Source organism: Astatotilapia calliptera, chromosome 6 (genome assembly GCF_964374335.1).
Source record: "Astatotilapia calliptera chromosome 6, fAstCal68.1, whole genome shotgun sequence".
NCBI lineage: Eukaryota > Metazoa > Chordata > Actinopteri > Cichliformes > Cichlidae > Astatotilapia > Astatotilapia calliptera.
In genome coordinates, this window is record NC_137427.1 from 31,872,771 (window position 1) to 31,982,056 (window position 109,286).

Genomic DNA, 109,286 nt, shown 5'->3' on the forward strand with positions numbered 1-109,286 from the left:
TGCGCTGATTTTCAACAATGAATAATTCGTTTTCTGTGTTATATATATATAATGAAAAAAGCTGAACTGCAATTTTTTTTAAATCAGCCTTAAAACCAACCACACCGATAAAATATATATGCCCTCGTTCTTTTCGCCTCCGTGCTCCCCTTCGCTCACTTCATCTGCACTTGGCTAGTTTTATTCTTCTTCGCTTGCACAGCCAAGACGAACTTCATGGAAAGTCCTTGTGGAGAATGGCTTCATCGAGCCACTGTTGGCCTCATTTGGTATTTCGACTGGTTTAATTTTGCCGAGGTGAAGACGCGGTACAGGACTGCGCCGTTTCACCGGTTTATACTGAGTGATATTTGCATCCTCTGTGGTGCTGGAAGATGAGCACACATCCTCCTGATTTTGTGAAAGAGCCCGTGTACACTTTAATCACAGCTGCCTGTGTTGCAGTTTATGTCCTATGTCTAATGCTTAAAGTTATTTATTATAAAGTCTTTCATCCAAATATGAGCTGAAAGGGGCCAACAGAGAGCAGCAACCTGAAGATGAGGTGGGACTTCGGCTATTTCACTCGATCATCTTTTCAAAAGAAAAATAGAAAAAATAGAAGAAAATAAATATGCAATTCTTCTGCATTAGATTACTTGTAAAAATGCCTCTGAGTTCATCAGGCTAACATTTAGCAGCTGTATGATATGAAATAACGAAAGAAGCAATAAATTGTTTATGCCATAAACAGTCTGTATATCTTTTTATAGCTGGAAAACATTTCACTTACCAAAGCTGGACACTTGATGGGTGCACAGAAAAGTGAGTAGGAAAACCAGAAGAATAAAATGGAAAAACATTGTCCCAGATAGATTTTTGGAAATCAAATGTGTGAAAATGATCAAACATGAAGTCCAAACGTGGATGGAAAGGGAATGGGTTTTGCTTTTCTGTTGCAGAGAGCAATGGTGACAGTGGAGGCTGTGTTTTGTTTGTTTTCTTTCTCCCTCAGCGCTGCATCCACTCGTTTTGTTATAACAGCCATGCCTTCAGTGAAAGTGGGTGTTGTAAAATCACCAAACAGGAGGCATGACAGAAGCAGGTCAGGTCTGCTTCCTGGGGAGGTTCTCGTGCATCCCTCTGCAGAATATTTTTTCAACTGACCTTACATAATGTGAGTAAGTATGGAGCGTTGCACTTTTTTAACAGGGCATTAAGGGAAAAGTAAGGACAAGAGTTTTGTAAGTCAGCCCTTGACTGGTTATAGTCTGTTCAGATGCTGACACTACTAGAATAGAAAGACCCTCACACAATAACAATAATAATAATAATAACAACAATACTATTCATAAAGCGCCTTTCAAGACACCCAAGGACACTTTACAATAGGATAAAACACATAATGGAAAAATGACAAAATGAAGAACAATAAAACAAAAACACAAGATAAAATGAACAAACAGTGGGTTCACAGTAAATATGCAGATTTGCAGACGTATCACTTATATCTCATCTTTTAAGCTTCATTAAAATCCATTTTTCCCTCTGACGTACAAAGCATTTATGAAAGTAATCTGACTGTTAAAAAAGTAAATCTTAAAATTAGACATACACAGCATGCGCTGAGCTGGATGTGTAGAGACAGAGCCGTATGTTCTGGAAACTGACTAGAGAGTCAGTTTGGGAGATGAATCCCGAACCACTTTGACTCAGGTCTGCTGACACCAAAGATCAGAATAATGAAGATTTCTGGTCATTTCCAAGGTTCACCTGAATTGCTCAGACTGTGCACCCTTCACTGGCATGAGAAGCTATAGGTCCTGTTATCTTGGACACCATAAACACCACCTTTCTGTGTGTCCAGTATTCACATTTAAAACTATCAGAGCTTTTCACAAAGCTGAAGCAAATGTTTCTAGACCAGGAAAGCTTTCACTTGGGTGGTCTCAGAATTTCACTTTAGCTTTCCACAGATGATGTTGTTCTATTGGCTTCATCAGGTGACGGCCTCCAGCTCACACTGGAGTGGTTTGCAGCCGAGTGCGAAGCGCTGGGAATGAGAACCTCCAGTGCAACTGGAGAAATGTGGAGTGCCACTCCAGGTCAGGGTCCTGCCCCAAGTGAAGAAGTTTTTTTTGTATATCATGGATGTGTTCACGAGTGATGGGAGAAGGGAGCAGGAGATGGACAAATGGATTGGTGCAGTGATGCGGACTCTGCACCAGATCGTATCATTATACCGGTCGCGCTACATCCCTACCCTCACCTATGGTCACGGGTGTAGGTAATGACCGAAAGAATGAGATCATCAATACAAGTGGTGGAAATGAGCTTCCTCCGAAGGGCGACTGGCCTCTTCCTAGAAATGGGGTGAGGAATTCAGCATCTGAGAGGGGCTTGGAGTAGAGCCGCTGCTCCTTCACATCGAAAGGAGCCAGCTGAGGTGATTCAGGCATCTGACAAGACGCCTCCTGGGAGAGGAGTTCTGGGCATGTCCCCCCAGAAGGAGGCCCTTAGGTGCAGACCAGGACACACTGGAGAGATTATATCTCTCGGCTGGCCTGGGAAAGCCTTGGTTTTCCTTTGGACAAGCTGGAGGAGGGGGCTGGGGAGAGCGAGGTCTGGGGTTCTCTGCTTAGGCTGCTGTCCCCGAGACCCGGCCCTGGAGAAGCGGAAGGAACTTCATACAAAATCTGAGAACAAATAAAAAAATGATATAACTAAGCACGGTCCGCTGTCCTTCCACTTACTGTATGATTTTTCTCCCAGCAGTATTAGTGGTGTGCTACCTTAGAACAAATTCAAAGATAGTTTATATCACACATGACAATCTTTATAATACAATAGAATAGCCCATTATTGTTATTGTACATGTACCACGACTGGGATTTCCACATCAACTGCACAGGAATAAAATATAAATAGTAAGTGTGGAGCAGGGAAACTATTTTACTGCTATTGTTAAATAATTGTCATCAGTACCATTGCATTAAGAATATAATCTGGAGTTTATATTGCATTCAGGGGTTAAACAGTGTGTGTCTTTCAGAAAGACTGAGTTGCAGGCTGACAGGAAGTTGTATGCAGAAGTGAAAGCAGATAGTTATTCTGAGGAGCAGGCCAGACGAGGCCATTTGAATCACTAGGTTATTTAAAATGATCATTTCTTTAACAAAGTAACAGATAGCTTTAAGAAGGCCTTAAGATGCTTATGCACACAGTTATTATGTTTAGTAGAGGTTCTTGATTAAAACATTTATTTAGTAGAAGACATACACATAGTCTCAGTGAGCCTCCGTTCTGGTGAAAGGTCAGAAGTGCAACAGGTGACACAGAGAGCATGTGAGGTCAACACACACACACACACATTAGTCTGGCTGTAACTGCAAAAGTGTCTCGGTAAAAGAGGAACCGTTCCTTGTTGTCTCGGCAAGAAAGAGGAACAAGACAAGAACTGAAAGGTAGACAGGAAGGGCCAGCCATGAAAATAGAAGATGATTTTCTGGGTGAAAAGTCATGATGATGTTGATCTGATCTATGTATAAAATGTACCGGTGACGCATGAAGGGGCGTCAGTAAACAAACCCTGATGCTATAAAATATCTGTTCATGCTTTGATTGAGTCGAGGACTACTGGCTGTCTGCGTACAGAGTGTCTTCCCACGCGTGTGTTCATTAAAATCATTGTTTGACCAAAGACCTTCTGGACCAAGGCTGGTTTGTACTCTCCTTCCTCAATTTTGAACCTTAACATAAGACAGCAGGAATAAATAACAAACGGGAGGAATACATAAAAATTAGACATACTATAGAGACGTGCAGTTTGATGATTAAATGCCAATGACCTATCAAATCACAACAGGATCCCAGCAGTGATAGGAGTTAGGATGGGACTCCCCCAGAGATGCAGATGGAGGCTTGGATGGAGCTCTGAGGGAAAGCGGTGAGACAAAGGTTACACAAATGAGAGTCTGACAGGCAGGATGACAGAAGAGCAATGAGCTTTAAAGTATATGGAATGGGAGCTGACAGGGGCAAGGAAAAACCTTTTAACAGGAAGAAATCTCCAGCAGAACCAGGCTCAGGAGCCAGTAGGGTTTGGGGAGAGGGAGACAAGACAAATAACATGCTGTGGAAGAGACTCAGAGATTAACAATAACTCATAATTAAATGCAGAGAGGTGTAGAAACACATAGTGAGAGTAAAATGGATGTGAGAAGGAAAATCATTCAATGCATCATGGGAATCCCCCATCAGCCTACACCTAATGCAGCATAACTAAGGGAGGCTTCAGGGTCACCTGATCTAGTCCTAACTATATGAAACTTTTAAGCCTAATCTTAAAAAGTAGAGATGGTATCTCTCTCCCAAATCTGGTTCCACAGAAGAGGGGCGTGAAAGCTGAATGCTCTGCCTCCCATTTTCATTTCATTTCATTTTTTTTTTCATTTATTTGTTCATTTTCAGGCACAACAAATACCTATATTGAACATAAAATGCACAAAACAAAAAACAAAAATTGCCTGAAAAAGGAGTGGGACGAAGAAAACTTATTAAATCCCACCCCTATACTCACTCATCAACAAAAAAAACAAACTTCCCGCAGCTACGCCCATCATTGCATACAGACCCATCAACAGCCCCGGGCACATACAAGCATCTAAACGGCAGCTCGCAAACAACAATTAGAGCCTTCATAACTGAATACAGAATATATAAATTATAAATTGGATTACCACAGGTAACAGGCAGTAATAACTACAAGTAACAAACACACATACATATACATACATATATATCTACACACACATGTACATATATGTACATACATACGCACACTTTATTTTATTTTTTTTTATTTTGGAATCCATACCAGCAATGGTAAGAGGACAGACATTACAGAGCACACTAAAAGCATCATTGAGTATACTGTGACCAGATCAACTGTTTGTAGAGAAATTTAAATCTATGAATATTTTTGCATTGTTTCAATTGTAAACTCAGACTGTTCCAGATTTTCACACCACATACAGACACACAAAAGCCTTTACGGGTTGTTCGAGTTCTGGGTAATTTGAATTCTCCAAAGCCTCTCACATTATAAACCTTTTCTCGAATTTCAAATCTAGTTTGTAAATTTGCCGGTAAAAGTTTAGTAAAAGCTTTATACAAAATTATGGATGTATTGTAATTAACCAGATCCTGGAATTTAAGTAACTTTGCCTGAAGAAAGAATTTGTGAGTATGATCTAGATAACCAGCCTTGTGAATAATACGCAGTGCTCGTTTCTGTACTGTGACTAATGGATTAGTTGTATTTTTATATGTATTTCCCCACACTTCCACACAATATGTAAGATATGGAAGAACCAGAGTACAGTACAGAGTACGAAGTGCATCTTTATCAAGGTATGGTTTCACTTTGTTCAAAACTGCGAGGCTTCTAGAAATTTTGGTTTTTATGTGTCTGACGTGGGGTTTCCATGAAATTTTGTTATCAATTACGACTCCCAAAAAATTTTTTCACTCACATTATCAATTGGTACACCTTCAATGATAATTGGTAATTCTACATTATATTTTAAATTACCAAAAAACATTGCTTTAGTTTTATTTATATTTAATGATAATTTATTTATGTCCATCCATTTTTTTATTAATTTTAGCTCCCTGTTTACAGTCATTACAAGATCAGTATAATCATCGCTACTGAAAAATATGTTGGTGTCATCTGCGAACAGTATGAGTTTAAGTACTTGAGAAACATCAAAAATATCATTTATGTATACATTGAAAAGTTTTGGTCCCAACACTGACCCTTGGGGAACACCACATGTAATACCAAGTTTCTCTGAGTGGTAATGCCCTATGCTAACATATTGTTCCCGACCCGTTAGGTAACTTTTTAACCAGTTACCAGCTTTCCCTCGAATACCATATCTTTCCAATTTATCCAATAATATTGAGTGATTGATTGTGTCGAAGGCCTTTTTGAGATCAACAAAAGTACCAACTGCATATTATTATTTTACTTTTAAATACTCGAGGAACCAGAACTAAGTCTGAGAGCAAGTGCTGTAATGGGGTGATACAGTTCTGTAAGGTTTTTAAGAAAAGATGGGGTCTGATTATTTGATGAGAAGGACTCTTACTGCAGAATTTTGGATCAACGGAAGACTTTTCAGCTGTTTTTAGGACAACTTGATAATAATGAAACTAGTTTTTCAGCCTCACTCTGCTACAGGATGTTTCTAATTTTAGAGATATTGCCCAAATATCTCTTAGATAAGATTAAGACAATTCATTAAACTTATTATCTTGAGTGTATTTAGTTACCTTAGGTTAAACCAACATTATTATTCTATTTTGAAAATAACATATGTCTGATAAACCGCAATTTAACCTGTTTGCAATATATGTATTTTTCTTGTTCATTTTATGTTACATTTAAAAATATACAGCCTGTCTGCAGCAATGTTAACCAGGCTTAAAGCTGATGTTACGCTAATCTCCAAATCCTGACTCATGGTACAGGCCTCTGCTCTGAGTTCTCGCACGTTTTGGTTGGTTTTGTTTGCTTAGCTGTTTTGGTGTTGGCCCTCCCTAAAATATTTTTGAACTTCATGAGCTGTCTCTAAAAAGAAATTCAAATGCTGACAAAACTGGTACATGAACATAAACACCCCTCCTGTGGTTTTGCCTTATCAGCTTCAGTCATGTGTGACGCATGTGTGAAAAGTGCTTGACACCTCACAGAACGCACTTTTTAGAAAGTGAAAATGTTTGAACTTAGATAACTTTGTTTTTGTTTTTTTACATAAAACATTTATATATTACCTTAGTTTTTGTTCTGTGTGATTTTTAATTTAATAAAATGTTCCCTCTCATCTGACAGCACTCATCATGGGCATTAATGCCATTGTATTTTGGGACTTTTAACGATTTCTTTGAACTGCTCTTTTTCCCTGCATCAAAATGACGACCTTTCCAGAGACATTGATAGGCCTTGTCAAGTTAAAATACTTTGTATAACCTTCAGAACCAGTTATTACAGATGTGAGTGTGTATATATCAAATCAAATAAAAAAACATTTTTTTATATACACAATCATACACAATATGACATGCAGAGAGATGCTTATAGCTGTGCAACTGCCGACCAGATAAAAGAATAAAACTAAATTTAAAAGTCAAGTATAAAAGTTAAAAATCAAAATTAAAAAGGTGTGCAAATCAACAGTGTGCACACTGACAGTGAACAGTTATGAGTTATGAGGTATATTACTGAAGTACATTGTTGTTGTTGTTGTTGTTAAGTGCTTGTGCAATGATGTGTAGAGATATATAGATAAGAATATTTCTGTTTGTATGTAAACTCTGGCCCAGTGCGGACTGAATAAAGTCTAAAATAAATTCAAACTTGTGACCCAATTCTTGTTTGTGTGTTTTTTAACAGCGTGTGCTGTACAGTCATTGCACCCTGGAAAAAGAACAGTTCAAAGAAATGATTAAAAACCCACAAATTACCAAAAGTTTCACACCCACGATGAGTGTGTGTGTAAACCTATCATGTAAATTATTTTGATGAAGAAGTTTAGTTTGCATTTTGTATCTGGTATTTGTAAAAGCACCACTTGTTTATGATATTCCCACCCAGTCTCACATCACACCTACACACACACACACACACACACACACACACACACACACACACACACACACACACACACACACACACACACACACACACACACAGAGCAGCAGTTCCTTTAAATTTCAGACCTGAGCTGATCAGCTTCACTTTTGGACGACATCAGCTGAACATCATGTTTTGCTGTTGCATATTTTTGGCTGTTTCTTTGTTGCATTCTCTGTGTCACTTCCATGTGTCAGGCTACGGTAAGTTCTCACACATGTGGAGTTTTGTTACTGTGTTTATAAATGGCAGTTCTATTTTTTGCAATGGTCTTATTTACTGTACATTATATTAAACGATTAAATTATGTGATTTTCACATGTATTGTTTCACAATATATATATATATTTATTGTAATTTTCTTAATTTACTTTTCTCAGTATTGTGCCTTCCTTATTTTCTGTGTAATAGTTATCATCTATATCCTTTTCAGTGCCAGACAGTGCATAACATATGAAGTGATATACTGTAACTATATGTGTAGTACAGTATTAACCACTTTCTTAGCTAATGGAGCAAAGCCTGGGAGCTACTTCAGGCAGGCTCTGCATCATGTATCAATTTGTTGGTTTATTTAACGTTCACATGTCATGGTTTGAGTGTTTTGAGCGTTTTGAGTTTTCCTTTTGATTTATGATGCTTTGCTTTATCAGGATGTTTAGGTCAGAGTTTTGCTCCTCTAATGTTTTGTGTTATTTTGTGTTCACGTTTCCTTCCGTTACATTGTGAAGATGTTTTAATTTCATTCAGTTTAGTCTTGAGTTCAGTTTTTTTATGCTGTTGAGTTTATTTGTATCTGTTTTTTGGGCTCTGTCTCTTTCCTGTGTCTCCTGTGAGAGTCTGCCATGTCCTCTGTGTGTTTTTCCCCAGTCATGTCTGTGTTTGGTCTCGCTCCCTCCGTGTCTCGTCTCCCATAACTGTTTCCATGTTTCCCTCTTTGTGTGTCCTTCCTTTGTCTCCGCAGTTGTCTTGTGTCCATTTGCGTTCCTTCCTCCAGCTCCGCCTTCTCGCTCCATGTTCCCACATCCAGGTCTTGTGTTCCGTGTTCTGTGTTTAGTGTTTAGCTTTAGTTCATGCAGTTTAGTTTGTTAGTTAAGTCTCTGTTCTCATTTGCCTCTTATTTATATTTTCATTCAACCCAAATAAACGGCTCGCCTTTTGTTTAAACTCACTCCCTTTTTCAAGTGTCTGCATTTGGGTCCTCATAATCTCTCCACACTGTCCGACATCAGAATTTCTCATCTCTCTCTGTCGCTTACTGTGTAGGAAAGGGTGACTATGTCTTTATGACGCACAAAGCTGGAAGATTCAAGTCAAATCTAAAAGTTACTTTAAGACAATCAATGATTAATTATCATTATTAACTGCAAAGTCAGTTATCATTTAAATGCTTAGCAGGGCCTCAATTTGCTCTAAAACAGCCTCAGTTCTTCTTGCTCTTGAGTCCAAAAGATGTTGACAGATTTGTCCCATTCAGTCTAGAGATGGCATGAAACCACTTTTTTATGCCCGATACCGATACCGATATCATAAATTTGGATATCGGCCGATATGAATCTGATATAGTGTGTTTTTTAATCAATATAACTGTTTTTTTTAATATCTTGCTGCTTTTTGTATAAGTTCATACTCAAGTAAAAAAAAAACCAAAAAAACCCCACTAAAGCTATTCTGTTATACCTGTATGCAAAAAATGCACTGCACCCAAAATATTTCATAGTTCAGCAATACTGATCAATCTAATAAACTTAAACCTACTCCATCCTCCCTATTCTGGTATTTTAAAGAGTAAGCAACCTAACTAATAGGGTTGCAAACCCCAGCAAAAAATAAAATAAAATAGGGAACCCCCCCCCTCCACCTCATGATGCTTAATCAACGTAATCAAGTTTAATTTGATGCAGTGTGAAAAAAAATGCACAGAAATACATTTTTTTTTCAAGAATAATTAAATAGATTCAACATCTTTCTTCAACAGAACTGCAGACTGCACAGATGATACCTTCCCAAAGGAAAAAGTAGCTTACTAGGGTGTATTAGACTTAATGGACTTCTATTCATTTTACATCAGATTAAAAATTTGGGTGTAAGATTCAGATAATTATTTATTAAAAGCTAGACATTTTAAATGAGAATAAGAAAGAAAAGTATGTCTTTGTGCCCCCTTCTCCCTGTTCATGCCCTATCGGCCCCCCTGGCTAAACTTTGCTAGATCCGCCCCTGCACAGTTACCAGCCGTCAGCTAGTAGAAAAAGATCCTGGTGTAGAAAGTAATATTAAATAAATTCTAACAACAGCTTATCAAGCTTAAACGTGCTGCTGTTGTTCAGCCGCTGGTTTCCTCTTCCTGGTGCAAAGTGGGCGATAAACAAACAAGAGAGACAGACTCGCGACAGAAAAGCCGATCAGCTGATCACTGATCAGTTTCACGATTGAAGTAGCAGCAGGAGAGGGAGGGGGAGACAAGAGGCAGTCCTCCATATATCGGTTGTTAAGCTTAACGTGGGAATGCTTTACAAACATTCAGAGATGAACTTACACACTTGCTTTACTTCTCTCTGGGATAACTTCCTCTGAGATGAAATGCAGGATTGGTAGCAGGCTACAAATACACACAGCCGCTCTATCACGTGAGCATACTGCTCCGATGTGCTACGGTTATGAGGAGGGTTACGCCGTGTCGAAAGTTTTGTGAGGTGCTTTTTTGATATTTAATGGATCGGATTACATTTTTTATTTTTCTCCGATATCCGATCCAGTAATTTACGTCAGTATCGGACCGATACCGATACGTAATATCGGATCCATCTCTAATTCAGTCAGTCTGTTTTTGGTTTGGAGACACCTGTGAGAAAAGATGTTGGAAAACTTTAACTGTCCAGATTTGGTGGAGCCTGTCTCTCTGCAGCCTCTGATTTCTGTTTTGGCTTGTTGAAACCCAACATGCATTTGTGCTGCTGTAGCCTCGAGGACAGATGCTTTTCTGTCCAGCACAGTTGCAGGTGAAATCTAAATGACCATAGTCTGTCCTTTCTCCTCTGGCCTCAACAAGCCACTGTCTCTGCAGAAGTGCTGCTCACTGGATGTTTTTGGTTTATCACATCTTTCAGAGTTACTGAAATGTGAATCCCAGGAGATCGACAGTTTCAAATATAGTCAAACGTTATCACAGTTGAAGCGATCGCATATTTTCTACATCCTTATATTTGTCACAGACAGCTGATCGATAATTGTAATCATATTCTTAACTTTTCACTTTCATGGGAATTTCTCCCACCTGCTTCATGGACACCATCATGATCTCCTGTACATGAAAAAGCTCATCCTCAGACAGGGTGCAGGCTTCAGTCATTTGTGACGGGCTCAGATTGGACCTGCTACACTTATACATTGAAAGCAACTGAGGTGAGCAGGATGGATGGTAAATATTTTCCTTGCAAATAATTGCATGTAATGTTTTTTTCTTACAGATCCTAGCTGCACAGAGTATCCTGTGTTCACTCCATCTGCACTGGTAGTGAAGTACGGTGACCCAGCCAATGTTACATGTGTTGTATGTCAGAAGGACTGCAGTGGAGATGTTTCAGGTTTAGAGCACACTGTGGGAAAAGTTTCACAAAATGGAACCACGATGTTCTGGACAGTTGACAGACTGACTGAATGGGGCATATCTCTACAGTGCTATTATACCAATGATGCTGGCAATCAGTGTACAAGCATTCTGAATCCAACTCTTTATCGTAAGTATGCTTACTTTAGAAAATGAGACTTTTTAGTGGATTTTACATCATCTGTGATCTAAATTTAATCTCTTTGTGTAAATACACAGTTAGATGGATTCATACTCTCAGCGGTTACTGACTGACATCTACCTGTGTTACTCGTTCTTTCCCTGTCTTCTCAGAGCCTCCAGAAAGTGTCTCCATCAGCTTTGTAAACCACACTGAGATGATGTTTGAGAATCAGCAGTACACCCTGCAGTGTAGCGTACAGAACGTAGCTCCTGTTCAAAGCCTCACTGTGACCTTCTACAGAGGAAACACAGCACTGGGTCACCTACAGTCCAACAGTGAACAGAAGAAACCAGTGAATGAGACCTTCACCCTGAACATCACTCCCAGAAGAGAAGATGATGGAGCCCAGTACTGGTGCGAAAGCAAGCTGGAGCTGAGACCAGCTGGACCACAGCGCCCTCCAGTGGTGACATCAGAAAAGCTCCCTGCTATAGTTCACTGTGAGTCTGAGGGGGGGAAACAGATTTACATTTACATGTGTAATTTTCATGGCTCTTTATGTAATGTAAGAGGTTTCAGTGCCTCAAATCATTTTCCCCATTTGTTCAATTTTCCATCGGATTATGACGAGAATACAATTTCTATCCTAAGTCTCAGACTGAAGACACATCTCTGACCAGTGAGACTCTGATCTTTTAATATCAATATATATCTAATATACAGTGGGTACGGAAAGTATTCAGGCACCCTTAAATTTTTCACTCATTGTTATATTGAAGCCATTTGCTAAAATCATTTAAGTTCATTTTTTCCTCATTAATGTACACACAGCACCCCATGCTGACAGAAAAACACAGAATTGTTGACATTTTTGCAGATTTATTAAAAAAAGAAAAACTGAAATATCACATGGTCCTAAGTATTCAGACCTTTTACTCAGTATTTAGTGGAAGTATTTTGGGAAAGATGCAACAAGTTTTTCACACCTGGATTTGGGGATCCTCTGCTATTCCTCCTTGCAGATGCTCTCTGATTCTGTCAGGTTGGATATAAACGTTGGTGGACAGCCATTTTTATGTTGGGTTTAAGTTAGGGCTCTGGCTCGGCCATTCAAGAACAGTCACAGCGCTGATGTGAAGTCACTCCTTTGTTATCTTAGCTGTGTGCTTAGGGTCATTGTCTTGTTGGAAGGTGAACCTTCGGCCCAGTCTGAGGTCCAGAGCACTTGGGAGAAGGTTTTCGTCCAGGATATCCCTGTACTTGGCCGCATTCATCTTTCCCTCACTTGCAACCAGTCGTCCTGTCCCTGCAGCTGAAAAACACACCCACAGCATGATGCTGCCACCAACATGCTTCACTGTTGGGACTGTACTGGGCAGGTGGTGAGCAGTGCCTGGTTTTCTCCACACATACCACTTAGAATTAAGGCCAAAAAGTTCTCTTGGTCTCTTCAGACCAGAGAATCTTATTTCTCACCATCTTGGAGTCCTTCAGGTGTTTGTTTGTTTTGTTTTTTTTAGCAAACTCCATGAGGGCATTCATGTGTCTTGCACTGAGGAGAGGCAAAGAATGAACAATTTAAGTGGGTCTGAATACTTTCCATACCCACTGTACACTACCAGTCAAAAGTTTGGACACACCTTCTGAGTTAATGGCGTTTCTTTATTTTCATGAACATTTACATTGTAGATTCTTCTGAAGGCATCAAAACTATGAACACGTATGGAATTATGTAATAAACAAAAAAGTGTGAAATAACTCAAAACACGTTTTATATTATAGATTCTTCAAAATAGCCACCTGTTCCTTTGATTACTACTTTGCGCACTCTTGGCATTCTCTCAATGAGCTTCATGAGGTCGTCACCTGAAATGTTTTTGCAACAGTCTTGAAGGAGTTCCCAGAGGTGCTGAGCACTTGTTGGTCTTTTTGTCTTCGCTCTGTGGTCCATCTCATCCCAAACAATCTCGACTGGGTTTCGGTCAGACGACTGTGCACTCCATCACTCTCCTTCTTGGTCAAATAGGCCTCTCACAGCCTGGAGGTGTGTTTGGGGTCGTTGTCCTGTTGAAAAATAAATGATGGTCCAACTAAATGCAAACTGGATAGGATGGCATGTTGGTTTAGTGTGCCTTCAATTTTGAATAAATCCCCAACAGTGTCACCAGGAGAGCACCCCCACACCATCACACCACCTCCTCCATGATTCACAGTGGGAACTATACATGTAGAGACCATCCGTTCACCTTTTCTGCTTTGCACAAAGACGCGGCAGGTGGAAACAAAGATCTCAGATTTGGACTCATCAGACCAAAGCACAGATTTCCACTGGTTTAATGTCCAATCCTTATGTTTCTTGGCCCAAACAAATCTCTTCTGATTGTTGCCTTTCCTTAGTCGTGGTTTTTAGCAGCTGTTTGACCATAAAGGCCTGATTCACGCAGTCTCCTCTGAACAGCTGATGTGGAGATGTGTCTGCTACTGGAACTCTGTGTGGCATTTATCTGGGCTCTGATCAGAGGTGCTGTTCACTTGCGATTTCTGAGGCTGGTGACTCGGATGAATTTATCCTCAGAAGCAGAGGTGACTCTCGGTCTTGCTTTCCTGGGGTGGTCCTCATGTGAGCCAGTTTCCTCGTAGTGCTTGATGTTTTAGCAATATTCTGACTGACTGACCTTCAGTTCTTAAAGTAATGATGAACTGTCATTTCTCTTTACTTAGCTCATTGGTTCTTCCCCTAATATGAATTCTAACAGTTGTCAAATAGGGCTGTCAGCTGGGTACCAACCTTCTGCACAACACAACTGATGGTCCCAACAATAATTAAGAAGACAAGAAATTCCACAAATGAAAAATGACAAGTCACACCTGTGAAGTACAAACAGGTGAGCATCATGAAGCTCATTGAGAGAAGACCAAGGGTTTGTAACGCTGTTAACAAAGCAAAGGGTGGCTACTTTGAGGAATCTAAAATATAAGACATTATTTTTAGAGTTATTTATCATTTATTTCTTTGCTACATAATTCCATATATCTTGCTTCATATATTTGATGTCTTCAGTAAGTATCTACAATAATGAAAGTAGTAAAAATAAAGAAAAAACATTAAACGAGATTATGTGTACAAACTTTTGGTAGTTTTTTGGTGTATACTGTATATTATGTTTTGTATAAAGAGCAACACCCTGCAAGGTAACTGCAGCAGTTAAATATAATGAAGTGGAATAAATAGTAAAATATTACCCACTGAAAAATAAGTATTAAGTATACTAGCATACGGTGAAAGTGAAGTATAGTATAGTGTACTAGAGACAGTAATTTGATACTTTCCACTCTCCATGAATATGTGCTTCCACTTCAGTGTGGACACAAGGGGCATGTTCAGTCTTTATGTGATAGTCATATTGCCTTTGACCTTTATTATGTTTTTGTTATTAATTTAAGACCCCCTCAGTAACATATTTAAGATGAACATGATTCTCAAATCATCACAATCAACAGCACAGTTTGATCACTGATGTGAGCCGGTGACATGAACACATTTAAGCAGGTAACTTATCCAAACAAAGGAGTCTGATGTCAGACACAACTGTTAACTCGCTACTCTGACTCACATCTGGATCCAGAAACCACCATACGTATATGTGCATCATATGACCTAGAGGGGATAACATTAATTGAGAACATTTAGTAATAACTCCAGAAAGCCTCAGAGGCTAATTGTACACAGTTCAGCAGAGATTAAAGGAATTGTCTGACTGTCAAAACAATTCATGTGTTCATCAGTGAACATTCCTCTTTTAAATTAAAAATGGTTGATTTTGCTAATATATTGTGTTCTGTTTCTTCTTCAATAATCACACAGATGGGCCTGAGCTCAATGAGCCACCAAATCCAGATGTGATCACAATCACGGAAGGAGACACTCTACACCTGAACTGCTCCTCTGTGGGAAACCCCAGCCCCTCATACACCTGGACACTCCCATTAAATAGCTCTCCTTCCTACAGTGGCAGCGTTCTCACTATTAAATCTGTTGGGTTTGAGCATGAAGGACAGCATATCTGCACTGTGAGCAACACTGTAGGGACTGTCACCAAGGAGTTTAACATTGACGTACAAAGTGAGTGTTGTCAGATACTTCCTGGAAAATGAGTCACTGAAGATCAATCACAATATTTTCCTCTAGAAATGATACAGCAGTTGAGAATAATCCAATCTTTAATCCAAGAATTAAATTCATTGTGATTGTTTTGGTGTTTTTAATTTGCCTCGTGTATATTATTCTTCTTTTCTTTTTTACAGTCAGCTCCATCCCATACATAATACGTGGAACCTTACTGGGAGTTCTGGTCCTTGTCGGTCTGTCACTGGGATGCTACTGTAAACGCAAGCAAAGGGGAAACTACAAACTCAGTAAAATTATTGTTATTGACAGCTGAAGAAATGACTGAATGGTTAACACCTGATTCTGATTAGCAGCTTGTCTGTCTATCCTCTGTGAGCAAACTTCCTGTTTAGCACATATGCAAGGCAAGCTTTCACATTTCTGATCATTTCTGATCAACAGTTGATTTCTTTCTTTAAATATTACAGATATTTATACAGCTGTTGATGAGCTGTAGTCCCTCACTCTCTGTTTAGCCGAACTAAATTCATGGTTCTCTTCCAGTTTTCTTAAACTCAATAGTAACACATCAGAGCTTCTGCTGGTAGGCACTAAACAACACTATCCAGAACTAATAGCTTTTCAATTACAATCAATAACTGGCCAGTCTCTGTTTCTCCATGTGTGAAAAGTTTGGGTGTCGTCCTCGATAGTACTCTTGTAACTCACACATCAATAACATTACTCGGTCTGCATATTTCCATTTGTGTAACATTAATCGTCTCCGTCCTTTTCCCACATGCCACTGCTGTTCTTGTTCATAGCCTGGTCACTTCCCGGATCGATTACTGCAACTCTCTTCTTTTTGGTCTTAGTCAAAAATTTCTCCATAAGCTTCAACGTGTCCCGAACTCTGCTGCTCGTATTATCACCAGGACCCCTTCTATGCACCACATCACCCCTGCTCTGCAGCAGCTTCATTGGCTTCCGCTCAAATACCGCATCAATTTCAAGATACTTTTGTATACATTTAAGGCTATTCATCATCTCTCCCCTTCATACCTCTCTGATCTGGTTCAGATCACCATTCCTTCTCGGCTCCTCTCTCTGTCCCTTCCCCTCGGTTAGCCACCATGGGGCACAGGGCTTTCTCTGCTCCTCGACTTTGGAATTCCCTTCCTCCTGATATGATAAATATCACTTCCTTCTCTCTTTTTAAGTCTAGACTCAAAACTCACCTGTTCACAATAGCCTATTCCACATAAGCTTTTCCATTCTGCTTTTTAAATTTACTCCACATTTTATCTTTATAACTTTGTAAACTGTTATGCTTGTTGTTGTTATTGCTTGTCTCTATTCTGCTGTGTACAGTGTCCCTGAGTGTTTTGAAAGGCGCTTTTAAAATAAAATGTATTATTATTATTATTATTAGTCTCAAAGTAGGGCCATAGGGTCTGCAAAATAATTTACTATCAGTTAAACAAATTTCTTTGTTATATCACAAAAACATCTGGGTGTCATTTTGTCTACAAAACAACCACATGGTGTCCTCTTCACTCCCTCGTGATATCAGTGGGACAAAGATCACTGTCAAAGATCACTGAGTGTGTGCAGGTGACCAGTATGTGTGGATATTTACTGGATATTTATTGCAATGTTATTATTCTTTGCATACTTCGGGCAACATCTTAACTGACTTATTTTCCTTGATCAAAACTCTTACATGATGTTAGCGATGTCTCTTTGTTGCATTTACAGTAGTTTGTTGTTGTTGTTCAGCTTAAGTACAGATTTCAGAGCTGTGGTTTAATTATTATTTCATGTTAGATCCTTGTTTTCTTATGTTTAAGCAACAGCTGCCACTGTGTAATTATCTAACAACCTGCATTCATAATGACATTTATTTATTCGTTACAGAAGCACACACACACACACACACAGACTAACGAGCTATCATATCAATACTTTGTAACTGATGCCCCCTGGTGGTCACATCTTTTAAGAAACAAACATTATTGTCCTTCAAATTTGCTGCAACAGGGTCTTCAGATCAGCGGCGCCTCCAGGATTTTTTCATTGGTGTGGCCATATTTCCATTTTTATTATGCTGTTGTCAAATATAGGTGACTTGAAAAATAGAGTTGATATCACTGAAAACAGATACAAACATACAGACTTTTAACTTCACACAAAGTGCTGTCACTGTTATGCTTGCAGTTTATTCACCCACAGTTTTTATTTCATTTTTTACTTTTTTTTAGTTCAGCGAGAGAAGTGAATAATGTTTGAGTCTTGAACGAGTACGTTTAAGGATCCGTGTTTGTATTTGTTAAAGTCTTTGTTTGTCCCATTTCATCCTCAGCCTATCCAAGCGCACTTATCTGAACAAATCACTCAAATCCCTCCCTGTCATAGCCTCTGTCTGTCTGACTTCTGCAAGTGAATTTGCTGTAAAGCAAAGCACATCTGCAAGGGAAGGTTCATTGTTTATACTCATCATTAGTTTCATCTCTGATTTAATGTTACATTTGTGCTCTGCCAGCTGTTGATGAGCAGTGGATTTCAAAGTGGGGTTCAAGATCCTAAAACCCAGTCTGCAAAATAATTTACTAACATTAATTTACTAAAAATGTCACTAATGTCACTGACAAATTAGTCTTTATTCAATGTTTTTAAACAAATAATTGCATCTAAGAGCACAAATGGTGTCAAGATTATAATAGATAAATATTCTCACCTGTGAGGGGGTCGCTGGGCCCAAAGGTTTGACTAGTGAGCTCCTCCTGAGGACCTTTAATAATGTAATACTTGTGTTTTACCACTAGAAGACGCTAGATAATAATCTGAGATACTGGAGGCAGTGTGAGCAACAGTTAATATGAAAAAGCTGATGATCTGCATGAATCTGAACTTTTCAGTCAAGATCACAGTCAGAGCTACTATGGTAGTGACATAATTCTCCAGGCCTATTTCCTGTTATTTAAAGGTTGAGCTATTCCCATGTCAGACAATCATAACATGTAATGTAATAACAATGACCTTTCTTTTCTCACATAACACCACACACATCAAACTTGGATTATTTATGTGAATATTACCTAAATAAGACATTTTCACAAAGTTATGTAGTTTATACGTATCTCACTTTGACCCTGAATATAAATAACTGTGAATAGAGGGTTATTAGTGGGGACTCTATTGTTAATTGCCCCTTGGAGATAAATAAAGTCTCTCTGACTCTGATTCAGTGAGAAAAGATGGACATGAGTTATTGCTGAAACAAACTTGAACTGAAACCATACAGCATCAGTATATTTTAATACTAGATGAGCCTAATGTGTTTGGACAGGCTGTAACCAGCACAAGCCTCACACACTTCTCACCTGACCAGCTGTCGTAAGAGGACAGTGTGCTGCAGGCGAGGAGAGGGAAAAAGAAACAAAACAGAAAAATGGGAAACACTTCATATAATTGAATTCAGCAGATTAACTATAAGAATAAAAACATATAAAATAAATAGTATGAGTGTACACATAAAAACAAATAAGCTAATGAGGCCGAAGAAAGGCGTAAAAGCATGAAAACCCTGACAGCAGAGTGTAATTTGATGACAGGGCCTACCAGTTAGTTAAACTTTAGAATAAAGCAAACTAGAATCGATCCTGTCAAGCTGTTATTTCTGTTTTTTTTTGTTTGTAGAAGCTTTCAGTGTCTGTAAGAGGTATCAGTCATCACTCAGAGAGCTGTGACTTCTTTATATTCTCATAGGAGTACTGGCAGTATGACTAGCTGCCAGTTCTTTGAATCAAAGTCATAGTGTTAAAATTAGCCGTACTGAGAAAAAAAGTCCCGTCAGGATGCAAACGTAATCCACTCCTCAGTGAAACTCATCAATCCACTGTTGCTTCATTTTTTCCACTTCTGTCAACTTTGCAGAACTGAAAACTCAGTTTTAGCTAATCTGACGCAGGCCTGTTACAGGTCAAAGCTGAAGTATATAGATGTACTGTTAAGTGGAATCTGAATGTAGAAATATGCATTTATGTTTTAGCATTTTCATTTCCAAACAATCAACAAAGTCCTGGTGAAATTTAAAGGCTGCTCAGTTTTGCCTCCAGCGTGTGTGTTTTCTCCCCTCTGTGTGTTTGTGTGCATGTTTCTTATTTAAAAGTTTCAGGAGGACAGGTTAAGAGGAGGCAGACGGGTAAAACTGTAAAATGCAAATCTTCATGCCAGAGCTTGACTCAGATGTGGAAGCAGTCAGATAATCAAAACAAACCAGAAGAGGAACAGGCAGAGGGCGAAGTCCAGAAATGACTTGGCTCTGTCCAAAACTAGACATCTTTAAGGTTTTTAAGCTACTTTAATGTGTTGTGAATTTAAACAGAAACACGTATATGTAAAAAAAAAAACAAAAAACAAAACCACACATCCATGTGGCAAATCAAACTTTAAAAGCAGTTATACAAACTCACAAACACACAGAAAAATATTAACAAGATGAAGCACAAACCTCCGCTAATGCAGCTCAGTCTCTGAGCAGTGTTTACTTTTAGGGAATAGTATTGTATTTTATACACATACACTATGTAGGAGCAGGTAATGGACAAGGTATTGATTTGTAAATAACTGGATGTGAACAACTTCAGCCTATTATATAATATTATGCTACAGTATATTTCTAACTAACTAACAAGTCATTGTCTTTCTCATTTTTAAAGATGTAACAAACTTTGGATTCAACTTGATGTAAAATATAAATCAGGTTTGATATCATTTGTGACATGATATTTGATTGTAAACTATAATGTCATATTTAAGATCTCCACTATCATTTTATAAATGTTGCCAATATTAACAAAGGCACTAAATTTTAACCACAGTTTTAAAGATAAAAGACATTTTATGAAAGTTTAACCTTATTTGACCTCAAAGAAGCCGTCAGAGGTCCAAAGGAATTGTCAGGGCCTGGATCTGTGACCCAGTGTTTTGAGTTTATTTTGTATTTTTGTTTTTCTTTTGTTAGATTGCATCAATGTTAAGTTCTTGTGTAATTTAGTTAGGGTTTATTGAGTGATTTATTCTAGTATGTTTTTATCCATGTCTCCGTATTCATGAGTCTTTCCTGTCTTCGATGTAAGTCTGTCTTAGTTATGCTTTCGTCTCCCTTATCTGTTCCCGTGTGTCTCTCCCTGTGTTCTCAAGCTTGTGTTGTCATGTCCACGTTTCATTATGTTTCACAAACACTGTGTAGGAGCAGGACCGGAGTGGACTGCAGACAAATTTCCATGACTCCACTCCACAAGATTTCATAATTTTTTTCAAAATGTTCTTTTTACCAACAGAATAACATCCAATGCTACCAAAAACATAACTTCCTTGTCTGAGGTATTTACTGAAAAAGCCCTGTAACATTACAGACTTTCAGTGACTCTACTTCAAACTATGGTTATCTGATAACCACAGTTTAATAGATCTGGAGAAAGGAGATGTTGGGCAGATGTTACACTCCTTAATTCTGTGGGTATAGTATTCTAGGAATGTGCTCAGTAAGATTCAGGATTCAAGAAGTTTATTGTCATATACACCACAAAACACAAGTGGCCGTGCAGAGCAATGAAATTCTTACTTTGCGAGTTCCCTTCACTCAACTAAATAAACAACTAACTAACTAAAATAAGGAATAAACTTAACTAAAGTAAGAGAAATGTATTTTAAAGCCAGTTTAATTATTTTTCCCAGTTTAATTAGCCCCAGTTCACACAATAATGACGTGAATTTGAGTTTTTAATCTCATGTTTTCAGATCCTGCTTATGGATTCTTTCTACTGATGTAGATGTGATCCAACTTGTCTGGTAGTTTATGTGAGACTGAGGCTGATTCTGTTGTTATAATTCTGATTCTTGTGATTCTTCCATCATTTAAACACTTTGAGTTAATTATTCAATTATCCAATATTATCCAGTAGCAATATTTACTGATTAAAATCTCACATTCATTCATTGATTCTAAAAATCTAATAATAATCCAGTGTCTCTGATATGTGGATTATGAACTGCATCTATTTAGCTGTTCCCTCGCTTACCCACATTTCAGTTACTACACATTACAAAAACACAAGACTGAATTCACATCCCTAAAATCTGTGATCGCACTGAGAATACCACCGCATGCCTTTACACTACAAATGGCACCAGCGTGTCTGGCACTGTCCCAGCACAGAGAAGCAGAGAGATAAGGTCTAACCAGAAAGCTCACAGAGTCCAGTTTAACTTTATCTGGAAGTTTTGTCTGAAGCTCCAGTCAAACAGAATATAAACTCCTTCACCATTAGATGTTTAACAGTCCTCGTTCTCTCTTCCCTTCACTGCCCTGATTGGTCTCTTTGAGGCTTTCCAAGTCTTCATGCACAGAAGCACCTCCCCTGTCACTTTAGTCCCGAAAAACCTTTTACTTCCTGACTCACTAACAAACTTACATCATCCTGCTTGATTCTCCTACTTGTAACATTTTGAATCACCATTGTTGCCAGGGTTGCTGGAAAGCTGCGCTCACAGTCACAGGAAGTCCAGACTGGAATGTGCCAAGTGTCCTCAGATCATGAGGTGATGACAGCAGTGGTCTCTTTTAAGTATATAGTTGATCTCATTTGACATTTAAATCCAGTATTTAGTTATGTTGGAAGTGATTAATGAAAAGTTAAAGTGGTTTAGTTTCTTTGTATTCAGATCATTTCTTAGTGTTTGCTTGTTTTTCCTTTTGACCTCTGTTTGTTAGGTCACTTTTTGCCACTTCAGTTTTGTTTGTAGGTTTTGTTGAAGCTGTTGGTTTGTTGTGTTTTGCTGTCTTTATTTAGCCTAAGTTTACTTCCATTAATGGCTCAGAACTATGATTTTCTTTTTCTAAAACTATTTTTGATTCTTTTTTGATGATCAAATAAAATCCACGTGTTTCACAACCATCTAACCAATGTTCAGTTCATGTCCACTCTATTTAAATAACGCATTTTACATACAATAGCAAACATCATGAAGATAAATCTAAAATGAAGCTAAGTAACTGGAATCTGGGATGGCAGCCTTACAACAGCAAACTCCAGCATTAGCCAGCATTTTCTGCATTGAGAGCTTCTGTGTTACTACTTTAAGTTCATTTGTCTACTTCTAGTTAAATTTTTTTGCTTGAGTAACATATTACATGCCTTAGTGTCTGTAGCACAAACATTTTACAGATTCATATCAGTGCTTTTACTTGGATTAATATTAAAAAAAGATGTTTGGTGTGAATAACAAATTGTAGCTCATACTATACCAACAGCATGACTTGAAAACTTTTTATAAATGACTAACACCTTCAGAATTTCCTCATTTAATGTTGCCATGGTTTCAGTGGTTGGCTCACAACCAACATTTTTGTATCTGCCTCAAAAAATGAAAACCAAAGCATTAAAATGAGTCCAAAAAGCAAAGGGAGGCAAGATTTTAGTAAACACAGAAGCATGTTGGGAATGTAAACTGTCTTTACACTCCTTAAGGCTCAGCACGATTACCAGTGACCCCCAAGTCAAAAGCCTTTTCACTAACACTTGTTCATTTTTACTGTTACATATAAAAATATTATAGGAGCTATAAAGAGAATAGTATACTTTAGACAATGTCACTGATATTGTGATTTTTTTTTAATTGGAGAATGGATAAATGCATTTGTTTGATCTAGTCTGTGTGACAAATCAGTTCGTTTGGGGAGATTTAAACTTTACAACACTGTGTTTTTATGATTATGAAACTTTCGTCCCTGACTCAAATGAATGACATGAACGAATGACAAGTTTTCTTCAGATGGCTTGGTCTCTCTGTTTCACTCGTGTGGCTCTGCTGCTGCACTTCCAGATGTTCTGATATGTAGTCGTGCCTCTTATGACTTCAAGCTGGAGTAAGGGGGAGCGAGAATAAACAGACTAAAAATAACTAAGGAGGAGTGACTAAACAAGGTTGTAGATCATTTCTGAAGTGTGAAGGAATGAAACAGATAGGAAGACAGGCTAAAGGGCTTTTAATGCTTCAGTCTTAGCAGTTGAGAGCTGGTCCTGTGCACGACTTTGTCCTGGAGGAAGGCTTCACAGGAAAGAGATAAGGGAAATCTGCTTCACTGAAATAACTAGGCCTCAGCATTTGTGTGTGCAGACCAGCAGGAAGGGACATAAAGTATATTTGCTGAAGTTTTTGAGTTTATTGAAATATTTCTAATTTATACATTTAAAAGCAAAACACTGCAAACTGTTATTGTCTTTCCTTTAAGAAAGCACATTTTAGAATTTATCACTCAGATCAGTCAGACTACATACACGTTTTCATTTACCAGTGTGTGTGTGTGTGTGTGTGTTTGTGTGTGTGTGTGTAAGATAAGATAAGATAAGATAAGATAAGATAAGATAAGATAAGATAAAACTTTATTAATCCCTTGGGTGGGTTCCTCTGGGAAATTCGGTTTCCAAAAGCACAGCACCGGCAGAAGTTACAGTTACAGAATATTATATATGCACACACACACACACACACACACACACACACATATATAAATACAGAGACATATAAATAAAATATACGAAGGGGATAAATAGAATAAATAGGAATAAAAATAAAAATACAAGTGAATTGCACAATTCAAGTATGGAGTCTATTGCACCATTGACTATTAACAAAAGTACTGTACAAAAGGTATTGCACAGTGAGGTGAAGAGGCACTACAGCTTAGTTGTTCCCCCCTCCTTTGTCCTCCTGTTGTTTCCCCTCCCTCTCCCCTTTGTGTGTGTGTGTGTGTGTGTGTGTGGGGGGGGGGGGGGGGTCGTGGTGTTCAGAGGACCTGACTGCTATGAGGCTGACATGAGCTCATCGCTTATTTTTCTTAATGGGATTTCCCCGAAAATTCAGATTTCCCGGATGGATGTTTTCGATTTCACTTTCCCAAAGAGAAGACCAGCCCGCTGATCCACGCCCACAGCTTATAAAGGAGCGTGGACCTCCATGTTGCTATCTGTTCTGCTCTCAGTTCATTACAGACACCATCTGGCCAACAAACTTTGGGCTCGGAGATTTTTTTTATTAACAAACGTTTTTTCTTTTTCGTTTTCCCAACGAAACTATCTGGACACGATGCTTTCCTGTTACCTTTTCCTCGTTATTTCTTTGATGATCTCCTTCCGAGACGTCCGCGTGTCCGCCTCTGGTAAGTGTCCCGTTATCTGTTGTGCTCAGAGATTTTTTTTCCCCGTACTTTTGGGGGGTAGAGTGTTGCTGCTTCAAAGTAATACAACAGTTTGACGCTTCGTGTTTTTATTATGAGACTCAGAGATTGAATTATTTCATTATGTCTCATGTTATTAAATAGATGGGGGGGGGGGGGGGGGGGGGATGAAAGGAGTCAACATAAAGTTTTACTAGCAAAGTGCTTCTTAGAATCGACCTCCAAAATCTCCGGACCCCTCTACCGATGGAAAAGCATTCTTCCTAAAGCTGTTCATTCGTTTGGTGTTTTGGTGGTGGCTGAGAAACCAGACAGTGTATAAACTAGAGCGATAAAAATGTATTACAAAGTGGCTCCATGGCGTAGGGATTTACAAATTCTCCGCTTTGATCCATTTGGGACTGTGTCCGGATGGCAGCTGACCTAAAAATCTGCCACATCAAACTTCATCAAGCTTCCCGCTGTGGTGATCTGTTGTTGGGAGCAGCCGAAAGTAGCTTTCCTACAAAGACTGTCAGACATTTTCCATTTGTGATGAATATATTTGCTTAGCAGGAGACTTAGGAAAACTTCATTCAAATAAACTACAGTAGCCTGTAACCTGCACAGTTACAGTTACTCTTTTTCACATATCTGGATCTGATCAGGCTAACCCACACTGGTTAAACTGATTTGAGATCTATAGTGACCGCGAGGTCTGTAGCATATAATTTACATGCTTTTTTATAGTCATTAAACCAATCAGAGACCCGGGTCTCTGATTGGTTTAACTGATGTTGGTTTAACTGATTGGTTTAACTCACACTTTATGAAAGTGAGACCAATTAGGATGGAACAGGATCGACTGATCACTCAGAACAACTTTATGATTGATTTGCTCTGACTGTGCCTCAAGGAAAGATGCACATAAGGGCCAAAACTTCCCACTGCAGGGTTCAACTGTTCAAATTTTTCCTTTAACTTGTCACCAGAGTGTGTAACTATGCAAACAACGTCTCTGTGATTTCTTAATCCTTATTCTAATTCTTATTATATATAAACCTTGTACAAAATGTTCTGATATCAATTGAGAAGTTGAATCTACTTGTATAATCTTGCTGATTAATTTTGTGTTTGATTTTAAATAAACATATACACACAGAGAACAGCAGAGCCATATAATGTACAAAGATTTTATTGGGTTGCAAAACCTTTTACAGGATACAAAATATACAGTAATGTCTGACTAAAATAGTGCACACTGTGTATGAAGTGTATCTGCTAATCTACCAAATAACAACACTGGATGTGTTTCTTACAGGTTCTAGCTGCACAGAAAATCCTGTGTTCACTCCATCTGCGCTGGTAGTGAAGTACGGTGACCCAGCCAATGTTACATGTGTTGCATGTCAGAAGGACTGCAGTGGAGATGTTCCAGGTTTAGAGCACGCTGTGGGAAAAATTTCACGAAATGGAACCACGATGTTCTGGACAGTTGACAGACTGACTGAATGGGGCATATCTCTACAGTGCTATTATACAATTGATGCTGGTGTTCAGTGTACTACCGTTCTGAATCCAACTCTTTATCGTAAGTATGCTTACTTTATAACAGGAGACGCATTAGTGAATTTTACATCACTTATACTTAGTTATAATTCTAAAGTGAAAATTGCTTTATAACCTTATTATTATATTTATTAATTCATAGATTAATTAAACTTCTTTATTTGTGGAAACATACAGTTGGATGGATTCATACTCTCAGCTGCTGCAGACCAACCTCTAGCTTACATTCTATGTTGTTCTTTACATTTTTGTTTCTTTCCCGGTCTTCACAGAGCTTCCAGAAAGTGTCTCCATCAGCTTTGTAAACCACACTGAGATGATGTTTGAGAATCAGCAGTACACCCTGCAGTGTAGCGTACAGAACGTAGCTCCTGTTGAAAAGCTCAATGTGACCTTCTACAGAGGAAACACAGCACTGGGTCACCTACAGTCCAACAGTGAACAGAAGAAACCAGTGAATAAGACCTTCACCCTGAACATCACTCCCAGAAGAGAAGATGATGGAGCCCAGTACTGGTGTGAAGCCAAGCTGGAGCTGGGACCAGCTGGACCACAGCGCCCTCCAGTGGTGACATCAGAAACATTCTCTGCTCCTCCAGTCTACTGTGAGTCTGAGAGAAATAAAGATGCTCTTTGTTCTGTTCCTCAGAGTTTAACATTTTGAGCATGTTTCATGTCACTGGTTTAGTTTTATGTCCCATTACTTTACTGTTTTGATTCTTCCTCACACCTCTCATCACTGTTAATGAACAGGCTCTAAAAAGCATCATCAACAAACTGTTGACTGTCACAAGCTGATGAACATAGTGGAGGATTTAGCTGCTAAAAACTAAAACACTCAGTGTGTTTGTAGAGACCAAAAATAGAACTCCACTTTGTTTGTGAACCTTAAAAAATAATAATAATTGTGTTTAAACTCTAAATGAAAATTTTTTAGTATATATCAATTTGTTTGTAATGTTTCCCGATATTGAATTTCTCTTCCAAAATTGTTTGTTTTGCTAAATCTTTTGTTCTTTTTTTTTCCTTCAATAATCACACAGATGGGCCTGAGCTCAATGAGCCACGAAATCCAGATGTGATTACAGTCAAAGAAGGAGACACTGTACACCTGAACTGCTCCTCTGTGGGAAACCCCAGCCCCTCATACACCTGGACACGCCCAAAAAATAGCTCATCTTCCTACACTGGCAGCGTTCTCACTATCAGTTCTGTCGGCTTTGAGCATGAAGGACAGTATATCTGCACTGTGAGCAACACAGTAGGGAATGTCACCAAGGAGTTTAACGTTGATGTACAAGGTGAGATTTTAGTTTGTTTTTCACATCCAGTTTCAATTCAAGCAGTGTTTGGATATTTTCTGTTTGACTAACTTGAATATTCTCTTTTTCTGTTTTCTTTACCAAAGCCTCTATTCCCAACTCTGCAGCTTTCCCCTGGATATGGATAATAGTTGGGGTATCTGTGGCTGTTCTGTCTGTCCTCATTTGTGTGCTATGTTGTCTTTTCTATAAACAAAACCGAAAGGGAAGCTACAACCTAAAGGATGTTTTACGGTTTCCTATGCGCACTGCCTTGCCTCTGCAAAACTGCGAGAATATCTGAACTGTGGACAAACAGTCTGGAGCTGTTTCTTCGACATTAGGTGCTGTCTAATTCTTCAAGTCAATTTGTCAAGTTTGACATCATCCCGGTTTGATTGAGGTAGTGGTTACCTTCCTCTACTGATGACATCTGATGACACCAAACAACAAAAATGACAGCATGAAATGAAGACTTTAAGTGACGTGACCGGTGACCTAAATACTGAATGGGAAAAAAAGCTTCTTTCTCTTTTAACAAGCTTCTGCTTTTAAGGTACTGTAACACAGTCAGCAGCAGTTCTGCAGTCACTTCCTGTAAATATGCTGCCTTAAATCCAGGTCTTGGGTTGCAGCTTTTAAGGAGTGATCTCTAGATTTCATTGTAGTGAGTGTGGAATTCAAAGTTCCCGTGTCGATATAGACTGAAAACATAGGATGTCACCAGCTTTTTCCTTTAACTGTTACACAGCCTGGAATTTAGTACTGTTGTCATGGCAGCAGCTTACTGGCCTTTGTCTGTATTTCTGCCACTACTTTGAACTAGAAGCAAGATGTAAAACATTCGCGATTTTGACTGTTGACTGCTGAGAAAATCGAGTTCTATGAGAAATATTTGATATTATTTTAAGTTATGTTTTCAGTATTTGGTGACTGTAAAAGTACAAACTCAAGACTAACAGGACACTAACTTAAAGATTCTGCACACTTTTTTTTTTTTCAATTTGTTTTGGCAAATGTGAAAGTAAATTAATGCTATCAAATCCATATGCAAGCAGAGGGCTGAATATCCACTATCACTGCTGTGTGGATGAACATGCTGTTTAACTGTTTTGTTTGTATAAAAATAATTTAAATGACTTTGTATGTTTATTTAGACATGTGCTTTTTTTGTACTAAAGTCTAAAGGAGAATTTCTGTTGCTTCCTTCAACGAGTGTAGTGGCTGCAATTGTGTCAGGCTAGCTTTGCACTCCTGACCTCCACTGTAGAGAATCAGAGGAGAAATGTGAAACATGCAGGTTATTGGCTCTGCCAGCACGCTGCCTCAGACTTGCAGCTCCCATCATTGCCAGGAATCTGGAAGAGGATCGTGCCAACTTAGAGCCATGCTTCTACCGGCTGATGGGAAATAGACAAGGCTGAAGTGTTTTGTTGTTCACATCCGTTATGAAATTTCCACTGAAGCCCTGAAACCCTCAGAAAGTCTAAAGTGTAAAAAATAAGTGGTCTCTGTGACACCACCCACTGGCTTGTGGGCTGAGGTTTTGAAGCCTCAGGTTTGACACCATCTAAGACATGTTAGGCGTCATGTTTCTGACCTGTAGCAACCCCCATCTTTCATATATTATCTACGATTCAAACAAACAGCTAGTGACCTACCAACGGTTGCCACATCCATGTATGTTTGTGTATAGTATGTGTGATTGTTTGTTATATTGTGATATTGTGGGTATTAGTGAAAAAGGCTAAGTTGTAATAATACAGTGCACACTGGAGCTTGTGTTTATTTTTAAAATGTAAATAAATTACAGAACCTTTTTTGAAAAAAAAAAAAAGAGAAACGTATACTGATTTTTTTTTTCTGATTCTATTTATCCTGTGGAAAAATCTCACCTTGTCTATTTGTCTACATTCAGTTCAATTCATTTTTATTTATATAGCGCTAAATCAGGATAACGCAAGGTGCTTTATATTGTAAGGTGAAGACACTACAGAGAAAACCAAAGCAATTAGGTGAACCCTTATTAGCAAACACTCTGGCAACAGGGGGGGGTGGAAAACCTCAATTTTAACAGGAGGAATTCTCTGACAGAAGCAGACTCAGGGAGGGGCAGCCATCTACTGCAAATGTTTGGAGCAGAGGGGAAGGGAGACAGGGCAAAAGACAGCCAGAGAGTAATAATAACTAAACAATTCAAATAATTAAACTACTAAAAACATTTTTAGTGGAGAGTGAAAAAAGGTGAGTGTGGAAGAAACACTCAGCGCATCTGTCACGGCAGTGTAACGGACTCGGCGCGGACTGAGGAAGCACGGTTCAAACAGTTCTTTATTAATGGCACTGGTGCGCTATATACATGTGAAGGGGTGGAAACACCAGGGCCCCGAGGGTCAACAGGTTGGGGAAACACACGTCTTCGTACTCCCTCCTCTCCTGGTCCGAACAATCTCCACACAAGCAGCTCACTTTCACTCACCCCAGGCGTCACAAAGAGGGCAGATCCAGATAAACCTATTTACAGAGACGTGGATTAGTCAAAGGCAAGTACGGGAACAACAGAATCGCTATAGAGCCGGGCAATACTAACAAGAGTAGCTCAATGTTCCAGCGGCGAGTAGTTCAGAGCCCCTGCCTTAGGAAGAGCCAGAGATCAACTGCAAATCACCGGTGATCAGCTGCAGGTGCGTAGGCCAAGGGCGGGAGCCCAATCTGAGCTCCGCCCAGGCAGACAGGCAAGAGAGAGAGCATGGCGAGGAGAGCAGAGAGAGCAAAACAACAAACACTTGTGGCCACACTGGGCTGGCCGGGGAGGCACAGGGACCATGACAGCATCATGGGAAGCCCTCCAGGATCCTAGGCCTACTAATGGGCAGTTCAGGCTTACCTGATCTAGACTTAACTATAAACTGAAATTAAAGAGGGTGCTTGTCTTTTAAGAGCTGATTGCACAGAAGAAGGCCCTGAAAGCTGAAGTAAGCTTTGAGCAGTCTGAAAGTGAAAAGCACTAATGGAGTGATATGGTACAATGACGGGTCCTGATTGTTCAAGAGCTTGTATGTGAAATATTTCTGTATGTATATCAAAGTCTACCTGACATGTTCTTTCACTGTGAAAACAATAAACACAAGTAATAAGAGAACTGGAACTGGTAATTACGAATTTCCTGTTTATAAGATTCTTCAACGCCAGATTAACTCCTGCACTCTTCTGAATGTCTTTGGATTTCAGGGGAAACTCCGCTGCAGAAGTTGTACATAGGATGAGTGAGTAAATGTGCTTCCTCCCCCTGCTTCCTTCACAGGAAGACATTTCCAGTGAAAGGAGTAAGGGAAAAAAGAGGGCACTAAGCCTGGTTTTTCTTATCATGTCATGCTTATTCACTGAAAGAACATCATAATTGATTAAAAAAAAAAAAGCACACCCAAACCTCCTTTAACATCCAACTTGTCTTCTTACATTAAACTTGTCTCAGTCCTGTGTAAGCCCCAGTAGAAAGTGTTTCTCCCCCGCTGATGAAATAAGTAATGCTTGTAAACCACTTAAAATATATATCTTGTGCTAAACATAATTAAGGCTGGTGTAATGTCCTCCCTTGTGTTTGTTATTGTTGGAATCACTTCAGTGTGTGAGGCTGGCTGTTTAGCTGTTCTTTAAAGACCTTTCATATTGTACACTTTTAGCCCTGCGATAGACCGGCAGCATGTTCAGGAGTACCCCGCTTCTCATCCCATGATAGCTAAGATAGGCTCCAGCAGCCACCCGCAAGCCTGATAGGATCTCCATTATCTTGAGCTAAAATCAAATTCAAATTCAAATTACTGGATGAATGGATAAAAAGTAACACATGTAACCATTTTTCTCAGCAAAACAATATTCTTCTATGATGTTTATAAATAGCTATGATGTAACAAATTAATAAATCATCAAAGTAGCTTGACTCGTCAAAAAATGTGATTTGGAAATCTTGGACATTCTGAAAATCAGAAGTTAAATCCCTTTTCTTACTGGAAGGAATGCATTGCTTTCCTGTGAAGCTGCGCTTAGAGCAGGCCTTTCCTTTATGGCATAATCCCCACAGTCATGTGCACAACAAGAACTTCCGATGAACAAGCCTGACACCACGCTTTTTTTCCAAGTTGCCATGGGGAAAATCTGCGCATATAAAAACACTTCCAGAGGAAACATCTGCCCTTTTTATGGTCACAAGAGTTCATGATGAACTGCAAAACTTTCAAAACAAGTTCAACATGGTGTTTCATTTCCTTTATATCCTTTTATTTGGTAAACTCAGCAAAACTGCTTGAATAAGTTCAAAACTACATGACTACAAGATCTAACGGTCTTTTCAAGAAAACATTGTAAACAAATGTCAAGATGTGACCCTGTGAAGACTTCCCAAAACTGGTGCCAGGAGTCTAGCGGTCCATCTGAACAAAAGGCTCTTATACTTAAACAGATATACGTGTGTTTGCTATACCATATATCAGCAAGAGAAGATACGACCTCTCCTAGAAGGTGTGTGATCTATGCCAGAACCCAATGAAGAGGAGTGAACGCACCCCCCTCTTCATGTTACACAGAGTTGTTACAGACCTCCTAGGATGAGACATTCTTTCAATCTACAAATGGTTACATACTTCTAAGCATATATATAAATATATATTTCTGGGCATAAATGACAATCCAACAATACAAATCTAACAAAAACACTTCCACTTTGGTAGAGCTGATGGTGTTATAGGAAGGAAGACTAACTGATGTGCTGAATCAGTGGCAAAGATTAAGAGGTGTGGCCCAATACTATTGACCGAAGTGTCAAAAGAAGAGCTTCAAGAAGACTGTTCCTAAAATCTATTTATAGAAATGACAATGAAAACTTGCCTGGAGCTCAGGCTGTGTTGAGGAATAAATGTGGCGACACTAAATGTCAACTTTCAAGTTCACTGGAATTCTGCAAACACATTTTTTCCTTACAGTGTATGCCCAAGTATGTTTGCACACGTTTCAATAAATCATTGCATCTATTTATCATTAATATATAAAATATAAATATGTGTAGCCCTGCGCAGCCCTGTAGTTTATAGATAATATATTATAACAATGTAAGCACACCCCCTTTAATCCAACCCTAAGTAAACGCTACACTTTCAACAAGCGCTTCTTGATGACGTAAGTGGCTGCATTGCGCCTGGCGTTGTCCTTGGATACGGGATTTCTCCTCTTAGCTTGTTTCGCTAAGAAGATTGGACTCCGTCTTTGCTCGCTTGGCTGATGTTTTGTCGGTGTAGGCTCACAGAAGTTGCCTCTTAGTATAACTGATAGGAGTGGGACAGCATGAGCGGTATCGACTACAGCGTGTGGGACCACATCTACGTGTCAGACGATGAAGATGTCACGTGCCCGTTCGTGGACACTCCGAGCTTGTTCAGAATGAGACACCGGGTCAGCAGTGACAGTAGTGCTAGCCGTGAAGTTTGGAGTGCTACACCTGGTTAGTCTTCCCACTAGTAAACCTGTAGTAGCAAACCGAGAGGGAGTAGACAGTTTGAGCAGCCGGTGTTACTTATGTGTAAATATACAGCGGATATACGCAATTCGGCTGCAGGCTTATTTTAAGCCTTTAGTTTCGTAAAGGCAGCCACCGATAGAGAAAGAAAAAGCAACGCTGTGTGTGAGATAGTGAGGTAATTCTGTAAAGTTTTGGGGGGTTTCCATATACTTTGCTGTTGGGTAACATCAGGTTATTTTAAAAGGGGAAATTACTTGAAATCCTTTAGCATCTGAAACATGGTAAACAACAAGGCATTTGAAGGAAGAAGGCAAAAAAAAAAAAAAATACTAAAAGAGGAAGACAGCTCTTAAAGAGAAGTCCACTGCCAAATTAACAACAACAAAAAATGTTTCCAAAGTCAAAAAAAGAACCACTAGAAGAGATTAAAAGTTTACTTTAAATGATCAAAACATACAAATGAAACCTGCAGTGTCATTTAACAGGAAATGTAACATGTAGCATGTAAAGATCTGCTCCTGATCTCCAAAGTAATAATAGGCTTTCCTGGAGCTTTCAGTCCCCTCCTACACTCTGCTTGATGAGCTTTTCCTGAGCTTTCTAATGCACTCTCAGAGTCTTCATCTCTTTAATGGTAAACACATTAAAAGTATGCTCATCTAAAATGTGTATTGTACACTGAAGAGATGTCACATGTTTAATGTTCGACAGCAGTTTTACTTCTCTGCTTTTCATTTTAAGTTTGAAACGCATGCCAGGATTTTGAGAAGAAAATTAATCTAAATGACATTAGTTAGAAGGTAAAAAGGAGTTTGTGTAAGTAAGATTAAAGTGCGTTTGCTACAGTAACACTGTTGGTCAGACTGTGTCTATCTGTGGAAACTGGCTCTGATAAGCTTATCTCATTGTTACCGTAGAAAGTGAAAGGTTCTAGAGAAACTTTCATTTCAGTATTTCCCTGGCTTCTGTTGCCTATTGTGTCACCTGTTTGTTTTTTTTAACACTTTACAGTTTGAAACATAAAAACTTTCCAGGATAACGGGAAAGTTTTTACATTAATACCACTGTGTTTGAAATGTTAACTGTGGAGAAGAAAATTCCAGTTAGATTTTTTGAACTGTGCGACTGTATAAATGTGACCACATCATGTAAACTCACTCATGCACTTACACAGTGTCAATAAAGCTCCCAAAAGTCAAGGCAAGAATTTGTTCAGAGACTGTTGAACTCAGACTCCAGTTGGAGTTCAATGACCTTGTTTTCCCGTCTGCACTGCAAACACATTTAAAACTAAAAGAGGCCAAAGGGCTGTGAAACAAGCTCTGAGGTCTCATGATTGCGGTTATTTGTCACCTTGTTGGTCGCTCTGTAGATTTCATTCTTCTGCGTAAGCTGAGCCAATCATGTGCTACCTTTTTCAGTCAGGAAGGAACATGTCATGGAGACACATGAGATATGTGAAAAAAAAATGGCAACACAGCTTCTGTAAATAGAACATTTCAGCAGTCAGTGCACTCTGTGCTGCTGTTTATTTTTAATGTGACTGCTTGCGCTGCCAAAAAAAAAAAACCCAAGCACATGCAGTTCATCTGTAAGGTTTGGGCTGCAGTACAACCTTGTACTAAAGTACCACTCAACAGGTTTCCATAGATATTATGTTCTGTTGGACACGAGTTACCATGGTGATAAAGCTTGGTTGAAGAGCACCACCTTCGACACAATAACAACTCTTAACGGTAGATTCACACAGGGAGAAATAAAACAAAATAATGTGATGCTATAAATATATCCAGCTGTTTCTATGTGCAGTGTTGAGCAAAAGTCTGAATCTGTGCCTTTGTTCTATTCAGGTATGCTTTTACTGCACTGGCAGTGTTTTTGAGATCAGTGTCGTGGTGAAAAATGAAGCCGATAGCTGAACTGCAAATGAGTGAAAAAGCAGTTAGTGTCCTAAGAAAATCCTTTAAACCTTTAAGAAATCCTGAAGAGCTATTACTCAAGACCACTTTTAAAAAGGACAAGAAACTCTGGCCCCTGGAAGCAAAACATAAAGAAAAGAGTAGTAGCCCAGCACTTTTTTCACTGTTCTTTTAAGCCTGTTATTAGCACACAGTACCTTTAATATAACGGTCAACCAACAAATCATCAGTGCATACACACAAGCACTACAGATATCACGTTAGATATACTAAAAAGAAACGTGTCAAAGCCAAAACTGTAGCAACCAAAGCACGGCCGTGTCATCTCAATGATATTCTTTTTGGCAGCGGTCAGTCAAAGAGCATACAAACATGCTCGTTTGCTCTTCTTTTTAAATGCAGTCGTGCGCTACCAGAAGTACCAGATGTTATTCTTGACCACTTCACTACCAGAAGTGGTCAAGAATAATATAATCTATAATCTATTATAACACAGCTCAGTCTTTCTTTTTTGTGGCTCAGAGAAAATATTGTGAGGCAACTTAAACTTATTGACCTTTGATCTTTCTCCTACATCAGGTATTGATTTTTTCTGTAGTTTTTAAATTCATTAAAATTCTTTAAAACTACAGAAAAGCAGTACCTGATGCAGGGAACTGCATTTGTACTTTTTTCCTATTATGCCATCTTTAAAGTGGGCCTGCAAAGCCCTTTTTCAGCTTCAGCTTTTTATTCTTAGACTTTGGAAGACTAGCTTGACATGATTCATAGATTAAAAATTTTCTCATTGACCATAAACAGCACCTCACTGCGTCCACTTCCTTGCTTTAAAGTCAGATTTCATCTGATTGACTGCACCATTAAAAGCAGAAGGTTTAAATAGCTGGTGGGTGGGGCTTATGGTCTCACTGCCAAACCTACATGCCTGAGGTAACCATATTAGGATATCATTTGTCTTTGATAACAAACAGTCTGAAGTATAGTAAAAAACTGCCAGAGATTGAGCGATTAAAGGCGTGTCAGCTCTCTGGGTTACATACACTCACAGTGGGCCAACATTAAATTTGACACATTAAACAGGATACTTCTTATTTAAATATACTTATTGTATGTTTTCTCCCTACACAGTGTCCATATAGCTCTTGTCTTGGTGTCCCTGTTTCACTTTTAAATCACTTGTGCTTTCAGCTCGGTCTCTGCCTCATGTTTATTTTACTTTTGTCTCTTTGCTCCCGTCCACTCGGGACCTCCACAACAGAGCCGGCTGGAGAAAATGGTAGAGTTTCAGCAGAGAGGGGAAGACCTGGAAACCAGCTTTGCAGAATGCAGGAGGCTATTAGAGGAAGCCCAGGGACGACTTGCATACCTAGAAGAAAGAATGAGGGAAGGAGGTGAGGATAAGGAGAGGGAGGCTGAGCTGAAAAAAGTCCAGACAGAAATAAAGAAACTGAAACAGGATGAGAAGTCCTTTGAGAAATTGCTAGAAGAACACCAAAAAGAAGAGAAGAAGCTGCCCTGGAATGTAGACACTATCAGCAAGGATGGTTTCAGCAAGGTAACGCAGGCCATCTGGGCCGCAGGATTTGTCAACTTTTCAGTTTCCTGATTTACATGTTGTCTTATCTTACTTTGCAGAGTGTGCTGAACTTTAAGCCTTTATCAAAGGAGGAAACTGGGGAGGAAAAGGTGGGGAACCACAAGAACTTTCTGAGGAAGTATGGGAAAGAAATCAAACTCTTTGGTAAGTGAGCTGGTTGTGTTTGTTGTGTTTCCCCCTATACTCCCACACAATGTTCTGCCTCACTACTTCCCTTATCTCGCTCTCTTCCACTGCTCTCCTCCTCCACCCGGTGGAAAATACGTGTCATTCGGAGTCTACAAATACATTTTTACTCATTGTCCCAGAGGTTTCAAAGACACTAAATTTATCATGGGCTCTGGACAGTCCTGTAGCTACAAGTTGTTAAATGTGTTGTAACGTGCAGTTTCTACTCTAAGAAACACTGAATGAGTGAGCTTCTTTACAGTGACAAAAAAGGGGATGGTTTACTGGTCTGGCCCACTTAAGATCACAGAGAGCCGGATGTGACCTGCTCTAAACCGACACAGCTTTTACTTGCAGTTTACTAACAGGATATAACCAATAAAATTTTTTTTTTTTTTTTTTTTGTGTCCCGTTTGGATCTTTAGCAGAGGTGGGACCAAGTCATTGTTTTGCAAGTCTCAAGTAAGTCTCAAGTCTTTATCCTCAAGTCTCAAGTCAAGTCTCAAGTAATGTCAGGCAAGTCAGAGTCGAGTCTCAAGTCACTGGTGTAAAAGTCCGAGTCAAGTCACAAGTCTTAAACTTTGAATTTCAAGTCCTTTCGAGTCTTTAAAAAAAAAAAAAGAAAAAATAATGTTGCAGTTATGCTAAATGTAAATATTAGACCATGTAATTTTAAAATCTGTGTTTTTCTCAACACATGACAAAACAGTGAACTTAGAAAATATACACAAATTGTGAAATTGCACCTCTTTAAAATGCAGCTCAATTAAACCTAGCTCCAAGAATAATTTTCACCGACAGTTCTGAGATAAGCTGCATGTTATTCTTGGATGCGGTTGTAGGACCGGCTTTAAAATCGCATGACAAAAATATCATACACATTAAAAAAAACTGTATCACCAACGTAGCCTGGACAACATTTGCTAGTTAGATGAAGTCAGCTATCTCATCTTAGCATATTTATATGCATATTTATAATCATACGGTTCTTGGAGTGAGTGCATACACTCATGAAGTTTAGTAACTTCAGGTCACTGCAACAAGCCCAGGTACAGTTTACCGACGGATGGGTACAGGACCTTGAAATGCACCGTGTAGAAAGTAAAGACCATCGTACGTATCATAAGTTTACCAGTCTCACAAATTGTCGTCATAAATACACATTCCTTAACCGTTTATTAATAGGACCTTTGAGCTCAACGGTAATTAATTAGTAGTGGAAATAATTTCTGGTAGCATCACAGAAATGTAGCCGTGACAATAATATTGTATGCTGTAATCGTACTGGGCAATTAGTGATACAAAAAACCTGTTTTATCCTGTGAATAAAAGTATATGTTTTTGTCAATGTACCATAATAACAGAAGCGAAACGCAATATTGTGTCAGGACAATTCACTATTTATGCACAATAAATAAAGGAGCATAGCGCGACAATTTCTGTTCAGCGCCAGACTTGCTTGTAACCTATATCACCAATTATGTTAAGAAAAATGACGTATTAACTACTAAAAAACACTGACCTTCGTGTAAATGCTTGGAGCAGACTAACCTGTGAGCTGGAGTGTTCTGGGACGTTATATTTGATCTTTGAATGATCCAGGCCATCCGTCGTGTCTTTGTTACTTCGGAAACATGGCTCGAACAATTTCTCTTCAACGACGTAATCCGATAACAACCGATCTCTTTACCCGTCGGCTTCTCGTGGCTGTCATGCGACCGGCTATTGCAGTTAATAATACAACGGCTTCTTGACATTTTTGTGTTTCTTTTTATCGCTGTATAACTGATTTCAATTGAAAGCCTGCGTGCGCTAGTACCGCTTGCCACGAGTTCCCAGAATCCTTTGCGGTTCTACCCGTGAATGACGTCACATTTTCAATCTCTATATAATATGCATGTTAAATTTTATATTTGGGGTAAAATATCAAGTCTTTTCAAGTAAACCGGTTCAAGTCCAATTCAAGTCCCAAGTCATTGGTGTAAAAGTCCAAGTCAAGTCACAAGTCTTAGAACATTTTTTCAAGTCAAGTCTAAAGTCATAAAATTAATGACTCGAGTCTGACTCGAGTCCAAGTCATTAATGAAGACTCCTTTATTTTTAGAAACTCCCACCATGCTGTCAGAGAGAAGCTGATGTTGATACTTTTAAAGCATTCATGTCTTTTGATGTTTGAGCTAATAAATAGTAGGTCTGAAATCTCTAGATCCTTGCATAGTGCCTGTTCAACATCTAGCCAGGGCTCATCTAAGAAGGTATGTTTTGACCATTCTGAGATGAACTGAAGCCTGTTGGCTAAGAAGTATTGGTGAAAATTAGGCAGATCTAATCCTCCTCTATCCTTGGTTCTTTGTAGCGTTTTTAAGCTGATACGCGGGGGTTTATCTTTCCAAAGGAATTTGGAAATATATGAATCCAGAGATCTGAACCAATCTTGTGATGGTTTGTTAGGGATAATCAAAAATAAGTAATTTATTTTTGGCAAGATCATCATTTTTATAGTGGCGACCCTTCCCATGAGTGATATGGGTAAAGATTTCCATCTAGTCAGATCGCCTTCTACTTTCTTTAGAAGTGGGATGTGGTTTAATTTAGTTAAGTCTGAAAGCTTAGGAGAAACATTAATACCTAAATATTTAATATTTCCGGATTGCAGTGGGGCAGGAGCAGTTAATGGGGAGAACTGTAGATTTTGACCAGTTAATTGAATAATCTGAAACTCTTGAAAACCAGTTTATTAGAGTAATTACCTCAGAGAGGTTGGTTTGTGTGTTTTGCAGAAAAAGCAACACATCATCCGCATAGAGACTGATTTTATGTTCTATGTTCTTACATTTTATGCCCTTAATTGTTGTAGCCTGTCTAAATGCTGCTGCTAGAGGTTCGATAAAAATTGCAAAAAGTGAAGGGGAGAGTGGGCATCCCTGTCTGGTGCCCCTCAGGAGACAGAAGCTGGAGGATGTCTGGTCATTTGTTCTGATACGAGCTGTTGGGGAATTGTATAATATTCTTATCCAGTTTATGAAAGAGTTTCCAAAACCAAATTTGTGTAAAGTTGCGAATAAAAATTTCCAGTTAACTCTGTCAAATGCTTTCTCTGCATCTAGAGATAATATTATGGTTTCGATGTTTTTATTGTATGAGTAGTCTATTAAATTAAGTAATCTACGAGTGTTTGTTGAGGAGTGCCGACCTTTTATGAAACCAGTTTGGTCAGGATGAATTAAGAGGGGGGTCATTTTCTCTAATCTCTTTGAGAGAGCTTTGCAGATTATTTTAAGGTCTACATTTAAAAGAGAAATTGGACGATAGCTTGAGGGAAATAAAGGGTCTTTGCCTGGTTTTAGCAGGAGACTAATGTTGGCAGAATTCATATTTGGTGGTAGTCTGCCATTTTCCTCGATTTCCTGCAACATTCCGTGGAATACTGGTGCCAGAATTGTCCAGAATTCTTTGTAGAATTCTGCAGGGAAGCCGTCTGGACCTGGAGCCTTATTATTGGGCATACTTATCAGGGCTTCCTGGAGTTCACTTGGCGTCAGTGGCGAATCCAGTTCCATTGCTTGACTGTCTAGTAATTTTGGAAGAGTTACGTTGTCAAGAAACAGATCAATTTCATTTTTAGATGGGTTTATTTGTGGTGAGTATAAAGTTTCATAGAAATCCCTAAAAATGTTGTTTATTCTTCCAGGGTCATATATTGTGTTCCCCGATAAATCTTTAGCAGCACATATAGTTGTTTTTTCTTTATTTATTTTTAACTGGTTAGCTAGAAATCGACCTGATTTGTTACTGTGTTCAAAATTCTGCAAGAGAAGTCTTTGTATAAGGAATTGTGTTTTTTTATTAATAGTTTCATTTAATTCTAATTTTGTCTTGCGTATTTTGTTCAATGTTTCCTGATCTTGGTCGCACGCGTAGGCTTCTTCTAGTGATTTGATGGTTTTTTCTAATTCCTGAATATTTTTGTTTTCTTCTTTCTTTTTGTGTGATGAGAAAGAAATTATTTTAGCTCTCATCACAGCTTTCCCTGCTTCCCATAGAACAGAAGCAGATATTCCGGGAGTGTCATTAAAGTCTAAATATGAAGTCCATTCTTTTTTAAAATATTTAATAAAGTCTTCATCTTTAAGCAATGATGCATTAAATCTCCAGTTTTTACTTGGCGTAGTATTATTCTTGTGCATTAGTGTTAAAGATACAGGAGCATGATCGCTGACAGCTATAGGATGAATCTCAGTGTCTGAAATGTCACACAGCAGTGAGCTGCTGACCAGAAAATAATCCAGACGAGAGTAAGAGTGATGAACATGCGAGAAAAAAGTATATTCCTTACTGTTGGGGTGAAGGGAGCGCCATGCATCGCGAAGGCCAAAGTCGCTCATATACTGTTTGATTATATTTGTGGATTGACAATTGCGCTGAGTTCCTGTTGTGTTGAGCCTATCCATGTCTTCATTTAGTCATTTAGGTTGAGGTCACCGCCAAGAATGAGTGTGCAATCGAGGTGTTCAGAGAGTGTACTAAAAAATCCGTGGAAGAATGAGGGTTCATCAACATTTGGACCATATATACTTTCAATACATAGTTTTTTGTTCAATATTGATAGATTAATAATTAGAAATCTACCCTCTGGATCTATAACTGTATCGAGTACTGTAAAATTAACATTTTTATGTATTAAAATTGCTACTCCCCGTTGTCTAGAATTATAACAGGCTGCAAACACGTTAGGAAACTCAGGTGTTTGAAGTTAGTTTAAACCTGTGACAGGTCTGTGAGTTTCTTGTAATAAAACAACATCTGCCTGTAGTTTTTTAAGCTGGTTAAATATCTTTAACCTCTTTCCTCTTTCCAATTAAATTTTTTTAAGTGTGGATTTCCTGTTTGTAAAATTATGCTTGGAGTGACATTAACAGGACCACACCCAGTAAAATATATCCTGAAGGGACTTCCACTCGCTCAGATTTCCTGCTGATTAAATGCCTTCAGCTTTTGTGTGCCAGAGTTCTTCTGAAACTAAACAAACTGGGGAGGGGTCATGGAGAAGGAGGGTGTTGGGTCTGTGTTTCCACAAGCCCCGCTAATTCTAGAGAATTTCTTTCATCATAGTTAAAACAATGTACAAATGGTAAACATAAAAATGACAATCATTTAACAATTCACTCTAACAGAGGGAGTATGTTTTTAACTGCGTCACATAGAAACGGATAAAGAGTAAAATTTAGTGTGTCCACACACTTTCTTAAAAAGATTCCCCTTTTCCTATCTTAGAAGCTCTCGATTTTTACGACTTATCTTATCAGCCCATATTAATGTTAATAATTATTATTGTTGTCACAGACTTAATGGAGTTCCCCTTAAAATGGGTTGTGTAAGCAGTCAAATATTTCTAAAAAAGGGATGAGTTGAGTACCAAGAACAGCAGTGATTTCGCAACTGGAGCCAGTATTTCAGTAACTGAAAGCAAAGGACTTACAAAGTGTTTGCTTTGTAAGTCCTTATACACACTGTTATACACAGTATACACTGTTACTGTAGTGGGTATTCATAATAAACATGGACAAAGTTTCAAACAATGAAGTTAGCATAGGAAAAAAGCTCAGGCTTTACGCTGCTCTGAACATTTTTCATACTCTTGCTCCTGATGTCACTGCCAGCGGATATCCCAATACTGTTTATTAAGAGCACAATAGTGGCTGTGAGTAGAGATGGCACGATACCACTTTTTTATGTCCGATACCGATACCGATATCATAAATTTGGATATCTGCCGATACCGATATGAATCCGATATAGTGTTTTTTAATCAACAAAACTGTTTTTTAAAATATCTTGCTGCATTTTGCAAGTCTGCAAGTTCATACTCAAGTTTAAAACAACAACTACACTAAAGCTATTCTGTTATACCTGTATACAAAAAAAATATTTCATAGTTCAGCAATACTGATCAATCTAATAAACTTAGACCTACACCATCCTCCCTATTCTGGTATTTTAAAGAGTACTTAGCGTAAATATTAAGCAACCTAACTAATAGGGTTCCAACTCCCAGCAACAACAAAAATAAATAAATAAAAAATAGGGAACCACCCCTCACGCTCCACCTCATGATGCTTAATCAACGTAATCAACCTTAATTTGATGCAGTGTGAAAAAAAATGCACAGAAATCAATTATTTTTCAAGAAATATTAAATAGATTCAACATCTTTCTTCAACAAAATTGCAGACTGCACAGATGGTACCTTCCCAAAGGAAAATGTACTATAGCTTACTAGGGTATATATATTAGACTTAATAGTCACTATATACAGTAATTGACTTCTATTCATTTTACATCAAATTAAAACTTTGGGTGTCAGATAATTATTTATTAAAAGCTAGACATTTTAAATGAGAATAAGAAAGAAAAGTATGTCTTTGTGCCCCCTTTTCCCAGTTAATGCCCTATCGGCCCCCCTGGCTAAACTTTGCTAGATCCGCCCCTTCACAGTTACCAGCCGTCAGCTACGTGGAAAAAGATCCTGGTGTAGAAAGTAATATTAAATAAATTGTAACAACAGCTTATCAAGCTTAAACGTGCTGCTGTTGTTCAGCCGCTGGTTTCCTCTTTCTGGTGCAAAGTGGACCAAAAACAAACAAGAGACAGACTCGCGACAGAAAAGCCGATCAGCTGATTTAAGCAGTTTCACGATTGAAGTAGCAGCAGGAGAGCGAGAGGCAGTCGCTTGTTAAGCTTAACGCAGGAATGCTTTACAAACATTCAGAGATGGACTTACACACTTGCTTTACTTCTCTCGGGGATAACTTTGTCGGAGATGAAATGCCAGGTTGCTAGCGAAGCTCCAAATGCTATCCAGACCACCGACAGGTCCCGCATGCCACAGCTGCTCTATCACGTGATGCATACTGCTCCGACGTTCTGAGGTGAGTTACGGCGTGTTGCAAGTTTTGTGAGGTGCTTTCGTGATATTTAATGGATCGGATTAGATTTTTTATTTTTCTCCGATATCCGATCCAGTAATTTAGGTCAGTATCGGACTGATACCGATACGTAATATCGGATCGGTCCATCTCTAGCTGTGAGCAGAAGAAATAACCAGCTGCTATGTTTATGAGAGCAGCTATTCAAAAGGAAGCTGGCTAAAATAAAGGGGAAAGAGCATTTTAATGGTGGTGACAGTGGGTGAGAAGAATTTTCCTGAGAACTGACAAAGCAATGAAAAGAAGTCCAAGATCTCATTTTGTAAGATCTAAAAATATTGAAGCTGATCTCTATTTCCATTCTTTTTTCAATCATATAACTTCTGGAGATGTGCTTGTGCTCAGCATAATGCTCAATACGATGGCGTCTTCCAGGGATGCTGCGGCGCTGGGATGACAGTCAGCAGTATCTGTCAGACCACCCGCACCTGGTGTGCGAAGAGACTGCTAATTACCTTGCTGTCATCTGTATCGAGTATGAGATAGATGAGGTGAGTGCAGTGAGGAGCGTGTGAGTGCGTGTTGAGGTTGAAATTCAGGCAGGTAGAGCCTTCAAAACTCTCAATATGCTTGCAGAAACACGCCCTGATGGAGCAGGTGGCCCACCAAGCCATCGTCATGCAGTTCATCTTGGATTTGGCTCGGACGCTGAAAGTTGACCCAAGAGGTTGCTTCAGACAGTTCTTCTCAAAGATCAAGGTATGCTACTTAAACATGCCTTACTGTGCAGTCGCTATGCTCAAGAGAATTCAGTCATTGTCATATGTGTGCATGTCCATGTCAGACTCTAGATAAGTCGTACCAAGATGCATTTGAGCATGAGCTGGAGATGCTAAAGGAGCGGGTCCGCAGTTCTGCACAGACTCGTATGGAGAATGCTGTGAAAGAGTTGGAGGAGGAGGAAATACAGAAGAGACTGGGCCCAGGTTGTTTGGACCCTGTAGAGGTCTATGAATCGCTACCAAAGGTAGGCCATACATGCAGACACACTCTGGAGAGAGTTTTGGAACAGCAGTTTTTCATGCAAACTTCCCGCCCCCAGTCTCTTTCCTTGCTCTCTGTTTTCGTATCCCAGAGTTTGTAGCACACTCTCTTTGTTTTTCAGAATAATTCATGGGGCGTGTTTAGAAAGTCAAAGGTTCCTACACACACTGTAAGCTTCTGCAACATTTTATGCAATCGCACACTGCAGCTAAACACCTCACTGTCTTGTTGTTAAATTGCCTCAACTTTTAAACATTGTTAAAGTGTCCTAACTGTACACAGTAGCTCAGACGCTTTGTTTTGGTATACCAGGTGAAGCTAAAAGCCCAGAAAAGTCAAAACTACAAATTAGCTCAGAGAAGCTGTAATTATCCAGTGAGGAGTGGCTAGGAAGTGGAAGAAGAAATAACAGGCTTTTGAAGGATGGACGATGCAGTCTTCTTAAACGTAGATATATTTAGAGAATATAGCTTCTCCTTAACTATTTAAAATTTAACACATTCACACAACAAAGACGAGCTCCTCCTCCTTCATGCTACACTTGACACATGCTAACCCTTGTAGTCATAAAGTAAAGGCCTAATTATCCATGCAGTTTATGTTTTTTATAGATAATTACAGTCCTGTTGTTGGAATATTCTTCTCTTACTCGTTTTGTTTTTTGTTCTTTTTAAATCAAACAGACTTCAGCATTAAACCTAACCTTGATAAGTGATTCTACTTTGAACTCACACAACATTATATAATGTTATTCGGGGGGACTTAGTTGGTAATCTTAACTTGCATGTATTGTTCCGGCGTTCTCATTGGATGGATTGTTTATGCACCTTTACTTTAGCTTCACTGACGTTGTGTTTCACAGCCAAGGTTTCTTTTCAAAGACTGAAAGGTCATTAAAAGTCCCTCTCATCTCATGCCATAAAAAAGAAAAGCCTTGTTACTTTGATAATCGTGTAGTTTGTGCAAGTGATCGTGTTGCCATTTGGATAATCAGGTGAGTCGGTAGAATAAAGGTCAGCAGAGTGGACTCCACCTGTCAGACGTGTGTGCAGTGCAAGGTAAACACTAGCAGGTTTACATATGTGCTTCAAATAAGTTATGCTAACGTTTCCTTCTGTTCAAGAAAGCAAGTTCATATTAATATAAAAGGAGAAGAGTGATGAATTTATTGTCTCATAGGAGGTAAAGAGGAGCTTTCATGAGAAGAACATTCAGATGCTGCAAGAAGCTATGAGCAAGCTGGACCCTGAGGTGTGTGTGTGTCTCTGCCTAAAATAATTTATAGTCATTAAAAGCGGCCTGATCAGAAAGTTTCTGTGTTTGTTCTTGCTGTCTCAAACTGTTGTCACCATGTTTTTTCTGTCTATAGGAAGGAAAATACCACCTGAAGAGGTGTATTGACTCTGGATTGTGGGTCCCTGATTCCAGAGGGGATGAGGATGGGGAGGAAGATGGGGACCAGGAAGAGGATTAATAATACTTTATTATAAACCTAGTCAGTGTACCGACTGTGTGTTGTTATATAAGTGTTGTTTCTGGCTGCTTAGTTTTTAAATGTCTCCATGTTAAACTAAATCTAGTCAATTAACTGCATATACATATACTGTGAAATGTGCATTGTATATTTTTTAATAAAGGAGTATTTGAAGGTTAGTTTTAAAGAAGTATTTTTATGAATCAGTTCTTATTATTGTTACTGACAGCATTGACAGATTTATCCCTGCTGTTAATCATCTTTAAAAAGCCAGTTCTCTCAAACATGTTAATACAATCTATGTTTTGAAACTCTATAGTTACTCAGGATGTACTTTTAGTTTCACAGTTGTAGCTGGGTCACGTTTCTCTGCAGCTTATAAAAACACTCTTCTCTCTCAGTATGAACGCTTCATGTCACCGTCCATGTCAGGCGTAAAGAGCAGTTTTTTCTGCTTGGTTGTGTCTGTTGTCCCACTGTGGTCAACAGCGCCACCTAAAGTCGTATTTGGGGAAAGATGGCCGAGGCGGTGTGGTCGACAGCTTTTTTGTGATTGTTGAATCTTAAGTTCATTAAAGATGTAACTGTTAAATAATATATCAACAGAGAATGAGCTGGACACATGCATATAATCTTTATTATTTAGTTAACTTGAAATAAAGTTAATTCATTAATAGATGTGTCGATTGTTGCATTATTTTGATTTATTTATTTATTTTTATTCTTGCGAAACTTCATTAAATTTTTTTATGTTTTGGCAACATAGCTTTGATAAACTGTCGTGCCAGTGAAGCACCATTGGACTGGATTAAATTTGAATTTAAATATCAAGCTAAAGGCACAAGTTAAATGAATAAAGCAAAAAGAAAGATCCTGTACAAACACACATTTTATAGATTTATTCCAGTGACTGAAAAGGAAGTTACACTATATGTTACTCAAGCTCAACAAGTATTGAGTTTAGGTCATAAAAAAGTGTGCTGCTTTGAATTTAAAGAAAGACGTTTAACAGTGAGCAGGCTTATTATGCACTGATGACATCATATGAAATTTTAATACAGATAAATTTAAGTTTAGGGCTTTATAGTTCTTGAGAACATCAGCAGCCATCTGTGCTAACTCAGTGACATGAATCCAACATCTTTGTTTTTAATCCTCTTTCTCCATCTTTACTTCACACAGTCTATCGCAGCTTGTGTAATACCCTTCATAGCATGACAGAGGGCACTTTGATGCTTCACTGTTATCCCACACCCCACCCAAAGTGACATCAGATGGACACACTGAAACAAGAAAAATAGAAAAAAATCACTTTAAAAATAAAGAAAAGTTTACTAGAACGTGTTTAAGCTGGTGTAAGTTTATCTTGCTACTACTATGATTTTTCCAGTTTACAGTGACGGACACAAGACACAATATTTTATGCATATATGCTTGTTTTTATGACAGTGTATCATTGGTATGATGCACCTTATACCATAATACACCATATTATAAGTAAGTTGAGCCAAATATGCTGGCTCTTATCCAGCTATGTTTGAAACAATTCAGATTGAGCGCCTGAAAATCTGTGGAAACATTATCAGTTTATTGCTGCTTTTTGTGGGCTTTTGTGGTTAGGTGCGGACATTTCAGACTAAAACTGGCAACTGTTTTTATTTATGATCACAAAGCTGAACACAACATTGCCGCTTTGGACATATATTAAGTAAACAGTTTGCTTGATCAACGATTTGATGTTTTAGTCATTAAAATGTTGAATAAAGTCTCCAGCCCATTCAGATCATTTTCTCTTTTTTGACAAACTGACATTTCAGCTCGGGTTTTGCTGCTTGTGTCTACTCTGGAGTTTCTTATGCTGTATTTGTCCCTGGAAGTCTCTCTTACAATAAACTGAGCTTAACTACTGTCCATTTATTTTTCTCTAAGTGCTCTCTCTCTCTCTCTCTCTCTCTCTCTCGCTCCCTGCCACTTGCATAATGAATTGCTGGGCCGCTCTCTCTCTCTCTCTCTCTCTCTCTCTCTCTCTCTCGCTCCCTGCCACTTGCATAATGAATTGCTGGGCCGCTCTCTCTCTCTCTCTCTCCTTCATAATTAATTGGTGGGTTTGATTTAGCATTCTAAATCAATTTTTTCGAGGCAAAGCGTCTTTGCGCTGTCACTTTTGCAAATAGGGAACAATCAGTGCAGGTCCTGGGGAGGAATCAAATCTAGATAATGCCTATAAAAGCTGATGGGAGAATAACAGAACAGCAAGGCAGCGTCATGGAAAAAAAAATGTTTGTGTGTGTGTGTGTGTGTGTGTGTGTGTGTGTGTGTGTGTGTGTGTGTGTGTGTGTGTGTGTGTGTGTGCGTGGACAATTTCTATTATTATTTGGCTGTAATGCTAACAAATCAGATCCTCTCTCAATGACAAAAGGCAGCACAGGTTTAGTATCTGCTCAAGCTATTCTATTCACAGTTTCTGTGAGTATCAGTGTCTGTCTGAAAAACTAAAACACTGGCTCAGTGTTTCTCCTTCCTGCTTCTCACGTGTGAATTTGCTGCCTTAATTTGTCCTAGAACAAAAGGCATTGAATACCATGCATTGTGATGACCCCTGGAAACCTACCTACCTATCTATCTATCTATCTATCTATCTATCTATCTATCTATCTATCTATCTATCTATCTATCTATCTATCTATCTATCTATCTATCTATCTATCTATCTATCTATCTATCTATCTATCTATCTATCTATCTATCTATCTATCTATAAGACGTTTATTGCCATATATGCTGTAAAACACAGTGGTTATGTGGGCTCCTTTCACACCAATACATAACTTAAATAAACAAAAATAGAAAAATAATATGCACAAGAAAAATTAAATAAACAAAGCAAGTACTGTGCAGAAGGGTAGAGTGTATTCAGACTATAAAGTGTGATTGCTTATGCATACTATAACAATCTTATGATATAATATTGTACCTTACAATATAAAGCGGCTGTTTGTTGGCTGGTGCTTTATAAATAAACCTTGGTTGAAAATTAAATAAATACAAAAGATACAGAAACAGTGTATTGAGAACTGTGCTGCATGCCCTTGAATGGCTGTAAAAATAGCAAAGAGGCGTGGGAGGAAAAAAGGAGAAATGAATGCTTATTGTGATCTGTGGGTTGTTGTTTTTTTTAATATGAGTGGTTTGTTCCAATAAAAATGTGCCCTGTGTCGTGGGTGTGTGTGATGGAGAGCGATGAAACTGACTATTGAAACAGAGGATCAGTGTGTGGCTGCTAATAAGATGGAAAAAATAGAAATAGACAGGAGTACCGATGGAGAGAGGAGGAGGAGAGGAGCGGAGAGTGTTGTATGGGATTAATGGACATACTGTGCGTCTGTGCAGGAGGAGGGAGAGGAGGGAAGATGGGCTTCTCCGTGGAGGCTGTGGCGGTGGTGGGAGGGGGGGTGGCTGGGGGAGACCACTGAGGCAGGGGAGAGGGAGAGGAGAGAAAGGGAGGGAGGGGAGCTGGTAAAGCTACGGATATTCATGAAAACAGCAAGTGTGTGTGTGTTTTTTTCTTTCCCCCTCTAGCCGTGGCGATACACCGCTATGTCTACAGAAAAACAGAGGGAGCAGGGGAGAGAAGGAGAAGGCGACAAGTGAAAGCAAGAGGAGGCGCAGCCCATCTTGCTGTTGATCTTCAGGCGATCAAGGTGAGTGTGATTTTTTTTCCTACATCCTCCAGTCTGTGTGTGCCAGTGTATGTGGACATGTGTGTGTATGTGTGTGTGACACATACCTCATGCAGTGTGTGCAAACAGTCATGACAGCAGGGGCATTCCTCATATGTGAATGTTTTCAGCATGTGCGCGCTCGCTTTATATATGTATTTGGGTGTTTTGTGAGAGAACAGCAGGCTGGTGGTTGAGCTGCATATTGATGCATAGCTGCTTGGTTTTTGCTCGTTTTGCTCGTTTGTGTTGTTGTGTTTGCACATCTCTGTTGCTTGAGGGGCTCACACACAAGAATTTCACTCGCATGTGCTGTGCCAGTGTGCCTGCACATGTGATGTGACAATAAAAGTGATTTGATTTGATTTGATTTATAAGCTGCTTTATCTGTAGTGGAGGTGGTATTGGTTTGCAGCTATTGCGTGTGTGTGTAAAGGCTCAAATGCCTTGATTGTCTGTGCATATATATGTCACTGTGTCACTATGCATTTGATGATTTCTCCTCTTTTGTTTTGGGTATGTTTTTCTTTCATTTTGTTTTGTTTTTTTACCCGTGTGAATCTGTGTGGACGCTGCTGTGTGGAAGACCCATCGCTGAGAGGGTGTGTTCATGGTGACCCTTGATGAAAGTCTTCTCCAGCAGCTCTCTATGTGTGTACCAGCTCCATCAGAAACACTCTGATATGCTGAATCTGTCCCATCCAATAGAATTAGGTCAGTTTGGACTGCTCAGAGTAATTATATAACATCAGAGAGCTTTTTGGTGTTGCAGTATCTGCTCAGAATTAGCCACACTGTAGGTACGGCTCCAGCAAGGCCAATCAAAACACGTTGTCCTCGCTCTGAGTTATTTACCAGTCAACCAGCCATGTCTTGAGAGTTTTGTTTGGAGGCTTTTTTTTCATATATGAAATTTGTATCATGGAAAACCACTCACATCTTCTGTAGTACTGTATACATGAGGACAAGTTTTTCCAATTTTATGATACATCAAATGAATTCACTGAAATAAGACAGGAAAGAGTATTTCTGTTTTGTTCTTGTTTTTTAAAGTCTGTACATACTAACACTTAATTTCTGTTTTCTCACAGGAAGATTTTTTCCAGGATTGACTCTGGCAGATCAAACCAGGATGTTTGGACTTCTCAGACGAGGTCATGCTTGACACGTCTTCCTAAGCAGGATTTGGATCCAGACCATGACCAGTCATATTGTGGATGATTGACCTGAGAAAGGAGAGGACCAAATTTCTCTGTAATCTCTTTGGAGTTTGGATTCTTAATTGTTGGGAAATTGCCTTCATGTGGAATCAGGTTAACAACTGGGGAACATCATGCAGACAACTCTCAGAGCTGGATAGACGTTTTAGAGAAAGGGGTTTCCTTTGGCAACGGCATCATGAACCCTGACTGAGATGTTCATTGGCTCATCTGGCCAAAGCAAGACAACATGGAGTGACTTTTTTTCTTTCTTCTGCCTTTGACTTTGGAAAACAGACAGATCCAAACAAAGGTCAGCGGCCTCGGTCTGAACCTGCAGCCTTTGAGGGCTGCGTAAATGCTCCTTTACTGTTCTCCACCACGCTTTACTTCAACCACCTGAAGACTGAGGTGCAGAGGGAGCGCGAGTGAGGCGGTTGGCTGGCCGAATCCGCTCCAATGGGGGCCGGTTGTGACCCGGTCTGACCCCGGTTTGACCTTGCAGTGACCTCTGACCTCTCCGGTCCTGGCTCTCCACCTGCTCTGCTGCCTGGGTTCCGGAACGCTCCGCCCTGGGGCCCAGAACGAGCCAATCAGAATGAAGAAGAGCCGCAGCGTGCTGTCGGTGACTGGAGAAGAGGTGAGGAGGAAGATCTGAACAATCAGGGAAAATCTGCTAACCTTGTCACAGTCACAGAGACCGTAGATCCCAGGCCTAGTAGCAGACTGTCTCACTGAACTCTGTGTGTGTGTGTGTGTGTGTGTGTGTGTGTGTGTGTGTGTGTGTGTGCGTGCGTGTGTGTGTGCAACTTGAATGCCTACCGTCACATAAACGCCCCATGACTTTCACACATCCAAGCTCTCTTTGTTCCCGCACACACTCAGAAGTCCGAGTGGACAGTTTGCATCCTCCAGCCTACACTCACCCAGCAGGAGCCACTCAGTCCCAGTCCTCTATGTAAATGAGCCGCAGCTAAGTGAGTGCTCTATGTAAATGAGTGATTTCCGTTTAAAGGTGAAGTCCTGGCCAAAGGACATAACAGCATGCATTAATCGGGAGCTCTTTTATTGATTATACATTTTGTTATGCGTCCATGTGTGTGTGTGTGTGTCCGTGCGTGCATGCGTGCGTGCATGCGTGCGTGTGTGGATGCGAGCATCTCCCCACATCTGGGTCTGGATGACATCAAACACAGCATGGAAGCAACACGGCACTGTTGCCTAGCAACTGCTACCATTCCCCCAGTGTTTTGTTGCTACGGTACTGCAGTGCAGATCAGCCTCTAAGAGCTCAGTCTGTAGAGGCCCTATCCCAGACACACATGCACAGTCACACACACTTACATCAATAATTTATAGTCTGTGTTTCTGTACAAGTTTCTTTGCTCGTCATTGTTTGAATATGGCAAAACAACACAGCCTGGGACATGAGCCAAAACAGCAACTGCGTTCTTCCATTTTTGCTACTGAATGTGTTGGGTTTTTTTAATCATTACACACGCAACGCAGTGTTTTTGTGAAAGACACAATATGTTCTCTTTTAATCCTCTGAAGATGCACCTTCTTGTTCCATATCCCCATTTCCCTTACCTGCCTCCCTTCTGTCTCTCAGGGAAATGACACAGATATAACAGGTGCTGGGGAGAGGGCGGAGTCATCTCGCTACAGCCGATCGTATACGTCCGGGTCCACGCTGGGGGCTGAGTTACGCAGAGGGAGGAGCAGAAGACTCTCGCCAAGTCTCCAGGTATGGGAAGATGGAATGAGCATGTTAAAGTGGCAATCTGAATGGTTCCAGTCCCGTTGATTTGGTAACACCTGAAGTCACTGTTGATAGCAACAAACACTTTAGCACAACAGGTCACTGAATTATAAGGACCACCTTGGTGAGCCACCAAGATCTGTCCCTTTTTCTTCTGTTACTTCAAGCAATACTTCAAACTTATCTGAAGTTGAATAATGCAGGAAATTACCCTTTTTAGACATATAGACTGTAGTTAATAGATGAAAGCAGCTACCGTGAGTTCATCCACTGATTGTGGGCACCTGTTTTGAACCCTAGAAGGCTATAGCGATCCTGGTTTTATGAAGCCAAATTGTATCAGAGGACAGAGGTAATGATTGCAAGCTTAGCTGAATCTGTGCGAGAATTCTATAACAGCAAAGATGGTGGTCAAACTATAATTTCCAGGGAGGAAAAGCTTTCTAAAACTCTAGTTTGGAGCAAATACACCAAACCGTTTACGTCTCTTTTAATCAGATGTGACTGGTGTTCCTGTACGAGCAGTTCTCATGTCCCGCTGATCAATGAAAACTGCCCCAAAAAGTTCCTACACCAATTCACAATGCTGATGAGAGACACCTGCTAATTAGTGCTAAGTAACATACAAATAAAATAAAAGATTGCTGGACTGTGATAAAATGGGCTGCTGTGCAGATTATTAACCACACAGCAGTTTGTATAATTTGACACATAATTGCATTAAAATGTTTCTAAAGGCACCAAGTGCACAAACATGGTCAAAGGGTTCAGTTCAGCAATAAATATCATGCAAAACAAATACATATGCTACGCTTTGTCTGCTCCGTGTTTTCTATAGGAAATTATTTATAGGTTTATCACTTAGCGAGAAGTTAAAATGTTAGTGTATTTACAGCTTTCTCCTGCTGCCAAGGAAACAATAGGAAAAACTCAAAACAAAATTTTTTTTGATAGCACTTCATGCCAAAATATTTTTACCTGCTGACAAATAGATTTTGAAAATGTGGACTAGATGGGCAAATTTTGACCTCTCACACTGAAAATCACCAAAAGTATTTACAGCTAAAAAATCATTCATTCATTTCACCCTAATCCTAAAATTTTAATCACACCCTCGTGTGCACCTGATTGTGAGATATGTGTGAGAATAAAAAGCACAGCCTTCCCGCTGCTCTAAATCTACCCTTGCCTCTGTATGATGTCAGTGACACTGACTGGTCATCTCATCAGCTAGGTGTACTAGCTTTAAGCACATAAGCTCCACCCACCTATTGTTAAAACCTTGGTTAGGCAAGCTATATCTCCCAAACAGTGGCGTGTCCAGCGGGGTGGCCTGGGGGGGGCACAGGCCACCCCCCCAACCAGACTGGCCACCCCAGGTGCCACCCCAAAGGCAAAACAATAAAATTCAATCAAATATCAAATGTCCGATTATGTTTTCACGGTGAAGCTCAGATATCCAAGTGTAAGTGAATGCAGCATCGGCTTCTGCGCTATGTGCATCACGTTAGCAAAGGTAGGAGAGCCAAGCACGAAAGATGGCACTGCAGGAAACAATTTTTCGGTGAAAGAAAATGACAGAATAAATGTCCCGGTAAGTAATATTAAGTTTGTTGAGTTTAGTAAACTTCGGTGAAATTAGAATACCAAAGAAAAAATAACACTTAAAGAATTATTGCTGCCATCAAATATTTCAGACAGTATGCTACTGAGGGGAGCTAACATAAGAGTTATGAGTTATAAGATATAATCTAAGTCGTAACATTGCTGTATGGAGCTGCAGATTTGGTTGCAGGTTAACATAGCTGGACTGGCCATCGGGCATACCGGGCATATGCCCGGTGACTTATTTTTTTTTCTTTTTTTTTTTGTAACGGCATGAACAATGAGAGGTGGTGGATTGGCCAGATGCAGGTCGATGTGTAGAAATAACTCAGTTGTTTGGTGGTGGCTATGGCGGGGCTTCCACAGAGGTCAGCAGGTGGATGAGGGAAGGGGAGGCAGGAGGAGAGCCCCGAGGCGGCCACCGGTCCGAGTGTCAGGTGAACTGAACTTCAGGTAAGAAGTTATGACCTGCAGTCTATCTGGGTCAGATATAAACCAAGTTTAGGTGGAGTTTATTTTCGTTGTGCTGACTTTTTACCCTCAGTTGCAATAACTCGTACTGCGTTCTAGCCAGCTTGACGGAGTTTTTATACAGCTGGGTGGGTGCTATGATGTTACTGATAGTGAACTTTATTTTATTCATAAAGTTAGTAGAGTTGCCAACGGCTCCTTAAAAAAAATGGAATGGTCCCTCATTCAGAGAAAATATTACACGTTTCGTATTGAGCTGAGAAGAGACGCAGTTTGTCCCGAACTTTAGCTAGAATGGAAAAAACACAAAGCTGGAGTTATTCTGTCGTTACGCTGCACAGCTGCCTCTTCTTCTCTCATTCTCTCCCCCTGCCTCTCCTGTTGCTAATTCAATCATGAAACTGATCAATGATCAGCTGATCAGCTTTTCTCTCTTGTTTATTTATCGCCCACTTTGGGCCAGAAAGAGGAAACCAGCAGATGTCGTGCTAAACAACAGCAGCACGTTTAAGCTTGATCAGCTGTTGTTAGAATTTATTTAATATTAATTTCTAATATCAGCTGATGTTTGCTGGAGCCACAGCTGTAAAGCTGCTGGTCATGATGTCGGTTTGGATGTGTGGTGAGAGGGAAACGTGAAGATGAAACCAGGAGATGTCCTTACTGAATCATCAGAGCTGAACAGGTGATGGAGAAACAGGTTTACCTTTTAGGTGACATGAATGAGTTGAAGGGAAGTTATGAACTGTTTCTGAGAGATAAATAGCACCAGGATCCTTTTTCTACGTAGCTGACAGCTGGTAACTGTGCAGGGGTGGATCTAGGAAAGTGTTGCCAGGGGGCCAGGTAGGGCATTAACAGGGAAAGGGGGGCACAAAGAAATACTTTTCTTTCTTATTCTCATTTAAAATATCTAGCTTTTAAAAAATGATTATCTAAATCTTACAACCAAAGTTTTTATCTGACGTAAAATGTATAGAAATCATACATATACCAACAAGACTGTACATCACTGTCACAACAGCATTTGTTTTCATTCAAAGTCTTTATGGCTTTAATACCTGGTGGGTCGGTCTGTAGTCAAAATGCCCGATTTTCTGTCCCAGTCCAGCCCTGCAGGTTATACTGGCAGTGTCACCATGCCAGCTGAATGTATTTCATCATCAGCCAGTGTTGTTCTTTATCAATATTACCAAAGTTTACCATAAGGCAGCATAGAAAGTATTTACTTGCTTTCAGGTTTTATTCAAATGTTAGTCTTTTCAGTTGTTTCCCCACTTTTTTCCTGTTTCAAAATCAGACACCAGTTTGTGAGAAGATTATCTTCTTTTTTTAACAGGCAGATAAAGTTTTACATTGGAACTGGCTAATTTGTCAATTGTTTGTTACAAATGTTCGTATTTTAATATTCAAAAATGTTTTTGCCCAAAACATATGTGCACTACATGTCAGTAAAAATACTATGCAAATATTGCTGTCCTTGAATGCTGAGTAAACACTGACAAAGCACTGATTGTATCTCTTGTACTTTATCAACGCAGTATCTAAAAACTTTGCACCGTAGTGGTTAAAATCTCATTCTAATAAGAGTTAAAAGCGCATTCGGTTATTAGGTGTATAGGATTATTGAATTATGGTTAACGGTTGGTAGAATTTTTTTTTTAAACATTATCTGCCAATTACATCTGCCACCCTTCTCCAAATCTGTGCCCCTACCTGGCCCCCCCAACAAAAATTTCTAGACACGCCACTGCTCCCAAACAGTAGCTTTGCCCATAATTGTGCCTAGAATCACAGATCGTTGACTGATGTAATTGATTGAGTCACACCCATTGTGCCGGACTGAACCTACGTTTTACCTCACCAGGTACCTTGCTGGCTGCGACCTCGAGATCGCACCCGGTCACCAGAAGTCCTGGGCAACGCGTCACGTCCCACAACTCTTCCCCTTCGTATCCCGCCTCGCATCTCCATCACACAAGCAGACTCTGACAGGTTCACACACATTTTAAGCCCTCGTCAAATCACCAATTTCATTTTGCAGAAAGCTTTCCTGTCGTTCTCTAATCACTGCTATCATGTTCCAGTTACGAAGCAGAAAATGGCGTGTCCCCAGGTCACACCCCTTTGGGCTCCCAGAGTCCGAGCCTCACGCTCCCCACGACCTTCCCCCAGGGCCAGAGAAGAGAGTCCTTCCTGTACCGCTCCGACTCGGACTACGACATGTCCCCCAAGACGGTCTCACGGAACTCCTCCCTCGCCAGCGAAGGGTGAGAGTTAGAGAGAGATGAGATTAGTGATGACTTTATCCATGGCTGTATGAAATGTTGCACTCAGCTTTCTCTCTATTTTCCAACTCTTCCTGTCTTAGGCATACTGCAGAAGATTTTATTGTCACACCTTTTGCCCAAGTGAGTTTGACTTTATAGATTCATTTATCTTCATGAGTGGTCATAAAAACTGGTTCATACTGTTTCCAGTGTGCCCAGACACTCAATATAATTATAGGATTTGGAGGCGAAGTTTTTATTGAAACAGCAGAAATGATTGATCACGTTATTAAGCGTTCACCTCTCAGTAATATGTGTACATCTGTGTAAGCTTGTTCTGTATTTATGCTGTTTTCCTGTGATGCTGTGCGATCATTGTAGGTATTGGCTAGTCTGCGATCGGTACGGAGCAACTTCACCATCCTTGCCAACGTCTCCACACCGACCGTCAAGTCAGTATCACCACCTGTTGTCCACAGAGTTTATGTTGCATAAGTTAAAGGACCATTTGTACGTTACAGGAGTTTATAAGACCTGTTACCAATAAAAAAAGGGATGTTAGGGAAAATGTAAATAAAGACAGAATGCAAAAGTAGTTCGGTGCAAGAAGGTTTTACTTATTTTATCAAACCACATTCTGCATGTATTCCAACCATACAGTAGCTCAACATTGCTATAGGAAAGTAGCCGAGGTGCCTGATTTGACCAGCAGTGCCTTATAACATACATTTGAAAGCAAAAGTATGAAAAACTCCTCAGACAGTTACAGCTCAGTCACACGTTTAGCTTTATTTTGTATAGCATTTTTTATCTTCTATTCTTTGCCAAATGAACTTATGTATATTGTTTACATGATCGAAATAAATTAACGAACAAACAAACAAACAAAGTAGGACAGCAAGCTCCTTGCACCTTGGAAAAATCAGTAAAAACCTGTAAAAATGCAAGTTTGCAGAGCGCCTGTCATTTTGCAGTTAAATCGCTGCCCTGTAGATACGAGGTTCTGTCAGGACTCTAAATGTAAGTAATGAATGTAAACTTCAATGTGAATTTTTGTGTACGTAGACAGCAAAAGATTTATTTTAAACAAATTTCACATTTAATAGATGCACTACAAACAGACCCCAACTTGATCCTATTCAGTTGCAGACTGACTCCATCTTATTGTCATTTTATTGCCACTTTGATGCCCAAACGTTGTTTTGAAGATGGTAATTGACTGCTCGTGGTCGCAGACCTGCTCCTTTCTTTAAAACAGCGAGGCGAGAAAGCTTCAGGTTTATTGTGTTTTGATGATTTTGGTCTTGCTGTAGTCTCCAACCACTGTTTCTGTCAGCATCAAACAACTGAACTACAGTAACCACAAGTACTGGAAGTCTGTTTCCTTACAGAGCATTGCTAAAAACATGTAATGTAACACACCTACAGTTTTTTTTAAAACAAAACAAAACATGTTGCTTGCACCATATTCAAATTTTAGCAAGTTAAAAAAAATCTCAGTTTCAACATTTCAGATGTTGACTTTGTGCTGTTTCCAACTAAATGTATGCTCAAAATAACGTCCAAATTGTAGCATTCTGTTTTTATTTACAGTTTAGGTAGTATCCATGCTTAAAAAGCATGCAGTTTAACACCCATGCACACATTTGTGATTACAGATACTTGTGGATTGTACTGGGTTATTAAAAGCCTAATTATTTTACTACTCTGTTTTTTTTAGGAGGTCTCCTTTGGGTGGAGTGTGCGTCAGTCCTAGGGCGACACTATCAGACCAGCAGTACCAGCAGCTCGCTCTGGACACACTGGAGGAGCTGGACTGGTGCTTAGACCAGCTGGAGACCATCCAGACACACCGCTCTGTCAGCGAGATGGCTTCCAACAAGGTTTGTAACTAACACCGTATAAACGTATTAACATGTCACCAGCTGTAGATCAGCTCATAACCATGCAGATGAACCTTTATGTATGTTTTCAATATTTAGCTCAAATCATTACATTTTGATTTTTGCTAGCAGTTAATACATGAATTGGTGCCTCTGTGCTGTAAGTAATAATTATAGGACACTAAACAGAAAATGTAAAAATCTATCTCCAACATTTTTTTTTCAGTCGTTTTACTGTTTCCTTAAACCTCTGGACTCACTCAAAGCCCAGAATCCAAACAGGCCTTCTGTTTTGAATAATAACGCTAAGTTTCCTGAGGGAAGCCTCAGGTTGACTCACACCATCTTTGTGTTTTGTTCTCATTCTGCCACAGTTTAAGAGGATGCTGAACAGAGAGCTCTCTCACCTGTCAGAGATGAGTCGCTCCGGGAACCAGGTGTCTGAGTACATCTCCAGCACCTTCATGGGTGAGCGGGACCAGAATGTGATTTCTGTCCACATCGCATTTATGACCTTATCCAAATTAAAAACTATAAATCCACTGTGTGTGTGTGTGTGTCTTCAGACAAGCAGAATGAGGTGGAAATCCCGTCTCCCACTCTGAAAGATAAATCCATGAGTCACATCAGCGGAGTGAGGAAACTGTCTCACAGCTCCAGCCTCTCCAGCGCTTCCATGCCTCGCTTCGGCGTCAACACGGACCACGAGGATGAGCTTGCCAAGGTGCTGTTTTCTATCTGCGTTATTCACACTCGCCATCAAACTTTGCTCAGACTTGAGCTCGGATCTCTGAAAAATGATATTATTTTTCATGGCTTTGGCATTGTTTTTCCCTTCTAGCAGCAAGAAACAGATGTACGCACGTACCCTGTATCTGATAGAAACATAAGCAAACATGATTATATCCCACGTTACTGTATACTTTATGCAATCGAGAAAGTTTGGCCTGGCTTTTCAGAAAATAACTGCAAGTACTGACTTGTTGTAAGAAAAAAGTGCTCATATATTTATTAGGTTTATGTCTGTTCACATACCAGCTGGAGTCTTTTATTAATCCTTTAGTCTGCTTTCTAGTGCCTGACGCCTGCTTGTTTAATTCCATCCAGTCTTTAGCACCACATTTTTTTGGAAGGTCCACAGTGGGGTGGAGACTGTCTCTGACTGCTTGGTCATGCAGCACATAAATCACATTAAAGTATGCTAGATACAAACATAAAGCTTTGTTCCTACGCCATTGTAATTAAGAACTGGACCAGGTGACAGATATTCTCTATACATCTGTGGACCACCTACCACTAAGGCTCAACTGTCAAGGTTATGCTGAGAGACATCAAAGCAGTGTCTGCTGTGTGATTAGTGTTGAAATGGTGCCAGAGCTCAAAGATGGAAGTACTGGAAGTCTGCTCATGTTTGGGATGGAGGATGATTTGAACTTTCAGCTGTTTGCTCAATGAAGTCTTGTCAGGAAACATTATGTAGGTTAATACAGAGTGACCTTAGACTTGATTTAGAGTCATGTGTTTGACCTTTGGGCTAAAGTCTGGTGCTAAAGTCTTAAACTACCATCCATGTATTTATCTAGCCGGGGCGATCATGGCTCAAGAGTTGGCAGTTCGCCTTGTAATTGGAAGGTTGCCGGTTTGAGCCCCGGCTTGGACAGTCTCGGTCGTTGTGTCCTTGGGCAAGACACTTCACCCGTTGCCTACTGGTGGTGGTCAGAGGGCCCGGTGGCGCCAGTGTCCGGCAGCCTCACCTCTGTCAGTGCGCCCCAGGGTGGCTGTGGCTACAATGTAGCTTGCCATCACCTGTGTGTGAATGGATGACTGGATATGTAAAGCGCTTTACAAATACAGGCCATTTATTTATCTGTTTTGCTGGGAAACTCTTTTCTTTAAATAGTCTTCAGGAAGAGTTCTTTGGATTTTCGTTGCTTTTTGTTCTGTTCTCGGTCAAAATGATCCCACACTGCTTCAGTAATGTGTAGGTCTGAGTTCTTTGGAGGCCGATCCATGACTGATAGGGTTCTACTGTGTGTTCTTCTATCCATGTATGCTTTTACTGCTGAAAAATGAAGCCACTGCCAGTCAGAATAAACGTTTCTGGGTTCAATATTCCATCATTTTTGCGAGCCCCGACACCACAGGCTGAAGGCTCTCTGTTGTTCCTCTCTGCTGACCTCCTCTGTACATATTAATGACAGTTGTGTGTTCTCTTTTGAATTTTTAAAATTCATTTAAGAACAAGTTATGTGTTTTGGCAATATGCTGTTAGTAGCAAAGTGACTAAAGATACTATTTGGAACGGGTTCTTTGTTGTCTGTAATGTGTAGACACAACACTTGTTCATACCTTGAGTTAGGTTCTTTTTTATGTTTGAGTGATTCGTAGGTCAGTTTTAAATGACTTACTAAACATCTTCTAAAAATGGTCAAGTGCAAGAATTGGACTGAAAATGAGAGAATGTGCAAAGAAAGTCTTTGAAAGATCTTCAGAAAACTGGAGAATTGTTGCTCTACACCACTGTTAAAAGTTACAAGAAAGTCTGGCCCCTTGAAAGTAGAGTATACAGCGCACTGCACTGTAAGGAGGACTTTAATACGACCATCTGAAAGTTTTGATGAAACATTTTTGAAACAGTGTGATTTTCAAGCTATGGCTCGCTTTACTTTGTGTGTTGAAACAGGAGCTGGAGGATCTGGACAAGTGGAGTTTTAACATATTCAGAGTAGCAGAGTTTTCCAACAACAGACCTCTCAGCTGCATCATGTACGCCATCTTCCAGGTAAAGAAAATAATCGTATAAATGTGGACTGTTCGTGTCTGTGCTCATGTACACGGTGTACTCCCTTTTCTTTTGTCTCGCTCCTCCTCAGGAGCGAGAGCTGTTGAAGACATTTCGTATCCCAGTCGACACCTTTGTCACTTACGTGATGACCCTGGAGGACCATTACCATGGAAACGTAGCGTACCACAACAGCCTCCATGCTGCAGATGTCACCCAGTCCACACATGTTCTTCTCTCCACACCTGCTCTTGATGTAGGTCAACACGCACACAAACACACACACACTTTTGATGTCCGTTCACACATAAGGAGAGAGGCGTGAAGAAAAGGTGGAGAGAATAAAAAATCAAAGCAAAGAAAGACAAACATCTTCTAACTGAAACATCTGGGTACTTTCATAGTTGAACATGAATTAACTTTTTCTCAAACTAATAGACCTATTTAAATAAGTGTGTCATGTTGTAATACATTATATATTAAAATTCATATTATTCATGTGTCTAGACAAAAAAAATATGTTTGAGCTTCAAGTTTCCTCAGACTTTTGGCCCAAGGCCTCAAACTGACCCGTTCAACATTTCTAAATTGCACCTGTGGCTGCTCTGATTCCTCAGTCCACATACTGAAGGATCCTTGGGCAAGATACTGAACAGTGAGTTGCCCCCGATGCATCCATCCAGCTCTGAGTGTGTATGTCTATGTTAGAAAATCCCTTGGGCATAGATGAAAGTGCTGTATGGCGGACTTTGAGGGCTGAGTAGAAAGGTGCTATACAAGTACCAGTCTTTACGGGTTAGTAGAGTAACAACTGTTTAATTTAATAAAGTCAGTTGTATTTATATACCGCCAATTCACAACAAGAGTTGCCTCAAGGTGCTTTATTCTGTGAGGTAAAGACTCTACAATAAAACTCCAGCAATCAGAGGATCCTGTTTTGAGCAAGTACTTGGTGACAGTGGGAAGGAAAAACTCCCTTTTAACAGGAAGAAACCTCCTGCAGACCCAGCCTCAGGGAAACACAGACATCTGTCACAACTTGTTGTGGGTGAGGGGATTCAACTGTGGGTCCAGGTGTTAGATTATCAACAGAAAAGAAACGTGTACCTGATCTAACACACATGGTTCTATGGAGAAGCTGCACCTGAGAAACATCCCTGAAAAATAATAACAATTTAAAAAAGATAAAAAGCTGGAGAGAGTGTTTTTACTTTTGTCACATGTTTGTTAATGTGTTGCATAAAAAGCTGGAGCCCTTTTATGTGGTCACATTGGATCCAAAGCAGACTGACCATGTGACCCTTATTACACCATGGCTTATGCCGTGATGTAACAACAAAGAAATCTTAAGTTTAAAAGATTTTCACAGCATTATGACTTGAGTATGAAGTATAAGTAAATCTATGAGCTGATATTGATCACAGATTCAAACACACAAACAATGGGAGCTGGGTTCAGTGTCACTGTGGTTGCTGTTTTTTCTACTGGAAATAAAAGAACAACATCTGACTTTATCTGGGAATGCATTTGTCTCCCACACACTGAGACAGTGTTCCATATTTTGAGTAGCTCTAGTTTTCAGGACAGCAGGACAGCCGCTTTTCTGTCTGGCTTGCAAAGAAAGCAGGAAAGGCTGTTCTAGTGGGTCAAGTGCAGGTTAACCCGCCACGAGCTTTTGCTGCTTACACAATACATAAAATTAGGGAACTACAAAGTTACAAGCTGCACAGTTTTTGGCAGAATATGGAAATGCGGTTATAAAAATGACTGGAAACAGGAAACTGGGTGAAACCACTGGAAGACCCAATATTTTTTTCTAGTTTTCATTAAGTTTTACAGAGAGGGAAGAATATGATGTGACGTGAAGTCTACAGAATGAATCCCAAGAAAAGGCGTTAAAACATTTTATACAGTTTTTAAAGGCAAAAAGGGGAAATATGACTCCAAGAAAACTGCTGCAAAAGGCAATAAGAAGACACAAACTCTTAGAACAGAGTTTGTGTGTGTTTGTTGTTTAAGTTAGATATAATTTTGTCCCATACCGTCTCACATTTAGCTGCGGTATGGTCACGTCTGCAAAGACAGTAAAAACGTTTATCCATATTCTTCAACTGCAGTATGTTCTTTGCTATTAGACGCACCTTTTTGCATTTTATTAGCACAGAAACTAGTTTTGAAACTGTCAGAGGTATTGACTTTTGTCTCCTGCCCTTCTTGTCATTTCAGGCTGTCTTCACTGACCTGGAAATCCTCGCCGCTCTATTTGCTGCAGCCATCCACGATGTAGACCATCCCGGAGTTTCCAATCAGTTCCTCATCAACACCAGTGAGTTCACATACGCTCACACACTCACACACATGCTTTGATATTTGCACACGCTGTGTTCACACCCCCTCCTCTGCGCTCAGACTCAGAGCTGGCCCTAATGTATAACGACGAGTCAGTATTGGAGAACCACCACCTCGCCGTGGGCTTCAAGCTTTTGCACCAAGAAAACTGTGACATTTTCCAGAACCTTACCAAGCGGCAGCGCCAGAGCCTTCGCAAGCTCGTCATCGATATGGTAGGGAACTAGTTTTAAAATAATGTAGCAGTAACCTAACAGAATTTCATTTTTTTCTATTATCATGCAAATGATGTATGAATCTAATTTATCATTTTTAGTTTTAGTCATATTTTATTTAGTTTTAAAGATTTGTATTCTCTTAAGATTCTCTTAAGTGTATATTTAAACACCTTGAACAGGAAACTGAATGTATCTGTTTTGGTTCTTCTCATTTAAGCTACCCTTATTCTGACTGGCTGAGCTTTGCAAACACAAGGTTTGCACTGGGTGGGGTTGCTGTGCTCACATATGATGCCTTAAAGATACAGATGAGGTGCTTTAAATACAGCTTTTGATTTACAGGGACTACTTGTACATACAGTTGTGTGTCAGAATCATATCCGCTCTCATGGGGATAAATGTCATTGTAATTTCTGAATGTTCTTTTTCCAGGGTGGAATGGTTGACAGCATTTGAATTCATGTTGGGGTGGGGGGTAATCAACACAGGGTCAAAAGTATACCCACTAATATTTGGGTAAATGTGTTACACTTCAACCAGACCTTTTTGTTAGCCATCAACAAGTTTCAGGCATAATTGTGGCTAAATATTTGACTACTATTCTTGGTGGAATTGGTAGAGTTCATTTAAATTAGTTGGTTTCCTGGCACTGACTCGGCGTAGTCCAGAAATTTTCCGTAGCCTTGAGGTTGGAACTTTGGGAAGCCTGCTTGCTCCATTTTGAAACCAGTATTGATGTGTGTTTGGGATCATTATCTTTGTGGAGGTGTTTCCTTTCTTTATTGCATCCACTTTGTGTAATGCACCAGCTGCACTGGCAGCACAACAGTTCCAGAACATGATGCTACCACCACCATGCTTGACAGTTGGTACAAAACCTCACCTTTACTCCTTGAAACATACCTCTTGTCACTGTGGCCAAATACTTCAATCTTTGTCTCATCTGATCATAAAATGTAAAGCTGTCTACATGGAGAATGGCTTGTCCATGTAGACTGCGCCACACTTCAGTTGAGTCTGAAGGTGTCAATTCTTCCTGCACCAAGGAGTGGGGGCTTCTTTCCTGGTCTTCTTCCTCTCGGCCCATGGTGAAATGTTGATGGTAGAACTCGAGTCACTGTGGACAGTGATCCAGGTGTTCCAGCGGTTTCCAGTTCATGCCAGGCCTGATTGGTTCCTGAAAATCATATTAGTGTTTGAACTGATGATTGTGGAATTTGCAGTGTAGAATGCCTCCAAAAACGTTTGCAACTTTGTACTCTGTGCTTTGTACTGCATTTCTTGGACCCATTGTTCTGAATACTGAATGAGACCTGTTAAACAAATTATTTTTAATGTTTGCATTGCCTATCAGCTATAGTCAATCATATTACATATATATACATATATACACCCAGCACGCCCCTGCGGGCGGTTTATCCTTCAAGCTCGGGTCCTCTACCAGAGGCCTGGGAGCTTGAGGGTCCTGCGCAGTATCTTAGCTGTTCCCAGGACTGCGCTCTTCTAGACAGAGATCTCCGATGTTGTTCCCAGGATCTGCTGGAGCCACTCGCCTAGCTTGGGAGTCACAGCACCTAGTGCTCCGATTACCACGGGGTCCACTGTCAGTTCAAAGAGAACATTCATGTCCATGATGAATGTGTGCAAACGTCTGACCACAACTGTAAGCTCAAATCTTTAAATAATGAGGTCATTATTTAAAGATTTGAGCACACAACATTGTGATAAATAAAGAAAAAGCATAATAGGTTCCCTTTAGAGAAAAAGTGGACTGACTTCATCCCTGATTCTTGCATTATATATTTTCAGAGTAATTTATAATCACACAGGAGTAGAAGGGGGTTGATTCCTAACAGGGCGTAGAGCATATTACAGGTTCAAGGATGCAAAATAAAAGCTTCGGGCAGAAAGTAGTTTGCATTTCTTTCTGTCGTTTTCTGCAGGTGTTGGCCACAGACATGTCCAAACACATGACACTGCTGGCTGATTTAAAGACAATGGTGGAGACCAAGAAGGTGACAAGTTCTGGCGTGCTACTTCTGGACCACTATACAGAACGAATACAGGTAACTTGATCAGTAACGTTTGACCCCGCAGAGAGAGAATGACATACATAACATTAAATATTCTTGTATGATCGTAGGTACTGAGGAACATGGTGCACTGTGCAGACCTGAGCAACCCCACCAAGCACTTACCTTTATACAGACAGTGGACAGAGCGGATCATGGAGGAGTTCTTTCGGCAGGGCGACAAAGAACGCGAGAGAGGGATGGAGATCAGCGCCATGTGTGACAAACACACTGCGTCTGTGGAGAAAAGTCAGGTAAAGCTCTCTCTGACTCACAGCGTCATTAATATAGTGAAGATGTTAAATGTGCACACAGAAAGGATAATGAGCCACAAACAAGCAACTTTAAAGTGTCTATGATAGCAAGGGTGGATAAAACAACAGAAACACAGAGCAGTGTGAAATAACAACCCTGAAATAGACTCTGTTAAATCTTCAGTTTATGCTGAGACTCTGAGAAAGTGTTAATGAGCATTTTTCTGTCTGTGGCAGGTCATTCACAAACACCGCAAATGTGGGAGTTGGTAGTGTGTGGGGAAAGTATCCGATCTGATAATGATAAAATGAACACAAAACGACAAGCAGTGGTAAATATATGCACAAATGCAATTCAGTTTTATTTATATAGTGCCAATTCAGAACAACTGTTGCGTCAAGGAGCTTTATATTGTAAGATAAAGAGCCAGTGTTAGAAAGAAACACCAAACAATTAGACAACCCCTCTGTGAGCAAGTACTTAGAGACACTGGGAAGGAAAAACTCCCTTTTAACGGGAAGAAACCTCCAACAGAACCAGGCTCAGGGAGCGGCAGCCTCTGATATGACCAATTGTGGGTGAGGGGAGGAAGTGTGCTATGGAAGAGAGCAATTTGGTAGCAACCAAAGAATTGCACACAATACAAATTTTTCCCTAGCAACCAGCGGTTGCCAGATGGTTACCACTGATTTGGGCTTGATTCACTTGATCCTACAAGATTCGATTAGATTCAGTTCAATTCAATTTTATTTATACAGCGCCAAATCACAACAACAGTCGCCTCAAGCCGCTTTAAATTATAAGGTAGACCCTACAATAATAGATACAGAGAAAAAAACAATCATATGGCCCACTATGAGCAAGCACTTTGGCGACAGTGGGAAGGAAAAACTCCCTTTTTCCTTCCCACAAGATCACAAGTCCAAAATCGCAGATTGGTTGCAGTTATTTGACAATAAAGCTTCAGGTGTCAGTATACTGGGTTATGAAGTGTCAGCTTCAAACCAGTAAAAAAAAATCAAAATATGTGACAAATGTCCATCAAATGTACAAACCATTTGCACAAGACTAGATCAAGAGAAAGTGTGTGTGTGTGTGTGTGTGTGTGTGTGTGTGTGTGTGTGTGTGTGTGTGTGTGGCTGTGATTTACACACAGTTGTGGATTGGGCTATTTAAACATGTTTGTTTGGATGGTGGCTATTAGGACAGAAGCCCAGCTAAGATCGTTCCAATTCATATACTGTGGGGGAACAGATTATTTCTTTTAAAACCACATTTTAGTCGGTGCATCTGCTTTCTCTCAGAGCAACAGGAAGGAAAGAAAAAACTCAGAGACACAAAAGTCAGTAAGGTTCATCCTCTGGAGACATGAAATTTTAAAGCAGTCCAACTGCTGGCTGCTGAGTGACGTGGAGAGACCAACAAACCTCGGGCCACGACGCAACTAGAATTAAAACTAAAAATTGCGTTTTATATTGCGTTGTGACAGAATGACAAACTGTTGATTGTGCAGCACTTTTATTTGTCCCCCAAAATTTGTCAGCACAATTAATACTGGAATAACTTATGCTAAACTCTCAGTCAGTAAATCTGTTTTGGATACGTGTGTGAGAAATGTATTCCTGTGTCAATGTCCAGCTGGAAGCAGCTACAGAGATATGCCTCTTCTGATTTTCACGATGAGAAACAGTAACATCATTCTGCGTCAAGTTTGTGGTCACAGATTCTGCACTTTGTAAAATGGTTTTGTGTTTGTTAATGTACAGCCAGTTGGATTTAGCTCTAGCAAAGGTAAAATACTACTTAAGGGACATATGTTATTTGCTTTCTTTGCCAGGAGTTATTTGAAAGAATTATGTATTACATGGACAATCATCAGTATCAATGATGACCATGAAAACATGGAAATATGCAATAATGCATCAGTGTGTCATTTCACGCACTTTATTATTTACTATAATGTAGATCAGAAAACCCCGACCCTAAAACCATATTTTAAGCTGCCGCATCATTTGGTGTTTCATGAAGTTCTTTCTTTCTCAAAGCTGAGAATCTGATGTGAACTACTTTGTTAAGTTGCTTTGGTCTCAATATTGTTCAATACATCAGGAGCAAGAATTGTGAATCTGTGAGAAATGTGAATGGAGGTTTTTCTCTGAAAATGTGGGGAAAAGTGCCCCTTAAAATCACTAATGTGACCCTGACCTTGAGCACAGTTTGGGTGAAGACCCATCTGCTGATGATTGAGTGCAACTTCACTAAAATCTTACCAATACTCTCACAGAGGAGCGATTCTTGTGACTTGTAAACAGACAGACGACAGATGCCTTGGCACTGCATGAGCTCATCACTCCTTCATTAAAATGAGCTGAATTAAAGGCACCATAGTTGAGTAATATGGAGTCTTTGGACCAGCACTCTTTTTCAGCCATGGAGGTTTCTGCTTAATAAAAGTTTACCACTGCAGATTTTACAAATAGATGTACAGACCAAAACCATTTTCTTGGCTATAAACCTTGTGCTGTGAAGTTAGTGATGTTACCATGGGAATTAAATGGATTTCAATCAGCCTCAAGTGGCCGTTAAGGGGACTGCAGTTTTTGGCATTCAAGTGTTGTCCTGGGTTTGCTCTGACTTGTCTCAGATATTTGTCAGATATGGCAGTGGAGACTCACACCGGTGTCAGAGCAGTCTGACTTTTTCTTTGTATAACTATCAACCTAAGTGCAACACAGCAGCAAGAAAGTTGGCACCACCTTGTGGCCTAATAAAGCAGCTGCAGTTACAATTTAACAGCAATTGACAGTTTACAGAGTTGAAATAAAAGCACAAGTATCACTTGGGTTTTTGTACAAGTCAAACATACAGGAGACGTGCTTATAAGCATGTCTTACAATATACCTTGAGATGACTGCGGTTGTAAGTTTGTGAAAGCTGAGGCATTGAATAGATAATGTGTGATTTAGTCGTTAATGGTTATGGCACATGGAGTTTGTGATGTAAGGACAGAATCAGGTCAACTCAGTTTTTATGCTCAGCTAAGTCAACCATAAGTGAATCAACATATTCTCCAAAGTGTTGACATGTTCCTTTAGCACCACACATTAAAGTGGCTTCGTCTAGTATTTGAAGTATTTTCATCTTCTTTTTCTTTCCCAGGTGGGCTTCATCGACTACATCGTCCACCCGCTGTGGGAAACGTGGGCCGACCTGGTTCATCCAGATGCTCAGGAGCTGCTGGACACGCTGGAAGAGAACAGGGAGTGGTACCTGAACACCATGCCCCAGTCTCCCTCGCCTCCTCCAGATAGACACCTCCAGCATGACCGCTTCCAGTTTGAGATCACTATTGAGGACCTAGAGCAAAACAACCACAACCACATACACATGAGAAACAGCAGCGGGAGGAGTGGCCGGAAAGCCATCTGTGATAACAACGACGAGGACTTAATGCAGGACGGCCAGGTGGAGGCAAACGGAGAGGAGCAGAATCATGCAGAAGATGACAAAGATGAGCAGGAAAATCACAACAGTGAACAGAATGGAGTCCAGGAGGAAGAGGAGGAGGAGGAGGAAGAGGAGGAGCAGGAAGAGAAAGAGGCAGAGGAGGTGCAGGAAGAAGGGCAATTTGAAGAAGAAGGAGCACAGACAGAGGAAGAAGAAGAAGCCAATGATGTAGCACAAGAGGAGGAAACAAAAGGGGAGGAGGAAGCTGAAGAAGAAGAAGGCGAGGAAGGGGGAGAGGAGAAGGGAGACTGCGAGGAAGGTGGAGAAACTGCATATGTAGAAGAGGAAATAGATGGAGAAGAAGTAGAAGATGAGAGAGAAGAGGACATTGAAAATGAGGAAGCAGAAGTGGAAAAAGAGGAGGCTTTGGAACAGGAGGAGGGGGATGTTGAAGAGGATGAGGGGAAAGAGGAGGAAGAAGTGGAGGATGAGGAGGAAATAAAGGAAAATGTGGAAGAGGAAGAGGCAGCAGCAGAGCAGGGAGAGGAGGAGGCACCAGAGGAGGCAGAGGAAGAAGTACAAGAGGAAGAGGAGAGCTAGCCAGGTGTAAAAAGGTGAATTCACAGGGTCAGTGAGGAAAGACTGAGATGAAGAGGGCCAGAAAGAGGCCACAACGGCAGCGAGTGGGTGTAGAGGATGATAAATAGCTGATGACGCCCTTCCTTCCAAATAACGCGCTCTGACCACTTTGTCCTGTGAGCATCGTAGCTGAGGAGCAGTTTGTTGTCTGCTCCGGACATCCTTAAAACACTCAGAGAAACACTGAAAGACCAACCGTACACCGAAAACAAAACCTCTCTGGATCTTCCCAAACGCAACTTGAGGAGCCGGTAGTGACAGACTGGAGTCTTCTTCACCTGGTGTCTGTAAATCCATCACTGCCATGGAGGATGAACTGGGGGGATGATAATGATGATAATAATAACAATAATAATAATAAAAGGGAAGGGATTTGTTCTGTCGACCTTTTTGTAGCTCCTGGAAATCTAACAAAGCCTGAAATACGCACATGCAAACAAGTGCGTGCCTGTTCTGTTCTTATAGACTACCCTCCGTTGTCTCTCGGTCACTGTCTCAGTCCCGTTGATGAGGAAGATAACATCTCACACACACAGTGAGCATCAAATGCTAAAAGAATGTCAGCTTCCTCCGTTTGTCAGAAAACAGAAAAAAATAATGCAAAAAAAAAAAAAAGTCTGGAAAGTGTAGTCTGTCATCTCACATTTACTAGAAAAAAACGTTCCACTTGTGAACAGGAATGCCGAGTACACCTCCAGGGATGTGGTCCAGGAACAGTTTAACCTCGTCACATACTAACCTTAATGCAACAATGCTGGATTTCTGACACTGTCTCTGAGTAATATGTGGACCGTTATAGCTCAGAAGCCTGATCTGTTGTACATGTCGATGTTGGTTAATGTTTTAAAAATAATAGTAATAATAATAATAATTAAAGAACACCCAGTATTCATCCTATCATGACAGGTTCACCTGAATCGTGCCAAACCGTCCCACAACCAGCACTGAGCAATTCAGCCTCCGAATGAGGGGGCTACTCGTCACGAAGCAATGAAACTGTGGGACCCGGCCACCAGGTGTGATGGTCTTCCACAAATCCCATTGTTTTATTTTGTTTGATTTTTTTGATTGTTTGGTTTTGTAAAAAAAAAGAAAATGTATTTGGCACTTTATCTAACACCCCTGTTACATATCTGTACATAGTAAACATGTATTTTAATCTGCTGATGTCATATAATAAATACGATCAATGCAGCTGATGGGCTGGAGTTTCTAATTGCACAAGAGCTGAAACAAGAAGCCATTTAAGGAAAAAGGATAAAATCCTTTTTTTTTTTTAAATATATATATCAATTACCAATATTATTGCCTGACAGACATGTATTGGTATTGGCGTGTGTCTTGCCAAATGTTTTTTAACGCTCTTCCTAATGCGACTCTGCAGGGAATTGTGTCTCCTCCTGGGATCAAACTGGACACCTTTTGCTTGTCAGGCTAAATGACTACACTATGAAGCCATTTTTACAGATGAAAGATGTTTGGAAACAGTGTTCTCAGTTTATCCAGCAGTGGATCTCCCACTCTGTTACTTGCACAGATCTCACTCTCTCTGCAGCACAGAGTAGCATGAAGATGGACCAGACCTGGGCTCAGCAACCTTTACTAAGAAACACAACTGCCAAACTTTGAAGCCTCACAATGAAGATGACAGGCTCTAATAATTATAAGTTAGCGTATCCAAATGAACAGGTGTAAATAATTAACATCTTTTATCACATAACTACTCTGCAGTACGTTATTTATCATTACCTGGTTATTTAAATTTGCCTTTTCATTATAGTTATTCTCCTTTTAGTGCATTTTTTATTATTACAGAACTAAAATAAAAAGTTTTATATATAAAAAACACCCAGCACGCCCCTGCGGGCGGTTTATCCTTCAAGCTCGGGTCCTCTACCAGAGGCCTGGGAGCTTGAGGGTCCTGCGCAGTATCTTAGCTGTTCCCAGGACTGCGCTCTTCTGGACAGAGATCTCCGATGTTGTTCCCGGGATCTGCTGGAGCCACTCGCCTAGCTTGGGAGTCACCGCACCTAGTGCTCCGATTACCACGGGGACCACCGTTACCTTCACCCTCCACATCCTCTCGAGCTCTTCTCTGAGCCCTTGGTATTTCTCCAGCTTCTCGTGTTCCTTCTTCCTGATATTGCTGTCATTCGGAACCGCTACATCGATCACTACGGCCGTCTTCTTCTGTTTGTCTACCACCACTATGTCCGGTTGGTTAGCCACCACCATTTTGTCCGTCTGTATCTGGAAGTCCCACAGGATCTTAGCTCGGTCATTCTCCACCACCCTTGGGGGCATCTCCCATTTTGACCTCGGGACTTCCAGGTTATACTCCGCACAGATGTTCCTGTACACTATGCCGGCCACTTGGTTATGGCGTTCCATGTATGCCTTGCCTGCTAGCATCTTGCACCCTGCTGTTATGTGCTGGATTGTCTCTGGGGCATCTTTACACAGCCTGCACCTGGGGTCTTGCCTGATGTGATAGACCCCAGCCTCTATGGATCTTGTGCTCAGAGCTTGTTCTTGTGCTGCCATAGTGCCTCTGTGCTGTCTTTCAGTCCAGCTTTGTCCAGCCACTGGTAGGATTTCTGGATATCAGCCACCTCCTCTATCTGCCGGTGGTACATACCGTGCAGGGGCCTGTCCTTCCATGATGGTTCCTCGTCTCCCTCCTCTTTCTTGGGTTTCTGCTGCCTGAGGTATTCACTGAGCACTCGGTCAGTTGGGGCCATCTTCCCAATGTATTCTTGGATGTTCCTTGTCTCATCCTGGACTGTGGTGCTGACACTCACCAGTCCCCGGCCCCCTTCCTTCCGCTTAGCGTACAGCCTCAGGGTGCTGGATTTGGGGTGAAACCCTCCATACATGGTAAGGAGCTTTCTTGTCTTTATGTCAGTGGCTTCTATCTCCTCCTTTGGCCAGCCTATTACCCCAGCAGGGTACCTGATCACGGGCAGGGCGTACGTGTTGATGGCCCGGATCTTGTTCTTACCATTCAGCTGACTCCTCAGGACTTGCCTGACCCTCTGCAGGTACTTGGTGGTTGCAGCCTTTCTAGCGGCCTCTTCATTGTTCCCATTTGCCTGCGGGATCCCCAGGTACTTGTAACTGTCCTCTATGTCTGCAATGTTGCCTTCTGGTAGTTCAATCCCCTCAGTTCTGACTACCTTCCCTCTCTTTGTTACCATCCGACTACACTTCTCCAGTCCGAACGACATTCCAATGTCATTGCAGTATAGCCTGGTAGTGTGGATCAGTGAATATTTTATTTATATATATATATATATATATATATATATATATATATATATATATATATATATATAAATAAATAATTTTACTGTTTTACTTCAGTAACAACTGTAAAGTGGAGAGACAAAAATTAGCATTTTTAGGCCTACTGTGAAACAGTAACTACAAAGTGGTCTGCAGAGCTTTGATTTATTTCTGTTTGTAGAAATTTATCAAGTCAAAATGTAGCAGTCCAAGAGCTTTAAAAGTTATATAAAAAGGTAGGTTTTCAGTTCTTTGACTTAAACCCAGCTGCATGTGGAATCCATAGCAACGGAGGGTGAAGACTAAACATTTATGTGTATTCAGCCAAGCTAATCATCGCTGTAGAGGTCGGCAAATACAAGAGAATGAAGTAACACGTGTTAGACGAAGGAGATGAAGCACATGTGAAAACGTTTTTTCTTTTTTTAATTCAGTGTAAAGGCTACATACTTTCACAGCTGGAGGATGTAGAGACAAACTTTTAAAAAACACTGCAAAATATCCATTGTTCATTTTGTGTTTATATTATTGTCTTTTGACGATACCACATTGAGCCCCTGCATATGTAAAAGAGCCACAGATCTGAAATCCCTGGACCCAGAACACAACTGTAACAGAATCCATATTTATTAAAGAACTCAATACTGACACATGACAGACATGCATTTCCTGTTTCACAGTCACACAGGAGGAAGCAGGTAAAACTGAGCCTGAATGTCTTCTTTGGGGTTCATAAAGTGGTTGAAGCTGAGGAAACAACACACAGTCTGTAATTAAAGAAAACTAAATAAAATGAAATGAAACACAAACAAACTGGAAACAACTTCACACAGAGAAACAAAATGAAGCATGCTACTAAGAGTCAAACCCTACAAAAAGCTACAGCAAAGAGTAGTAACTGATTTATTTTAAAGTGTATTTAACACATTCATCAGTTATTTTGTCCTGCTTTCAGCCACAGAGTGGGGGGAAAGTGTTTACAGATGTAAACAATTTTTTTATCAGCTTTGCTACATGTCTTTGTTTTTTCTTGAATCTTTTAATTGATACACAAACAAGCAGATCCGAAATGCAGTAACACAATTATATAATTATACTCACACACTTTAAGTGTAAGGAAAGGAAATCTTAGTTGGAATATAAATACATATTAAAAACATCTCCAGGTGCTTCGGGAGTTCTGATGTCAGAAAAGCAGAAGAGTTTTTCAAATGCAGACTTGAAACCAGCAACACGTCAGCTTACGCTGGATTGCACCTCAGTGGTTTAACAACAGCACGAGGCAGCGAAATAAGATGACAGCAGAGCATCTGACACGTGAATCGGGTCCAGTCGGGGATGTGCTGAACCCACCTGAACACCCTTACATCAAATGCTTAGATTTGAAATACAATATTCTGATGCACACAAAAGTGTAAAAGAACTGTAAAATCCTCTGAATGAATAATAGATTGTTTTATTTTTGCCACAGATTTTGTTGTACTTGAGTTTCTTAACGGCACAGCTAAAGCAACAATAACTACTAAAGCCTTGGACTGTTTGGGTTTTACAATAAACAGAGCAACAGCTCCTGCCTTTGCTGCTCATTATTTGTGTGTGTGCGTGCATCCCACTGGCCTGTTGACTGAACTGAGTATTTTAGAATTCAGTGACTGATTGAAAGTGGTTGCAGCAATTAAGTGCTAACCAGAGCATAAACACGGGTGCACAGGTCACCGCGTGGGAGACAAACTGTGTCCAAAGCAGTCACTCCAAAGTGAGCACAACACATCCACGTCATATCTCTTTGCAATAAGGGGCTCAAGTCAGCTGGTTGCCAACTGGTTGTATTCTTGTTATGTACCTAAATAAAAGCAAGGTAGCAGAGTTAATGTCATTCTGTAGTTAAATCGCAGCCCTGCAGCCATGCGTCAGTATTTGTGGAGGAACTTTCTGTTTCCTATTTGTGAGACTCTGACGTTCAGCACTTTCTGTGAATTTCTGACCGCAACATATTTGTGATTTCTCATAGCGAATCGCTGCATTATCACAAATGATCACAAACAGATTGTATGTACCCCCTCGAGTTGCAGACTGACGCCTCTTATTGCCGTTTTATCGCGTTTTGATGCATCAAGCTTGGAATACAGATCACAACAACTCACTGACGAGTAGTTAGACTAGATCTTCAAAAGGCAACAAGATCTCAAGGTCACAATACTTTTAGTTGCACTGCTGTGTCCAGCCACCGTTTACCATAGTGTGACTCCAGTGTCAGTGCTTGGTGTTTCTTTGGAATACCAACCAGGTATAAAGGAACTGGAAGTAACGGATTCCATGTGCAATGTAAGACTTTCAACTCTTTTTTTAAATAATGTAAGACATTTTTCTTTGCCTGAATCACAGTTGCTACTTTTTTTAATCACAGCAAATTGTTAAAAAAAAACAACAAAAAAACCTACGCACACAAAGTAGGATTTTCAAAAATACAAACTTGCTTGGTGTTACTTCATGAAGTGTCCAAACCTGAAAGCATCTCCATCTTCTGGTTGAGTTTTTCTTCCTCCCTGGCTTCACTATCACTCTCTCTTCTTTCAAATGTTAATTTCACACCCAGCACAGAGTACAAATCCGAGTTTGTGAAGTTTTCAGTGGCCGGTCAAAGACATCCAGTCAGGAAAGTTGTCGATCTCTCCCGTTTCGCTCAGATGTTGGTCTCCGTGCATCAGTGTGAGCTTGTAGCGCAGGCGGACTTTACGCTGAGGGAAAAAATAAGGGACATCTTAAGAAATTGGCTGAATTTCTCCAAAGAAAGAAATAAAGAACAAATATTTTAAATATTATCAGCATTATCTTTTGTGTTGTGTTGTAATATAAAACAAAGTATGGTGTTTATCTACAGCTTTACTCTCTTAACCATTCCTGCCATGTACAGGAAATGTGTAAAGCATCTTACTGAGGATCCGACAATTTATAGCAAGAGCAAAACAACCCTGCTCTGTGGAAATGTACAACAAAAACAAGTATAAACAAACAAACTCACATGCAGAGACGCTGACAACTTTAATCAAGGTAGACAGGTAGTAACAGTTACATGCATATAACTCACCCTCTGAGGATTAGCTAACAGGAGGACCTGGGAGACAGCAGGTGGAGGCAGGACAGGGTTGTATGGAGGTAGGCGTGTCCCTGAGGCAGGCTGAAGTTTCACTAACATCGTCTGTGTGACAGTGATTAAAGTAAGAAAGAGCTGTGTGCCCAACTCAGATAGGAAGCAGGCAGACACTTGAAGTGGTTTCAAACAGAAAAACACTGACAGGGACTGCCCCACAAATTTGAACTGTCAACCCGACTCCAGCAGGGGGCGCCAGATACATTTTGTTGTGATTTGATAGTCTGAGCCTTACAATTAACTGCACAGAGCTTGGTGTAACAGCTGTCACAGGCCAATGACCTAGCTTCCTCTCCATCTAAACATATACAAAGTTGTAATATTTTTAGACCCACAATGAAGCTACAGTTTAATATTCCCTTTTACACAGACAAAGCCTTCGTGTCATCAAATAGACACACACAGAGGTGTTACCAATCCCACCTGTGTGTGAGGTGAAGGCCAAGTGCGTAACATAATTCATTCCATCAGTAACACCCGTGTCTACCTACTTCTTAAGAAAAAACATCTGCAAGTGAGAAAAATGTGTACTGGCATTTATACAGCACTTTCCTAGACTTATTGACCAGTCACTATTTAAAATTCAGAAATTCTAGCACTAATTTCAACATTTTATTTCATTTTTTAAGCAAAACTGTGAAAAAAGTACATCATTTGAACCAGCCTGCTTTCTTTGTTGTATCTTTTTTGTTTCAAGATTAAAGAGGTTTGAAGTCGACACGTCCTAAAGATATTTTCAAAAGTTTTCCTGATTCAAAAGTGCATCCGTCCACATTTTAAAAACATCACCCTGCAGTCTGAGTTTGTTACCTTTGGAACAGCAGCTTGAAACAGGAAGTCTCTCACATCGAGCGCAGATGTGTTCACTGCAGACATGACGACCACGGCGACACCTGGATGACCTGGCGGAGGGTCTCTAGCGAAATGAAGAGATACGTGGAAACCGGCCCGGTTGTATAACGTGATCGGCTCCAGCTGACCTAACATACACGTGAAAATAACAATTGAAGTATCTGCTGATACTGAGGAACGACTTCCTCACAGCTGCAAAACTCGCGGCAAACACTGGACGATTCGCTTCAGACGACTTACTGGATTTGATGCTTTCCATTGGAACAAAGATGTTGTTCAGGAGGTGTGGGGGGCATGAGTCCTCTAGTTTCACTGGAGAACCTGAGCCTTCATTTGATGGTTTGTCCGACCATTTGAACTGCTGACTTTGAGGGTGAGACCTAACGGGACAAAAGACAGATTTTTAAAAACAAAAGGTTGTTTACTTGTTTACAACTCTGACTAAGTGCATGCAAAAGCTAGAAATTTCTTTGCTATCTTACCAAATGTCTGTCCCGTTAGTTGTCGCACTGCTGCCCCCACATCCACGGGCTCTCAGTAAAAGCCCCCCTCCTCCGTTCTGCTCAGCATTAAAAATGTCTCCATTTAACTAAAAGTAAAAGAACATGTTAAATCGCATATTCCAAATAAAATGCATGTTTAAATCTTCCATTCAAGCCTCACCTGCATCAGTTCCTCAGAATAGGACTTGGAATTCTCCTGAGTCCTTTGCTTTGAGACCAGATCTAATCACACAACAGGACGTCATTACATTATGAAGCGTATTTGTCAGTGTTACAGACAATAACGGCGAAATAAGAACAAAAGCAGGCCCACCTAATTCGTTTAAGTCCTGGTCGTCTTCTGAGCTGAAAGCTTTTTCCAGATAAGAGGTGAAGACTGGTGACGAAGATTCGAATACAGGCAGGGAATCGGCTTTCCTGTGAGTCTGCGGAGAGTCCAGTGCTGACAGATCAATGAGGTGGTAGCTCTTAACCTCTCTGTGACTCGTAGGAGCTGGACCAACGAGAGAAAAGAGGTTCGCAAACAAGATTTTTCCACGAGGACTAAAAGGTGAACAAAATGAAGCCTACCCGTATTACTTGTCACTTCTTCACTTTTACTTCGTGCTCTTTCTCCGTTACACTCTGCTCCCACCACCCGGACTTTGTAAGCGTTCACTACGAGAGTCAAGTCATCGTTAGCTGCCAGGATCTGCGCCAGAGCAGCGTCGTCTTCCATCGTGTCGCTGGCTAGTCGAAAGAGGCTGGGCCTCAGCCGGTCGCAGCGCTCATACAGCATCTGCAAAGGTTTAAAAATAAAAATAAAAATTTAATGTTTTCTTTTTTTTCTTTTTTTAAATGGATCATTTAAAAAAAGAAAGCTTGGTTTTGACCTTTGTACAAAAGGTCCTATTTTTTTGAGGTGTATTTCTCGTTCAAGTAAATCAACTGTCAGACACTGTGCCTCAAGTTTCCACCAGCAGAACATCGTTTCCCAGCATTGTGATAGTGGGAAAATTGGCTCTACCAGCTCAACATCACAGCTTGAGTGAAGTTTTTAAAACCGATCAGTTGTATCCAAGGAGATAAACTAAGGGTGGAAAAAAGCGACTTCATCACAGACACAGATTTTACTAAATAAAGATCACAAGACTTCAATCAGCAAACATCCTGTCCACAAGGACAGGAGCTACTAACAAATGTAACTGCTGAGGGTCATTAAAGCATGAGTTCAGCTTCCAGTGCTTCAGGTTACTCAAAACACTAATGACCAAAACAGGGATAGAAAGATCTGTAATGATAAATGAAGCTCAAAGACATATCGATGTATCCCAGCTCCATCGAGCTGATTAAAAAAGGTTAAATGTGTAAAATTGCAGAAACAGTGTATCCATGTGTCCAAAGGGTATGCAGTGTATCCTGTGCATGCATTCATCAGAAAACATAAAGCATTAACACTCGTGACAATACGGTTAAAAGGTCGAAACTTTTCAACCCATTTCACATTTCCTAACCCGTCCATTGAGTCTGGATTCCAGTCTTGGCTGGGCCGATTCTGGCACTCAGGCCTCATGTTTGACACCCCCGCCTTAGGGTAAGGCAGTGTGTTGCAGGGCTAACACAGAGAGGCAGACAATCTTTCGCACTCACGTTCATACCTACGGGCAGTTTAAAATCACCAATTAACAAAACATGATTAACTAATTTTCAACATATTTTCAGAAATTCCCAATTATAAGTTAGATTTTTGATTTAAAATAAATATTCAAGACTAAATTTATAAGTTTTTTTTTTCATTTTACAAATTATTTAGATTATTTTATAACAGAGCAAAGGTAAAATAACGCAATATCTAACGCATCAAAATAATTGATTTTATGTAGAAGAGTGTTATGGAATCATTACAAATAAATGTAGGATAAAGTCTGGTATTACTTATGCTAAAGAAAAAAACGCTCAGTGTGAAAGATCGAACCGATTGCCTCCGTTTTAACACTGGGTAGTGTTTGCTAATAATATTGTTTATGGAAGCATGTGTAACGTAAAACGCCTCAGTCCCAGCACAGAGCCCTGTGGAACTCCATGAATGACTTTGGCATGTGAGGAAGACTCAATGTTTATATGAACAAAATGGAATCTATTGGATAGATACGATTCAAACCACCACAGTGCATTTCATTTAATACCAAAAGTGAATTCTAGTCCTTGCAATCAAATGTTGTGCTCAAACACACCCAACGCTGCACAAAAAAAAAAAAAAAAGAAAGAAAACAGTTCTGCAGTTGCAAAGCAAATAAAGACACAACAGTCACAGGACTTCCCAAGCGGAGTGTGTATTTCATGTAGTAACATACCTTCATGTCGTCGCTGGGCTGTAATGAAGTTCCAGTGATAGCGTGCTGTTCCAGCAGCTCTCTGAGCTGCTTAGTGTTGCTCTCCACGTCCTGCAGAGTAGACTCACGCTTTGACACTTTCTCAGCCTTCTCTTGCTCCTTAATGTAGCACATACACAGGGAAAAAAAGGTCAATATTAAATTGATATAAAAGCACGATCATCATCTTTGATCACCGCAGCACTCCTCACCTCTTTGATGGTGCTTTTAATGAGCCTGTTGGCAGTTTCCAGGTCTTCAGGACGGCCACTTTTCAATAATCTGGCCAACAGCTATAAGCACAGAAAAAAATGTAAGCAGGATGAAACCAGTCGCACACCTCAGTAGACAAACACACATGCTCACCTTCGCTTTCTCCTCCTGGTCAAAAACAGACTCTGTGGTTCTCTGTGGTGGAGGAGCCATTATAACTGTGTCCGGCAGTTTGGGATCTTTCTCCACAATACCTAGGATCAGAAAAAGAAACCCACTCAAAGAAAAAATCAAAACACGTCCTCTCATCGAGACTTGAACACAACAGAACAACTAAGAAATGATTAAACTGTTACGTATCACGTGCTCAGTGTTAAATGAAGGGATTCTCAGGTAGAGCTTCTGAGCACAGACTTCATGTTTTGTATCTGCATTGTTCCTCACCTTGTTTCTTGAGCATGCTGTAAGCTTCCTGAATCTTAGGTTCATCTTTAAGCCAGAGCGTCCAGCCGTAGAGGACCTCTGTCACCCTGTCTTTGACTTTCTGTGGAGTCCACGAGCCAAAATACTGCTCGGAAAGATGGATCACATGTCAGTGTTACTGCAGAAAAAGCTGCTCATTAGAAATTTCCAGAATATCCTGGTCCCACAGTCTAGAACGTGGACCTTTGGATGTTGGACTAATTTTAAATCTATACGCTGTCAGATTCTTAGATTAGATTGGAGCAGATTTACTAACGTGCTGCACAGTTGGGAACACGGAGACTTTTGTGACTCTATCCCTGCAGTAACTGTCTAAACATATTAATTGAAGTACATTTTTCATTCTTATAATATGAATCTCTATATGCCTTTTTTTTATTGAACTTTCGACTGAGCCTTGTGATATATGGAGGCTATTTTTTTTTCCACGTTCACAAAAGTTCACTGCAGTTCATTTGAACTCTTAAATAATTTACTTCGTGGAAGTCTGACTACCAAATGTAGAGGTTTTCAGACTGTTCTCACAGCTTTAAAAACTACCACTGACATTTTTGTGTCTGATAAGCAGTACCTTTGGTGTTAAGACTTTGATGAGCTCATTGAGAAAGCGAAACTTGGCAGCCTCGCTGTGGAACCGCTTGCCGCAGTTGTTCATACAAGCCTCGAGAATCTGGAAAACACCAAAAAAACAACAAGAAAAAAAACTCAATCCTAACCACTAGAAACTGAAGAACATTTACGCAGCACAGCACAGAGAGAAGAGATTTTCATCTTTGATATTTGTGGTTAACCACATTTAAAATGTCACATGTCCTGAGGCACATGGTCCTCGAGAAGCTTCTCCAAGTCGCATCTCATAGCGAAACACTGGCTACAAGCTGTGCGTGCCCTCACAGCAGCTTCAAACTTGGATTAAGTGCCTCATGTCGCTTCGTCCACGTGATAAATATTAGTCACGGATATTATTCACCCCACCCCCACACACAGAGTTACAACAAACACATTTGTTTTTCTGTGATGGCCTCTGTCGACAAAAATACTGTGACAAATGCCGAGTATGACCGTTGAGAAGGAGAAATAAATCAATACAGAATTATAGTACTTGTCCGTGTTAAAAAAATCAGATTCAAATTCAGACGTCTGCAGATAAAAGCACCACAAAACAAGAGAGATAAATACATGCCGTGACATTAGTCTGGTTACTCACTGTGAGAGCCTGCAGAGCCACTTTCTCCTGTGGGGACTGGATTTTATGTGCGAGAAGACGAACGGCTACCTGCGGCCTGAAAGGCAGAAAAATCTCAAATCATCTGAGTGAACTGCGAGCAAACATGTCGTGCAAACAGCTGAAGACGTAGTGTTTGCACAGCTTCCACACAGCGCTCTGCCCGCCTCAGCAGAAATCCACTGAAATGCTTCAAATAAAACAGGACTCTGCCTTTACGTGAAAGTACCTTTACACTTTATGCTGCATCATATCGGGAAGAGTGAAGGGGAAAAGGTGTCACAGACTTCCCTCTTGATCTTGCGCGATGGTGTAACTGACAAACTGTGATGGCAACATGGATGTGAAGCAACTATTTCCCAAATGTCTGAGTTGTGTTGAAGTCATTTTTAGAACCAAGTGGCTTTGCTTACAAAACTTTAGTTTATACTAACTACAATAAAGAGGGAAAGTATACAAGTTTTACAGGTGCTTAAATTATAGGTAAGACTGAAGAAAGCAACACTCTGCTCACCCGTTAGTCTCCTGGTTGACAAGCTCGTAGAAACCCTGAATACAGTCCCATCTGTCCTCCTGATTATTTGGGTCCGTGGCCTGATCTGGACAAAAAAAAAAATCAGACCACAGAAAGAGTGAAACACAGAAGAAGAAGAAAAAATGATTTTCTGTGGAAGTGAAAATTAAAGATCTGCACAAAAAGGGGAAACAAAGCCTATGTTGCACCAAGTGTGCTTCTAATGTGTGGAGGCTAGCTAGCACACATATTTGTGCACTATCCCCACCATATAAGATGAAACTGTGTTTTATTTTCCTTTAAGTACTCTATTTAATAATTTTCTAGATCCAATTTTTTTTTGATGAAATACATAACCAGGGGTAGGGGAGGTTTTTTTTTTTCATTTACAGAAAAGCCTGAAACCACATTCAAAAAAATCACTTCTTTATATTTTGCTGTCATGGAACTAGACTTCGTATTATTTTTAAAGTGGTGTTGAGCAATAGTTCTCCAGGCCTTCTGAAGGTCTTTCAAAGTTTGGACATTGGCTACTTCTTTACTGATTTTCAGTCCAGTTCCTATACCTGACCTTTGCGTATGTGGGAAGCCACTTAACACTAACCTATGAATCATTCATGCACAAAAGGCACCATTCTTACAAATTCCATTCATAGATTCAGCTAAAGCCAATCACTTAGGACCACTTTTAAAAAGTTACAAGCAAGAAGGGCTACTTGGAAGCAAAATATAAAGAAATGAGGGTTAGCTCAAGGTTTTTGCACAGTACAGTGAATACAAGAAATATACAGAGGAGCTTATCCAATAAGGCGACGAGGCTTTAACGCACATTTTAATTGAGATTCTGGATGTCTACAAGCCTGAAAGTCGACTGGTTTTAAAATGTTCTGTGTTTTTATTGAAACACCTGTAGTGACTCTGATATATGTCCTCCACACAATGATACTAAGACTAAACCTAACATTGAGCCAATTAAAAACTAAACTAAACAAAAAGTCAAAAAGAAATAAAGATAAAACCCATCATAAAAATAAAAACTATACAGTACAATATGACCATGCTATGAACTGACTGCTTCAGCACTACCTCTCTCCTGTCTGGGTGTCTACTTGTGTTATTTATTTTAAGTAATGCTCTGAATACAGTATGAGATGCATTATGGGCTGAATTATTGCAGTAAAACCTATAAAAACCTGCTCTGTACTTCATCACAGGTCTAAAGTCAATACCAGCTACTTATTTGGTCACACGCCTGCTTTTATTACATAAAAAACCTGTGACAGCACGCGCACTTCTGCAGGTGACACGCGAACACCGCTTCTCTCTCTCGCTCTCTTTGAGGCACACGCACGAGCGAACAACTTCCTGTTCCAGCTGAGAGTTTCTAGAGAATACCAAAACGTAGTTTAAGTTAAATAAATAAAACAGGGCGTTGTTTCGCGCATAAAAAGTGTGTGCGGTGATGGAGTCAAACTGAAGTCACGAGCCGACCGTTGACGGGACGTTAGCACGGACCGTCTCGCCAATGAGAAGTACGCTAGCTCTGCAGACTCGCAGCTGAACGCCAACAACAACACAAACTTTTTCTGTTCCTTGTTCACTTACTGAGCCATGACTCGAAAGTTTCCTGGCTGTCACCGCTCGCCATCGCCGTCCGTCTCCTGCCGGTCTAGAGCCGCTTAGCTGCTGACTGTTTCTCTCTGGCGGAGAAGCGGAGGTGTCAAACTGCCGTCTGTGTACGCTGACATGTGACACTCACGCCCCTGACACACCAACCACGTTACACCCCCTCACTGCCTGCATCAGCACGCGCTCACACACATATCTGCTTATCTTCAACTCTGTCGTGTTTGTCAGTGCAGCGGCGGAAAGAAGGGACTCAAAAACACACTTCAGGCACATGCACACTTCTTCACATTTCACACGGAAAGCTTTTACTTCGTTAGATCACCCAAACTTCTTTCCACTTACAGAAGAATTCATTAGGAATCGATATTTTTATATTGTTTATATTGTTTGGAGTACTTTTAGTACTTTCATAGCGCATTTCTTATGATGCTTAATTCATAATGTATTAAGTTCAAACGTCCTTCACCTCTTCTTGTAAAAATATTTATTCTAAATATAATCTGACTCAAATTAAAAAAAAAACAAAAACAAAAAACGTGCTTTGATAATTCAACTAAGAGTCCATTATCTGCGATGCAGTTCTCAGAATTGTCTCCAACAGTCTGCCCAGTTAGGATCCATAAACCATTGTGGATGCATTTCACCGGCTTTGATGCAAATGTAAGTGTCACCAAGAGCACTGGAGAAGCAACAAAAACATAACCACCAAAAAGGAAATGGTTTTGGAGGTGATGGCCACAGATCATCACTCTCTCAGCTCAGCTGACAGTAACTGCAAGCACAGGTACTACTAAAGGACTCAAGGCCCTCATGATAGCCTCATGGAGTCTGCTGTTCATGTTCTTAAAATAATTGTATCTCACTATTTAACCCTCCCTGTACCAAAAAAGTCAAAGACTAATTGATCATTAGCAAATGTGAGGACCTCTGTAAAAGTATTCAGGGGTGTATCTACACTGAGAAAGATCATTCACAAAAAGGAACGTTTAAGAGAGTCTTTTGTTTCAGACTCTATAAACATGCTAAATGAGGCCCAATGTTAAAGTTCATGACAGTACAGACTGTTCAGATCTAAATTTGCATCTGGCAAAACCCACGAAAGACTTCTGGAACAATGTCCTTTGAACAGATTAGAGCAGAGTGGAGATGTGCGGCTATAATGCACAGCATTATGCTTTGAGAAAACCAAACACGTTAGACCGTCAAGCACAGTGGTGGAGGTGTGATGATTTGGGCTTGTTTTGCAGTCACTGAGTCGACCATAAACTCCTCTGCATACCAAAGTATTCTAGAGCCAAATATGCTGCACAACAGCTAAAGCTTGACCCAAACAGGGTCAAGCAACAGGACAATGATCACAAACACAGCAACAACTCTACATCTGAAAAAGAAAAGACTCAAACTGTCGCAATGGCCCAGAGTCCAAACCTCAGCCGTATTGAAATGTTGTGGTGGGAACAATGCATAACATAAAAAATGCCCCAAAAACCTCAATGCACTGAAGCAATGTGATTAAAAAAACAACAACAAAAAAACAAAAGTAAATCCTTCACAACAAATGAAAAATTAATAGTCATAAAATGAACAATGACTTCAAATTATTGCTGCTAAATGCGGTTCTACAAGAACTACCCAATGATGGTATGTGCTCAGTTTTTCACATGCTGCTTCTGCATTTTCCCTTTGTTTAATAATAACAGTGTAATTTTTACATTTTTTGTCATGTCAGGTAATATTCACCTATATTTTTATTATTTTAAAACCTGGTTACAACCAGATTTTTTTTATAAAGCTCAGTAGTGAAAGAGGGTGCATGATAACAAAAGGTCACTCTGCAACAAGATTTCACGGTACTTCACACATCAGTCAACCCTGTGATGTCACAGGATTATAGAAGCAGAAGCATTATTTCACTGCCTGTTATTCTATATAACAGCATTATAAATGTCAGTTATCACACTGGTGTGGTGGAGTAAATAAATACTCAATAATATGAAAATGAAGGGAAGTAGAAGTACTTCAGAATGTGATTTCAAAATGTTTACCCTAGAATTTCTGTAAGCCATCTTTCATAAACAAAAACATTTTGAAAAGTAGTTAAATTAAATGGTTTAATTACACAAGTCTTACATCATTTATAAAACAGAAAAGCATATAATAAAAGAATATATTATGTCACATTCAAAACAAAAAGCTGTTAACTGACAGGAGAACAACTGAGCAGAAACTCTGTATTAAATTTAAATATATTTATCTATCGGTCTCTGGGGTATTTATTTATTGACGTTTTCATCTTCATCTTTTACATCTGCCCTTGAAGTTGTAACACTTGTGACTGTACATCTGTGGACCAGTTCATTAAAATTTCTTCAGTAAAGTACCTTGATATTTGCATGGAAATATCAAGGTACTTCCCATCCACGTGTGAGCACAGCAACAGGTGTAAGGTCTCACATTACTGCATAACACAGTCTGAGTGCATAAAATTTTCTGCACCTTTTTCTAATATTTCGAGTATTAATCGGCATTCAGTTTATTTTAAAGGTGGCAGAATCAGCATGTGTGAGATCAACTGTCAACATTCAGGCCAACCAGTCCAGCAGCAGCTGTTTTCTTCAGGCGCGGTGACTGTAGGGTGACGTGGTGGCGGGTAGTTTAGTCGTTAATCTGTTTCGTTTGAAAGCAGCAGAAGTTTCTGGAATCGATGGATGATCTCTGCAGAGCCCAGAGACACCATCATCTCAGCAACACTGGGACCTTGCTGCAGGTCAGAGGGGAAGAGAGGATCAGGGGTCAGAAAAGTTGACACAATCAACCCAGCCAGCATCCTGTGTGAAACACAATCAAGAAACAGCTTCCTCTTTCTTCATGCCTGCCCTCACCAAGTAAGCAGGGCCAACGTGGCGACTAAGTAGACGACTGTTTGTCATTACCGCCACCTTTCAAAAACGGTATTGTGGAGTTCAGTTGAGTCATTTCACATAAGGAAATGAACATATGGCACGTGCTATGAGTATTTTTCTGATTTCAGCAGCTAGACATGATTGAATCTGCTGATCTGCAGTTTGACAAACACAATTTTAGAAATGAGACTACAGAAACGAAAGTGATCTTTAAAAAATGACCGATGGACATTTTAAGTTCCTCGTATTATGCTACTTATCTGTCACTACTCTAAAGCACACAGTGTTCTTAAGGACGAGCAAACGTGACCTCTAAAGTAAAGATCAAAACGACAAACACTGATCTTTGCTTGATTAATTTAACCACAGACCTCACAACCTCATTAACATGCAGGTGTGTGTGTGTGTGTGTGTGTGTGTGTGTGTGTGTCTCTACTTCTGACAAATATGGGCATCTATATGCAACCTTTCAGATAGGAAGAATCAGGCCGTGCAGACACGTGCAGAATAAAAGCTCTTTTAAGAACATATAATTGTTATATTTATTATGAAATTATTAAGCTTTTTTAAAATATGTTCGTTATTTTTTTAACTGCTATAACAAATCTTGTATCTACAACTCTTCATTAAAGACTGCAGTCTGTATCTGACGCTGGAAAAAAACAGTATTACATCATTGCAGGAACTTCTTTTAACAAAGTCTTGTGATCAGTATGGGAACTGGATGACTTTGCAAGAAAAGGTCAAAACATCAATTAAATGTAGTTGGGGTCAGAGCTGAACTGTCACCACTGAATTAGTGACCACCTCTGCTTGTGGACTTGTATTTTAACTACTACAAATACTTATTGACTTTTTAGAACCCATTGGGAGACAAGTTTGAGAAAAGACGAGCACTATAGTAATTCAGAACTAGCTTTACTTCACAGATTTTGCACATTTCCGTGTGTTCTTTTTCAGACAAGCTGCAGCGCACATTACTCCCACACCTGACTTGTGGTTTCCAGTTCTGACAGAGTTCAACTCAAATGGCAACAAGTGATATTTGATAAAACTTCTGCAGGTCATTTAGAAGGTGATACGACTTTATTTATACACTGCTTAAAAAATTAAAAGTAACATTTTCAAAACACATAATGACTATAGACTGGGTAACGTTTTAGGAATGAAAGATGGCACATTGTTTGTTGGAAATGATCACCTTACAGATCATTGAATTCAAATACACACAAGAAATCAAAGTGTAAAAAATAATGCAGCAGGCTACTCCATTCTGCTTAAATTGCATTGTAGCAACTCAGAATGACACTCAGTTGTTTGTTTGGCCCCCACGTGCTTGTATGCGTGGCTGACAATGTTGGCGGACGCTCCTAAAGACTGAAGTTGATATCCTTATGGCGATCTCCTCCCAGATCTGGACATTGTTCATTTGAGCTCCTGGACAGTCTGGTAGCTTAGACTGGAGCCAAACATAATGTCCCAGAGGTGCTCTGACCAGCGTAGGGTCTGAGTGGGTCCAAGGATTTCATCCCAATACTTAACAGAAGGGGTGCTGTTGCTTAGCCTATAGAGGTGTGTGTGTCCCTCTATGGATATGCCTCGCCAGACCATTACTGGCCCACCACCAAACCAGTCATGCTGAACGATGTTACAGCATTATTTTCTCCACGGCATCCCCAGACCCTTTCACGTCTGTCCAATGCTCAGGTTGAACCTGCTCTCATCTATTAAAAGCACAAGGTGCCAGTGGTGAACCCACCAGTTCTAGTACTCTATGGTAAATGCCAAACATGCTTTACAGTGCTCAGCAGTGAGAACAGGGCTCACTAAAAGATGTTGGGCCCTCAGCCACCCTCAAGAAGTCAGTTTGTGATTGTTTGGTTCGAGACACTCACACCAGTGGCCTGCTGGAGGTCATTTTATAGCTCAGATATTAGAAGATATGATATTAGAAGTGACACTGACCCTAGCCAAATGCAAAACTAGTCAAAAAGAAGTCAGAAAAGATGAGGAGGGAAAAATGTCAGTGTCCTCCACCTGTAAAACCATTCCCGTTTTGAAGCTTGTCTCATTGTTGCCTCTCTAGTGCACCTGTTGTTAGCTTCATTAACACCAAAGCAGCTGAAACTGATTAACAACCCCCACTGCTGCTTGAGAAGAAGAACTGACTTGATCTTGTACTCTGATTAAAAAGTGTTCCTTTATATTTTAAGCAGTGTATATATTTGTTTTTGCTTTGCAACCACATATGCAGATAGTGTATAAGATGAAAACAGAGTTCGCACTATCTGTAATGAAAACACTCTACAGGACGAGGCTGAGTACCTGCTGACCGCTGAGAACCAGACGTAACAGCTTCATCACCTCCCTGTACTTGGTGGCTTTAGCCTGCTTAGCCACAGCTTTCAAGTCTGTACCGAGTCGATCCACCGAAAGCTCCTCGCTTCGCTCTTCTATCAGCCTAAAAGCACAAATTCAATTGTTTAAAATCACATTGAGAGACTGAAACTGTAAGATGAAAGATGAATGAAACAGGCTGTACACACTTCAGCACTAATGAAGCAATGTGCTGGGCCTCTCCAGTGAGTGATGCCACCTCCTGGCTGGAAAAGGAAGGACGCACCCACAAGTAAGAGTAAGTGGGGCTTACAAGCTCCTTCAGGAAGGATATGTGACCCTGTTAAAGAGAGAAGAGGATTGTTTCCATAATAGTGCACACTGTTTGGACATCACACTAGAAGCCACACCAGTGTAGGACAGTATTTAACTACAGATCAACAACTGACAACAGCTGGTTTCATATCCTCAACATACCAGAAATCAAATGATAGGAATGCACACAAACGCACTACAGTCACTATAAGGTCTATATAATTTAAATCTTCACTAAAAAGGCCAAGAACCTTTTAATTAGCAGAGGAAAACAGAGTTAAACCAGAGTAAAGTCATGGTTACCTTACGGAGACGCAGAACCCGCCTGATGTAATCCTCGCGCAGCACATCCTTATCCTGGATCTGTTCTGCGAAGGCCTGATAGATTTCCTCCCGCAGATCTTGTATCAGCAAATCACACTGCTGCTCATCTTCAATTCGCTGCTGCAGGTGAAGTCTGTCATAATCACAGAGAGTTTCATTTACCTCGTAAAACGAATATGTATTTATATTAGAGATGGACCGATCCGATATTACGTATCGGTATCGGTCCGATACTGACCTAAATTACTGGATCGGATATCGGAGAAAAATAAAAAATGTAATCCGATCCATTAAATATCACGAAAGCACCTCGCAAAACTTGCAACACGCCGTAACTCACCTCAGAACGTTAGCAGTCGGAGCAGTATGCATCACGTGATAGAGCAGCTGTGGCATGCCGGACCTGTCGGTGGTCTGGATAGCATGTGGAGCTTCGCTAGCAACCTGGCATTTCATCTCCGACAAAGTTATCCCCGAGAGAAGTAAAGCAAGTGTGTAAGTCCATCTCTGAATGTTTGTAAAGCATTCCCATGTTAAGCTTAACAAGCGACTGCCTCTCGCTCTCCAGCTGCTACTTCAATCGTGAAACTGCTTATATGATCAGCTGATCGGCTTTTCTGTCGCGAGTCCATCTCTCTTGTTTGTTTTTGGCCCACTTTGCACCAGAAAGAGGAAACCAGCGGCTGAACAACAGCAGCACGTTTAAGCTTGATCAGCTGTTGTTAGAATGTATTTAATATTACTTTCTACACCAGGATCTTTTTCTACGTAGCTGACGCTGGTAACTGTGCAGGGGCGGATCTAGCAAAGTTTAGCCAGGGGGGCCGATAGGGCATGAACAGGGAAAAGGGGGCACAAAGACATACTTTTCTTTCTTATTCTCATTTAAAATGTCGAGCTTTTAATAAATAATTATCTGACACCCAAAGTTTTAATTTGATGTAAAATGAATAGAAGTCAATTACTGTATATAGTGACTATTAAGTCTAATATATACCCTAGTAAGCTATAGTACTTTTTACTTTGGGAAGGTACCATCTGTGCAGTCTGCAATTTTGTTGAAGAAAGATGTTGAATCTATTTAATATTTCTTGAAAAATAATTGATTTCTGTGCATTTTTTTTCACACTGCATCAAATTAAGGTTGATTACGTCGATTAAGCATCATGAGGTGGCGCGTGAGGGGTGGTTCCTTATTTTTTATTTATTTCGTTTTGTTGTTGCTGGGAGTTGGAACCCTATTAGTTAGGTTGCTTAATATTTACGCTAAGTACTCTTTAAAATACCAGAATAGGGAGGATGGTGTAGGTCTAAGTTTATTAGATTGATCAGTATTGCTGAACTATGAAATATTTTTTTTGTATACAGGTATAACAGAATAGCTTTAGTGTAGTTGTTGTTTTAAACTTGAGTATGAACTTGCAGACTTGCAAAATGCAGCAAGATATTTTAAAAAACAGTTTTGTTGATTAAAAAACACTATATCGGATTCATATCGGTATCGGCAGATATCCAAATTTATGATATCGGTATCGGTATCGGACATAAAAAAGTGGTATCGTGCCATCTCTAATTTATATATTCCTTTTCATCTCTTCTTTTTAATAAGACTTCCTCATGTTCCACATAAAAACAGACACTTTGGATTACTCTTAACAACAAGGTGACATTTTGGGGAATGATTACTTAAACTTAATGTTTTGCTGTTCTTGAGTTAAGCAAAGATCCATTGAGCTTCACTGTGATGCGCTCGATTCAGACATTTCAAACTCTTGACAGCTTAAACTAAAGCAATCAGCAGGAATGAATTCCAGTAGAAAGAAATCTACACTGCGTTAAAATTGCAGTTGGAAACATTTATCATCACCAGAGGAAGTCTGAATTAGTCTGTTCTGTATCTTGAATTGCTCATTAAAGGCAAATGTTTTTTGTTGGGACATTTGTTGGCAATAACATGAAAAGAAAAAAAAAGCACTGGGTTTTAGACGACTCCTTTCAATCTGTGTCTCATGGCCTCACACTGGCCAAACTAACAGTACTGAAGCCTCAAAGCCGGTCTTCATGAACACGCTCATGTTCACTGCAGTAAAAATATAAAAACAGCTGTATAAGAACCAGTCCAGGATGCGGCATCTTTAATTATCAAAGATCAAGATCAAGATGAAAAATCTGCACTGATGCACTCTCAGAGTACTGAGTACATAGTTCTGTGGCTCATTCAGTCATTATCATGTGAAAGTTAGAGTGACTCACGTCTGCATGATAGAACACGATCACTTCAACAGACTGAAGAATGAACAGACATAATGCATCTTTCCTCTTTTGCTTTAAAAATGAAATAAGGCCTAAATAAACAGAACCTAGGCAATAAAACCAGGACGTATAAAGTTCTGACTCACCTGTTGAACTCTGGCAGCTTCTCGAGGTCTAACAAAGCAGAGTGAGTCGTGATCTTTGAAGGGTTAAACTCAGAAATCAGTTCATCTATCCTCCTCCCCATTCGATTAGCTATATGGAAACACAAGACGTTGGACTTTGATATAATGTTCACTGTTTATAGTCACAGTTTTGCAGAGTCTCCCATCACTCACTGTTGAATCCAGATCCACAGTTGGTTGTTGTATCCAACAGAGCCTCTGGCAGGACTCCGTCTCTCTTGAATGTTTCGATGAATATGTCCCCCTGCCTCTTTGACAGTTTACTGCCGTCTTTGTTCATCAGCAGTGGCAGATGTCCGAACGTGGGCGGCTGCCATCCAAGAGCCCGGTACATGAGGAGATGTTTGGAGGTGGAGATCAGCCACTCTGAACCCCGCAGGACATGGCTGACCTTCATGTAATGATCATCTACAATGTTGGCGAGGTGATAGGTGGGGAAACCGTCTGCTTTTATCACCACGGGATCCCCCTCCACCTAAAAGTGACAGAGGATGTGTTTAAAAACGAGAGGAGCCAGAAGAAATCTGGCAGATAGACTGAAAACTAAAGGCAGGTTTTTGCATTCAAGTACCACTGTTAACAGCTCATTATATGGACTACGCTTGTTTTAAAAGCACAGTTACAATCTGAACCTCAAGAAATTTTAAATTTATTTCAATCAAGCAAGAATATTTATAGTCAAACATTAAAAAAAAACAACAAAAACATTAGCTTTATTAGACATGGTTACACGTTTAGCATGAAGCCCAGTGAAAAGCCCAACCTGTGCAACCTCATGCCGATTCCATCCAAAGATCAGATCCTGAAAAGGCTCAACGCCCTCTTCCAGACGAAACCTGATCACATATGAGGCTCCCTGAGCCAGCTTCTCCTGGACCTGGTCGGCCCGCAGGTGACGACACCTGTTGTCATACCTGGAGAGATGCAAACGCTGTCAGAACCTTGACAAACAAAAGCACTCAGAGAGCGCAACTCTCTATTATATTAAGATATAGTCATGCAGTGTTTGATTGTGTGAAACTTTATGGTGTCATTGTGTCGTCGTAGCGCGTCTTATTGAAAAAATTAAAGGTTTGCTGTCAGTTTTCTCCAGACCCTTTCATATCATATATTTCTTGAATTTTTTCAGGGCCAACTTTGACCTTGGCACTAACGATGAAGGTCAAGGTGCAATCCTTAGCCAACATGTTACTCAGGTCCCCCATGGCCTAGTATATTGCTGTGAAGTGTATCGTCTGAAGTTTGAAGATGATACATTAAAAAAAAAAAAGAGTGGGTAATATAAAGTTTTTTACTGATTTGTGTTCTGAATTACCTTGGAGTCTGCCCCGACCTTAATGCCTCTTTTTTGAGCAGCTCCAGTCTCTGAGAGCTGCAGAAACAATAGTAAGCGTGATCACTGGCAACAAGCTGCCGGGCTGTCTGATTGTAGAGGTCGAGTCTCTGAGACTGCAGGTATGGACCTGTCGGGCCACCTCGACGTGGACTTTCATCTGGAGGTATACCTGTGTGAAAAATTCAGCTTAGATGGTGGCAACAACTTAGCCAAACGCTTTTAAAGTCAATCCCCGGTATTTGTGGGGGTTAGGGACCACACCTGCCCTCAAAACCTTGAGACCCCCTCTAAAAACGCTTAGAACTGCCTATTTTAATTTTCCCGGGATCTTTGTGTTTGTAATTTCTGTATCATGCAATAAATCAGCAAATAATTTGGAATAAAATCCATGAACTGCGAATAGACGGGGATCGACTCTATTAGGATTTAATGCAGTGATTGCATTGATCCATTTACCCAGTGTTATTCAGCAGATCAACCCTGAGGAAAGACACAATTTTCAACACAGTTTTAAACAGAATGAAGTTAGCAGTTCTGTAAGAACTGTTTAATGCGCTTCAGTTTTTCAACAATATTCAAAATTCAGCCAGTAGTTTCTGTGTAAGCATCAGATCAACTGATCCCTCCTTCTGTGTTAGCCATTACCTCATATTAATAAAACACTCAAGAAAGCACAGTGTGCAAAAAGCAGATCTAAAGACAACTTTTAACAAACTTTGAAAAACAAAGAAATGGAGAACCACGGCCCATATTTGTGTCAGACTTTGTTTTTTTCAAGAGACATCTTAGAGATATCTCGTATTATATAAATGTTCGATATATGTACAGACTGAAAAATAAAAGGAAATGTTTACTTATTTCTTATGTTGTTATCTTAGGTTCATTTTCTATTTACTGATGTAAGTAGATTCTTCACTTGGGAGCCACATTAGATGAAAAAAATGAAGTGGTCATGATTGTGTACAAAGAGCTACGTATTACAGAGTCAATCCTTCTGGATTAGTGTCTCTTACCAGCCCACTCTAACATGTCCTCTATGGACTCTGCTGCTCCTGGTACCAGTCTGCTCTGATCAGTGTCCTCCAGCCGCAGGATGAATACACCTCCATACTTCTTTGCAAATATGTAATTGTAGAGAGCAGTTCGAAGTCCGCCGAGGTGTAGGAAGCCTGCAGAACAAAGCATTAAATGGTTACAGCATCCGATTGCAGTTTTGAAGGTTGTGTGTGAGAGAGAGAGCCAGCACACACACAGCACCAGAACACTAAAAATGAACCAGAAAATGCATCACTAATGTTACATGTGGAACTACTCTCTTTCACAAGAAAAACCCTAATCGTTATCAATCTTGTGACTTACATCAGATAAAACTTGCAGCTGCACTCACACTTTGTGCTGAACAAAACTATCTGACATAAGCTGAAGCAAAAAACACGCAAAGGCTTACGCTGCACCATATCCACGCTTCTTTGCACGAATGCCAGCAAACACCATGTAACATTTATTATTGCCTATTATTGCTTTGTCTAGGTTTGCAGTGCAAACACTTCCCACACACACACACACACACACACACACGAGTCATTTTTGCCAGAGTCACTGTCAACCCACATTTTTTTAACACATGGAAATAAATAAAAAATACTGAAGTCAGTTTAAGTGGAAAATTACATTCATATATGCATATTTTTGTCCTCCACAGTACCAAGCACCGTATACAAATGGAAAAATACTCAGACTGCATATCATATAAATAAATTCTAATGAATACTCCTTTATTTATGTCAGTAATCACTGATATATCCCATGTGTAGCATTTAGTAAATAGAAAATTGTGTTTTTATTGAAAAGAATAGCTGCAGCATGTTTTAAATAATCTGACATTAAAAATGCGAAAGCTACTGAATATCTGGCAGTTATAACCAGGACTATTGTTGATTAAGATTTAACTCTAAAATTATATATATATATATATATATATATATATATATATATATATATATATATATATATATATATATATATATATATATATATATATATATATATATATATATATATATATATATATACATATATATATATATATATATACATATATATATATATATATATATACACACATATATATATATATACATATATATATATATACACATATACATATATATACATATATATATATATATATACATATACATATACATATACATGTATATATATATATATATATACACATACATACATATATATATATATATATGTATATATATATATATATACACATACATACATATATATATATATATATATATATATATATATATATATATATATATATATATATATATATATATATATATATATATATATATATATATATATATATATATATATATATATATATATATATATATATATATATATATACATATATACACACACACACAAATCTAGATCAACACCAAAACTAAAAACAGCAGACTGCTCTACCTCTTTCAGTCACTGCCCATTGACATACATGAAAAACAATTCAGATTATGGGACAAAATCCTTTCCAAGTTTATATGGAACGGTCACAGACTGAGAATCAAATTCGAAACACTACAGATAAGAAAGGATAAGGAGGGTTTGGCACTCCCAAACCTTTAAGCATACTTTCATGCTGCACAAATCAGGTATATAATTTGTTGGTGTGACAATGATTATGAAGCCAAATGGAAGAATTTAGAAAAATCAGTACAGGGAAGAGAAATGCAAAGCCTTATGGGAGACAGAAGAAGCAACGAGTGTAATTAAACAGCTGAATTAAGTCACTCAGTTTACGTTAAAAATGTGGTTTAATCTGGTACGAAAATACAAACTGGAAAAAGAGCTCAGACTGCTTCGATGGACAGCTTATGATAAGGGTTCTATTGGTTGTATGAACCAAAGATTTAAACAGTAGATTCCTAATGGATTAACAGCAATATGTACACTAATTAAATATGGGAATTTTATGAACTTCCAGGAGATTAAACAAAATATGATCTAAGCAATCAAGATCATGATAGATATTTGCCGATTAGGGACTTTTTTTAATAAAGAAGTAAAACGTAGTGTAAATCTGGATAAAAATTCAATAATCAAAACCATAACTGAAGCCCACAATGCAAAAAAAATTAGAATAATCTCTACAATTTACGAGCATATAATGGAGGCAAGAGGGTGTACAACAATGTATGTAAAACTGTGGCACAGAGAGTTGGGAGTGAACATATCTGATGAGGAATAGTCACAAATTTGGAAAACACAGCAGGCAACAACATCATCATCACGTGTCTGGAGATTGCATTGCTGGAAAAATGTAATTCGATTTTTTACAACACCCAAAATTAGGAACAAACACACTTCCTTCACACTTTAGTGTGTTCTGGTTCTGTCCCAAGATCACAAAATTTTGGGAAGATGTTCAGTTAGCTATAGGTAAAATTCTGGGTTGTGCTGTATCTAAGTCTTGTACATTATTATATCTTGGTGTCATTACGGGAAATGTGTTGAAAGAAGATAGAAACGTACTGAAAATTATGCTTGCAGTCGGTAAAAAGGCAATCACAAGGAAATGGAACAAGATAGACCCACCATCGCAGGATGAATGGATCAATATTATAGACGAAATACAAATTATGGAACAGCTGACTTACAAAATAAGGACTCAGGAAGATCAATACCATTGAAAAGGGGGAGAAATGGACTGATTACATAAACTCGATAGGACAAAGACCATCACATTGATAATGAGAAACGATCAAATTGTAGAAACATGGTGACCCAACACGTTCTTTTTTCACCTTTTTTAAAATTATTATTATTATTATTATTATTATTATTATTAATAATAATAATAATAATAATAATATTTTATTATTTTTTATTTTTATGTTCCGTTTTGTTGTTACACTCCATCTCCCTGTATAATGTTTAAAGAAAACAATAAAAAGAAAGTATCAAAAAAACAGCCATGAGACCACAATCAGACCACAAGTTAGACGAACAAAACTGAAGCATAAAAATATCCATCTAAAAGGATTTTGGGGGCTGTTGACAGTTTTTTTTTCTCCATAATTCTTTCAACTAAATTTACCGTAACACATGTTTACAGCCAGGTCGTACTTGTGTCAAGCCAGCCTCCAATTCGAGACTTGCAGTCAAGCCAGCCTCCAGTTGATTTTACGTTCCCTGTGTATTCAAAGTATTACGGGAATGGATGTGGAAACCGGATTTCAAAATAAAAGCCAACTTCGAGTGAATTAACAGATATGTTAAGAACATAATAACATATAATTTAGGCTTTTTTTTTTTTTTAGAAACTCTAATGTTACATTTACATGACACAGCCTTGTACCCTAATTGTGCCCTGTCACTATCAAGGCCATCTTATTTTGGATTTCAAAGTAAAAGCCCTGTGAATCTTCATTTTTGAACTACTCTTTCAATGAATTCATAATGCTCTTAAAAGCAAAAGTCGTATTTCCAAATACTATTTGAACTTTGTATCAACACTTTCCAACCGCAGTCTTTTTCACAGTAATACCATATCAAATAAATTCTTTCTGATTTTGCTTTTCATAGTAATGGCCCTTTGAAATTGCCGATATTTGACTTAATCTCCTAACGATTCAAAATGCTCTAAGATGAAAAATTCTTGTTTCCACAGGGTAATTCCACTTTAGATCAACAGTATACAACCCCACAGTGACACCATATCAATATCAAGTCATTCTGATTTTGCTTTTCATAGTAATGGCCCTTTGAAATTGCCGATATTTGACTTAATCTTCTAACGATTCAAAATGCTCTAAGATGAAAAATTCTTGTTTCCACAGGGTAATTCCACTTTAGATCAACAGTATACAACCCCACGGTGACACCATATCAATATCAAGTCATTCTGATTTTGCTTTTCATAGTAATGGCCCTTTGAAATTGCCGATATTTGACTTAATCTTCTAACGATTCAAAATGCTCTAAGATGAAAAATTCTTGTTTCCACAGGGTAATTCCACTTTAGATCAACAGTATACAACCCCACAGTGATACCATATCAATATCAAGTCATTCTGATTTTGCTTTCAAAAATAAAAGCCTTTTCAAATTGTCCATAATTGACCTAACTTTCAGTGATTTCAAAATGCTCTAAAATGAAAAATTCCTGTTTCCACAGGGTAATTCCACCTTAGATCAACAGTATACAACCCCACAGTGACACCATATCAATATCAAGTCATTCTGATTATGCCTTCCAAAATAAAAGCCTTTTCAAATTGTCCATAATTGACCTAACTTTCAGTGATTTCAAAATGCTGTAAAATGGAAAATTCCTGTTTCCACAGGGTAATTCCACTCCAGATCAACAGTATACAACCCCACGGTGATACCATATCAATATCAAGTCATTCTGATTTTGCTTTCAAAAATAAAAGCCCTTTCAAATTGTCCACAATTGACCTAACTTTCAGTGATTTCAAAATGCTCTAAAATGGAAAATTCCTGTTTCCACAGGATAATTCCACCTTAGATCAACAGTATACAACCCCACAGTGACACCATATCAATATCAAGTCATTCTGATTTTGCTTTTCATAGTAATGGCCCTTTGAAATTGCCGATATTTGACTTAATCTTCTAACGATTCAAAATGCTCTAAAATGGAAAATTCCTGTTTCCACAGGGTAATTCCACCTTAGATCAACAGTATACAACCCCACAGTGATACCATATCAATATCAAGTCATTCTGATTTTGTTTTCAAAAATAAAAGCCCTTTGAAATTGTCCATAAATGACCTAACTTTCAGTGATTTCAAAATGCTCTAAAATGGAAAATTCTTGTTTCCACAGGGTAATTCCACTTTAGATCAACAGTATACAACCCCACAGTGACACCATATCAATATCAAGTCATTCTGATTTTGCTTTCAAAAATAAAAGCCTTTTCAAATTGTCCATAATTGACCTAACTTTCAGTGATTTCAAAATGCTCTTAAATAGAATTTTGCTGTTTCCACAGGGTAATTCCACTTTAGATCAACAGTATACAACCTCACAGTGATACCATATCAATATCAAGTCATTCTGATTTTGCTTTCAAAAATAAAAGCCTTTTCAAATTGTCCATAATTGACCTACCTTTCAGTGATTTCAAAATGCTCTAAAATGGAAAATTCCTGTTTCCACAGGGTAATTCCACTTTAGATCAACAGTATACAACCCCACGGTGATACCATATCAATATCAAGTCATTCTGATTTTGCTTTCAAAAATAAAAGCCTTTTCAAATTGTCCATAATTGACCTAACTTTCAGTGATTTCAAAATGCTCTAAAATGGAAAATTGCTGTTTCCACAGGATAATTTCACTTTAGGTCAACAGTATACAACCTGACGATGTTACCACATCAATATCAAGTCATTCTGATTTTGCTTGCAAAAATAAAAGCATTTTCAAAATGCCCATATCTGACTTGATCCTGGAACAATTTCAAAATGCTCTAAAATGGAAAATTCCTGTTTCCACAGGGTAATTCCACCTTAGATCAACAGTATACAGCCCCACAGTGATACCATATCAATATCAAGTCATTCTGATTATGCCTTCCAAAATAAAAGCCCTTTCAAATTGTCCACAATTGACCTAACTTTCAGTGATTTCAAAATGCTCTAAAATGGAAAATTGCTGTTTCCACAGGATAATTTCACTTTAGGTCAACAGTATACAACCTCACGATGTTACCATATCAATTTCAAGTAATTCTGATTATGCCTTCCAAAATAATGGCCTGTTGAAAATGCCCATAATTTACCTAACTTTCAGTGATTTCGGAATGCTCTATAAAGGAAATTTTCTGTTTCCACAGAATAGTTTCACTTTAAATCAACAGTATACAACCTCACGATGTTACCATGTCAATTTCAAGTCAGTCTGATTTTGCTTTTCAAAATAAAAGCTTTTTCAATTTGCCCATATATGACTTACTCTTGGAGCGAATTCAAAATGCTCTAAGATGGAAAATTGCTGTTTCCACAGCATAATTCCACTTTAGATCAATAGTATCCAGCCCCACAGTGATACCATATCAATATCAAGTCATTCTGATTATGCCTTCCAAAATAAATGCCCTTTCAAATTGAGCATATATACGACCTACTTTTTTAACGATTTCAAAATGTTCTTAAAAAGAATTTTGCTGTTTCCACAGGATAATTTCACTTTAGGTCAACAGTATACAGCCCCACAGTGATACCATATCAATATATATTTTAAGTCTGTGGAAAGATGTCATTCTAAATAAAGAAATTACAAAACAGCTTGCAAACCAACCATGACATCTTTCCACAGACTTAAAATATAAACGTACTATCAATTACAACCTAGTGGCAATTTCAGCTTCCTTTTACATCATCTTTATGATTCAATTCTGTCATAATCAATTGAGTCTGATTTTGCTTTTCAAAATGAAAACCCAATATGTGTTGAAACAGCAATTATTTCATTTTTAAAACATTCTGAAATAATTGAAAGAGTATATCACATATGGACAAATTCGACGGGCCATTAATTTGAAAGGCGAAATCAGACCAACATAAAATTTACATGGTTTTACTGTCGGGTTGGATACTGTTGATCTAAAGTGGAATTATCCTGTGGAAACAGCATCTTTCAATTTAAGAGCATTTTGAAATCGTTAAACGAGTAGGTCGTCTATGGGCAATTTGAAAATACTTTTATTTTGGAAGGCAAAATCAGAGTGACTTGATCTTAACATCGTATCTCTGTGGGGTTGTATACTGTTGATTTAAAGTGAAATTATTCTGTGGAAACAGAAAATTTCCTTTTTAGAGCATTCCGAAATCACTGAAAGTTAGGTAAGTTATTGGCATTTTCAACAGGCCATTATTTTGGAAGGCAAAATCAGAATGACTTGAAATTGAAGTAGTACCATGGTGTGGATGTACACTTTTGATCTAACATGGATTCATCCTGTGGAAAGAGCAAGTTTCATTTTTAGAGCGTTCTGAATTCTTTAAAAGAGTAGGTCGTATATCGGCAATTTGAAAAGTCTTTTATTTTGGAAGGCATAATCAGAATGACTTGATATTGATATGGTATCACTGTGGGGCTGTATACTGTTGACCTAAAGTGAAATTATCCTGTGGAAACAGCAAAATTCTTTTTAAGAACATTTTGAAATCGTTAAAAAAGTAGGTCGTATATATGCTCAATTTGAAAGGGCATTTATTTTGGAAGGCATAATCAGAATGACTTGATATTGATATGGTATCACTGTGGGGCTGTATACTGTTGATCTAAGGTGGAATTACCCTGTGGAAACAGGAATTTTCCATTTTAGAGCATTTTGAAATTGTTCCAGGATCAAGTCAGATATGGGCAGTTTGAAAATGCTTTTATTTTTGAAAGCAAAATCAGAATGACTTGAAATTGATATGGTAACATCGTGAGGTTGTATACTGTTGAACTAAAGTGAAATTATCCTGTGGAAACAGCAAAATTCTGTTTAAGAACATTTTGAAATCGTCAAAAAAGTAGGCCGTATATGTTCAATTTGAAAGGGCATTTATTTTGGAAGGCAAAATCAGAATAACTTGATATTGATATGGTATCACTGTGAGGTTGTATACTATTGATCTAAAGTGGAATTACCCTGTGGAAACAAGAATTTTTCATTTTAGAGCATTTTGAAATCACAGAAAGTTAGGTCAATTGTGGACAATTTGAAAGGGCTTTTATTTTTGAAAGCAAAATCAGAATGACTTGATATTGATATGGTATCACTGTGAGGTTGTATACTGTTGATCTAAGGTGGAATTACCCTGTGGAAACAAGAATTTTTCATTTTAGAGCATTTTGAAATCACTGAAAGTTAGGTCAATTATGGACAATTTGAAAAGGCTTTTATTTTTGAAAGCAAAATCAGAATGACTTGATATTGATATGGTATCACTGTGGGGCTGTATACTGTAAATACAGAGTGGAATTATCCTGTGGAAACAGGATTTTTCCATTTTAGAGCATTTTGAAATCACAGAAAGTTAGGTCAATTGTGGACAATTTGAAAGGGCTTTTATTTTTGAAAACAAAATCAGAATGACTTGATATTGATATGGTATCACTGTGGGGTTGTATACTGTTGATCTAAAGTGGAATTACCCTGTGGAAACAAGAATTTTTCATTTTAGAGCATTTTGAATCGTTAGGAGATTAAGTCAAATATCGGCAATTTCAAAGGGCCATTACTATGAAAAGCAAAATCAGAATGACTTGATATTGATATGGTATCACTGTGGGGTTGTATACTGTTGATCTAAAGTGGAATTACCCTGTGGAAACAGGAATTTTCCATTTTAGAGCATTTTGAAATCACTGAAAGGTAGGTCAATTATGGACAATTTGAAAAGGCTTTTATTTTTGAAAGCAAAATCAGAATGACTTGATATTGATATGGTGTCACTGTGGGGTTGTATACTGTTGATCTAAAGTGGAATTACCCTGTGGAAACAAGAATTTTTCATTTTAGAGCATTTTGAAATCACAGAAAGTTAGGTCAATTGTGGACAATTTGAAAGGGCTTTTATTTTTGAAAGCAAAATCAGAATGACTTGATATTGATATGGTATCACTGTGAGGTTGTATACTGTTGATCTAAGGTGGAATTACCCTGTGGAAACAAGAATTTTTCATTTTAGAGCATTTTGAATCGTTAGAAGATTAAGTCAAATATCGGCAATTTCAAAGGGCCATTACTATGAAAAGCAAAATCAGAATGACTTGATATTGATATGGTATTACTGTGAAAAAGACTGCGGTTGGAAAGTGTTGATACAAAGTTCTAATAGTATTTGGAAATACGACTTTTGCTTTTAAGAGCATTATGAATTCATTGAAAGAGTAGTTCAAAAATGACGATTCACAGGGCTTTTACTTTGAAATCCAAAATAAGATAGCCTTGACAGGGCACAATTAGGGTACAAGGCTGTGTCATGTAGATGTAACATTAGAGTTTCTAAAAAAAAAAAAAAAGCCTAAATTATATGTTATTATGTTCTTAACATATCTGTTAATTCACTCGAAGTTGGCTTTTATTTTGAAATCCGGTTTCCACATCCATTCCCGTAATACTTTGAAAACACAGGGAACGTAAAATCAACTGGAGGCTGGCTTGACTGCAAGTCTCGAATTGGAGGCTGGCTTGACACCAGTCAGGTCGTGCAGGATACCGAAGGACCTTACCTGTGGGACTGGGGGCAAACCTGACCCTCACCTCCCCCTGCACCGTTGAGCAGCACCTGTCGCCTGCTGCACGCAGCTGGAGCTCCGTCCGTCTGTTTCCGTCCGACGTGAGGCAGCGAAACCCCCTGCGGACCTCCAAACTGTGCAGAAAAGACCGCGTACAGGTTTTAAACCACCGCGACATGATGACAGGTCACGAGGACACGAGCAGCATCCTCCAGGGTTTTTCACGCTCTCCCTCGCGCGCTGACCCGGCCGCGGTTAGGCACAGTTAGCCACGAGTGTTGCTAAAACCGCAGTAAGCACAAAAACAGCAACACAGTAACAACAGTAGCAAAAAGACAAAGTTTGTCCTCACATGTGCAAATGCTAAACCGTGTTTATTACGTAGGTTACGTTCTTCTTCGTCGAAACTAAACCGGAAACGAATCCTTCAGACGTAAACCTGCTTACCGCCGCCTGTCGGAGGAGCGCTCGCTTCTTCCTTTAGGTTTCCTGGTGGCAGTACTGCCCTCTACAGCTGACTCTGTGTATAATTCAGTATCGTTTCATTTGGATGCCACACGAAATAAGAGCCGGTAGCTTTTATACTTGAGATAATATTTATTTTATCTCGTGCATCCAGGTTGTTTGGTTGTCTTATTCTACTGATGTCCGACTCATTTTACATGGTAGGGGAGACCGGGGATAGTTGTAACATTTTTGACATTTCTGTCTGTAAATTGGAGCTCTTTTAAGGTAGTGGATTCAAAATGTAATGCAAAGTATTTACATGTCTCGGCTATTAAATAGTGCAGCTATTTTCTCTGCAGCACAATTACCCATTGCATGGTATGGCCTCAAACACAAAGAGTGAAATGTTACAATTAACCCCATAGTCTGGGTTAGTTGTAACATATCCTGGGGTGAAATGTAACACAATGAAATAAGGGTACTGACAAAATATTAACATGTAATCTTTGTTTATTCAACACATGAATGCACTTAGAGCCATTTATGTAGCTATGTGTGTGTGTGACAGAATGCAGAAATCTAGCTTTTGAACATATTCCAACCCCCCCAAAAAAGACAAGTTATGGAATTTTCTGCAACTGAATATTTCATTAATTTTGGTTGGTCTTCCTTGAGTTTGGCCTCATTGGCTCAGTGGGCATTGTAACCTACAACTCTTGCACCAATTTGAACATAACAATGAAGCTGAAAAAATGTAGTTGTTCACCAGCATCGCAATTCCATTACTTTTTATCATGGCTTACCTTGGTGTGGTTTGCAAAGTGCTTCAGAAAGATGAGGAAATCTGTTTCGTGCACCCATCCTGATTTATTTCCACAACCAATACTTCCTACTGCCCATCTCTGACACAGTGGCCTGCATAATGTATGTGTGGGAACACAAACAGTGGAGTAATTGTGTTGTCAATGGCATTAACCGCATATACAAATGTGACCAGTGAACCTCTCTCTGCTGATGTCGTTGCCCCAACTTGTTTAATATAAGTTAAAGTAATAGTGTGGTAAGTTGTAACATCTGCATTATTGTTATAACTAACCCAGACTGTTGCTGTTACAACTGACCCAGACTCCTATAGCCATGAACTAGCTAACATTACAGCCAACGGCTAAAACATTAGCACTAAAGACTTACACAGAATATATCCCCATAGACATACAAATAGTTCAAGTTCAAGTTCAACTTTATTGTCACTTCAACCATATACAGTTTAAAAATACACAGTGAGGCGAAACAACGTTCCTCCAGGAACCAAGGTGCTACAAGACAAGTTAGTGCAAAAAAATATATATATATATAATATATCTAGTAATAATATTGTGCAAAAGAGCATTTACAGGTTGGTGTGTGCGATGGTTTGGTGGTGTAGGTCAGTGTGTTTGCGCTTTGTGTTGGTTAGTCAGTCCAGTCTCAATGTTTTGAGGTATTTGAGTTAAGCTGAGTGATAATGTTAGTGTATGTGTGTGTGTGCGTGTTTATCAGTCAGTCCCTTTTTGCTGAGGAGACGGATGGCTTGTGGAAAAAAGCTGTTGCACAGTCTGGATGTGCGTGCCCGAATGCTTCGGTACCTTTTTCCAGATGGCAGGAGTGTAAAGAGTGTGTGAGAGGGGTGTGTCCGATCAGCCATAATGCTGGTGGCTTTGCGAATGCAGCGTGTGGTGTAGATGTCCTCAATAGAGGGTAGAGAGACCCCGATGATCTTCTCTGCTGTTCCCACTATCCGCTGTCTTGCGGTCTGATATGGCACAGCTCCCAAACCAGACAGTGATGCAGCCGCTCAGGATGCTCTCAATAGTTCCTCTATAGAAGGTGGTCAGGATCGGTGGTGGAAGCATAATAACATAATTTAAGTTTGATGAGTTTAACTGCAAAGCAGATAATGCTATTAAACATTGAAATAAAGTAGAAAAACTTACTTTTTGCCATACAAATGACTTTTTTTCGTGTTAAATTGTCTGTGTTTGACAAAATGTGCTGATTTTTCACATGTGATAGCAGAACTGAATTGGGCATGTACAGGATGAGTCACATCATTTGAAACTTAGCCCTGATTGGAGAAATTGGAAGTGTTACAACTGACCCACGTTACAACTATCCCCGGTCTCCCCTACTTTAATATTAACTTGGCCCGACCAGTGAAAATACCCTTTCTGTCAGTGTGAAGAAGCCTTACTTATATTTTTTTCTCAACATAAGAAAAAAAGTCCAATTTCAAAGGAGTTTTTCTAATTGCTAAAAAAAAAAAAAAAAAAATCCAATGTAATGAATAAAATAAATACATAAAATAATTCTGTCAGCACAATTAAATTGTATGAAATAAACATGTAAAATCAGAGAAAAAGTTCTGGTAAGCCATTGTCGTCGTTTTTGTTAATCACCAGAAAATGTCCTACTTTATTTGCACATTTATTTATTTTACTGTGGATATATTGTTAGGAAATAATAATAAAAATAAATAAATAAAAATGAAAACAAAAATCTATCTATATTAGATAATGAAAAAACAGGAACGTTTCTGTCATTTAATTAAATCTACTGTATAACTTTACTTCTGGTGTAATATGAATGGCTGTAAGGGATTCCTTTATCAGGACAAGCTGTAAAGATTATGAAAATATATGTGAATGTGTAAAATTGATTCCCGCCTTTACATTTTCCAAAGCTGTCGTCTGGGTCAGATTAAAGTGTTTTCTGGGCGATTCTGAAAGGTCAAATGCACTGCAACTTAAAAAGTTGCAGAAGCACATAAAATACATCAGAAAGAGAAAATAAAACACCACAAAAGCACACATACAAAAAAAGAAAACTCACAAAACATAACTGTTCCATGATTTGGGTGAGACAATATTGTGAGGGAGCAGTCATAGGACAGTGAACTAACAGTAAAGGTTAATACCAAACATGTATATACAGTTTTAAATGAACCATGCAGTTAAAAAACACATCACCTGCATCTTTTTCTTCCCCACTACACAGATAAATGCTCAGTTCTTTCAAGCGTGCCTGAGGGCAGTTCTTCACAGCTGCCACATTATTGTCTTTCTTTGTGTTTTGTGTGTTTTTGCAACATTTTCCTATTTGCTGGTATTTTCTTAAGTTGCAGTCCAGAGCCTTATGTTTACACCTCTGTCATATGCCAACACTTTTTTTTCTTTGCAAAAGATTAAAAAAGACAACAACAAAAAACTTTAGAGATATTTACAGGCTCCATGCAACAATATATAATTAGAAAATATGCCACATGTCCTCCCTATCCTATTACCTTCAAGGGTGGCTGATATAATAAACCCTTCTCTCATTTCCTATATACAGTTCGTTATATTGTTATAAGTATTGTTATATACAAATACTGAAATATAATAATAATAATAATAGTAAATTAAACTTTTTGTTAATTCATTCAGCAAATACTCATGTACTGTTACATGAGCCAAAACTTTCGCAATACAATTTTATTTGCTCTCCTTCCAGCTCGTGGTGACCACACTGAGCACACAGTGAAATCATTTAACCTGAAGTGACTCTTTGTGACGTAACAGTGATATTTATAAATATTTCTCTTGAGTTGTGGACCCTTGTTGTTTGTTGCCTATTCCATTATCATAATAATTTTGAAATATGGTTTATTTAGTAGCGCTTCTGCTTCTCTGAGGAGGAATATCTTAATTTCTAAAGCATCTAAACACCAGTTAAGTGATGTTTAAAGA

At 39.4% G+C, this 109,286-nt stretch overlaps 5 protein-coding genes across 7 annotated transcripts; 3 read left to right on the top strand and 2 right to left on the bottom strand.

Moving 5' to 3' along the window:
* The first annotated feature begins 7,761 nt into the window (after positions 1 to 7,761).
* On the top strand, positions 7,762 to 29,450 carry LOC113023442 (vascular cell adhesion protein 1-like). Its single transcript, XM_080302597.1, has 10 exons — positions 7,762 to 7,881; positions 11,149 to 11,418; positions 11,583 to 11,912; positions 15,278 to 15,535; positions 15,718 to 15,849; positions 24,507 to 24,746; positions 26,065 to 26,334; positions 26,585 to 26,917; positions 27,356 to 27,613; positions 27,721 to 29,450. The coding sequence occupies exons 1-10, from the start codon at positions 7,809 to 7,811 to the stop codon at positions 27,915 to 27,917; spliced, it is 2,361 nt and encodes a 786-aa protein (XP_080158723.1). The 5' UTR covers positions 7,762 to 7,808; the 3' UTR covers positions 27,918 to 29,450.
* Positions 29,451 to 32,785: 3,335 nt separating this feature from the next.
* Positions 32,786 to 46,929, top strand: LOC113023443 (hsp90 co-chaperone Cdc37-like). 2 transcript variants are annotated; one of them, XM_080303150.1, is made up of 8 exons: positions 32,786 to 33,058; positions 36,303 to 36,599; positions 36,680 to 36,785; positions 44,171 to 44,286; positions 44,372 to 44,494; positions 44,580 to 44,762; positions 45,959 to 46,030; positions 46,149 to 46,929. In XM_080303150.1, exons 1-8 carry the CDS (start codon positions 32,951 to 32,953, stop codon positions 46,251 to 46,253), a joined length of 1,110 nt encoding a protein of 369 aa, XP_080159276.1. In that variant the 5' UTR covers positions 32,786 to 32,950; the 3' UTR covers positions 46,254 to 46,929. The 2 variants fall into 2 exon arrangements, with proteins under 2 accessions (XP_080159276.1, XP_080159278.1); XM_080303152.1 differs by having other exon boundaries at positions 32,790 to 33,107.
* Positions 46,930 to 50,339: 3,410 nt separating this feature from the next.
* Positions 50,340 to 72,118, top strand: LOC113024511 (3',5'-cyclic-AMP phosphodiesterase 4C-like). The gene is made up of 17 exons (XM_080303149.1): positions 50,340 to 50,686; positions 51,064 to 51,811; positions 52,784 to 52,918; positions 56,877 to 57,004; positions 57,097 to 57,279; positions 57,381 to 57,420; positions 57,661 to 57,731; positions 59,000 to 59,162; positions 59,537 to 59,630; positions 59,729 to 59,886; positions 61,846 to 61,944; positions 62,036 to 62,200; positions 64,171 to 64,270; positions 64,354 to 64,508; positions 66,455 to 66,577; positions 66,655 to 66,837; positions 69,998 to 72,118. Exons 2-17 carry the CDS (start codon positions 51,770 to 51,772, stop codon positions 70,883 to 70,885), a joined length of 2,727 nt encoding a protein of 908 aa, XP_080159275.1. The 5' UTR covers positions 50,340 to 50,686; positions 51,064 to 51,769; the 3' UTR covers positions 70,886 to 72,118.
* A 2,700-nt stretch (positions 72,119 to 74,818) lies between these two features.
* Positions 74,819 to 85,283, bottom strand: LOC113024512 (ADP-ribosylation factor-binding protein GGA1-like). The gene is made up of 16 exons (XM_026171660.2): positions 85,107 to 85,283; positions 83,502 to 83,586; positions 82,970 to 83,045; positions 82,334 to 82,432; positions 81,724 to 81,847; positions 81,433 to 81,533; positions 81,279 to 81,359; positions 81,049 to 81,186; positions 79,286 to 79,493; positions 79,029 to 79,208; positions 78,876 to 78,937; positions 78,695 to 78,801; positions 78,453 to 78,592; positions 78,171 to 78,340; positions 77,298 to 77,408; positions 74,819 to 76,947 (listed from the first exon to the last, which is right to left on the bottom strand). Exons 1-16 carry the CDS (start codon positions 85,147 to 85,149, stop codon positions 76,837 to 76,839), a joined length of 1,836 nt encoding a protein of 611 aa, XP_026027445.2. The 5' UTR covers positions 85,150 to 85,283; the 3' UTR covers positions 74,819 to 76,836.
* Positions 85,284 to 87,227: 1,944 nt separating this feature from the next.
* ears2 (glutamyl-tRNA synthetase 2, mitochondrial) lies at positions 87,228 to 105,529 on the bottom strand. 2 transcript variants are annotated; one of them, XM_080303154.1, is made up of 11 exons: positions 105,428 to 105,529; positions 105,070 to 105,209; positions 95,797 to 95,952; positions 94,763 to 94,952; positions 94,211 to 94,361; positions 93,601 to 93,922; positions 93,409 to 93,517; positions 90,989 to 91,142; positions 90,580 to 90,710; positions 90,359 to 90,494; positions 87,228 to 87,891 (listed from the first exon to the last, which is right to left on the bottom strand). In XM_080303154.1, the coding sequence occupies exons 3-11, from the start codon at positions 95,810 to 95,812 to the stop codon at positions 87,793 to 87,795; spliced, it is 1,308 nt and encodes a 435-aa protein (XP_080159280.1). In that variant the 5' UTR covers positions 95,813 to 95,952; positions 105,070 to 105,209; positions 105,428 to 105,529; the 3' UTR covers positions 87,228 to 87,792. The 2 variants fall into 2 exon arrangements, with proteins under 2 accessions (XP_080159280.1, XP_026027446.2); XM_026171661.2 differs by having other exon boundaries at positions 105,070 to 105,478.
* Between the last annotated feature and the right edge of the window lie 3,757 nt (positions 105,530 to 109,286).

What these genes read in the sequence shown, in the direction of transcription:
- LOC113023442 (XM_080302597.1), top strand. Translation starts at nt 7,809, where the DNA reads ATGTTTTGCTGTTGCATATTTTTGGCTGTTTCTTTGTTGCATTCTCTG. An exon ending in TCTGAATCCAACTCTTTATC is followed by an intron (nt 26,335 to 26,584) that starts GTAAGTATGCTT and finishes CGGTCTTCACAG; the next exon opens with AGCTTCCAGAAAGTGTCTCC. An exon ending in CTCTGCTCCTCCAGTCTACT is followed by an intron (nt 26,918 to 27,355) that starts GTGAGTCTGAGA and finishes ATAATCACACAG; the next exon opens with ATGGGCCTGAGCTCAATGAG.
- LOC113023443 (XM_080303150.1), top strand. Translation starts at nt 32,951, where the DNA reads ATGAGCGGTATCGACTACAGCGTGTGGGACCACATCTACGTGTCAGAC. An exon ending in TGTTCAGAATGAGACACCGG is followed by an intron (nt 33,059 to 36,302) that starts GTCAGCAGTGAC and finishes CCTCCACAACAG; the next exon opens with AGCCGGCTGGAGAAAATGGT. An exon ending in TGAGCAAGCTGGACCCTGAG is followed by an intron (nt 46,031 to 46,148) that starts GTGTGTGTGTGT and finishes TTCTGTCTATAG; the next exon opens with GAAGGAAAATACCACCTGAA.
- LOC113024511 (XM_080303149.1), top strand. Translation starts at nt 51,770, where the DNA reads ATGAAGAAGAGCCGCAGCGTGCTGTCGGTGACTGGAGAAGAG. An exon ending in CATCTCCAGCACCTTCATGG is followed by an intron (nt 59,631 to 59,728) that starts GTGAGCGGGACC and finishes GTGTGTCTTCAG; the next exon opens with ACAAGCAGAATGAGGTGGAA. An exon ending in CGTCTGTGGAGAAAAGTCAG is followed by an intron (nt 66,838 to 69,997) that starts GTAAAGCTCTCT and finishes TTTCTTTCCCAG; the next exon opens with GTGGGCTTCATCGACTACAT.
- LOC113024512 (XM_026171660.2), bottom strand. Translation starts at nt 85,149, where the DNA reads ATGGCGAGCGGTGACAGCCAGGAAACTTTCGAGTCATGGCTCA. An exon ending in AGAAGTGACAAGTAATACGG is followed by an intron (nt 79,209 to 79,285) that starts GTAGGCTTCATT and finishes TCGTTGGTCCAG; the next exon opens with CTCCTACGAGTCACAGAGAG. An exon ending in ACTAACGGGACAGACATTTG is followed by an intron (nt 78,593 to 78,694) that starts GTAAGATAGCAA and finishes TTGTCCCGTTAG; the next exon opens with GTCTCACCCTCAAAGTCAGC.
- ears2 (XM_026171661.2), bottom strand. Translation starts at nt 105,253, where the DNA reads ATGTCGCGGTGGTTTAAAACCTGTACGCGGTCTTTTCTGCACAGTTTG. An exon ending in GGACATGTTAGAGTGGGCTG is followed by an intron (nt 94,953 to 95,796) that starts GTAAGAGACACT and finishes TTTTTCACACAG; the next exon opens with GTATACCTCCAGATGAAAGT. An exon ending in CTGTGGATCTGGATTCAACA is followed by an intron (nt 93,518 to 93,600) that starts GTGAGTGATGGG and finishes GTTTCCATATAG; the next exon opens with CTAATCGAATGGGGAGGAGG.